The sequence below is a fragment of the Tenrec ecaudatus genome, chromosome 5, assembly GCF_050624435.1.
Source record: "Tenrec ecaudatus isolate mTenEca1 chromosome 5, mTenEca1.hap1, whole genome shotgun sequence".
NCBI lineage: Eukaryota > Metazoa > Chordata > Mammalia > Afrosoricida > Tenrecidae > Tenrec > Tenrec ecaudatus.
The window spans coordinates 162,853,472-162,997,650 of NC_134534.1; the positions used below are offsets into that span (position 1 = coordinate 162,853,472).

The window sequence follows — 144,179 nt, forward strand, 5'->3', positions numbered from 1 at the left end:
TAGCTGCTTCTCTCTCCTGCACCTTCCCCTGCCTGTCTGTTGATGTCATCTCCTTGGCCCAAATGTATCTGTGTTGGGGTCCTTCTGCCCCCATGCCCCCAAGTCCTCTCACTTAGTACGGATGGCAGGTCCAGGGACTGTGCAGTTCAGTGGATGCAGCCGCTGAGCTCCACAGTCTCTGTGAGGATCCCTGCCTTTGTCCTGTCTTGGTGTTTTTTTAAGCGCTAGGACTGAGCCAAAGGAACCGGACAGTAATCTAGGAGCCCAGACAGTGCTCGGGTCCAGAGGGCTTCCCCTGCGAGGCACAAGCGAGCCAGAAATATCCGAACTCTCTATCAAGAAATATCCAAACTCTTCTATCAAGCAAAGTGAACAGTCGGGAGAGATGGCCCTGTTTCACGGTGGTGTTGGAAACGTGGATTTCATGATCTGGAGTAAAGCTGACCTGGAGCACGGGAGAGCTCCGGGACACAGGAGGTTCAGGATAATCTGTCAGGTCAGAGCCCGGAATTCCAAGAAAATCCCAAGTGTCCAGATAGGAGAGAGGAGTAAAGAAACCAAGGGACTGGGGCGAGCTGAGTATCTTAAATGCCCGTTTGTTCTTCACGCTGTGGCAAAGGGACACATTCCCGTTTTGTGGGAGAGAAAGCTAAGTGTTCGCCAGTTAAAGTTAGCAGAGCCTAGAGGCAGGATTGGGAGCCACGTCCCCACGCTTCCTCAGTGAGGGCCGCGGGAAGACTCATGGCGAGTTTGTTGCCAGCACAGAGCAGCTTACCAGCATCCCTGGCAGTGCCTGGTTGACAGGTAACCTTCCCACCCAGCCTGCTGCTGCCCCCCAGGCTGCAAGATGCTTATTTTCAAACCGTATCTGCAGGCTGGGGCCGTCAGCCTCCTTTGTAGCAACTGTTCCATCTTCGCACCCAAGAGCCTGTTTCCTTGATATCCTCCGGCTCACCCTAGCGAGAGGCTGGTGGAACAGTCAATCCCATTCCCTCTTCCTCTCCCCACTTGTATTGCCTAAGACTGTACTGCCTTGAACGCCCACTTCTGGTTTGTGCTGTTGCCAAGATCCTCACCGAACTCTATGTTCAGCATTAATATGATCACGTGTGTGTGTGTGTCTTCCCAGGGAAGGCCCCTTGTCAGCCCGCTGGGCCATCAGACATCTAGCAAAGCCCCATAGACTGTGCTTATGGGAAGGCCTGCTACCCTACCAGGTCCCCTCCCCAGGATCTGCTGGCCCCATCTCATTAGGAACTCCCTGCTGGGGAGAAGGAAATGGGACCTTTCTTCCTGATTTCAATCTTGGAAGCTTAGGATGACCTCTGCGGGCAGTAACTTAAAGTAGGAGTGGTTTAAATGTACTAGGATGGAGGAAAGCTGCCCAAGCTGACACGGAAACTCTGCCCTGGGTGGACTCAAACTGCCTGGGAACCCAAGTCCTCTCCACTCTTCATCTGCCATCTCCCAGAAATGTTGCCTGGTCCTAACGATCGAAGGGAGCACCTACCACACCCAGGCTTTCAGCAATGGGGTGGAGGGAGCAGCGGAGCAGGGCAAAGGGCAGAGCCTGCTGTCTCCTGGGGAAGGTTCTGGAAACACGTTGGTGCTTGGCCACGTCAAGCGGCAAAGGAGCTGGGAATGTAGTATTTAATCGGCGTGGTTGAGTAGGTGGCTAAAGTCATTTTAAGAAGGAAGAAGGGGATGGTGGCGGCTGGAGGAGGCTTTTCCTGATTCAGCCACACGGTATTCAGCGCAGATGGGTAAGCTCTGGCATGGATGGGCTCAGCTGGCAACATGGCCGGCAGACCTTCCCGCTTTAACTGGTGGTGGCCTTTGGGAGACTGGCTCTTCTGCTGGCGTGCTCAGGAATGCAGAAGGACTGAGCATCAAGCCTTGGATTTCATCGTTTCATAATAACCAGTTGCCATTGGATCCACCGCAAGCCACAGGCTCCCACATGGGTCACAGTAGAACTGCGCTTCCCTCAGGTTCTAGTGGCTAATGTTTCAGAAGTCCATGATCAGGTCCTTCCTCTGCGACACCTCTGGGCAGATGCCAACCACCAGCCTTTTGTGTACCAGTCCAGCATATTAACTACTTGTACCAAGCGGGGTACAAGCTGGTTACATGAGAGCAGCCAGCTATTGAGAGGCACATGGCTGGGGAAGGGCGGAGTCGTGTGTGGTTGATTCTCTGCCCAGTTTTTGCTATGTCAGGACATGTACTCTTTACAGCCCAGTGCTAGCCATCCTACTGTCATCTTCACTTCACAGATGTGTTTGGAGTGCCTCCAACCCAGGAGCCCTGGTGGTGCAGTGGTTACACTTTGGGCTGCTAACTGCAAGGTTGGCAGTTCAAACCTACCAGCCTTCCATGGGAGAAAGATGAGGGTCTCTACTCCTCTGAAGAGTGACAGTCTCAGGACCCCCAGGGGCCGTTCTAGCCCGGGGTCTCATCTTCCCATACTTTCTGTTGTCATCCACAGAGTTTTCATTGGCTGTTGTTTGGAAGTCGATTCCCAAGCCTTCCCTCTTAGTGTGGACGCTAAGGAATCCAGCAGCGCCACGGAAACCTATCCCCAATAGTTGACCCCGCCAGTACTTAAACTACTAGGCAGGGTGTCCAGCATCGCAGGAGCATGCACGCCGCCACAGCACAGCTTAACGCACCACAGTGAAACTTCAGGATCTCTGTTCAATCCCAAGCATAACTCGTTTTAGTCTTTTTAAAATGTATATGTTTTTAAATAAGAATATAAGACAGGCATGTGGTTAAAAAAACAACAACCAAAAACGAGTGCAGAACAAGTCTAGGAAGAGAAATAGTCTGAGCAGAGCTATCTCTGAGAACTCTGCACACTGTTGCTTGTCACCAGCAGCCAGAGGATGAGCCCCCCCTTCTCATGTGTAGAGTATGAAGGCAATGCTCATCGCCACTGCTAAGGATGGTGCAGAAAGGAGCCGGCTCCCCTTGCCTCTGCCTCCTCTTCTCCTGTCTCACGCCAGCGTGTTTTGTGTCTTGGTTAGCCTGCAGGGCCCTGATGGACGAGGTGGAGTATGACGTCACCAGGGTTCGGCAGAAGAAGATCAAGGTGGGCTCCTTCCGCATCAATCCTGATGGGACGCAGGAGAGGAGAAAGGTAGCGGAAAAGAAATTATGTGCCAGTGTATAATTGCGGATATGGGCAATTACCAACCATTTATCAAAACAGCAGTTGGTCTTAATCTTCTAACCTTTCTCTTGTGCAGGGTCTCAGCTCTAAATTGCTTCTGAGTCCTCGGGGACCCAAAGTAATCTTTAAGCTTGAAATTGAAGTATCTCTCCCAGCACCTAAATTTTGTGTCTTGTCAAGTCAGAAGACATTTTAGCACTATTGTTCATCAGGATAAAAATAGTGCCTCAGTGGGTCTTGGACAAGGCCAGCAGGAGGCCCAGGGGGGCTGGGAGGGCGTATGACTCAAAGGCCAAATACCCCTCCTCCAGACACACCACCACCTTCTCACAAGCCAAGGGCTGCAAGATTCCTATAGGGGATGCAGGATAAGACACAGCAGCAGCTGTTTCCCTGGTAGGTCAGACACCCCACCGAGGGGACAGAAGACATGCTCCCTATCTCTGGAGACCATCCAGAGGGGCTGCATGCATGGAGATCGGTAGCTTCTTACACTGCACTGATGAAGTCTGAGAATCTAGGAGGGCAGGGGATCGACCGCAAACGCTGGCTTCTGCCTCCAGTCTTTCCGCAATCACCTTTCGTGCTCGGTAATAAATAGATGCTCAGAACATAGTGCAAAATAGTCAATGCACTTGCCTGCTTGCCCAAAGTTGGCGATTTGAGCCCATGCCTACTTCTGAAAAAATAATCAGCCATCGCAAAACTCTTCTGAGTGCAGTTCCTCTCAGACACACACGGGGCTGCCATGTGTTAGAGATGATTCCACAGCAACTAATTTTAGCTTAAGCAAAATGTAATTAGAAAAGCCGTTTCCCAGTGTTATCTAACTCAGAACCAGTAGACATTGGCTTTGAGTTCCTCACAGTTTCTTGTCCCCGCATAGTCTACTCTATTTTAGAGCAAATAAAATAGTCAACGGCTGTGTTTTTCCCACCTCTGTCGGAAATGAAGGCTCCAGGTGAAGAGGTTCAGGGTCTGGGTAGGAAAAGATCTGCCAGAGCAGCTTGCGGCGTGTTAGAGTGCACAAGGGAGAGATTCTTTTAGAGCGGTCATGTTGTTGTAAGGGTTGGTTCCTGCTCATCATAAGCCTGTGTTCAACAGAATAAAACTCCCCTGGACCACGCCCTGCAGTCCTGGCGGTGTTTGAGCCATTGTTGAAGTCACTGCGTCAATCCATTCTCATTGAAGGTCTTCTTTTTTGTTTTTCTTTCTGACATTCTCCCCATTACAATGTCCTTCTCCAGGGACTGGTCTCTAACTGGTAACATGTCCCAAGTAAGACCAGGTCTGGCTATCCTCATGTCTAAGGAGCACTCTGATTGTGCTTCTCCCAGGAAAAATGTGTTCATTCTTTTGATAGTCCATGGCTGTGTTAGACTGTGTTAACTAGAAAAACAAATACACACACGCATACACACACACACACACACACACACACGCACGAAAGACCTTTATATCAAAGAGTAATTGTATATTAAGAAAACGTCCCAGCCCAGTCCAGATCAAGTCCATAAGTCTGATATTAGTCCACAAATCTGATACTCGTCCATAAATCCCTTTCTAGATTCACGCAGCACATACAATGATGCAAAAATGCTGGAAGATCACAGGCCAGTGGGTGCAAAGTCTGGTGGCTTCAGTAGGGGTGGAAGCATCTCCAGGGCTCTCACAGGTCTCAGTGTGGTTCCACGTGACTTGGAAGGTGGAAGCAGAGAGAGGCCCACTTCCCGGGAGCCATTTATCTCCATCACCCTCCAATCAAGCTGCGACCCGACTGACAGGCTGAGGTCTACCCACATGATCCGTGGGAGTCATGTTGGCACACACAAAAAAATCACTGTGGCGTATTCAATTTTGACAACACTATATTTAAAATGCATCAATCCCTCTTTGGTCTTCCTTATTCCTGGTTTACTTTTCATATGCTATAAAGAAATTGAAAATACTATGATTTGGATCAGATACTCCTTAGTCCTCCACGTGACATCTTTGCGTTTAAATACTAAAAAAAAAGGTCTTCTGCAGCAGATTTTCCCCATCTGTTGTTTAATTTCTTGGCTGCTATTTCTGTAGGCAACATTCTTATAATATCCGAGGAGAAACTGGAATAGGAGCCCTGGTGCACAGTTGGCTATGAGTTGAGTTGCTAACACCCAAGGTCAGCAGTTCAAGCCCCAAGCTCTTTGGTGGAGAAAGATGAGGCTTTCTGCTTCTGTAGATATGTATAGCCTTGGAAACCCACAGGGGCAGTTCTTCCTGTCCACGGACTCGCTGTGAGTCAGAATTAACTCAATGACGGTAAGAGTTTATTTCTATTGATGGATTATTGAGTCAAGTAAAATGAGATCTTTGAACTTCATTCTTTTCTCCATTTATTGGCCAACATGTGAGGATTTTTACTTCTCTGAAGTATAACCTATATCAAAGCCTGTAGTTTTAAAATTTTAATCAAAGTTTCAAATCTTCTTCACTTTCAGCAAGCAAAATTATGCCATCTCTATGTTTTTGGTTGTTCACAATCTTCCTCCAATCTCGATGCCACCTCCCTCTCTTATTAGCTCAGCGTATAAATGGAATAAACATGGTGAAAGGATCCAACCCTGATGGACACCTTTCCCGACTTTAAGGTCGCATTCTGCTTGAAGTACTGCCTGTTTGCCGTTTCTGCATCAGCACTATTCTCATTCTTCACAATGCTATCCATAATTTGTTAGGATCCACACAATTGGATGCTTTTGCATGGTCAATACGACAGGTAAATATCTTTCTGATAGTCTCTACTTTCATCCAGGATCCAACTGACACCAGCAGTGCTATCTTTTATTCCGTATCCTCTTCTGAACCCACTTGAGTTTCTCGCAGTGTCCTGCTAACGGACTGCTGGAAGCCATTTAAAATGAACTTCAGCAAGATTCCACTTGCTTGTAATATTAATGCTAGTGCTCACTAAGTTCTGCATTCTGTTCCTTCGCTTTTCTTTACATTGGGTACAAATATGGATCTCTCCAGTTGGCTAAGCGTCACCATTGTCTCTTTCCGTAGATGTCTATTTGATTCCTGTGTATTTCATTTGGCAAGGTTCATGTGCATAGTTGCTGTTTCTGTCTTTTGGTAAAGGTAATGACAATGAATAAGTCATTGATTCTGAAAAATTCAATCATACAATTCCCTGGTGATGTTTCTATCACTAAGGCCATGTTTTCTAACTTCTAACCTCTTTGCCTGCAACCTTCTCAGGGCAACATTTACCCGTACTTGTCCATGCAGCTTAATGGCATGGCTGATCAAGTTTAGACAGAACAAGTTGGAAAACTCTGAAGTTTCTTTGTCTTTAACGTGAGTGAAAGGATAATACCCAGAGAAACCAGAAATGTGATCTGTTTACCTTGCCGACACTCTGAGGGATGTTCTGAGTTAAAAAGCTCATAGATTTCATCCACAAGTCAGTGCATCTCCCACCAAAGAGGAAGAGGAGCTCAAGGACCTTCGTTTGAGTCTTCGCCTCTCAAGGTTGTAAGCGCACACTTGTAAAGACCTACCTCCAAAAATAATTCAGTGGGATGATCATGCTAACTTGAGAATGGCCGGAGGAGTCCATTAGCAACTCCACTGCAGGTCTGATGCATGGATCTAGCCAGTCTGACTGAGGTCCTGTATGGTCTCTTGAGGCGTGGTCTATGTTCTCTCCTGGAGCAGCACGTGCAGAGGAGGGAGCAGAGTGCTCCTTGACCCCAGCCCCACAGGGTCTCCTACTGTTAGCCAGGGCTACCAAAATTCTCGTGTGTGTGTGTATGTGTGTGTGCATGGGTGTTTCAAAAGCAAATGGAAAGATCATGTTTTAATAGCTTAAAATATGGTTTATCTCCTTGAAAATATTATAAAGCACACACAAGAGAACAAATATTGTTTGAGTCCACTTAAATGATATTCTAGAATGCGCAAATGCGTAGTCAGTTGGGTAGCGGCAGGGGCTAAGGAGAGAGGGGAGAAGAGGGAGTAATTGCTTCCTGGGTAGAGTTTGGATTTGAGGGGATGGAGAACATTTTGGAAGTAGTTAGTAGGGATAGTTGCACAACGTGGTGAATTAATGCCATTGAAAGATAGCTTTCAAGTGGTAAAAATAGCAAATGTTTTGTTATGACCTTCTCAAAGGACTATGGGATGCTTTGCACATGGACCAGGAAGCACGTGTATAGCTAGAAAGGAATCAGTCTGTCCTGCCAACACAAGAGGGTCTCCAGGTAAAGGACTAAAGTAAAAGGAAGCAACTAGAGTCCTAGGAAAAGAGGCTCGGTGGCAGAGCCAGGAAGGGACCAACAGCCACCAAGGGCATGGCCATGAGGAAACTGGCTAGACTCTGTGGAGCCCCTACTGTGTGACAATTTTTCAATGAGATATGACCCTGGCAACGGCCTTACAAAATAACGATGATTTCCAATTTACTGATGTGAATTTTTAGAGTCGGTAAAAGGGGCCTAAGGTCCCACAGTTAATGAAGGTCCCACCCTGGGATTTAGACAGTGCCGATGTGGGCTTTCACGCTTAATACTCCTAGACTGCATCCTTTGAATGCGCACGTAGGTGCCCGGAGTGTCTCCAGTGCTAATCCCAAAATGAATTTAAATTCACCTGGAGAAAATAGGCCACCACTCTCCCCTGCCTTTCTGTGTCCTTGAGGACGTTCCACTTGGCAGGGATCAAGGTGCAGCAGCACGCCCGACTCTATCGCAGGCCCTTGAGCTGAGGAGCAAACGCGAAGGAGGCGCTTCTGCTGCTTTCACACCACAGGTCCCCGGGCTCTCTCAAAGAACCAGCCCCTGCGATCTACTGCCGTTCAAGGGAAATCTCTCCACCTTGGACCCACTTGGAAATGGCCAAGACCCCTCTGGCGGAGCCAGTGCGTCTCCCTAACCCGTTGAGTGCCTTACTCCGGAGGGACTGCGGGTGCTGTACAAACCCCTGTGGGTTTGTCTGACTTTGCGGGGTGGGCAACGTGGCGGTCCTCGGCCCAGGGGGTTGGTGTCATAGCAGGCAGGGGTGGTGGTGCTGGTGTTTCTTCATGAGCGACAGTGAGGTAATCAGGTGGTTACCTCTGAGAGCTAGCAGGAAAGGGCATGGGTGGGGCGGCGTTTGGGGAGACTGGCTGGGACTCAGGAAGAAGAGGCTATGAAGGGTGGGGAGCTGTAGCAGGTGCTCTCGGCTCTGTTTCCCTGGGCCCTCGATGTCCACTGGTTGCCAGCGGGCACCCCTGCCCTCTTGAAGCATTCTCCACTTCTCAGGGGGAGGGGAAAAAGCTTCCTTGGGGAGCAGTCCTGGGAGGGGTCATAAACCCCCTGAGTAGAAGTGTCTACAGGGTCTTGAAGCTTGCTCTGTGTTGCTTTCCATCGTGGCCCCGTGCCTCAGTGGCTCCGGACTGACTGCCCTCCCTCTTCTATGCCACTTCCTCTCCCTCGCCATGTTTTCTGATCCTCCCACCATGGTGAACCCAGAGAGAGTAGTCAAAGGCCCCTAAGGCAAGCTCTCTCTCCTCTGCGGGTCTGGCAATGATACTCACGCTCCCTTTGAATTGTGTGTGACTTTATGCCCTTCAACTGCAAAGGTTTCCTGGACAGGAGAACCTGGGAGCTGTTACCAGCAGCCACACACCAGAATGAGGTCAGCCCTGGGGGAGGGACTCAACCCAGGCCAGTCCCTCTGCGTTCTTGGCAGTCGGGGGGACTACAGGGTCACTGCTGGGGCCCGAGGACTTCTGAGGCTGCCTGTGGGGAGCCTCAAAGCCAAACCCAGACTCTTTTGCCTCCCCCAGGGCTAGCCCAGCCAGGGCTAGGAGGGAACCAGGAAAGGGTCCTGGGGCGCTGGGAATAATTAGAAAATAAATATCTTTCCTTGTCATGGATAGCATCCTCCAGGGCGACTTAGAGGTCAGCAGGTTGTCCATTTTATGTGACAGCCCATAAAAATAGGGATGGCAGAGGGAGCAGCCAGGGTGTGTGTGTGTGTGGACCCCCCAACTTGCCAGATGTGTTGTAAGCACCTTCCTTAGCTGCGGTACTTGGTGCTGTGTTCTCTCTCTCTCTCTCTCTCTCCCTCCCTCGCTCCCTCCCTCCCTCCCTCTCTTGTTAGAAGAAGAAATTAATCTGCATCCAGCCAGTCTTGCTTAATGCTGCTATGAGTTGCAGAGTGCTGGTCCTCTGCGTTCACAGACTCTCTCGTCAGCTAGCGAGGCTCTGCGGAGGCGAGCTCATTGAAGTCCCGGGTTCAGAGCCAGCGCCACATGGCACCCAGGTTGCTGGTGACAGGTGAGAGACCACTCCCGCTGGCTGCATTCCGAGAGAGCATGCTCCGCGTGACATTTCTCCTGTGTTGTACAAAGGCCTGTGTGTTTAGCAAGAGGCAGCCAGCGTTTCAGCACCGAGGTTGCTTCTTGTTTAAAAAAATTCTTTTTAAACAACGGGATTCATGGCAGACAGTAAACACAGCAATGAATCAGGCCAGTGGTTTTATGTTTACAAATATTTATTTCCCTGTCCTCCAAACGCTGAAAGCCAAGCCTCCAGGAAGGAGGGAGGAAGCCCAGAGCTGTTCTGAAGACCGATCTCGAGCCTGGAGCGGTGTTTGTTTTGCATATTGAAACTCTGCGTTCCCTGGCTCCCTGTGCTTGGGACCCAGGAGGTACTCAGTGCACATTTGCTAAACGCCTGAGTGGCAAATGAAAGTACCCAACGCAAACTGGGTGCCTGGGCCTTGCTGACGAGTTGAGAACTATGCCGAGTTCTTCTTCAAACCATAAACGCCCCAGGAAAAAAGAGGCACCAATCAGTAATAGCGATGATGGAGCAACATCTAGTTTCCACTCTCTACAGCCAGGCTTCAGGTATCTGCCGCGGATTGGCTCCAGGACCATCCTGTAGACGCCAAAAGCCATTGGTCCTCAAGTCCCTTATATAAGATTGCATTATATTTGCAAATAACTTACACATCCTCCCGTATGCTTGAAATCATCACCAATCCACCCAATGCCTAATGCCATCAAGCCGATTCCAATTCATAGTGACCTTATATTGTTTCCCGGGGTGTTCATCTTTACAAAGCCACTCAGAGCAGCTGGTTGGCTTGAACTTTGCAGTTGTGCAGTCAGCAGGCCAAGCTTACCCACAGTGCTCTGGGGCTTCTTTATTCTAGGTTACTTAGAATACCTAGTTCAAAGCAAATATGATGGAAACAGCTCCTTACTCTCCTTCTTAGCCTTTGAGGGATCACTTTGACTCCTAATTGCCATCATTATCAACAAACAAACACCCATCAGTCTCGCTGCCATGCAGTCGATGGCCACCCAGGCAATGCAAAAGGACAGGACAGAATTTCCCCCGGGAGCTCCTAAGACTGTTAAGTGCTTAAGAGAGCAGAAAGCTCCATCATTCTCCCAGGAGCGGCTGGTGGTTTTGAACTGCAGATCTTGCAGAGTACAGCCCAATGTGTAACCACTATGTCACCAGGGTCCCCTTCTCTATCAGTCTACCCCAAGTTTGGATCCATGGTTGGTTGGTTGAAACTGCGGGTGCAGAAGCTGGGGCTGGAATGCGGAGGGATGATGGCAGTACCTTTTGTTAAACATTGTTAACGACTCTGGAAGGGAAATAGGGCTGCTATCACCTGTTTCATGAGGAAATGCAGACCAGGCTCAAGTGCTTTTCATGGCTCACTTTACTATGACAACTTGGTAGTAAGTTAATTTACAGATAAAGACATGGAGACAGGCTCCAGTCATTTGTTGCCTCATACTGCTACGTGCTGCACAAGCCTGGGATGTCACAGTACCCCTGCTCTCCATTACGACAGTACCCTGGAGTTGTGCGGTACACAACCTGAATAATTGTGGGATTCTACAGTACCCCTGCTCTCCATTACAACAGTACCCTGGAATTGTGCAACACACACCCAAATAATTGTGGGATTCCACAGTACTCCTGCTCTCCATTACGACAGTACCCTGGAGTTGTGCGGTACACAACCTGAATAATTGTGGGATTCTACAGTACCCCTGCTCTCCATTACAACAGTACCCTGGAATTGTGCAACACACACCCAAATAATTGTGGGATTCCACAGTACTCCTGCTCTCCATTACGACAGTACCCTGGAGTTGGGCAGCACACACCCGAATAATTGTATGTGGGGACGATACTAACAAAAATGCTGTTGTAAACTGTCAGCAGGGAGCTAGAGGGCCACTCAGTCCAGTAGTACTTTTCAGACTGGACATAGTCATTCATGAAACTGGTGTAAGTGTATGGTAACCAGCCTTTTAAAGAAACTCTAAAATCTCAGTACATCTTAGACAAAACCATTGCTTTGTGAAACTTCTGTGTGTGATGAATTGCAATATAAAAATATGGGCCGTGTTCTAAAACCTTGAAAATCACCCGAGCAGATGGTGTCCCCAGCATGGAATGGTCGCCTAAAGACATTTTGCTTGGGAAGACTATTAATACCCAAGCAATGCCGCAGTAATTCCTATCTGACGCTTTATGCAACAACAAACCAAAACAAAACAAAAGCACCCCGGGAACTGTGCGGCTAGATAGTCGGCATAAGAGCTTAGGACTTGGTGGTTTGTACAGTTTACAGACTGGAAAAGTGAGGCCCTCCGAAGTTGATGGCCGAGCTGCTGTCCCCAAGCCCCAGAAGTGTTCCCAGCTCGCAGTTGCCTCATGTCTCTGAGCCTACACCTTCCCAATCATGTGCTCTGGCACAGTAGCTGGGGCTCATCTGCCCTCCCCAGAGTCAATCAATGCACCAGGGAGGCAGGTCGACTCATGCAAGGTGTGGGGTAAGACAGGGAAGGAATTCGTACACCAAAGGAGTTTACACTCTAATCACAGAGACCTAGATAGGAAGCAGTGTGAAGACCCAGGACCAATTTCATGGCATGGACTTTAAGAGCCAAGGAACTCAGAGGAGAAACAGTGAGTCACGAGGCAAGTGAGGTGCATTCGTAGCAATGTAACAATTACTATTGGTCCAGGACTTTTTGTACGCTGAAGATAGTGCTAAGAATGTTTGAACATCCTCAGCTGATTCTCACCACAACAGCATCAAATAAGCGTTGTGTCTCCCTTCCAATGTTATACATGGAAAAGTCAAAGCTGATGGGCTCTGTTGGCCTAAGGCCACCCAGTTGTTGGTGGAGAAGCTGAACTCCTGACTCTGGCTTGTACCCTTGAGTGTCCACGATATGAATTATTTGGATAGACATTACCCTGAAGGAAACAGGGGATGTGGGTGGGTAACGAGAAAGGAGAGGGCTGGGGAAGCAATACAAGCGAAGGCAGGGACTGTACTTTCTAATATATATATATATATATATATATATATATATATATATATATATATATATACACACACACACCACTCATCTCACATGTGTTGTAATGAGAGGCTTTTAGGTTCAACAGGGAAAAAAACCCCAAAGTATTCAACTGGCATAGGAAGTAGGAAGTTTTATTATCCCATATAATAAATGTCTGAACATAGAGCAGCTCTTGTCATTGTGGTTGAGTTGACTCTAATTCCAGGCAACCTTTTGTCCAACAGAACAAAATGCTGCCCATCCCTGTGCCATGAGCTTGATTGTTGGTGTGTTGGAGTCCATTGCAGTGGCTGTTCTGTTGACCCATCTCGTAAAGTTGTCTTCTGCTTTAACCAAACGGGATGTCTTGGACGACATAGGCAGTTTGGGGTCCGGGTAATCCAGTGGCACACTGATGTTACGAATGACTTGATTTTTGTCTTTTTGCTTGTGTGTTTGCGAGCTCTACCTCTCAGATGGAGTCTCCTCATGAACTCAAAGTGGCTGCACAGCTGTCGGTAAAACACACAAGCAGCAAACTTCAAAACCGAAAAGGGGAATGCTTGGCCTTTGGCGCCTTGTGAACAACTGGGAGTCTTGACCAGGACCGCCCGCTAGAACGCCAGAATGGCGTTCCCTTAGATCTTCTGGGCCAGGAATGCTTCCACTGGCCAAGACGGAACCAATCCCTTCTCAAAGGGAGTAAGCCCACTCTGAGAGGCTCAAGTCCAACCAGACTCACTTCCTGTGGCCGGGGAGGAGCCAACCTCTCCTGGCCACAGTTAGGGGGCGAACTTACCTAGGATAGTTCCATAGAATGCCACCAGATTTGCGACTGCAGTTTAGCATCCCTGCGTTGATGAGCAGGGACCGTTCTGAATATCCTAAGACTATCTATCCTTAGAGTCCTGCATGTGGCTGAAGGGACTGTGAGGAATAAGCTTGTTTTGTTATTATTATTTACTTTTAAAAAATAAGTCATGATGCCCCTCAGTGACTAAGGGCGATACAGGGGACAGCACCGGAGACACAGTGTGGGAATTGCACCTGACCTGATCCCACCACACCAAGGCAAAGCACTGGGGGAGTGCAGCGGAACAGCAAGGGAATGGAGTGGCAAGGTCCCCAGGGAATGCTGAAAATGGACTTTGGGGCCAGGGTGTGGTGCCCCAACAGACTGGACTGGAAAACGCTCCTAAGGGCCAGCAAACGATCCTTGAACGAACTACAAGCCTTTCTTTTGTGAAGTGTTTTGTTTTGTTCTTTGTCAGTGGTTTTTGTTGTTTTATTGTCTGGTTGTATACTGTTGCTTTGTTTTCCTCTGTCTTGTTTTCGTGCAGGTTAGTGTCTCCACAGGTCTGTCTGAATAGGACAGGCTGGATGAACTATCTGGAGGAAAAACAATAGGACAGACAGTTCCGGGGGGACAGACAGTTCCGGGTGGGGGAGGGGGAGGAGGGTAAGGAAGTGGTGTTAATAAACACAGGGACAAAGGAACAACATGGGACCCAAAATGGTACTGAGGGGGGAGTGGCAGGCCTGGTGGGGAACGATCAAGGGTAAGGTTGCGTAGAGAAGAGGTATAGCTGTAGCCCAGGTGGGGACGGAGCATGGTGGTGGGGCAGGAGGGAAGTCAAGGGAGATGGAGGAAAGAACTGGGAGTCAAGGGGCATTTATGGAGGTCTAGACAAAGACATGTACATGCAAACATATATATGAGGATGGGGAAATAGATCTAATTGTCTACATTTATAGGTTTAATATTAAGGTGGCGGAAGTACCTTGGGCCTCTACTCAAGCACTCCCTCAATGCATGAATACTTTCGTTTATTAAATTGGTACTCTATGATGCTCACTCTCCCGACACAACTGCTGAAGTCAAAGTGGGTGAACAAGTAAATGTGGTGAAGAAAGCTGATGGTGCCCGGCTATCAAAAGAGATAGTGACTGGGGTCTTAAAGGCTTGAAGATAAACAAGCGGCCATCTAGCTCAGAAGCAACAAAGCTCACATGGAAGAACACATCAGCCTGTGTGAGTGAGTGATCCCAAAGGGATCAGTTATCAGGCATCAAAGAACAAAAAATCATCATATCATTGGCTGCACACCTCCATGATAGGATCGCTGAAGACAAATGGGTGCATAAGCAAATGTGGCGAAGAAAGCGGATGGTGCCCGGCTATCAAAAGAGATAGTGTCTGGGGTCTTAAAGGCTTGAAGATAAACAAGCGGCCATCTAGCTCAGAAGCAAAAAAGCCCACATGGAAGAAGCACACCAGCCAGTGCGATCACGAGGTGCCAAAGGGACCAGGTATAAGGCATCATGCAAAAAAAAAAAAAAAAAGAATAAGTGTTTGTGTGTGTGTGTGTATATATATATATATATATATATATATATATATACCATATTGAATGAAGGGGGAAGTGCAGAGTGGAGACCCAAGGCCCAAGTGTCGGCCACTGGAGATCCCCTCATAGAGGGGTTTAGGAGAGGAGATGGGTCAGTCAGGTTGCGAGGTAGTACCGATGAAGAGCACAGCTTTCCCCCAGATCCTGGATGCTTCCTCTCCCCAACTACCATGATCCAAATTCTACCTTGCAGGGCTGGATAGGGCAGAGATTGTACACTGGTGCGTATGGGAGCTGGAGGCACAGGGAATCCAGGGTGGATGATACCTTTAGGACCAAGGGTGTGAGGGGCGATGCTGGGAGAGTGGAGGGTGAGTGGGTTGGAAAGGGGGAACTGATTACAGGGATCCACATGTGACCTCCTCCCTGGGAGAGGGACGGCAGAGAAGGGGGGGGGGAGGGAGACTCCGGATAGAGCAAGATATGACAAAATAACGATGTATAAATTACAAAGGGCACATGAGGGAGGGGGGAGTGGGGAGGGAGGGGAAAAAAAAGAGGACCTGATGCAAAGGCCTTAAGTGGAGAGCAAATGCTTTGAGAATGATTGGGGTGGAGAATGTATGGATGTGCTTTATACAATTGATGTATGTATATGTATGGACTGTGATAAGAGTTGTATGAGCCCCTAATAAAACATTAAAAAAAAATAAGTCAGAGAAAAGAATGGGATGAGGATGGAGTGCTGCGCTAGAAACGATAGCAGGAATTTGGGGATGATTCCTAAATTGTTCTAGGGGAGTTGTTGGTAAATATATTACTTTGACACCACTGTGAGTAAAATTATGTTCACAGAAGCCTGTAAATTGCTGTGTGAAAAAAATCAGGCCAGCATTTCCTAGGAGTGAGTGTGAAAAGGGAGTTGTTTACAGGATGTCCAGATGGCTCCTGTGTGTATCTGTATCTGTTCATTGGGAGAAAGTTGGTCTGATACACACCACACTATTAATAGTGGTCAGATGTGAGATCACAATCGAGTTTCTTTTCTTTTTGCTTATCTTAAATTTTTTTTGCTATAGCAAATACATTCTTACTTGAGTGATTGTAATACATAGGCACGATGTTTGTTTGTTTTTAAAGAAACCAAAAGAACTTCAGTTTATTAGGTATTGCTCCTAGTTGTTACCAAGAGTTTCCATTGATTCCAACACCATGTTTACAGAGAACTGCTCCATAGGGTTTCCAAGATGGCCAGGCTTGTCTTCTGAGGTACCTGTGAGTGGGTTCAAACCACTTACCTTTTGACTAGTATTCAAGAGCTTAACCATTTGTGCTCCCCAGGGACTCCTTGTTCCTAGTAAGATGGAGAACTGAAAATGAACAAGGGACGTAATATTTGAACCAAAGATGTGAAGTGGCTCTCTCTCAACTTGTCCAGCTTCCACCCTTGCTGGTCATGCTAAGCCTGCTATCTTGAACAGTGGTCTATGAGGGGCTTCAAAAAGCTCATGGGAAACTGGTACTGAAAGACAATGGGGTTTTCCATGAGCTTTTTAAAGCCTTTAGGATTGAGATTCAGAGGAAACTGGAGATGGAAAGGAAACGACTTTCACCTTGGTCTCTGAAACTACTCTCTCTTTTTTCCAAATTCTATTTGACAAAAGATGTTCTCTCTCTCTCTCTCTCTCTCTCTATATATATATATATATATATATATATATATACATATAATTTTTTACATATATATAAAATGTTTGGAATGAACTTGTGTGCTACTACGGACTCCAAGTCCGCTTCAGTCTTGTTTTTCCTCTCCCTTTAGCCCCAGAGACCCCTGTTTAGACTTGAGGAGGGTAATAGATCACCCCATCCCCTTACTAGACTCATTTTTCCGTCTCGTCAAAGAAGAAAATAAGACCGACTGGATGGATCGCTCTAGTCCACAAGAACATGACTGTGGAGTTCTGTTCATTTCGTGCCATGTGGCCAGCAACCTTGTTGTATATCATCTTCTAGATTATTGTGATAGTTAAGTTTTGTGTCAACTTAGCTATGCCAGAATTCTCAGGAGTTTGTCAGATGAGCCCTTTCCCATGATGTGACCTAACATATTGTAAACAAGTCTATGATTGATCTGCTAGGAGCAGTCAAGGAGTTGTGGGAAGACTAGGGTGCAGTGCAACCCTTTTCTCGGGTCACAGATGGGTATAGATAGATAGAGAGAGAGAGAGAGAGAGAGAGAGAGAGAGAGAGAGAGAGAGAGATATTTCTTATCGTGGTCCCTCTCAGAGTGGTCGGCAGTGGTAGTCAAGTACCATGTAGTTCTGGTCTTGGTCTAGTTCTTGGTCATTTTCCTACTCATTTTGCTCATGTTTGTGTCTTAATTGTGCCATTTATAGTCACTATAATTATGGATAGATATAATTTTCTGTTATTTCACTGTGTGTGATATTGATGTTTTCTGTGTTCCATACACTTTTTATGCACTGAGTTCATTTTGTTTGCAAATTTTCTTATAATTTCTTTCATTAATGTCGTTTAGTGTTTACTGTGTCTTTCTGATTAGCTTTTTAAATTTTAGTGAGAACGATTTCTTTTGTTTGCAGTGGTTCTATAACTTTTCCAAGTCTCCAACACTCCACTCTATCTTAATATTGTCTTGACTTCTTCCTTTGACGTTCCGAAGCATCATGTATTATCTGTTGGGTTTGTAAGTATCATTGTTTGTAAATTGCTGACGACACTGTTGCCTTTTTTTCAGAGCTGCAGATTTATTTTCTTTTCCATATTTTTTAAAACTAGGTTGATTTCTAGGTGATCTTGTTATGTGTCTATCTCCAGTTGGTGTCTATTTTTGTTGGTTCTCTGTCCAAAGGATTCCCTTTAGGATTTCTCACTTGGTTTGTATGGTTTGTTTTATAAATTCCCTTAATTTTTGTTCATCTGGGAGTGCAGACAAACTAATTTCACCATTGTATGTGAGTGACAATTTCACTTATGTATAATTCCTGGTTGGCAAATTATTTTCAGAATTTTACATATTCATCCTACTGTCTTGGCCAGCATGATCAAGAACTCGGGATTTCATCTTATTGATTTCCCTTTGGAGGCAAGTTCATTTTTTCTGAGTTGCTTTCAGGATTCTTTTTATTTTTGTCTTTATCTTTTGAAAATTTGTTTATTAAATGTCTTGCTGTTTTTCTTTTGAGGTCGAGTCTCTTTGGTGTTTGTGGAGCATTTTGAATGCAACATTTCTCATCTTTCATGTTACTATGGAACTTTTATTTCAACAAATCTTCAACAATTTTCTTGGTTTTTTTTTTTTTGGTAAGTTCCTGTTCTGGAATCTTGATCCCAGGTAAGTTATTCCTCTTGATGATGCCCTACATAATTCAATTAAAATGTTTGTAGTTTTCACTTTTCTTCTGATTGTTTAACAGATTAATACTAAGAAGTGTGATCGTTTTGCTAATTTAGTTTTCCATTGACTCAAGTCTGCTTTTTTCCTTTTTAATACATCAGCTATTTCAAACCACGTGGCTCTGTCTGCATGCTGTGCAAGTAAACAAAAACCAGACTCCTGCCATCGTCAAGTTGATTCTGACTCATGGGGACCCTATTGGACAGAGTAGAACTGCCCCTATGGGTCTCTGAGACGGGAACTCTAGGAGAAGAAAACTTCATCTTTCAGTGTCACCAGACTCCTTTACTGCACCTTATGCCTCCTTATTTGCTGTTTTAAGTCAATCTCATCTTTTCATCGGTAATTGATCAACTTCTTTACCCTTGTCTTTGAAGCTGTGGCTTCCAGGAGTGTTGATTTCACTAGTCTTTGTTGTTGGATCAACGATCTGCCTGGCCCACCATCTTGGATCCACTTCCAAGTGTAATTCTTTACGGATTGCATTTGCAGGTCCTTGCTATAACAATCCCGTGGCTTCAGTGGCTTCGCACCACGGAAACTCCTTTTTAGTGCATGTATTCCAGTGTGTGTGGTCAGGGAAGTGCCATCCACAAGGCCACTCAGGAACCCAGGCTTCTCGCATCTGCTGGCTCCACTTTCCAGCTCCTCAGAGCCCTCATCATTGAGGGAGTGGACGGGGAAGAGAAAGAAATGGTGGGTGAAGAACACACAGCAGTATCTGCCTCACCGGTCGCTGGGGAGGAGCCTGGTGACATGAGACAAAGAGAAATAACTCAGTGTGTCACTTAAAGCATATGGTGACCTGAGTGAGCTTTACCCAAACCTATGACTGTCACAATCAAGCTCAGCACAGCCCGTGAGCTTTTTAACCTCTCAGAGCTGGCAGAAATAGCCCAGGACACAGTCCTTATCTCGGGCAGCAGTTTGTTGCTCCTCCGAATCCTGGTCTTCCATAGGAACTTCCTTCCAGGTGACAGCAGGTGATAATTTAAGTCACTTTTTTGGCCATTGCATGCCATGAATTAGCAGTGTCCCATTTGAAATGGTAACTAGAGACTTACTGCTTATGCCACCAGGTAAGAATAGCCTTGCTCTGATTCTTATCCCCGAGAGTTTATTGACTACAACCAACATTTTACCAAATGTTGCTTATACCTGCTCAAGGCCCAATTGCAAAGTTAGAATCACTTCAGCTATTTCCAAAGAAAATAATTGAATCCTGAGAATTAGATGCTTCACTCCAGCACACCTGGGCCACGAGAGGGGCTGCTCTCTCCACGGAAGACAGCGAAGAGGAGAATCAGGAGGCCACAGCCTGCACGGTCCATCATGTGCTTTGATTCAGGGCTCAGCAAATGCTGCTACGACTTTGGCTCTGACGTCATGACATGCCTGCTGGATCTGCACTAGCTGAGAAAATCCTGGAAGCCTGAACCCTGATTTTCCACACTCGCAAGCATCCTCCTCTTCATAACCAATGTCCACAACGGGGCTTTGGGGGCTGCTCCAGAAAGTGCAAGGACTCAAGTTTTACCAAAAGAAAGCAGCAGAAACAGAGCCAAGATGGCCCCAGCCTCCCTCTGCCCTTCAAATGACACCAGTGCATCTAATTGGCCAGATTTAAACTCGACATAAAACCCTCGTGCAAATGTATCTTGAAAATGTTGGAGTTTGCTGCCCAACCTTTGCAGTACACAATGGAGGATAGGGAATGGTTGCCAAGTGCCGATCTCATTCATCACTTTCTAAAATGTAGTCTGTTTGTAAGAAAGGAATAAAAACTGGCTAGGCAACTCATTGTTGCTACTACTAATCATACTCTGTTTATCCTAGTCTTTTATTTTTAAAAGATGTTTCTTTTTTTAATACTTTTTAAAAAAACCTTGTTTCTTTAAAAAAATTTTCATGTGGATTCTGTGTGTTTCTCAAGTTAATCTCCATACATTGCATGCTTGTCGTTGCTGTTGTGATTGAATATGGGGACCTATAGGCTTTATGACTCCACCCCATCTTGGATAATTGCTCTCTTTACCTTCCCAAAGGGTTTGGCTTTGATAATCAGGAGCCAGGAGACCTTGCCGGGAACTTGTGTTATTGACCTAGAGGCAGAGACGGAGATAAATGGGGCCTGGGTACTGATGGTGGACAGCAAAGGAGGAATCAGGGGAAAGAAATCATGAATTGTGTCTCTGATTCGTCACAAGTATTGGGTCTTTCCCTAAAGCCTGCGCGTAATCGCAGGAACGTTTTCAATGTCAGATTTGGCTTCAGGGGAGTGAGCTTGCGCAGAGAGCTTTCCTACCTGTTTCCTGGTTTGTTTATAAGGGAGAAGAGTCTCCCCAATACCCTTCACATATGTGCTACACACAGAACCATGTTTTCTGCTTAAAAACAGCCAAGACACCCCCCACATTAGCCAGGGTGACCCACCGGAATGCAGGAAGCATGAAACAGTACCATTCACATTACACATGAGTAAAATTTTGTTGAAGATCACTGGAAAATGGTTGCAGCCGCATATTGGTAGGGATGTCACGCTGGAGTTAGAAGAGGATGTGGGGTGAGGAGTACATCGTTGATGCCAGGTGGATCTTGGCCGAAAGCAGAGAGTATCAGAACAGTGTTTGCCTACATGTTACCGACTCCGTGAAGGCATTTGACTGTGTGGCTCATAGCAAACTCTGGATAATCTTGTGAAAAGTGGGAATGCAAAGCCGTTCTTGGTGTTCACGGGGAGCCTGTACAGGGGTTCAAACAGAGCAAGGGGCGGTTGCATGGCTTAAAGTCAGGAAAGGTGTGTGTCGAGGTTGTATTTCTACACCACACTTATTCAGCCTGTATGCTGAGCAAATAATCTGAGACACGAAGCTGTATGAAGGAGAACACCCCACCGCAATTGGAGGAAGACTCATTAACAATATGCAGATGGCAAAACCTGGCTTGGTGCAAATGAGAGAACTGGAAGGACTTACCCGTGAAGCTCAAAGACTGCGTCCTTCAATGCAGATGGTATTGCAGCTCATCGAGGATCAGGGTTCCCAGCATCTGGACGGCCACACTCTTAGTAGCTTGCTGCCACTATCATCGAGCAAAGAGAGGGCGTGAGACAGACCAAGGAAGTTGGGTCTAGAGCAGCCTAGTGCATCCAGGAGACTGACTGAGAGCCTTGGGTGCTGGAGAAAAAGGAACCGAAAAGCATTTTCTCCTGCTCAGTTGTCTTGCAGCACACGGATGGGGACGACCTTTCCCAGCTCCTGCGAGGAGGACTCCATGCTCTTCCAAGCCCGGCCAGCAGGGGGTGCCTTCCCCCAGGGCTTTCCCGCTTCCAGGATCGCCACCCCCACAAGGGGTTAACGACCTGCCTGGACTGAGAGTCCAGCCCACCCCCTTCCCCCCAGACCACATAGGATTAAAAATTCATGCTGCCCCCAGAGCATGGGGGAGGAGGGGTAACACAAAATCTAAAGGAAGAGAGATTATTTTTAATCCTCTTGGTAGATGTGGCAACAATGACGGACAGCAAAGCTTGGAAAAGTTTGCTCCATTAGATTGAGGCGTGAATGACAGCCGTTGCCACAGGGAGCAGGTAATTTTAAACTCTTACGTTTTTCCTCATGAAATCAGAATACCGTCTTGAGCCCATAGATAGGACTTCTGAGGTCCAAGGTGCTCAGATTGTCATAGGGCTTAGCTCGGGGCAGCATTTTGTAGGGTGCAAACTTGGTATTAGTTTTGGCCTGTGGGACCTTAGACTTGCGGGCAAGGAGAGCCGGTGCTTGCTCCAGAACTTGGACGCAGGACCAAGAACACTCCTTCCCTGCACCAGCTTCTCACGCTTAGGGGAAAGCTCTCTCTTAGGACAGTGGATTCTGCCGACCACTTGGGCACGTTCTTCCTTACAAGTGAACAAACTTAACTCTGCTTTGAGGCTTTTTCTGAGAAGGGCACAGGCGTCCTGGTTGTCCCCTCCCTCCCTGGAGGAATGGGCATATTCCAAGTCAAATTTCAGAACCCTCTCAATTGTTTGCCCACTGAAAACCATCAGGTGCTGGGTGGCTGAGTCCACCCCCTACCCCCTACCACCTTCTGGGCTTAGATGGGTGGAGAGGGGCGAGGGAAGGGCCTCGCCTGGCACAGGGGTCTGCAGCTCAGTGTGTTTGGAGGATGGTTGCCGGGTCGTTTGGGAAAACTCCGCGTCTTACTGACCCTTCCTTGGGTGGACAGACCCAGCATGTGTGTGCTGTGGATGGTTTGTTCACCGGACTGTACTTGAAGGCTCTCTTGAGTGGTGTGTGTACGTATAAAAGAGATACTCGGTATAAAAGAGATACTTGACGTTACGGTGTCTTCTTTTCTAATGACAAACTGAGGCAGGAGATTTAATGTAGGTGTAGAGAGGTTTTTTATTTTTAGAGAGGTTTTTTTTAATGCTTCAAAGAATTGTAGTAACATAGAGTTCACTCTTTGTTCATTCATAAATCACATTTATCATGCTGTGCAATTGCCCCACAGTGACCCAGACCTTGAGCAATAACTCCCCATTCCTGCTAACTCCCAGCCTTTGTAAACTTTTGTCTTTCTGAAGTTCCTGCCTTAGATATTTGATATAAGTTGAATGATACAGTATTTGCTCTTTTGTGACTGAAATTGTTTTGCTTGGTCTATTGTTTTCAAGGCTTGTCCACAGAATTGCGTGTGTCAGAACGTCATTTCTCTTTTATGGTTGAACACGATTGTATCTATGTACCATGTTTTGTTTATTCATTCACCTGTTTATGGACACTTGAATTATTTTCACCTTTTGGCTCTTGTAAATAGTGCTGCAGTGAGCGTTGGGGTACATATTCGAGTCCCTGCTTTCAATTCTTTGGGAGTATGCACACAGGAGTGGAGTTGCTGGGTCATATAGTACTTATATACTTAAATTTTTGAGGAATAACCAAGCTATTTTCCACAGAGGCTGTCCCATTTTACATTTCTACCAGCAATGCCTGAAGGGTTCCTGAATTTTCCCCATATCCTCACCAACCCAGTTTTCCAATGTCCTTGCATAGCCATCCTATTGTTCTGAAGTAGTAGCTCAGTGGGGTTTGGATTTGCACTTCTGAGAGAATGCACTTTCATATCTGATTTGTAAAATGAATTCTATTTACAATGCTCCCCAGGAATTGTATACATCCTTAGAGCCAAGAGAAGAAACATCAACTATAACAGTAGCTCGAGGTCTTGTCCCATTTTTATAATATGGGGTCATGTTGAAGAACGAAAACAAAAACCCAAACATTTCAAAAAGGCTTTGGGAAATTTTAAAATGAAAATGATCTTAAGTTGGAGTTGATGGAGATAAGAATTTCTGGCAACACTTTGAGGAAGTCGTGGTAGATAAAATAAAGCAAAGGGTTGTAAGGTGTTCTGGTATAAAAATGGTGGAGAACCACTGTCGAAGGACAGTTTTAAAAGATATTGGCACAGAGTAAACAAAAAAGCCAGCCAGGACCACACATAGTTACAGCTCTCTTCTGTAAGCAAAACCAATGCCCTTGTCTTTATTATGAATCAGCTATTAAAAAAAATCGTGTTGGATTTTCAGAACTATTTGCATGTGCGATTTCTCTCTCTCTCAATTTTAGGATCATTTTTAGTTAGGCAGTATCTTGCACTCCATACACCTAGACACGGATCTAAATGCAATCACATGTATGATTTTGAACATAGGTGTGCACATCGTAGATTTGCCTAAGCTGTCAGTTTGGGAGCTTGATCTGATCCTTTCCCTCAAAGCACACATTTGAGGCAAGGGAACTTGCAGAGCGGAGGTGACTCATTCTCGGAGGTTCTTTCTAGAGACTTTCCAGGGAGACAGTTGGCCCTGTGCTCCAGGCTTAGGCCTTAGGGAGCCGATAAAGCTAAAGAACCCTTTTCCCCACTTCTTAGGCATTAGGCACATCAGCCTCTGTCCTTGGAACATCCTAGCAGCTTTCCTGAGGGTTCCATGCCCCCACTCCCTGCCCTCCTTGGCCTGACATTCCTCCTGGCATTTCCTACTCGCTCCCAGCCAGTTTGAGTGTGTGAAGGTGGAAATAGGGAACTCTCCCAAAGGGTCGGTTGAGCAGTTCTTCGAAAGCAGAAATACAGATCAGGAATTAGCCCATCTGTGGCTGGGGTCTCATTCAGCACACCTCTGCCTGGCAAGCAGATTGCCCACGCCCCACACTGCCGAGGGAGGTGCAGGATAGAAAGCTTCCATTTCAGCAGCTTGCTGACCATCAGTTAAAAGATCTCACAGCGGCCCCGTCTACATATGCTCAGCAGATCCATGTATTGGATCCAGGGGCCGCTTAGACTGACTGGGCAAACTTTTTTTTTTTCCAACTTCTAAATGCTATCTAGCCTCCCATATTTAAATGTCCTGACGGAGTCAATTATCTCTATGTTAAATCCACTGTTATAAGGAGAATGAATCCTTTCGTTTGGCTTAGAGTCATGCGCCAGCACTAAACATTGACCATATTTCGTGGCCTTTGGTTTGAAAAAAATAAGCATGTAGAATAGAAAATCCAGGGCTGTGGATTCAATTCTGGCTCCTATTGCCCCTTTAGAAGGCTCCTGAGGCTGCACATCTTTACGAGAGCTTATGACCTCTTCTTCCTCGGCCTGGTGGGCATAGAAGACAGCAAAGACTTAAATTGTCAAGTTGTCGCACATTTTGGCCTAGTATGAACTCAGTTTTTCCTTTCAAAAGAAAAAAAACCCCCAAAACACCCACTCTAGAACTAGAAGCCTCAGTAGAATGAAGAGCAGACACAGTGTGTGGTATTGAAGGAAGTCTTGTACTGCAGGGTGTGCGGACTGATGAGGCCAGAGAGGCCGGGCCAGGGGGCTGGCGGGGATTCGTTCTGTGCCGAGCTTATAAATTGGGAATGTCCCAACATTCTAATCAAAGGATTTGATAGAGAAAACCATATACGGAATGGAGACCATCAGTTTTGTGCGAGAGGCTTCTGCCCCATTAGAATCATTGAGCAGAGGTTTAAGCTTTTAAACCAGTTTCATGGAAGGGCTTCTCAGCCGGGGATGATTTCGCTCCCCAGGCAACAGTTGCAGTGTCTAAAGACATGTCAGACCATCAAGGTTTGGAAATGCTGCTGGCATCTTGTGGGTAGACCAGGGATGCTGCTAAACATCCCACAACACACAGGGCTGCCTCCGCAGCAAAGCATCTTCCCACCCAGATGTCAACCAGGCCGAGGTGGAGAAAGCGTCTTCGAGGGAAATCAGCAACTTCGTTCACGCAGACCTGGCATTCTCAACATTTTGAGGACGCGATGTCTGTAACTATACCAAGAATAGACTGCTGGAGTTGCATTCGAAATGCGTTCTGTTGGTTCTGGATCTCCGACTGCAGCCAGACCCTGTGCAGGGAGAGCAGCACCCCAGCAGGACATGAAGGAAGAGGATGTGTCTGGTTGGGTTGGGTGCGGCCAGAAGCCTGTCTAGAGAGCTGCGCAGAGCCACGCAGCAGGAGACTGTGAGAGTCGATCAGTGGCAGAAGATTGGGCCAAATCCAGCTTACCAACAGCCAACAATTATATACCAAAGACTTCACCTAACCAGCTACAGCGCCAGTTTCTTAGAAAGCCTGGCCATCCGGCCACCGTGGGTTTCTCTCCCATCCATCTGGCAACTTGAGGGGACCTGAGAAGTCGTCCCCTCTTTTAGACCCAGTGCCTGCCCTGCCCATGGTTTGCAGCCCTCCCTAGAGGCACCCGGGTGCCCGGGTCCAGCCATCTTGGCGGGCACACCGTTGTTGTTTTTTTTCACGGGTAGGAAATTCTCTCTAGAACCAGCGCTCTAACAAAAGAGAGTGGTTGGAAAAAAAGGCCGAGGAAGGCCTCTTTCAAGAGAAATGGGCGAGGGGCCGAGTCTGTACAATAAAGAACCTCAAGTCCGAAAGACTTTGACTCTAGGAAACGGGCTGTTCATCTACAGCGCTGGGCGTGGGGTAAGGGTAGGGAGGGGTGGGGGGGACCCTGTTCTCTTTTCCATGTGCCTCTCCACCTTCCTGCTGTACCTTCGCTTTCCTCCTTGAGAAGCCCTTACAGCCCAGCCTCCACTCTGGTGCCTGCAGATGCTCGGTGGTCTCTCCCTTGCCCCCCACCCCCCCCCCCCGCCTCATAATTTAATGCATAATTGCAAAGGAAAAGTGACTTGTGACTGAGAGAGCCAAGGTTGGCAGAGTTGTGTAAACTCAGTTGCCCAAGAACTTATCCGTTTGGGGCACAGGGAGGGACCTGGCACTTCAGCAATCCTACGCGGCCCAGTAATAAGACTTTTAAAGTGATTAAAGGAAGAGGTGGTTATGGACAAAACTCCAATGAGAGATTGAAAAATTTATATTAAATGGGTCTTCCTCCCCTGCCCATTGTTTAAGTCAAGTGAAAAAAATAATTAGGCTCTCTGGGTCCCTCTCCTGCCCTTTTTCTTGAACTTTCTGAAGACATTGGAAGGAAGGAGCACGCTGGCTGTATTGGAATTACCCGAGTTTGAGCAGTCTGGGAGTTCTGCTCTCCCTTCTATAAGAAAAAGTAGGTTTAAGGGGTCTCCTCTAGTGCTTCAGGGGGCTACCGGGTTCCACTAATAAGGTTGTCTCGTTAGCAAGACAGATCTCAAGTTGTAGTCAGAGTTCTTCATTGAGGTTGTGGCCGCTGTGCTGAGAGACTGCTCACCAAGGGCTTCTGGGTAATTCGAAGTCAGTGGTCTAATAATGGTCTGCAGGAATGCTTGATTAATGGTGAATAATTTCTAGGTAGTAGTAGACAGGTTGGCCTAATGGAATTCTCATATGTCTAACAAGTCTACTTTGGGCTTTTAGACTTTTCTTCATTAAAAATTTTAAATTCCAAAAGTAATCCATAGTCCTAACCTGTTATATAGAGGGAAACATAGTCATCCCCCACCCCCACCCCACGCACATAAGCAGCATTGAAGTGCATGCTTCCGAGCTTTCTCCTTGCTCCTCCAAACTCATATCCGCATAAGCACAGATTTCTTTTTATTTTGGGATGTTGTATTGTTGCCACGTTCAAATAACAATAAAACAATGCGCTGAGATAAACTCCTTTTTAAAATAATTAATTAGACCTTCATCCCATAGGTGGATTTTCATGTTGTTTCCAGGTTTGTGCCAATGCATGGCAATGCTGCAATGAGCGTCTCTGATGATACATCCATAGGGCTGGCTAATTTTGTTTCCGTAGGACCGATTGCTACGAACGTGTGGGTCAAATGTAAGGTGACCCGATTTTAACATTGGTAAAGCGGGACACCAGCAGGACACCATTGATAAAACGCATATCCTGGTGAAATAACCACACGGCAGCCGAAAACCAAATACCCTAGCTTGTCGTGCATTCTTTCCCAAAATCGAGACTTTTTTAAAATGCTGCGGGATGCGGGACAAATTGTTACCTTAGAGGGTGTGTGCATTTCAAGCTGAATCCACTTCGCCAGATTACTTTCCTCAAAGGTTGCACCAATTTCGATTCCACCTAGCTGTGCAGGAGACAGTCTCCTTTCTTATATGCTTGCCAGCGCTGGATGATAGCGCTGCTCCGATTTTTGTTAATCTAATTAATTTTTTAAATGTTATTTCCCTTTCATTGATGACTGGTGTGATGGAACATATTTTCTCAAGCTTATTCTTTCATTTAGAGTTCCTGTTTTGAGTTCCCTATCCTTTGACTATTTTTTTCCGGCTACTTTGCAAAGATCAATTATAGGGAGAGGAATCCTTTGTCTGGCATATGCACTGTCTGGGCTATTGTTTATAGCTGGTCTTCTTTCTTTGCCAGGTAAAGCTCTTTCTTTTCCATTGCAGTATTGGGTGCCTTCTCTAGTTTAAGAAGACTTCCCTCACCCTTTGTAATACAAATGATCTTCTGAATTGTCTTTCTTATTAAAAATGTCTAAGCATTTGATTTACATAGAATGCATTTTTGGAATATGGTGTGAGGTACAGATTCAGCTTTTAAAAATTCATTTAAGTGACAAGCAAGTCCCAGGTACTAGCCCCATTTATTTAAAAACACCACACTTTATCCTCCCATTGAATTGCAATGACACATCACCTTTCCTTAAAAGATGAATTTGTGCATTTAGAAGAATAAAATACGTAGGGGGGAAAAATCTAACCAATCAGGTGAAATAGTCAAACACTGAAAATTGTAAAATACTGCTGAAAGATACTAAAGAAAATCTAAATAAATGGAAAGACATGCTGTACTCATGAGTTGGAAGACTCTATTACCTGAAATAATCTATAACTTCAATGCAATGCCTACCAAAATTCTAACTCCTCCCCATCCCCCCAGAAATGGAAAAGCTAATGATCAAATTCCTAGGAAATTGAAAGAGGCCTCAAACAGGCAAAAAAAAAATCTTTTAAAAGGCCTAAAGTAGGGAGATTCAGACTTCCTGATTTTGAAATGTACCAAAGCTGCCAGTGATCAAAACAATTCGGCACTGGTTTAGGAACAGACATCAAGACCAATGAAGTAGAATTGAGAATCCAAAAATAAGCCTAGTTACATTTATGGTCAATTGATTTTTGATAAGGGTGCTAAGTCTATTCAACCAAACAACAACGCAAAACTCACTGCCGTCAAGTAGATGCTAACTCCTCGTGACCCTGTAGGACGGGGTAGAACTGCCCCTGTGAGTTTCTGAGACTGGAACAGGGGTAGGAAGCCCTGTCTTTCTCCCGAGGAGAGGCTGATGGTTTCGAACTGTGACGCTTGCAGTTAGCAGCCCAATGCTCAGCCACGGATGCCACAGCGTCTTTAACAAATCATTCTGAGACAAGTAAACCTAGGTGCAGGAGAATGGCTTTGGATCCCTCCCTCACACCATGTGTGAGAATTAACTCAAAATCGATGAGTATCCTAAGTATACGAATTAAACCACAAAATTCTTTTTTTTTTTTTAAACCATAAAATTCTTAGGGGAAAACATTGAAGCCAAATTCCAGGATCTTGAGTTTGCTCCTGCATTCTTAGGTAGGACACCGTAAGTACAAGCAACCAGGAGAAAAAGTAGATAGAATGTATCTCATAAAAATGTAAAATTTCCATGCATCAAAGAATGTTATCAACAAAGTGAAATAACAAGCTACAGGGCAGGAGAAGAATATCTGATACGTGGGTAGTATCTAGACCCAAAATGAATTTATAGGAAACAAAAATATCAGCTAGCCCCTCACATATCATAGATGCCAAAACACTTTTGTGTCATTTAGGGATAATTTGTTAAATCCTGCATTTTATTCAAGTTACATGTATACCATAATAATCCAGTGTCCTGAATTGTACTTTTTATCTTGTACCTCCACCCCTGCACCTTTTAGCAAACAAGCTTGCTCAGAATATATCCTTTACTTCTGTCAAATGAAAGAATTGATGTTTCCAGTCATAGCTGCGCCACTTCTTCTCTCGATTCTGTGAAGTGTTTGGTGACCCACGAGTCCACGAAGGCTCTGAAAAAGTGGCAGAAAAGATGAAGACAATAAGAATGACTTCCTGGTTTGCCTCCTGGGAATTTACTTTGAAAACGTTGTAAGTGTCTAGGGTCCATTGGTGGTTCCTTTGTAGAATTAATTGCCTTCCACCAGGGACATCCTGGTTCAAACCCTGGCCAATATGTCTCATGTCCAACCATCACTTGTCAGTCAGCGGAGACTTTTATGCAGCTGAGGTTTCAGGAAAGCTCCTAGACTGAAACTAGGAAGAGAGGCGTGGTCATCAAATTCAGAAAATCAGCCCGTGTAAACCACAATGACCTAATCTAAGCATGAGGACGCTCGCTGCAGGATGGGCCAGCAGTTGATTCCGTTGTGCAAGGAAGCCAAGTAACCACGGCTAGCAACGACATGAGCGTTTATGACGTTTTAGCTGACGAAATTCAGCCTAACTATAAATCTCTTGGGGATCCGGCTTGGATTTTCACAGACAAAACCCACAATGTTTGGCTTTATTTTGTGGTTTAGGTGGAAGGGAGGCCTCGGTTGGCCGCTGGTGAGCACCGCTGCCTTTCTTGCTTTGCTGTCATGGGCATGCTGGTCTAACTGGCACAAGATGGAAGGAACTTGAAGGCAGATTAAAGGCAGAGCCCCAATAGTTTTGATTAATCAAATATCCCAGTTAGGTTGATAAGTTATTATTATTATTTCATGTCTTACACTGTCCACTGTCTCCCTTCACCCACTTTTCAGTTGTCCAGCCCCCAGGAATGGGGCTATATGTAGATCATTATGATGGGTTTCCCCTTCCTCCCCCACCTTCTCCTTCCCCTCCTGGTATCACTACTCTCATTATTGGTCCTGAGGGATTTATCTGTCCTGGATTCCCTGTGTTTCCAGCTTTTATCTGTACCATTGTACATTCTCTGGTCTATCTGGATTGGTGAGGTAGAATTGGGATCATGATAGTGGGGAGGAGGAAGCATTAAAGAACTAGAGGAAAGTTGTATGTTTCATCAGTGCTATACTGCACCCTGACTGGCTTATCTCCTTTCCGTGACCCTTCTGTAAGGGGATGTCCAGTTGCCTACAGATGGGCTTTGGGTCTGCACTCCACACTTCCCCTGATTCACAATGATATGATTTTTTGTTCTTTGATGATTGATACCTGATCCTATCGACAACTTGTGATCGCACAGGCTGGTGTCCTTCTTCCATGTGGGCTTTGTTGTTTCTCAGCTAGATGGCCACTTGCTTATCTTCAAACCTTTAAGATCCCAGCCCCTATAGCTTTTGATAGCCGGGCACCATCAGATAAAGCTCTTTCTTAGACACATATGAGTTTCTCTGAATTTGTCTCTCTAGTCGACCCAGACTAACACATTTGGGTAAATAGAAGATGCTATCCTATATGTACTGCCTTTAGGGAAATGAAAGAATACAAGTGGTTTAATACTCCTGGACAGATGAAAATAATCATCATCAAAGGACAGTAGGTGATGAGAGAGAATGAAAGATCATGGTGTTGCAGAATTAGGGTTAACTAAGCAAATGTTGCTGGTGCATACATTTTGCACCTGGAGGGGGGATGCCTCTCCTTACTTGCACAGGTGACTGTGGGTACACCTTCTTCACAGCTCTGCCTCCAGGTTGAGTTGGGGGAATTGGGCCGTTGAACTGCATCCATCAGTTCCTCACTTTTTAAAAATCAGGCAATGGAACTAGATTGTTGTGTTTGGGTGCTGCAGACAACTGCCACTTGGATGCCAATGGAAGACTGACTTTTGAGCCCACCCAGAGGCCTCATAAAAGAAAGTCCTAGCAATGGACTTCCAAAGAAGTAGCCAGTGAAAACCCAATGGATGCATTTCTCCTCTCACACCCATCCTTGTGAGATCACCAGGAGTTAGAAACGGCTCCACTGCAGCAGATAAGAGCTGGGGTCACATGGTCTGCAGGGCCTTCCCTGCTCTGTGACTCCTCTAGAAAGGAGGAGCTCTTTCCCCGTGTTGACTTCCTACAGGTGCTTCTTGGGTTGTAGGGGGTATTAGGAGTTCTGGGGGACTAGCGCAGGCTCTGTGTGGCTCCATCCCATCTGTAGTCCCCCCTCTCCATTTCCAGGTGCTTCTGGGTGATGGCAGGTTGTAGACTACCTCGCAGGGGCCCTGGTGTCTCCCATCCTCCCCTTTGGCCTGGCCCTGAGGCTGGTGCATGCTCTCTTCCAGAGGTCACCAAGAAATATGCCTCCAGAGCCACACCATAATGTGGGCCTTCATGACACCCATGAAATACCACTCTCTGCCCTCACCCCCACCCCACCACCACGCCTGACCTCCATCTGGGCATGTGGCTGAATGTCATTTATCAGTTGTCTCTGATCCCTGAGGTAGTTTCTGGCACATGAGCCTGCTCTCCTGATTGGTTCAGACCATTTGGCAGGAACAATTTCCCAAGCCCGGTATCAGATGCTGCACAAAAGTCCAAATACATAATGCATCTCCTCTCGGCTTTGGTAATTCTGTCACACTCAAAACAAGCTGTCAAAACTGTCTGGCATGACTTATCCTTAATAAATCCCTAGTCCTGTTAATTGCTCCTTATTCCACTGAATAAGAATTGTTTGAATCCACAAATCGGGGAGAGAATGCTGGATAATGTGGATGCATTTAAAGGATTGCCACTGTTTCTCCCCCAGGACAAAAGGAACTGTGAGGCTGACAATAAGCAAGAGGCAAGCCGCCCCTTAGAGGGCGGTGGGATTGCAGGCACTACGATGCTACTTTGGGCTCTTTCCAAGGGTTCTGCCCAAGGAATCTCAGGAAGGAAAGGGACTCATTGGCTGCCTATGAGAAGGGCCACCGAGAGAAGACGCTGAGTTCCAGGACACTCACTCCTGCACTGGACAAGGGTGGGCGTACACTTGTGCCAGGTGTGGCTGGTAGGCCACAAGAAAGATCCAGGGCCATGTAGAGAGGTGCAGTCACATGGGGAGAGCCCCCATCTCTAATGAAGCACACCCACCAAGCCTGCCAGAGCGTGCATCCCTCTGGCACCGATACTAGAGTGACAACTAGTGACCGTCCAGCCACCTGGATGCAGGACAACCCTATGTGCTCTGTGAGCAATGGAGCCGACAGTCCTCAGAAGTTGATTTCTGTTTTTGTTTTGGGTAAGCCTCTTTGGAGGCATCTCAGGGTGAACCCAAACTTCCAGTCTTTTCATTAGCAGCCAAGCTGCTTAACGACTCCCAGACCACCTCAGAGCCAAAAAGGCCTCGTTTATACTTGGCATGGGAATGAAAACTGGCCCTGCGACCGCAGGCAAGAACTTAGCCGCCTGCAGAGGAACTGGGGCTGGAAATAACCGGGTGTGAGTTCCTCCTCTGAATGGGGGTGGCAGGTGCGAAGCCTTGCAGGTGAAAGGAGGGCAGGGGGAGACCCTAGCCTAGGGTGGGGACATTGCATATTGCTATCAGGCTGGGGCTGGAGGTCACAGAGGCAGAGCTGGAAGAGGTCTGAGTTGTGGGGAGCTCCCCGCTGGGGGCATCACGGCCGGCCAGTGGTTGTCTTGTGTCTCTGTGGGGGTGGTAGGGTAGAGCCTCAGGCAAATTGTAGGTCTCTCACTAAATTGCTATGTGATTTTCATAACCTTCAGTACACTTGCCTACAGACTATGATACAGATACCCACCTCATAAGAGGCCCTGGTGCCATGGTCGGCTGCATGTTGCTCTGTGAACCAGAAAGTCAGTGGTTCAAGCCCATCCGCTGCTCCATGGGAGAAAGTTGCATCTTCTTAATTTCAGCACCCCCAGGAGCAATTCTACATGGCCCTCTGGGGGTTCCATGCGTCAGAATTGACTCCACGGTAGTGGGGGACCCACCTCACAAAGGCCATGTGAAGTGTGTACTAAATGCACCAAAGAGGTGGAGAACCCAAATCCTGAGCTAAGCAGCTTTTCTGTCCACTGGGGGAACTGCATTTCTCTTAGTGTGTGTACGTGTGAGTGCGTGTGACAGAGAGAAACACTTTTAGAGGAGAGTCTAAAAAGGTCTCTAAGCTTCGGAACTGAGAGGGGCAATCAGCGTTGGCAGGAGGAGAAGGGATTCTTTCAAGGATGAGTCAGATCTCTCTCTGCAAAGACCCCGAGGAGGCCCCATGTTCTGCTGTCAGGGAGAAGGGCCAGGCCAAGCAGACCCATGGCGTTAGGAGTCGCATCATGCTACTATGGCTTGGGCAGGGCAGGGCCCACTGGCATTTCCCCCAGAAAAACCAATAGGCTCACCTAGAACATAGGGCTTGGGGACATACTAGAACTGAGCCTTATAAACATCTTCAGTGAGGGGCCAGGTAGTAACTACCTGAGGCTTTTTGGGTCGTGTGTTGTCTCTCTGTTCCAAGGACTCAGCTCTGGTAGTAAGAGCAGCCGACAGTCATACAGACACAGATGGGTGCAGTTGTGCTTCAAAGAGACACGGAAATTTGAATTTGGTGTAACTTTCATGCGCCATGAGATAGTAATCTTCTTTTGCCTCCCCTCCCCACAATCATTTAAAAATATAAAAACCAACCTATGCTCACTGACTGAACAGAAAGACTCACTGGGCCTTTGGTTGTTGTGTGCCTACCTATGCGCTGGAGCGAGAAGGCTTTCCCTAGACCAGTGGTTCTCAACCTTCCTAATGCCATGACCCTTTAATACAGTTCCTCATGTTGTGGTGACCCCACAACCATAGAATTATTTTGATTGCTACTTCATCACTGTCATTTTGCTACTGTTATGAATTAGGCAACCCCTATGAAAGGGTCGTTCAACCCCCAAAGGGGTCGCGACCCACAGGTTAAGAACCGACGCCCTAGACTGTGGTGTGAGTTCGAGTTTGGGTGGAGATGGAGACCGCCCGAATCGTGGTCACTCTTTGTGGTGCACTGAATTGTTTTAGCATGGTTCTTCTCACTCTCTGTCATCCCACACAATGATTGGGTATGACTACACAAATAAGGTCATCTTCTGCTGGGTTCTTCAAAGCACAATCAGCGAAGCTTACGCACGTACACATATAGTTTTTCTTAGGTGCCATCAAGTGGGCCCCGACGTATAGTGACCCTGTGCACAACAGTGGAAACGCTGCTCTGCCTTGTGCCGTCTTTACGATTGTTGTGATCTTTGAGCCAGCTGTTGTAGTCCCTCTGTCAATCCATCCTGGTGAAGTTCTTCCTCTGCTTTGCTGATCTACTTTACCAAACATGAGATTGGTCCCACCTGTTAGCATGCGCATAAAGCCACGTCTCACCACAGGTGCTTCAAAGGCATTCTGTCTGTGCTTCCTCCAAGACAGATGTTGGTTCTCTTGGCAGTCCACGGTCCTTGCAGTACTCAGTGTCAGTGCCATCAGTCAAATGCGGCATGTCTTCTGAAGTCTTCCTTAGTCCTGGCCCAACTGTCCCGTGCATGTACGACGATTGAAAACACCATGGCCTCGGTAAGGTGCTCCTTAGTCTTAAAGTGACATCCTTGTTCTCTTACACTTTTTCTCTGACACTTGATCAGACAGTGTTCTGCAGCTATTGTTAAGGTTTCCAGTGGCTAATCCTTCAGAAGTGTACAGCCTACTCTTTCTTCATAGTCTGTTCTTTGTCTTGAGGCTCTACTGAAACCCATTAACCTTGAGTTACCCTGTTGATATTTGAAATACTGGTGGCATAGCTTCAAGAATCACAGCAAGACACAAGCTATGACAAGAAATAAACAACAAACAGACAATCCAGTGGTATGTGTATATGAACACACACACACACACACATTGTAAAGTCAAGCAAGTTCCAAGTTAGTGGGTCAGATATCAGACTCCAGATTGGTGAACATGGAATAATATGTGATCAAGATAGTTGGAGGTTCATTTTTTAAAAACAAAGATAGTTGGAGGTTGATTAAATGCAACAGTTCTTAGACTATTTGAATACTAACAAGTGTTTTGTAAAATCTTTATCTTTTGACTTACTACGTTACTGGTTATATTATTGGTAACTAAGCAGAAACCTTTTACTTTTTTCCCTTCTGATCCTTTAATTACTACTTCATTCTCAAAAAGCTATTGCTGAGGGAAGCAGAGCCTGTGGCTGGAGGGTAGACAGGTGGTAGCTAGAGTGAAAGGAAAGGCGCTGATTCCACAAGAGGGCAAAGAGGAATTAGAGACGAGAGGGTAGATGGACCAGCTATGGGGAGGGTTGCTAAGTAGTTTGAGTTGTTGATTATAAAAATTGATGATTTGAAATGCAAACCCCTACATAATTCACAATAAAAGTGTTAAAAAGTTATTGATCTATGTTCTCAAGTACCAAAATATTGTAACTAAGGCACCAGACAATTTGAGAAAGTCAATGATTATAAAAACAGCGGCAGCAATGAAAACAAAAGGGTGTGCTTTGGGCGCATGCTTGTGGTTCAAGTTCATTGTAAGTAAGTGGGAATGACAGCGCTGGAGTGCATTGGAAGGTTTGCAAAGGAAACTAGCTTACAGTTCTAGCCTCGTAGGTACGGTGAGGGATGTTAAGTTGGGCTTCCCAAAAACCTTGTTGCTGTGGTAACTGTACAATTTTAATAAAAATAATAAAGCTCTGCCTAAAAACTTTAGACAGCCATTTTGGTGTCACCTTCCTGAGAGTTTCACCTGCCCCTACAGATGTCACTGGTTCATCCCTACTCAGTAGACTTTAACTGGTCGTCTGCTTCCATAAAGATCCCAGCCACGAAAATCCAGTGGAGTAGCGCTATGCTGGAACACCTGCTCACCACGAGCCAGATCAGCGTCACAATACAGATTTGGGTTCTTTATGATGTAACGTTGGTGTTAATCAATTGTTTTTGCAAGTTACCTTTTTGAGACTGAAGAGACCCTATAAAAGTAGAATCCAAGAAGTCATTCGAAAAGAGAAGAAAATACAATGATCCTTTCCGTCTATTCCATGAATCCTGGGGGTGGGGTCTGTTCAAGCACCTCAAACACAAAACTAATCACCTACCCCCTTTTCACATGAAACTATAATGTGTTTGGTCAATACACCATGATTGACTGGGTTTGTGTTCAACCTGATTAAAATCAGTATTTATAAGAAAAAAAAACACCCAACTAAGTAAACAAAAACTAAGTTAGGAGGTAAGAGTCAAAGTCATTATCTAATTGTCTAGACTTGGGTCTGAGAACGATCTGGGTGTGGTGAATCCCAGAAAACACTGTCTTCCCATCCGTGCCCGTCTAGCTTTCCCACGCTTTCCCAGGCATGGTGGGACGGGGCAGGAGTGTGTGCGAACAAGAAGTTCAAAGCCCAGAGTAGTGCCTCTTGTGCTGAGAAATGGAATCTAGTCCTAGCATCATTCATATGTGAATATAACTCACTGTCTGGGGTGGATCTGGAGGATAGAGGGAGGACATTGGAAATGTATGAGAGAAAAGTAAAGGCATCATGAATGATTTTTTTTAATGTAATAAAAGCTCTTAACACAGATGCCATGAAAGTATGCTGAGGTAGTTATTTATTATCTTAGTTTTCTGTTTCCTTTAAGTATCAGTGGAAGATCTGTGGTCTTGAGCTCTGTTATCTAATTAGTAAGCAGGGTCTCACCAAACACAACCTTTACCAAGAAGCATTTCGCTCTCCCAGTGGTTCTGTGTTCGTGCCATTTGGGCTGGAGAATGGAGATATCTTTCTAGCTTATTCCAGCACCGTGTGTCTAAGGATAAGCCTTTGAATCCGTGTCATTCGGTACAAATATTGTAGTGTCTGCTGGCGTGACGTGCTAAATAGAACGTCGACTTGGGTAGCTGTTCACACATCACCATCACTGGGATTCTAAACGAGCACTGCTCACACCGTACTCTGCATACCAATCACCAGGGATCTCGTTCAATGCAGATTCTGATTCAGTCCATCTGGGTGGGGTGATAGTCTGTATCGCTAACTCTCCATCTGTTGACCCAGCTCCGCTCTACGATAAAGTAAAGCTACCTAGAGGGCTTCCAGAACTGTCCAGCTCTCTGCAGGTGGGTTGCCGCATCTTTCTCCTGGAGAACGCAGGTGAGTCCAAACCCACGGACTTCTTGGTTAGTAACCAAGTACTTAACCCCTGCACCACCAGGGCCCCCTTAAGTGGCTCATAGGGGAACCCCGTGCTGCTGGACCTCAGGCCACATTGGAGCCCCGAAGATGTAGATGCTCAACCTAGCAGCCCTCACATCAGAGCATATAGGAAGGGGACCCCAGCCAGAGCTTCACTGGGAGACTTTTCAAAGCGCATTGAAAGGCAGCTTCCTGTTTGCCTTGCCTCTCAGATGTAGAGAAGACGTTGTCCCCTCCATTAATGCAGACTCCAAGCATGAGCTTATGCCCCTTAACTTTATTTCACCTTAAAGGTGCTTATGGTGCAAAAGAATAGACATTCAGCACAGAGAATGTAATCCTGGGAGAAGTCTGGGCAGGGCGCTGCTTAGCGATTTCATCTTACAGACTTTGTACATGTTGTCAGGAGAGACCCGTCCCTGTTTGGTGACGAGGAGGGGCAGCGAAAGAGAGGAAGGCCCTCCACCAGATGAGTGACACAGCAACTGCAACAGGGGCTCAAGCAGAGGCCCTGGTGAGGAGGGCACTGGACCGGGCACTGTTGGGTTCCGTTGTTCAGAGGGTCGCTGTGATTTGGAACCGACTCACTGGCACCCGACAAAACAACGTGTGTGTATGTGATTTAGAAGAGTCTTCACTTTTTATTTGCTCATATCCCGTTGCACTGCCACTACAATTGGTGTTGCTATTGCCTCCGCTGTGCGGAAGAGGCCGTGGAAAGGCTGCAATGTCAGCCACTCTCCGTGTCTCTAGACAGGAAGTGAAGCCACAATGGAAATGCGGGTTTTCACCGAGACCGTGAGCCTGGGGCTTCGTTACTGAGCCATGTTGCTGCGAACGTGCAGATAATTAGATCATCATTGCACAAATCAATGCCCTGGTTCAGATCAACGTCTTTGGAGTGTTGAGGGGTTTGAGAACTGTCTTACCAGCCACAAGGTGTTAGACTCTCACCCCTTTTGACACCCAGGCCTTTGTTTCTATTGTTCCGTGCTGGCCAGTGGATTCTGGCTGACACGTGACAGAGTTGAACTGTCCCAGAGGCTTTGCTAGACAGTCATCTTCACAGGGTCAGATCCACAGGCCTTTCCTCCCTGGAGCTGCCTGGTGGCTTCAAAACACCATTTTGAGGGTTAGCCACCTTACCTGTTGTGTTACCAGGGCTCCTTTTGGGGCCTCTAGCAGCCTACAGTGCTCTCCCCTTTGTAAGCATTCTGTCTGACGGATTGGGTGCTAGCCAGCAAAACTTGCGGGTGGAGGCTTTGGCACTCTGAGGGCTTGCCTGGTGCTTAGCTTGAGGAAGTGGCAGGCAGCAGAAGCTGCTGAAGCTGGTCCAGAAGTCAGATGCCTCACAAGTCAGATCTCACAGTAATGGCAAGAGTGACCATCCTCCTGTGTGTGGGGGAGGCCTCGGGTACCCTGCTTCCACTTAGAGTTTCAACCCATCTCCCCGATGGGCCACAGATTTGATAATCCACTGACATTGTACCCCCAAGGACTTCCATGGGGACTGTTGGGGTTCTACGGTAGCAAAGTCAAGAGAGACTCGGGGTGCTAGTGAGGAATGCGGGTCACGGTCACGCCATCCATACGGTGACCAGGAATTGCCTACAGATGCACATTGAGTTTGAGCACTCTGATCCCAGGGGACCGGCCTAACCATCAAGTCAGACAGGTTCTTCAAGCATTCCACAGCGCCGGGGCGAGCTGCAAACAGGAGTCACGAGTACATTATGCTGTATTCTAACTTCTCATTTGGAAATGAGTGGGTTTTCCTATGGGGTCTCCCATTTTCTCTCCAGATCTTAGCATCTCTATTGCTACGTCCTCGTGTGCTGGCTTGGAGGAAGGATGGCAAAGTCATGCTAGGATCGCTGAAGGAAAAATCTCAAGGGGTTTGGGTGCTTGCAGCACAACCAGTGAGGCTTATCCATTTCTGCGTAGAGAAAAGTTTTATCTCAAGAAAATAGCTCCCACTGTTGTAGAAGACGTTTTGGATCACTGATGGAATTTCTTCACTTGGCTCGAGGTCTGTTGAGACGTACCGTTTGCCCTTGAGGCCGTGTGAGTAGGTGGCATGCTCCCCACCGCTAGTGCGTTCCGTCTAGGTTATTTAGTGCACGGTCACACACCTGTTCCTGATGCTCTGTCATGGCTTTCCTCCTCCAGCCAGTTGTAAGACCCTCCCTCTCATTTGTTCTTTTGGTCAGTTGCTTATTTTCTTGGTCAGCCTAGCAAAATGCTTGTCAATTGTATTGATCTTTTCAAAGAACAACTTCTGACTTTATTGATTCCCTCAGTTGTGTTTTGTGTGTTCAATGTATTTCTTTCAGCACCGATCCTTGTCATTTCCATTTTTTCTGGTAGGTTTAGGCTTAGTTTACTCTTTCCTTGCTAGTTCCTGTATTTGTTGAGTTAGCTGGGTAACTGGAGATGTCTACTTTTAACATAGGCAGCCATTGCTCTAAGTTTCCTCTGAGTGCTGCCTTTGCTTCCTCCCGTGTGCTGTCATTGCCATTTGACTCTAAGAAATCCGTGATTTCTCTTTTTATTTCTCCTGTGACATGTTAGCACTTTAACCGTATATTGTTTAACTTCCAGATGTTTGTGTCTTGTCCAAGGTTGTTTTTCCCCCTCCAAGTTTATTGATTTCTAGCTTCACTCCATTGTGGCCCCCAAAAAAACTATTTGTATGTTTTCAAATCTTTTAAAAATGTATCAAGACTTGCTTTATGACCTGAGTTGCAGCTTTTCTGGAGAGTGATCCATTTGCATAGGAGAATGTATATTGTGCAGTTTGGGGGGTTAACATGTTCTATATATGAGGGGGTACCCCCCCAAAAAAAACCCAGAAAGCTCTACTGGGCAGAGCTTTCTTAGTAGGCATTTTTCCTGGTCGGTGAGCATCTAGCAACTTGCTCTGAGTTAGTGCACCAGGTGGCGTTGCCTGGGAAGGTTCTTTTTGGTCACAGTGAATTTTTTCGTAAAAGCAGTTTTGCTGGAATCTCATGTTTTGTGATGGTGGGCTTAAAGAGAAGTGTGTAAGGGTGTGAAATTTTGTTTCCTGCTCTGGAAAAATGCCACAGCAACTGTTGTGATGTTGAGCACAGCTAACAAGGACAGCACTATGAGAAAGACTCAAGTGTACTAGTGGTTTCTTGTTTCCAAAAAGGTGAAATGTTGACTGATGTCAAACCTCGTTTTGGATGTCTGTCAACTTCCCAAACTGACAAAATGGTGATTCATAGTGCATTTAGAGTTCGTTCCACCAGACCAAACTGTTAACCAAACTTTCCATTTAGAGGTTCTGAAAAGATTGCATGACAGTGTGTGACAAAAAAAGGCCTGATGTGTGGCAGACAAGGGACTGCTTTTGCCACCTGCTCACACGGCCATCGCAGTGGGCCAGTTTTTGGCAAAAAGCAGCACGCCTCTCTTGCCCCACGTACCTTACTCACCTGACATTGATCCATGTGACCTCCTTTTGTTCCGTGAATGCAGAGGGACATGAAAGGACAGCAATTTGATGTCGTAGAAGAGGTGAAGAAAAAAATAAAGGAGGTGCTGCCAGCCATCCAAACAGATGAGTTAGAAAAATGTTTCCAAGAATGGAACCACAGACTTGACAAATGTATTGTAACGGAGAGTACTTTGAAGGTGATAGGTTGTTTTGTAAAAAATTTTAAATACATAGTTTTGAAAAAAATGCTTTTGTGTGTGTGGGGGGGGTACTTCCTCATATATCTGTTAAGTCTAGTTGATTTACAGTGTCATTCAAGTCCTCTGCTTCTTTGTTGACCTTATTTCTAGATATTTTATCCAATATTAAAGTGATACACAGCTACTCTCATGGTGTTATATATTTCTGTCAATGTCTGCTTTATATATTTACGTGCCCCAGTGTTGGCTTCACATATATTTATGATGATTATGTTATATTATGTTATGCTGTGTTTCCTAAAGAAGCAAACCCAGTGATTTTATGTGTGTGTGTGTGTCTCCCACACAGCCCTAGAGGCAGACAAACCCAGTCGGGCTGAAGTACATGGGTCAGATGCTAAACTGGATGCTCTTGCAGATTCATACAGCTTTCAGGGCCGATGAACCAGGAAACCTGGTGGAGGTCAAGTTGAATGAATCCAGGGCCAGCAGGTTATATGGCAGGCCACTGACAGCTCCCAGTCAGCAGACCACATGGACGCTCCCATAATCTGCAGGTCTCATGGTGGGCTGCCGACCCAAGTCCCAAGAAGCCAGAGGCAGGAACTCAGCCAGTAGGAAGGAGAGAGCAATTCTCAACAATGTCTATTTATGAATACGGCATAGACCCCATCCCCAAGGAGACATCATCAGGCTGTGGTCTGAGTAAGGAATTGCATCCCACCCTAACCTTTCCCTAACTGCTTGGTGTCTCTCAGCAATCCCACCATGGAACTGTTTACACTATGTTGGGTCACGTCATGGGGCAGGCTCCAACTGCCAAAGTACTGGGAATCCTGGCTCAGCCACGTTGACACAATATTAAATCTTCTTGATTATTGGACAGTTTTATCACTATATAATGTTCATTTTTCCCTTCTAACGTATTTTCTTTCTTTCACTTTAAAATTTTTTAATTTTTTTTTCTTTCTAATAATTTTATTGGGTGTTCTTATAACTCTTATAACAATCCATCCACTGCATCAACCACATTTGTACATTTGTTGCCATCATCGTTTTCAAAATATTTTCTTTCTACTTGAGCCTTTGGTATCAGCTCATTTTTTGCTCTCTCCCCCACCCTCCCTCCTTCATGAACCCTTGATAATGTATAAATTATTATTATTTTCATATCTTACACCAGCCACTGTCTTCCTTCACCCACTGTTCTGTTGTTCATCCCTTTACATCGATCGGTTCCCCCTTTCTCTCCCCACCTTCCCCCTACCCTCCTGGTATTGCCACTCTCATTAAGATTTTTTTCTTAAAGTCTTCTTTTCCTGATACTAAAGTTACTAGTCCAGATCTCTTTTGATTACTATTTGTATGTTCCCCTCCCCCATCTTTTCACTTTCAGTCTATTTCATGTACACTCACTGTGATCACTGATGATACATGGTGTCTGCGATTTTGTTATTTGTTTTTAATGTGTATAAAATCTTCTTTATCTTATGGTACTCTTTGCCTCTTTGTTTTGTTGGTTTATTGTAGTGAGCCTTTTTATTTCCCTTCACCTTTCCTTTTGTGTGTTTTTAATATATTTTCTTGATGGTTACCATGAATACTATATTTAAGGGCTTGTATCTTTTACTTCCTAGTGTACATTAATGCCAGCTTAACTTCATTAATATAAAAGAAATTACATAGTTGCTCTTCCTTGTTGCTGTTGTTATCATTAATTACATATTTGTATTTCATATACCCTGTAACATAATTTAACCATGCATTTTATATATTTGGCATTTAAAAATGTGAAAGTCAATACATTTAGAGTTATCAAGCATAAATACCTTATTACTAGCCCATCTACTTGTCCATGCACTTCTCTTTATTAGGGACCTTTCTTTTTAATATATAGCTTTGGATTCCTTACTAATGTCCTTTTCCTTCTATCTAGAGAACTACTACTAGTATAGTTTGAAGCACCAATCTGGTCGATATGAACTCCTTTAATTCTGTTTGTCTGGAAATGTTTAAATTTCACCCTCATTCTGAGAGGATAGTTTAATTGGGTATAGTAATTTTTTTCCCTTGTAGTACTTAAAGTATATCATTCCATTGCCTTCTGGCCTCCAATGTTTCTGAGAATAAATCAGCATTTATCCTGGGTGTGTGACTGTTTGCTTCTCTAACATTGCTTTCAGCATTCTCTCATTATCTTTACCTTTGAGAGCCTACTATGATGTGTCTTGGTGTAGAGATGGGGGTTCTTTGCACTTCTTGTATTTGTAACTTTGTGTTCTTCATTAGATTGAGGAAAAGTTGTGTTATTTTTTTCCCTTAAATATCTTTTCTTCTGTCCCTTTTTACCCTCACACCTACTTCTGGAATCCCTCAGATGCATATATTAGGTCTCTGGTTGTTCCATAATTCTGCTACACTGTGCTCAGCCTTCTTGAGTGTGTTAGTCTGGGTACTTTAGAGAAACAAATCCACAGAAACGCATGTATAAGAGAAAGTTGTATATAAAGGTTAAGTGCGCATCAAGAAAACATCCCAACCCAGTGATGTCCAAGCCCACAAGTCCAGCATTAGCCTATATGTCCAACACTAATCCACAAAGTCCTCCTCCATATCACAAAACAGATGCAATGATGCCGACTGCAGGAGATAAGTCGAGTCAGTGAATGTGCAAGTATCTCAGCTCTGGCAGGGGTCTCCACACGGCTGCTACAGCACCCAGGGCTGCATCGTGGTAGGTTCATGTGGCTTCTCCTCGGGGATGTCTTGCAGAAAGTGAACCTTGCCAGCTGAAGCAGAGAACTGACTAAGGCAGCTTCACCCTGGTCTGACCTGCAGAAAGCAAGATACCCAAGAACTAGAAAGGAAAGGCTCACAGAACCATTTATCCCTCTGCCCTTCAATTAACCCCACATGTGTTTATTGGCCAGGTTTGCACAATAAACTAACTACCTCATTGAGCCTCCATTCTTGTGGCCCTTGAGCATCCATAATTTTAACCATTTTAACCTTTAATTCATTGATTCTTTCTTCTGCCTAATTAAATTGGTTGCAGAGTTTAATTTATCCAAGTTTGGCAGATAATACAGCAGGCTGCAGATAGTTCCTAGGACCAGCAGGTAATATGGGGTGCCATTGATCAAGCCCCTAAAACTGGATGCTAGGGGGACCAATGTAGGATGTATATTAGCAAAAAGACCACAGGGTCGGCTTAAATAGGAGTACAGCACACATCCAATGAAACCACCTTCTAATTGCACGAGGATTGTGACCTGATTCATGCAGGTATCACTCCAATCCAATATTCCCACAACTCTCTGACTGCTCACAGCATGGAGTTGATTACATTGTGTTAGATCACCCCATTGGGGAGGCCTCAACTGCCACACGACTGAGGCTCTGGCCCAGCCAAGGTGACATAAAACCTATCGCAACCATCATCTTCCTAGTATTCCTAATTTCCTTTTATAACCAAGTGAAGAGGTTACTTTCTTCATTGTGTAAAATGTTAAGGAATGAAAGGTTTTTCTTTTAAACCAGTGGAAACCAGGATATCGGGAATATTTCTCTCCCCCTCTCCATTGTAGAAAAAAATCTCTCTTTCCATCAGCCAAGATCGCTTTTCTCTCTAGTATTATTAGTCGTGATCTAAGCGTGGCTAGAAGAAATCCCGAATCCCTCCTTCCCTATGGATTCTTCAAGCCTTTTGGTCATCAATTCCAACCCCCTTCCTGCCCCTGCAGGGTCAAGGAAGTGTCATCGTGATGTGATATTTGGCTCGTGTCTGTTGTCCATAATGTACGAAGAGAAAATACTTTTTTCATGAGTCATAGGCTCCCCTGGGAAGTTGGCACTCAGAAGTCCAGTGTTCATTACACTGGGAAGGTAAGAGGTATCATTTTAAGTGAGTGAAGCAATAAGTTAGCCAAGACCACACACATGATATCAAAACATCCAGGGTGGCTTCACAACTTGCTCCAGTGACCTGGGAGGTGGTGAGCGCTACTTCTTCAAGTCACATAGTACCAGTTACCATTGAGTCAACTACGGCTCCCAGCAATCTAGTATGTGTCAGAGTAGAACTGGCCTCCAGAAGGTTTTCAGTGGCTAATTTTTTGGGAATAGATTGCCATGTCTTTCTTCTGAGGAGCTTCTGTCTGGACTCTAGCTTCCACCCTTTCTGTTAGCAGTCAAGCATTGAATCATTAGCAAGGACTCCTCAAGTCACCCAAACCTGCTCTTAATGATGTGACAGGATCCTTGGAGCACAGGGTGGTGGGAGACTGGAGAGAAATGGGGTAAGGCAATTGCACTTCACCTGAGCTCAGGTGTAGCGCAGACTACCAGGAGGTGGAATCCAGGGCTCCCACAGCTGGAATTATTCCCCAGGAATAAACAAACAACACATGAAGTGGACTGGATGTCAGGCAACCTTTCAACCCCTTTGTGTCCCACTTGTCTCTAGCCTTATCCAGAAATCATACAAAGGTTGTGGTTTTCTCCCCAGCTATGAGGTCAGCTGGCCCCTTCTGCACAATCCGTGTGTGTGTGTGTGTGCATTCACATTTGTGGAAAGGAAGTATCAAAGATTTCTGAACATACTATCCAATGTAATTGCTCCTTTTCTCTTACTCCTCTAATATTTTATCAGGAAACCTTACCATTTACCCCAAGTTTACAGATGGTAAAGATTTACAAATTCCAAAAATACAACCTTTCCTTTTTTTTTAAAAGAAAGTATTTTTGCAGAGGTGGTTATAAACAGATAATAACTAGTTACTCTTACGTTTTGAGTAACAAAATAGTGAAAGACACAGATTTGCATTGGGCTGCAAACTTTAAAAATAAGAAAACATTATATTTATGTAATTCTTAGCTCAATAGAAAGATGAATTGTCATATTATCACTAGCTAATATTGACTGAGCCTCTACTGGGCACATGACCTTTTCTAAGAATTTTAATTCAGAATCATAAGAGTTCTTATCTTATTATTTATTATTTTTTAAAGTGTTAATTAGAAAAGTTTATTTGGGATAAAGTTGGCATTCAATGAACATGGCCAAATTCACATCATGCTCTATGAATGTTGTAATATTTCTGCCTCTCCCCTTTGGGTATTCTCACATTTAAAAATGCATCTGTTTTTTTCCCGGTTTTATTTTGTTTATTGCTATTGTTCTTGTTTTGACGCAGATAAACCTGTGAGGTATACAGGCCAGTGGATCAGTACAGAAACACAGTGTAAAAAGAAACCTCAAAGTCCTTATTCACTGGTAGTGAATTCTTAATGGAGGTTAGAAAAAAATGTAGTCAGTGGATAGTTTCATTTATTGTCATTTTCCCCTAGAATGTTAAGGGAAGATATTAAGACATACAGAATTCTTTGTAAAGTGAGAATCCAAGTGGCAGTGGCAGTTTCATGTTTAATAATGAAAGGAAAATGATGTTTTTTCTAACCTCAACTTCAAGGGGAGTTGGGTGACCCTCAATTTGAGATCATTTATGGTGGTGATCCATTATGTTATTTTCTCTAAGTTTGATTTGTCATTGTTAAGCTGAAAATGGGCTCTGGAATAAAATAATGTGATTGATATTTTAATTGTGCTAAATAAATACCAAAGACATTTCCCCCCAAGATCATTGTTCTTATTTTATTTTTCCTTTAAATATATATATATCCAGAGCAGGCACTTTGTTATGGGAATAATGTATTAATGAGTAATAAGAACTGGAAACACTTGCAAAACATTTTCTTTTAAATAAATAAGAATGATTTTTTATCTCAAATTCTAGAGAACACTTAGTGCTTACATTTATAAATTTACTGTTGTGTATATTAGATTGCCTTTGAAATCCTTATACTTTTGTCTCCAAGTTTTTATTGATAGCACAAATTCACCTGTTTTTAACATGGAGCTTATGGTAATTGGAAGCAATATTAACTGCAATATGTGGCCTGGGTTTTAGTATCAAAATGAAGGCTATCTAAATTCTCTTAACCAGTCCAGAGATAATATTTTCCCTACTATATAGAACACTGGAACCTTATCATCCTTTAGAATTTCTCATCAAAATGAGTTCCTTTAGATTTTTAATTATATATCTAATGAAACTAAACCGTTATTTGCATATTATATGAAGTGTCATACAACAAACTCATAGCAGTCCATTAGCATAAAAGCTAATTATAGCTCTCATCAACTTATAAGAGTTTTGGAATTCATGTTTCTCTTATTGTGGCCCAGAGCAAAGGAGGTTTGTTCACTTCTAAATATTGACTTTTAACTAATATCAGAAGTTATTTCAATATTTTTATGGATAAAAAGTTAAATGATTAAACTAGATGTAATATTTGCTATAATGCAATTAAAAATTCTACATTAACTAAACCTCTAGAAAGAAAATCTTTGCAACAATGTCAAATTAATTTTAAGTCACAAAACAAGGTAAGTATTGGCTGCATAGTTGAAAAACACTCCAGAAAAACTATAAAAATGAGTTAAAATTGATTTGAGATTGTCAGCACTGTTATGGGAGAAATGAATGCACTACAATGGCAGTTTCTACATCCAAGTGTACACTGTAACATAATTGTATTCCTGACTGATTGTGATAGCTATCAAGCAGGAAATTTATGACAAGATTAACAGAGACACAGTAATGAACAAACATGGAACGCATCCTGTAATTGACTTTTATTAAAGTGTTGTCGTAGTCTGTAATAAATTCCCCAGCCCTAGAGAAACCAAAGGCAAAACTTTCAACTACTTTGAAAACTGGGGAATGAAGATCTTCTCGTGCCCCCTCCTCCCATCACACAGTCCCCCCAACCCCCGCTCCACCCTTCCATTGCTCATATAGCAAACACATTGTCAACGACGGTCCAAAGCTGGGGTGGGGAGAGACTGCACATATTCGGAATAGTTTTAGTTGTAGGTGGTGTGGTTGGGTGTTAGGTGTGTTGGTCCACTCTTGATAGAACTAAACAAAGCATGAGGTCATGCTCATCTTCACCACTCAGTTGCTAGGATGGAGCCCACTCTTACAGCGGCTGCATCAATCCATCTCACTGGGGGCTCTTTCTTTCTTCAATGACCCTGTACTTCACCAGGTACAATGCCTCTCCCCATGGATTGGTCTCTCCTGATACCTTGTTCAGACTCACAGCTCTCAAGTCTAAGGAGCATTCTGACGGCATTTCTCCCACAACAGATTTATTATTTTTCTGGCATATTCAATATTATTCACCAATGTCATAATGCAAAGGCATCCATTTTTCCTCCTATGTTCTTTTCCCACTGTTCAGCTTTCACATGTATAGGAGGTGATTGAAAATGCACATCTTACTCCTCCAAAGTGATTCCACTGACCAATACACATTTTGGTGTCTCAGATGTTAGACTTGTTTCTTGGTGTATTTGACCTGCTGATTCCAAAAATGGTAGTCTCCTCCTATCAGCTCTAGATTTAGAGATATAGAGCATACATCATATCCACACTTCTCTCTGCTTGCCCATTCAAACAACAACAACAAAACAAGATTTTTAATGTAGTATACACTAGCCTGAGATAAAGGAAGATCGTACTGGCTTTATTTAAAACAGCTTGTGCTGTATTAAATATTTAGGTCAAGCTATACTTCACACGGTGTCCTTTGATCCAAAGATATATCTGAACAATACAAATTACAGGATCTTGGGATTTTCCCAAAGTATCACTTCACCGTTAGGAACTGGCTAGCAAGTAGTTCCCATTTGCTGTCTGAAAAGGGGGACAGAAACACGAGTTACTGTGCTGTAAATAAGGAGCTCTGATGGTGTCCTGGGTGAGGCTTTTGACTGCTAACCACAGGGTCAGCTATTTGAGCCTAAACAGACCTAAAAACCAAGACACCAAGAAAATTTTTTGTTGTTGTTGGACTGTGTTATATTTGCTTTTTAACACTTTAAAAAGGTCTTGTGAAGATCTGTCCAGTGTAAAACATCATTTGGTTTCTTGAATCCTACTTCCACGGGCATTGATTGTAGATCCAAGTAAAATAAAACCCTTATAGGTAAATTTGACATTTGGGAAAAGTTAGGGCTTAACACTGACTGGAGGATTCCATGATAGCAAGGAAATTATAGTGTATCGTTTTCAGTGATAACTTATCCCAAGTGATTTCGTGGGTAAAAGCAATGGTAGATAAGAAAATGGTGAGCCCAGTGAACGGGATTTCTCCTGATACAGCGATGGCGGCCTTTTTCATTCATATTTTAATGAGGCTGGTATCTCTGAGACAGTTCTCCCAGGGCTGATGTGCTGCTCCCAGAAGATTACAATAGGAGTTGCTTTATTGACAAGTGCTATTCAAAATCGGCACAGGACAGACAGACTTAGTTTTATTCTACTTGTGCCAATACTTATTGTACTTGTGCTATCAAAATACTTTGAGGAGCGAAAAGCTCAATTATTCTATGAACAGTGTTTAAATTTACCGAAGACATTTCCGCTAAGTGAAATCATCATAAACTCTAATCATGTAAGTTTTTAAAATTGTATAGAGAATTGTGGTCCATGATCATCTTTTTTTTTTTTTTTAAAGAAAGAAAAGCTTGTAGTTAGTTCAAGGATCATTTGTTGGCCTTTAGGAGTGTTTTCCCATGATCATCTTTTAAGAGATATTTTCCTGTGCAAAATTTGATGCTTTGATTGGATTTTTAAGATCAAAATATTACTTTAGATTATGTAAAATATATTCTAATCTCATCCCTCCTCTTCTGAGTGGACATGGTAATATAACTTCTTCTGAAATATCTGTCAGCAAATATTGTTTATATTCAAAAAATGTTTGCCCCAAATGGGTCAGCTAATCATATTTTAAAAGCCAGATAACATTTATAAACTTAAAAATTATCACAGCTTAACCTGTTAATCCCATGCTGTTATATAATGTTGAAATAGGTATAGTACTATATCTGGACATGCAAAATTACACTTGTATAATAAGAACAATGACCTATCATTAGGTGGAAAGTTCCAATGTGGGGGTCTGTTTATAAAAAGCACAACTCAGCAAATAAATACGGACAGTCGCTCTCAAAAGTAACTTGTGACTGCTTTTCACACATTAATATTACGATTCAGTTAGAAACTCCCATGTTCAGTAGTTTTTGCACATAGGCTAATTTACAAACATCACTTAGAGGACGGCTTCTACCCCACACAAAACCTTTGGTGTAGTAGGAAGGTGCTTAGTTTCAGTGTCCGCGAGGGTCTCAGCGTCTGAAAGCACTCCTCTGCTCAGACCGCTGCCCCTTCCTCCAATAGCTTCCCTACCCCCACCCCACCAAGTATGCAAATATGTTTACTTTTTCTGATTAGAGGAAGAGAGATGGGGGAAGGGAGAGAGAAGAGAATGAATTTCTTAATTACAGTTAGATATTTTAAGTGAGTCTGTTCATTGCAAAGTACACAGCCGTCTTGCTGCCCTCCAGAAAGTACTATGCGGATGTTTTGCAGGCATGGCATCAGGAAATAGGAACGTACACCCAGCACAGGCGGGCGGGGTGGTGGGGGGGTGGTGGGATACGACCATTCTGTTGGTCTTCTTTGGTTAATTGTAAATTAAGAATTAACCTTTGCAATTTGCAAGTTTTCCAGGGATGCCTACGTAGTCCATTTTGTGTTTCTATGAATTTAATAAAGCGTGGTTTCAATTTTTTTAGCCTATGCATTGATTAAATAATTTTTAAAAATCTTCCAGTGCGTGAAATGCATAATTAAGGCACCCAAAGAGTGAAATGGATAGGTTGAACTTGTGCTTTAAACTACTTTTTAATGTAGCTATTTTTGGAACATGAAAATCACGTGTTTTTTTTAAACATGATATTTCAGCAAATCAACACATTTTGCAGCCCGGCCACACGTTCTCGTTCCATAAGCCATTTAACTGCAAAATGGGCCTCCAAAACTTTTCAAAGCAGAGTCAAATCAACTTTGGGGGGAAGGGGCGGGATGTTATTAAACCGGCGCACGACGGGGCACCGTTGATGGTTAATTAGTGGTGGTCTCTTTTACGTTTTCCCCGTGTTTCTTGAAAAACAATGTTTTAAAAAGTTGATTCTTTTTGAACCTGGAGGCGGGGTGGGGGAGGGGGTGATGGAGATTGTGGCGGTTCATCCTGGAACCTGGATTTAAAGGAAGGCGTGTAAGGGGTTGGCGGGTGGGGGAGAGGCGCACACAACAAAACGGAGCTTTAATTTTAATTCTCCTGCTCCGACTTATCTGATTTGCGGCCAGATGGCGGCGAAGCAAGGCAACCCTTTGTGTCCAGGAGGCCCACAGGCGTTCACGCTTCTGTGATGTCCTGGTCGGGACCGGAAGGGTTCGCACTGCGCCTGAAAGGGGACAATAGCGACGGGAGAGATCAACATCGCTGAAATCGAGTTCATTTGCGATTCGCCCCCTTTCACTACGGTTGTCATGAAAACTTCCTGCTTTGATCAGCAGAGGGTGGAGAGGAAAGCGAACCTTCTGCAGGCCGCGGGCTGCCGCGCCGCGCGGTGCACTTGGCCGGGTTCACGCCCCTTCCGGAAGGCGCGCGGCTCCTGCACCTTGACCTGTCTGCACTGCGCGGGGGCTTTTTGTCTCGGTGACCAAGGGCGAGGGGTGCTCTCTGACCCTTGGCGCTCGGGGGACGGGAGCCTCACGGGGGGCGGACGTGGGGTCCGAAGGGCCCCGGTGCCTGGGCGCGCGGACTTTGGCGCGGACAAAGGCGGGGCCCCGGCTGCTCCCAGATGGAGCCGGAGCTGGGATGGAGCTGGAGCTGGGATGCAGCTTTCTCCTTGGTCCTCCGACCGGACCCTGTGGCCACGGCCCCCTGGGGCGCTCCGGGCGCTCGGCTCTGGGAGAAGCGGCCCGGAGCAAACTTTCCCTCCTGAAGTTCTCCGGGATGCAGCCTCCCTTCCCAAGCTCCGCAGCGGCCGGCCGCCCGCCCACGCTCCTCGGGGCTGGGCGGTTTCTTGTGCAGGTTGAACGAGGGGATCGCTTGTGACCCTGTGGATCTGTAGCCGCAGAAGCTCGCATTTGAATGTGAAGCTGGCTTTCTTTCAACTTTCAAATGTGCCTTCTCCTCCTATCCTGGAAGCCAGCCTCTTCATGAGAGACATTTCATAATGGAATAAATAGCTATCTTAGGAAAGGAATGTTTGTATGTATGAGGGCTTGTTGTCTGTGGGTCCATCTGTGTCCATTTAAATATCTTTAAACAATACTAAGGCTCGTTTCCTATCCCCCCCCCCCCTCCCCTTTCTTCTCCTTAATAGATTCCCTTAGCTCAGTCCGAGGCTTTCTTAACAGACCTTCTGGACAAAATATGTGAGCGAATGAATGACTACAAACTCGAAGAAGACCCTGTAACGAAGGCGCGAACTTTTAAGAGATTTGCTCCCAGGAAAGGAGACAAAATATATAAGGAATTTAAAAAGTTCTATTTTTATTCCGATGCTTACAGACCTTTGAAGTTCGCGGTAAGCTCTCTTCCTGACAGAGGGATGCTCTGATCCATAAGATCCTTTGGCTATTTGCTGTTTGTTGGTTGGTCGGTTGGTTGCTTTGGGAGGTTGTTGGGTTTCCAGAAACTGAACATACAATGTTTAGACACTGACTGTGTTGTCCTGTCCCTTTCTAATCACGCCTCTAGCAACTTGCCGTTTGAAGTCCCTCAGGGGCTGCCGCATTCGGCACCTTGCTTTCCGCAAACCGCTTTCCTCTGGGAGGAAGTTTCCCGGAATAGTTTCAGGCAGGTCTGTCGCCAAGGCAGGTACTTCACGAATATCTGCTGTGGTCCGTAGGTTAAAGCCCCAAATTATTTATAGCCAAATGTGGACAGGGAGGGTGCCCGGTACAAAGGCTTCCCGGAATAGAAATAAAATTTTCCCTGAGTCAATCCACGTCTTCTAGCACGAAGTTAGTTACACAAAGGCTCCAAACGTCTTTTCCTTACAATGTTTGCTTTCCGTGCGTGCTGCTCTCTGTCTTGCTGGCATGTGCCTGCCTGGCAGAACAGTTCGTAGCATATTTCGCTCTACTTAGCGCCGTGGACTCCAAAAGAGGTGGGAAGACTTTTAAAAATGCATCAAGCTCATGAGTTGGCTAAAATGCCAGGCGTGCTGAAACTCTGAAGGCTGACTAGTGAGGATTTTCTTTTCACCGAAGAAGCAGAGGTAACAATTCTGAGTGAGAAGCACCGTGCCACAGGAATGACCGTGAGTGTGCACTTGAACGCGACCCGGTTCCACTAAACACGTAAGCGTGGAACTCTGCTTTTTAATGGCGTTCGAACATTTGAGAGTCCTGCTTCATGGACTCAGAAAATGGTGTGCAAGTCTCTACTGAACGCTGGCAGCCTGTCACCCTTCCTGAAAGGCAGGATTTGTGGGTTCTTTGACATTAGCATATAAGATTTTCCCAAAGCAGGGGCAGATTCCAGCTCCTGCTGCGCCCAGCCGCCAGCAGGAAAGTCTGAAAAGATCTCTTAACTGATAAGAAGAGGAACTGCCCTACCTCATCGCTGAGCCCACGACCCAGAGTGAAATTTAAGTGCATCTGCTTCTATTGCTAAGAGGCTTCATTGTTCTTGCACTTCAGATCCTGTGGTAAAGCCCCAAGATGGTTCTTATGTGAAAGCTGAGGAGAAAGGGTGTGCCCATCTCAAGGACCAGTGTCCGTGAAGATGCGGTGCTTTCTTAAAAAGTAAGACTTTGGCGGTCCATATGTTATTGATCCATCCCCTCAGAATTCCAGTTTAAGGAGGAGACACACCAAGAGGCCTCTTCCTTCCTCATCCTCAGCCCATGGTCTTTCAACATACCGGCTTAACCATATAGCGAAGTTCTGGGGAAGAATGCAATTAACATTCTGGGAAGAGGATTCAGCCCGCACAACTATGGGTTCAACCGAAAGGGCTAAGAAAAAATGGGCGACTTTGATAACAGAATTTTATATTTTTCGCTAACAGATATTTATATTCAGTCCTTCCCAATACGGCACCCTTTGCGCTCGTGTATATCCACCTATGTTATTTATTCTACTTCGACAGTGTGAAACGATCCTAGAAGAGTATGAAGATGAAATATTCTCACTTATCGCCCAGGAGGCAGACGATCTGGCTGACAAGCTGTGTAGTGAAAAATCAGGTACTGTGTCTGATGTAACATGTGCGCCCTCCCTCGCCCTCCCCCTCGCGCTCTCACTCAGCAGTTCAGCCTCTTTTTCTTTTCTTTCTTTCTTTTTTACCCCTTCTCCAAATGGAGGCTCGCTGCCTTGCTGGAACAAATGCCCTGAGGAGTGTTCTCCTCTGAATTAAAAACAACAGTAAGTGAGAGACAACAAATAAACCAAACCACTGGGCTTGTGGCTCCTCTGTTTTCCCTTTCTTTCTTCTCCATTCTAAGGAATTCAAACGACTTGAAATCTAAGTGCCCAAAGAGCACCTTTTCTTTCTGCCTCAGTTGAACCCAAAGCAGGTTTTTAGTTTGGCTTTGTTTTTCTGCTTTTGGAAATTGGAGTTCCCCATCCTTCACTCCGTTGGTGACTACTTGATATACCTGCAGAAGGTGAAACCTTTATTTCATATGAAATCTCCAGAGGATTTTTTTGTTGCTGGCAGTTGTGGGGTTTTGTTTTTGAATAAGGATTTGAGGTTGAGGGACTTGTTTTTCTTTTTCTGGAAGAAAAAAAATATTTTTTTACTCCTAAATTTTTACTTCTTAACTTGTTGTTACTCATTTTGGAGAAGGTAGAAAGTAATACTTGACTCCGGTTCTTCAACACACACCCTCAGAAGCTAGAGGGAAATGGACCAAAATGTTTTTAACTAGAGACAAAGTTGAGAACTTGACTTACTGGAGACAAAGTTACAACACTGCCACTGGCCCTCCAATCTGGAAGACTCAGCATTGACCTCTAGTCAAATATCACTGTGATATATGCTTAATACATTTACAAGAAGGCAGGCCAAGTGGGGTGTTTTCATAAATCATTGGGGGTTTGGGGGGCAGGCATAAATCAGTACATAGGAAAACAATGCTTTTTTTTAAAGTAGAGCATTTTAAAGCAAGATGGGGGTCTAACAGGAAGCTCCTAGGATTTGTTACTAATAAGATACAATACAATCAGTACACTGCGATATACTTTGTCACTTAAAATTTAGTACCAAACTTCTTAAAATAATAGTTACTGACCATTCTTAAAGTAAATGCTTAGATTATCACAAGTTACTCAAAATGGTATTAAAAATGTCCACTGACAAGCATTTAAAGTCTGACCAGGCAAATGGATTGTTTTCAGGTTTAAATCTACTTTGTAATGAGGGTTTGCCGAAAATGCTGAAGGGGCATTTGAAGATTCCCCCTCCCCCCATTGATTTTGGATATGTAACCTAGTCATTTTTGGAACTAACATAAATAAGTAGATAAGTACAACTTCAAAAAGATTTTCAAATAATCCAGAGATAAATGGTATGCATTAAAATGAAGTAAAAAATGATGAGCAATATTTTGGATATTAGTTTTCTTTCTTTCTGGTAAAGGATTTGCATTTGTCTTATGGCATCCCTGAATCATTTGCTTTATGAAGATTTATCCAAATCATGAAGCTTTTCCAAGTCTGCCAACAACAATTCAGCATAGCCATTTTTACCAGCTTCGAAGATTTGGGGCACAGATTCTGCTCCTGAGTTTTATTGATTTCAGTAATATTCACTAACACTTCTTCATTTCCTTCATACAGTTATAATTGGAAATAACAATTAAGCATTAGCCTTGACAAAATGCAAGCTGAGAGAATAAAGATGTACAACCTGACTAGAATAAAATAAAACATGATTTGATAGTTATTTGGTAGCATTTGATTTTTAAAACGTATTGTTTACCAGTATAAACCAAACGAGTATTGAGAGTGAAAAAAAAAGTAATCACTCAAAACTCCTGATGCTACACATCAGGAAACTGTGTGATTTTTTTTCAGTCTATATTCCTCCCTACAACATTTTATTAGGAATATCTTAAAATACACAAATGAAGAAATGAGAATAACTGAAGACTAAAGAGAAATTAGACACTCCTCCTTGCCCAAAGCACAAACCTTTCAATTGAAGTGAGTTAGCACCGCAGGAGCAAGGTAGGGAGGTTTTTCAAACTGAAATATTAATGGCAGAAAAGGCTAAAATAAAGCCTGAATAAGAAAAGTTCTAATTAATGACTCCAGCAACACAAAAGTAGTATGTTTCAACGTATACTATAGTTTCAGGCAACTAAGTAAAACACACTGAGTAAAACGGGACTTGCATATTACAGAAAGATTCAAGATGCTTTCAGATCCCATGGAAATACACGTCCAGTGTGTTTCCTACAATAGTGTAGCGGTCATTCCAATTCTGTAAAAGCAATACGTGATCTTGTTCTTTTATATGCAACAGCTTTGCTAAGACACGAACTCCATAATTTAAATGATATTTCAAAGATTTGTTTGTGTGTACTGGAGGTTATAAAACTATACATCACCCCCAAACTATCGACTGAGTGTTTACTGTGTGCACAGGGTAGCTATAGTGACAGTGGGTGTGTTTTTAAGTTGTACAGTATGCACGAACCCAAACTGAGAGTTGTTAAAATGTCTACAGGTCACATTTAGGAAGATAAAGAATTATTTTTTAAATAGATACTGTTCTAGCTAGAGCTTTGATGGCAGAGTTAGGCACTATTTTTCATATATACAAGTTGTGTATCTATAAAAATGTCATACTCTGTTTTTAATAATTCCATGTGAGGAGATGAGGAGCCATTCATCGGCTCCTTAAACTATGTAAGTTACTTAAGTTCACCTCCCACAAAAATACATGGAGAGTAAAAGAGAAAACATGCATCACATTGAAGATGACTATGTTTTGATTAACATCAGTGAGAATATAAAAAAATATGTGCCAACTCTTGGATGGGTAGGACACTCTCAAGCAGATGAATCTGTGGATGCCATTATCCTTTTATTCACTGGATAGAATAAAAGTTATCAAATAAACCAATTTATTCCTCACATCTCCCTCTCCCCACTCCAAGGGAGAAAAAAGTCTTACCAAATTTCCCTGGCAGAATATTTTGTGGAAAATAATATAAGCTTCTTCAAATTGCTATTTTGATGCCCGGATTTCACAACAGTCTCTCAAATCTTAAAAATCTTGGGGGGAAAATGTTTTGAGAATGATGAGGGCAATGAATGTACAAATGTGCTTTACACAATTGATGTATGTACGGATTGTTATAAGAGTTGTATGAGCCCCTAATAAAATGATTAAAAATAGAACAATAATATGATACAAGTTAAGGCAGGGAATGTATTACTACAGATGATGAAAGAATGGCCACTCTTACATTCCTACCTGGAGGTGTTTGTTACAGAGTATGTGAGGGTGTAAATACAAATATATGAGTATCTTCTGTATAGATCACTGAGATTTAACATAAAGTCTTATTTAAAACCATCATGACTGATGAGCTTGTCACAGAGTGATTTTGAACGCAATACATGGAATAAGGCATCATCTACCAAGAAATGCTTAGTCCACATGTAAAGTAAAAAGCATTTTTACCTTTCTGTGTAGACTTTCCAATACAATTCGATGCTGATTTCTGATCCACGAGTCATTACTTTCAAAGGCTAGCATATTTTCTATTTCAAATAAATTACGTAGCTTAAAGTTCATAGCCTTTCTCTTCTTTTTCATTTTCTCCCTCCTTGTTTTTAAACAAATCTTTTCCCTAATTCCTGTCAATCAGATCTTTGTGACCCTCTGCTGGGAGGGTGCCATGGAGTCCCTTGCAACTCATGGCAGCCCCCCACGAGGAGAGAGAGACTGCCCCTTTCATGCCTGGCAGTTGGAAAAGTAGCATATATGTAAGGACAATCATTCCTACCTGCTCCTGAAATTAAATGCCCAGTGTACCCTTTAGCAAGCTACAAAACAGCTCAGAGTGGATCTATTCCTAATGCTTACTTGTCTGTGGGTGACGTGATCCATTGCCTTGGGTTTGTTTCAAAATAGTCCAGCCAAAGAAAAGGAGGTGCTAAAACAAGAACAGCCCCAGGTTGGTCATTTTTGAAGTGGGATATGAGGTACATTGGCATAGATTCTACCTTTCTGTTTCTTTTCTGTGGATAGTTGAAGTTTACTATTATAAAATGTTTTTAAAATGCTCTTTCACACGAACACTTTATGGATATGTGAATGATTTATTGGTCTAGCGTTTAATGTAATCGTGATGTTCTCTAACTTTGTGTCTTCCAGGTCTGTGTGAACTTTCTTCCGCTAACCACCCTGAACTGTAGGTGTGACTGTGATGTGAGTTATAGAGAGAAGTTAAATCACCTCCCACCAGGTTAATCACTGGCTGCATGCTGCGTGTCCATGATAAGAAATGATATGTTTCTTGTTTAATTTCATGTTTGTCTAATCTATGTTTATTTAATTGAAAATTTGTTGTTTGACAAACTCTTATTCTTTCTGTAGGTCAAGTTAGGGAGCCCATTAAACTTTTAAATTACCTTTGCAGGTTTTGATATAAATAGACTTGGTAATAAAGTATTTAATTCAGTAGAAGGAAAGAAAGGCAAAGGTACTGAATAATGAAATAAGGGTTTAATGATACATGCTGAATATTCTATAGCAAATGTATATATACATACACATGTGTAAAGTGGTCTACTTGATAAGCACTTGATTTGATTTTTTAAATACTTGATTGGTCATAAAATTAAGGAAATACATTGCAACAAACCCTGAATTTTATATTATTATGGGTAAAAGAAACTACTTTTTGTCAGGATTTAGACTTAAATTCCTAGAAATCAAAAATTTAAAAGCTCTGACTCCCTAAGATGAAGTTGAACGTGGGGGTAAAAAAGGAAAGAAAAGAACAGCCATGCTGGACAGTCAATAAGGATTCAATTGGCCTCTATAGAAAATACATCCTGGAGTCCAATAATTTAGAAAAGTGATTTTTAAAAATTGTTTTACACTACATCATGTTTTCTTAAAACATAGCACCAGTGACGATCTTTTGTTTGACTGAAAAGTCTTCTGATTTTTTTTTCTAAAAGACTTTTCAGGTCACGTTGAGTGTGTAGATTTGATTTCCAGTCTTCTAGATGAGGGTGTCGTAGGGATGTGGGGAACCACCTTTGGCCACCCTAATGCTGGAGTATAATGACAATCTCACTCGGGGGTATTTTATTGTTTCGGTTGAGTTGGAGTTGAACACATTAATTATTTAACAGGAACAGACTCTACTCATTTAAAAAAGAAAACTCACTGTTGTCACTGAGAATTTGGCCGCAGGATAATGCCCATTTTGCCTCCAACGAGCTAAGAATAAAACCTTTTGCTATATATTAATTACATAATTGCTTAGAAAACATATTATCCAAACCATTCTTAAATTTGTACAAATTGGCCAAAATTAAAGGAAAGAGAGTCCCATTTCCTCCTCGTCACTCTTCCCTCTGATTGAGTCAGATTTATAAGTTGACGCCACTTATTTATTTGAGAAACGGTCTTTGTGCTTTCTTGGGGCCCCCTACAGCTAGTTAAGTGGTCTGGGCTCTACAGGGTGTGTATGACCCAATCAGCCAATAGAAAATGAAAACATAATTAGCACTATTTTCTGGTAGAATAAAAAAATTGTTATTTCCTACATATTTTTAGAAAATTGTCTATTGAAGATTACAATAGCATTTAAAATAATACGTCACCAACATCTTCCTAACTTAACCTTTCTTGGTAAAGACATTCACTACACAGGACTATTCTTTCTTAAAATAGACTACAAGAAGAAGGTAGAAACCTTGGCGTAATAAGTAGCCTTCTCTTGACAATGACACATTTGTGGGTGGCTGCCGGGTCACTCTAATGAGATCATTTTCTCCCTCTAATCGTCATAAAAAATTTTCAAATAAAGACAGGACTAATGCTGATCACAGAAACTACGAAAATCTCAACTCATGCCTATGACCTAGAGAATATGGCTAATTATGCCTTCTTCCCATGAATGTATGGGCGTTTTTCTTTGATGGGAGTGATTTTGCTTTGAAAGGAGAGGACCACAGATCAGGATTCTGATAATGATTATGTTAGCATTTTCTGTTTATTCTTGGATGTTCCAGTAAAGATGGTTTTGGATCTCGTGACTTGTGTATTTTTTTCTCTTCAGAAAAAATGTTCCAGGTTAAACTTGCTAATCATGTAAATTTTTATAGCTACTAAAGTACTGATTGAAATTGTTATCAGTGACTATATGAAAAAAAGCACTGTGGTTTTTTTTTTTTACTACAGTGATTCCTAAGTTTCCTTCAGGGTCTCTGGGGCTGCTCTGCTTTTGCACATGAACAATAATGGGGCAAGTGGCCATTCTCAGTAGCCTCCCTCTTAACTGTGTTTCTGCCTGTTTAATGATATTTATTGACCAAAAGAAAGCCCCAAATGGAAATTTACCTTAAAACAAATGAAAAAAAACCACTTAGCGTGTCAAAGAAAAGTTGAGGAAAGTAAACATGACTTAACTCTATGCCCCCCCACCAAAAAAATTCCTGGACAAATGTCGGAGAAGTGGTGACCAGAATATAATGCTTATTAAAATAATGCAGAGATACCATGTTTGGCATCGGATGAGTTCCAATTACACTTTTATGAGATGGTTTAGTTGGGTCTCCATGGAAGACCGTGTGAACCAGTTCTCATAAAGAAAAGGCCAGATTGACTTAGATGGGCAGTTTATTTGTGTTAGGAGAATTACTATTCGCTAACAATAAGCCAAGACCAACGAATCCATTTCACTGAGGAGTGGTGGGTGGAATTGAGTCAAAGTCCCAAACGGGAAAGATCAATACTTTATTTACTAAAACAAGGCCTACCAAAAAACGTCAATAGCTGGTCTTACTTTTTACACCAATTTCTCTGCCTGGATTGATATTTATCCGGATTGCGACCTTGAAAGAAAAAGTGTTAACGCTATGGGTTAATTTACTATTCAGATCATAATGGAGGATGAGAAAAGGACAATCTTCAATATTACCCTAAGCTTAACACAAATCCGAGAGCCCATCTTAAAATGCATTGAGGCCAACTCTGAAGTATATGGTACAGTTTCCTCAGAAAACATAGTTAACAGTGCTTCCATGGTCACAACAAAAGTACACCCATTAGATACAGGGCATTTTTACTGAGCTTCCCTTAATATTGAATTACCCTTCAGATTCCTCGGGTTATTTGCTTTTAGAATGAAAAACAAAATACAGTTGACTCTTGAACAACATGGGTTAGAACTGCACTGCTCCACTTACATTGCAGATTTTAAAAGAAAAACAAACAAGCAAAAAACCCCACCAAGTGCTGCTAATTAACTTCTGTACGAGCATTTCACCTCTCCAGCATCACAGTAAAAGGTGACCTCCCTGGAGCCGTTTTCACTGTTCAAGGCCGTCCTGTCAACCTTGACTCACACTCAGGGGCCCAGGCTACTCACGGTGCTGGACGGGCCCCCAGGCAACAGGAGAGCAGCGACATTACAAGAAAACGAGGACTTGTTCGATAGGTACTGTGCATTCAGTCTTGCGGCTACACCAGCAGGTGGGGGAAACCTTGCGCTTCTTTGAAAAATACCTCTTTATCTCTGAAAATGTGGATTTTGTGTGGGCCTAATAGGTAATATGTATAACTTACAAGCTAGGTGTTGACTTCTCTTAGTAAGGCTTCTGGTCAATAGGATGGAGTAGTTGTGTTTGGGGGCAGTCACAAGTTATCTGGGGTTCCTATACCGTAAGGGTCATAAGACTTCCTGTTGATAGTATGGTATTATTAGTAGTTATGTTTGGGGTGGTCAGCACCCGAAACCCCCAACGTTCAAGGGTAAAAGGTAGATACAAACATGGTTCGTGCTTATTAGGCGCTGCCGAGTCTGTGCCACCTCCTCGTGGCCCTACGTTACAACAGACGGGAACCCTGCCGGTCATGCATCCTCCATCCTCACAGTCGTTTCTATTTTTGAGTCCATTGGTGCAGCCACGGCGTGAATCCATCTCACTTAGGGTCTCCTTCTTCCCCTCTGATCCTTGATTTGACCAAACATGGCCTGGACCCTCCGGAGAACATGGTCAAAATCGGTGAGTGGGATGAAGTCTCGTCACCCTTGCTTTTAGGAAGCCTTTTGGCTGTGTTTCTGTTTTGTTTTTAAATATCAGATGCAAACATAAAAAGAAAATGCAATATACAATGTCTAACATCCCACTGACTTGAAACCACACAGTGAGTGAGATTGCTGTCCTGATAGCTGACTTGTGTCTTTCCTCTAGAAGGGCCTTGACCATGAAGGAAAGGCCCACTCTTGATGATCAATCCTTCAGGATCTGCCCAGAGAGAGAGATGGAGATTCTGCTTACTGAAGGGGTAGCTCCACTGCCTGAGGGGCAATGACCAGAAAAGTGGAGGACGATTTGGGAAAGCAAGGTTGGAAAAATCAGATACAGTTCTTTCCTCTCTGGATTCTCTGAGACAGCCAGGGAGGATTGGCTGGGTGGATAATGGACGGATAGATAGACGGATGGATAAGTTGGTAGATCGATGCATATATACGCTCAAGCGTATGTACATACATATAAATAAAACCAGGACACAGAGAAGTCAGCTATAGCTTTGATTGCTCACAGGTAGAGATTTCAGAAAAGGATGTATGTCTGGCAGTAAGTTCATTCCTTAAAGAAAAAAAAATTTTTTTCTTTGTCCCATTCCTACAAAAATTCTCTCAAGAGGTTTAAGAAACAAAACAAATAAAACACACCTCTAAATTACAGTGCACTTAGAAAATGTTGTGTCCCACAAGAGCAAGCTATTCGAAAACATATTTAATCTGTTAAAAAGTTACTGGACAGCAACAATAGTATGTGGTCACATTGGAAATATATTAGACCCTTATTTTAAAGTGGCTCATTTTTCTCAAACACAGGCTTCCTGAAACAACGGACCAAATTAAACCCCTGAGAACCAGACACCGTACAAAGTAAAAGCCAATAGAATAAAGTTCAGTGTTAAGTAGATAGAATCTTATCTGCCAAACCCACACGGTAGGGGGAAGTTCCTGAATTGCAAACTTGGCTGACCTGTAAGTCTACTTACAGGTATACGTAACATCTCCTTAGAGCTGATAAAGATCCAAGTGAGTGCCCTCTCCTTTAGGGAGTCCTAATAAACCATTATCTAAGGAGAGCAAGTTATGTAAGGACACCTTGGGTGCCCAAGGCCAGCTAGTTACGTGCAGCTGAGACTTGAAAAGATTCCGAAAGCGATAAGTTAAAATACGAACGCCAATTTCCAACTCTAGGAATAGCTAGGTGGGCACCCAAAGAGTCAGGGTGCGTTCCTGACACTTTATAAGAGGGGTTTGCCTCACAGTAGCTTTCTGATCACTGGGGCCTTTTCCTACAGCATATTCTCTGCTGTCAGCCTGTGGAGGAGGATGATAATCCTAAGGTGACTCCATTGTGAACAGAGAGAGAAGATTTCAATCAGGTGGTTTTCATTGTCTGGTAGGAATAAATCTTTATGGCTTTGTTGTTCTTCATCAAAGGGCACTGATTAAGCACCTTCATGCTCTGTGATTTGTAGAAGAAAGCAGAGAACCAAAAAATAGACTATTTGGTCCCCATTAAAATGAACCCTATTTAAAGCAACATGGTATTAAAAGAGAGGGAAGTCTAATACAAATGCAGGTTCAATAAATGTTATTAAATTATTAGACCTTTAGGTGAAAAAATATACCCTTGAATTGGCTTCATATGCAATCAAATCCGTGATTAAATATTAATGCCCTAAGATTAAAGGGTCACTTGAGTGTGTGTGTACTTAAAAGCAATACCTCCATGTGTTGCTGGTTCACCATACTTTGTATGCTTTGTGAATGCTAAAATGTCAGCCTTTTTTCTTCTGGTGATGTGTCCTCCCTCCCCTTCTTACCCTTGGTAACAATTGAGGAATGTTTCTTTTTATGTAAATACCTTTTTGAAAAAGGTTGTGATAATTGTTGTCTCCTATCATATCTGTCCCTTTTATGACCGAATTCATGCTCTCTGCATAATGTCCTCCATGTTCCCTCATGTAATGAGGGGGCTTCGCAGATTCAGGATTTTTCTCGAACATCATGTCACGTTCCATTTTGTTACGCACCCTAGCTGGTGTGTCCATTCTTGTGTTGACGGGCATTGAGGTTCGCAGAACATTTTTTGCTCTTGAGACTCATGCTGTGAGGAGAATGGGGTGCCTGTATTCATTCATGTCACTGCTCCTATTTCTCTAGGATCGATGAGAAGGCTTAAAAAAAGTTGTGAAAAATGGAATGAAAAGCTTATGGAATTTTTCCATGAACTTTTTGAAACTCCCTAGAAGGCCTAGGAGTGGGGCTGTTGGATCACATGGCCTTTGCGTTTCCAATGCGGTTTTTAAAAACACTGTCCTGCTTGCCCATGGTGGCTGGATCATTTTACGGTCCCACCAGCAGTGGATGAGGGTCCCATAAAGCCTCCACCAATTTTGAGGATGAGGGTCCCATTGAAAACCCTATTGATTCCAAATGTCTGGTTGACCGGGTTTAGGTTCAAATCACATGAGCCTGTGGGTGGGTGTGAGTTCCTCTCCCCAAACTACAAAATACTCAACAGTCTTTGTGACCACCCACTGTCACGGTCCTTCTGCATAGAGGCCCACAGGTCAGTAGCAGAGGAAAAGATATCATCCTGAGAGCTCCTGAGCGGTATCCGTGTTGAAGCCTACCGCTGAGAACAAAGGCCACAGAAGGTGCTGGTTTTCCAGACGAATCCACATGTGACCGAAGAAGAAAAGAATGGGTTTTGTTGTGTATATGCATGTACACGTATGAAATACTTCTCCTTCTACCTGGCAACTCAGCTTCAAGTCCTGCAGAATCTTAGTCTCTCTATTCTTGTGCCTCACCTCTCGTGACTTACTCTCAAATGATAGCAGTTGCCTCTTGGCACTGAAATCATGTGAAGTCCCCATGTCTCCTTACTCAGGGCAGGAGGCCGTGGAATGAGATCCTTCACTCACCTCACCATACACTCAGGAAGAGCAGTCACATGACCTCACCTAGTGGCTCTGCTGCTGTGGGCAAAGTCCTGGGGCAGCTGGCACAGTCACTGAGGGATAGGCATGTCAGGTGAGCGCCCCACCCTTGCTTTGTTTGCCTTTGGTATTTGGGATCACTGCCCTGTCTGAGCCCCTGCATTTGAACACAGCGGTCCGTCCACGTCTCTTGGTTCATATGGATTCCGAAGAAACAAGCAAGTCGCCAGCCAGTGAGCATAGACGGCGCATTTTCCAGGGATGGAGAGGGTGGCGTGAGGTGCTGTTCCAAGGTGGTTCCAACTTATAGTGACCCATATACATCTGACCAAAACTCTTCCTTTGTTTTTCAATCGATTAGGACCACAGAAAACTCTTTTCTTAGGGAGCCTGGGTGAATCTGAACTTGATCCTCAGATCTGAGCTATCGATGTGTGCACCTAGACAAAGGTGCTCCCCTCGAAGTTATCTTGATAGAACCAGAATTGTGAGGGGGAGAGGCTGGTGGGAAGCTCAAGGTGATGTGTCCATCCCACAGCCTTGCCATCATTTTGCAGATGACAAGGGAATATCGGGAATCTTAGAGGGCTGTGTTTGGTAGCAGTTGATGGGTTTACAATTGTATCCCCGCTCCCCTTTAAAGATTCTTCCGTCTTGTCATCCTTCCCCCACAGAACTGAAGGTCCCACGGAACCCTCACAAAGCCCAGCTGCTTGAGAGAGCTTGATGTGCCCATGTCTGTTAAAACACACAGATTTGCCGCCGGTGTGCATGTAGTCTTCTGGTTATACGTTTCCTTTATGCAATGGACACATCTTCCTTAAATACCTAGCGCATATACTCGAATATAAGCCGACCCGAGTATAAGCCGAGGCACCTAATTATTACCTGGGAAACCAGAAAAACTGATTGACTCGAGTATAAGCCTAGGGTGGGAAATGCAGGATGTGAATGAACACAGAGACCAGAGGGGAGAGATGGAGCGCAGCCACAGACACATCCTTACCAGTTCAGCTGCTGGCGTAAGTGAATCACCACGGGCGCTTCTGCGAATTGGAGCCGTCCATGTCATAGGCCGGCTCTGATTGGTTAGATGTGAGTAAACAAACATTCAAAGCCCTGCAGTGTCAGCGGGGCTTTGAATGAACAGCGGAGGAACGGCAATCACCCACAAGATGTTACACCTTGCTGGGGTACCCATCCACACTCTGTGGGGCAACCCTTGGAACAGGATGGTGGCTAAACAGATCTAGCTGGGCGACAGGAAATGCTGCTGGGGCTTCAGGAAACCCAATTGCTCATGATGCTTGTAGACGGGGTGGATTGAGTTTCCAACTAAACACAACTCTGGTTGTAACCTTATTTAATCCGGTTTTGCACATTTCCAGTCCAGAATGTCATTTGGTTTTTATTAACTCATGTCGATACTTACAGTGCCTCTGGGTGATCTGGATGTAAGAAAGGGAATGTATATCCATCTCCCTAGAGCGAATGAAGAGATTTGGTGCCCTCTCACACAGACATAGTGAGTAGGGGTGTGTGCATAAAATGAAAGAGTTGTGACCGGCTTGCGCTCTGGTCATCTGCTTCTTCTCTGAAAGGAGAGGACCGGGAAAGAATGGCCAGCATTGAGCGAATAAGCCCCGGTCAGCTGGTTGTGCTGTATCAAGATTCCCCTTCATGGAGCTAGTCTGTGGGCTTTTCAGCTGGCCCGGGCATTTCTGAGTCTTTCTCACCCTCCCCTTCTGAAAACCCCCGTTCTGATTCAAGTGATTCTTAGGGACCCTCTCCAGACCAAGCCGGTTCGAGAAATCTCAAGGACTTCCTCAGTGGCTCTTTCTTCCTGCTTGCCCTCTCTTTGCCTGGAGAGGCCGGGCCCATGGGGGAGGCCGGGCCCATGGGGGGGGTCACACTGTGGGAAACCTCAGTCCTCTGAAACCCTGCAGACCAGAGAAAAAACCCAGGACCCAGGGTTTGTGGACAACCCTTTGCTCCAGCAATCTGACCCTGCCCGGGAAATTGCAAAGGAAAAGGGCAAGGCAGCCTATTTTGCTTGGATTTTGTTTTTAAGCGGGTTTTTCCCTTAAACTTAGAGAGAAACATCTATTTAGAAAAGCCAGATTTAAAAAACAAAATAAAAATTTCCACAAATCCTAAAACTGAGAGCTATTTACATATATTTAGGAGAAATTAGACTCTACTTTTGCTAGTTTTTATAAACCTACTCATTTACTTAATTGTGCATTTGGGTTTTTTTGTTTGTTTTGTTTTTTTCTTTTTTTTAAAATTGTGCATTTGTTTTTAAGTCATGTGATATTTTTCTTCAACTTAAATTTTTGGTGGCAAAAGCATTTATTTCAGATATTATATCAATTTTAAACTAGTGTCCTATATTAGATCATTTAAATTATTCCCAATTATTAATCATAAACATACTGGAATGCATTTCTGTATCTGCATCTTTAGCATGTTTAAGAACATTTTCTTTAGTTGAAGTCCAAGAGGTAGCAGTGTTGTATTAAATGATATGTGACAGCCGCATTGGGAATATATTGTGAAACTGCAGGTTTATTAATGGTTTAAGCTTCCTCCAAATTCGTCTGGGGTCTACAAAACCCCAAAAATCAAACTCATTGCCATGACGTCAATTGTGACTCAGCGACCCAATAAAACAGAACAGAGTTACCCCTGTGGTTTTCTGAGATTGTAACTACCTGTGGGGATCAAAAGACTCTTTTTTCTCCTGTGGAACAGCGAGAGGTTTTGAACCTCTGACCTTATGGTCAGCAGCCCAACACATAACCCACTACACCACCAGGGCTCCTCATAGCTGGAGGCTAGGTAGGTCTTGTAACCAGTCAGATCACCATTACCAACATCATCAGAGTCTAGAATAGGACGTGGCATTTGTTGTCCAGTGAGACATCTGTCCATTACAGGGTGACGGAGCCCTGGTGCTGCTGAGGTTGCGGGCTTGTCTGCCCGTCAAAAAGTTCCCACCCACCAGCTGCTCTGTTGGAGAAAGAGGTGGCAGTCTGCTTCTGTAAAGACTGATCGCGTGAGAAACCCTCTGGGGTAGCGCGACCCTGTCCTGGAGGGCCACTGTGAGCTGGAATTTGACTCAGTGGCAGGGGGTTTGTCTTGATTGTGAGGACTCCAGAAAAGTCCTTTCTCGCTTGGAAAATGTTCTTGTCCCCAGTCTGAGGAAAATGCCTATTGGATGTCGCAGTTGCAGAGGTCTCTGGGGCAGAGTGCCCCTCCCTGCTAAGCCCAGGAGCTCCTGCCAGTGTGCGTCTTGGATGTGTGAGGAGGAGGAGGAGCAGGAGCAGGAGTCATGGGGAATAAACATGTCCTGCCAACAGGCATCATGTTGCTTAATTCGCATACTACTCTGCACAGAAACACAATTATGTGTCCGTCTTCTAGATGAGCAAAACAAGGTTGGACGAACAATTAGTGACCAATGGGTCAGGGACCCGAGTCTCTGGACTCCACACCAGCAGAGCCACTCCCTTCAAAGGCTAAGGGAAGTTGAGGAAAAGACCCCAGGCCTGGGAAGAAGGAGGTTCAGATTCTTGTCTTTGTTACCAGGGACCAGGAGCTAAACCCTGAAGTTCTCTGAAACCACAACTAGCTGCCTTTTGAGTTGCCTCTGACTCCTGGCGAGCCCACCCCACCCCGCTGGTGTCAGAGGATTGTGTTCCCTCAGGTTTTCGAAGGCTGTTTGTTTGTTTGTTTTGTTTTTTAGAAGTCATTTTCCATGATGTTCTTTTGCGGAGCCTCTGGGTGAACTTGAACCTCCTACCTTTGAGGTGGCAGCTGACTGTGTTTACACCACCCAGGGGCTCCTGGGGCTCTGTCAGTGGAATTATGGACTGAGACAGTCCCCACAGCATGTCTTGCTCTCATCCAGGAGTGGCGTGTCACAAGCACCGGGCTGACAGTCTCCACATCCTTCCCACTACAGACTTTGAGGTGTTTCCTGCATGCTCCTTGGTGAAGTTCACACAGCGCAGGCCTTTCAGGGCAGCCCAGGCACTCTTCAGTCAAAGCAGACCTGACACAACTTGCCCACAGGGTGACATCTATCTCAAAGGCTATGACCTGGAAAGGCATGTCCACAGCAGCCTCGGTGTGTCTAGCGGTGAGCATCAGGAAGGCCTGTGGGGAGACCCCAGGGCAGCACAAAAGCTGGCTTCCTGTTACCCCTGGAATGGGGGGTGGTCATCAGAGACACGTAATAGGGGACTGGCAGGGCGACCAGGGCTGCCAGGGAAGCAGAGACACAGTGGCTGTTGAGTGGCTGCTGATGCCTGGTGGCCGTGCACAGGCATCAGAGCAGTGTCGTGTGCCACAGGGCTGTCACGGCTGCAAAGCTTCCTGAGGAGCCCACCAGACCATTCTTCAGAGACACCTCTGGTGAATGCAAACCTTCAATGTCCTGGTTAGTAGCCCAGCCCTGGACTATTTCTCCTACCCGCGGACATCAGCAGAGCCAGCGGGGAACTTACGTAGGGCAGGCCAAAAACCACCAGCGAAGGGCCCCTAATTTGAAAGCAACTGAGTGAGTGGTGCCACACGTCCAGCTCTTCTAATTCCTCATGGGGACTTCCTTGACCATTCCCCATTGCGACGACATGCTCCTCGAACTCACCTTCCCCCGCCTTGTCTTCAAGATCCCTCGCCTTCCGTACACCTTCACTTAACCTCGGCGGCGCAATCCTCTCAAAAAAAAATGTCATCGAATCCTGTTGGCAGCCCTGCTTATGAAGCCTCTGGGTCTTTTCAGAGGATAATCAAATGCATTTGAAGAGAACGTACAGAATTACAAGGAAAACAAAGATATTAAAATGGTTACAGCTGTATTTTAACTGACATGTGTTCCTTTACCACTACATGACATAACAAGATCGAGCACAGATCTAGTAGAGGGTTTTGAGGTCAGGATGAGGATGTTACCGTACGTGCCACAGAAGGCAAGGGCTGTGGGGAGACCCCAGGGCAGCACAATGGGATGAACATGCCCGTGGCTTCTGTTGGCGGCATCACGGGTCCTGCGGAATCCTCCCGTGGTTTGAAGCCGTGTTGTGATGAGAAGCAGCGATGCATTTCAGTTCAACAGAGGTTCAGGAAAACAAGGGTGAACGTTTTCCCACGTTCACAGAACCTAGACGCAGAGCCTCTGCTCCAGAGTCCATCCAAATGACAAATTGAAGCACCGAGGTGTTCCGTGGTTGGTCCCAAACAACACGAGGTAGGGCGCTGAAATGATCCTTTGTGTAACGCATGAACCAGTCCGTGCTGGCTCAGACTGTCAGCTTTCAGTCCTAAAAATGAATATGCTCCCTCCTCACTGATCAACCTGACTGACCAGGTGGTTATTAAAAAGAAAATCAGCATTACATAAAAAGGGAAGATGACCACGTCATTCCATAGCTGCCATCTTACATAGTTGCCAAACCATGGAAAGGTATGGCGCAGTCAGGTTGACACGCAGCTTTAACCATCACAGCAGTGTTACTGTTATCTCACACCACCACCCACGTGTGTTACTGCTGCGTGTACATTGTGAATGTGGAAATGAGTCAGAGGACAGATATTTTGCTATTATAATAAATGCAGAATGCCAAACAAGGAGAAAGTTGATCTGTGAGACCTAGACGTGGGAATCCAAAGATTTCAACACAGTTCACAATGACAATACTTCTTACTTGGGTGCGTAGTGACTGGGCTCAGAAAAGCTTGTGAAAATCCAAATATGGTCCAGAGAAAAGTCTCAGAGCTAAAAGTATGAACACCCAGTTTGTAGAAGGCTGTGGAGGACCGTGGGACCCCCAAACCCATCTGCAGAGTCTCTAGTCAGACTGAGCTGCTGGCACATCCTCTCGAGCCAAAGGCAAGAGTCCCGAACAGCCTTCCTATGAGGCAGAGACCTCTGTAATCTTGATTATGCTGCGCTGGACTCCCTATATGGCCAGTTGACCTCCCTACAGACACGAACTGAATTTGCCCCGGGTGTGAGTAGCTCTTAGATGTTCCAGGAAGGAAATTTCTTCTGTGGCTTCTTGAATGTTGATGGGGGTCGTTTCCTTCTTACACATTATTTGTATGTTTGTTTTCATACTAGTATGATCTTATCCTCACCACCTAAGTGTGATTTGTCTCTCATTGCCTTCTGTTGGGTTTCCCAGCTGTGCAGCACAGGTTACAGCTGGGATAACGATAATAGCTGATCCAAGGTGCTATAGGGAATGCGGGGGTGGGGGGGAGGTAGGGAGGGAAGGGGGCTTTGGGGAGTGATCAGTGAGGGTAGGAGGGGGGGAGCACTAGAACTGATAGCGATTGCGCGGCTCCATTTTAAGGCCATGTGACCATGGGGGAGGGGAGGCGCTCTAAGATAGATGTGGTGGTAATTGTATGACTCCCCTTGATGTGATTGAGCGAGCGTATGGTTCACTTGTGCGCTATGTGAATTATGTGCCAATAAAACTGCTGAAAAAAAGAAAAGCTTGCACCCACTATGTAAGGTGCAACTGTCGGTCTATCCCATTCCAGAGGAACGAAGAGAAATGAAAATCCAAAGCCATGGAAATAGTCCCATGAATGAATGGACCACACAAACATTAGTCTCCACAACCTGAGACCAGAAGAACTAGGTGGTGCCCGGGTGTTGCTACCAGCTGCTCTGAGAAGGTTCACATTAGAAGGTTCTGGATAAAGTGGGAGGAAAATGTGGAACCGAACACACAATCATAAAAGGGAACCTGGCTTACTAGTCCACTAGATAGACTGGTGGGACCACCCAAGTCTATGGCCCTTAATCCCCCTTCAGGCCCAGGACAGGACTCACCCTTGTGTTAGAGAAGCACGTAATTCAAGACCAAAAGGCAGCATTTACCTAAGTTCAGAGGGTTAGGAAAGAGAGAGGAATGGAAACAAGAAGCACAGGACGTAGGATAAGAAAGATAACTCTGTTTGGATGGGGATCGCCATGCCCAAACCAAACCAAACTCACTGCCATCGAGTCAATGCTGACTCAAAGTGACCCTACAGGACAGGGCAGAACTGCCCCTGTAAGTTTCATTAGCTGCATGGAATAAAATTTGTATAAATTAGTGAATGTGAAACTGTAAACCTTCCCTTCATTCACACTAATAAGTTAAAAGATGAAAACAACAAAGATTTCATCCTGAAAGTCTTCTGAGAAGACAAATGGACTACGTCCCTGTTCAAATGAAGAAGGCGTTTGCTAAAAGAATAAGTACTTTAAATACATTTTTAGGAATAAGGGGAAGTTGATCCTGTGAAAGTTAAATTCAAGTGGGAATTAAGTAGAAGATTCATTTTATCAAAGACAGTCTTCATAATCCATTTTCTAGTGCTCATTTTGAGGCACCTATAAAATCAGTTGCAAGACAACCTGAAGAAATCCTTCAAATTGGCATTTAGGCTCAGAGGAAGTAAGCGTTTACAAATCGTCCTGTAATTGTTGCGGCGTACTGAGGAGCTGGCTTTGACTCATGTGGAAGGAGACCTGGTGTGTAACAGAATGAAGTATTATCCGGTCCTGGGCCATCCTCGCCACCATCACAAGCTTCACTTCCTATCACTTGGTGGCAACATGAGCTGTGACCACTGGGTCCTTGGACGCTGTGTTGCCGCCAAGTTTCCTTCAGAAAAATAATGCTTTTGGGGAGCATGCCCTTAAACACACACAAATGTCATTAGTCTCTAAAAACATATTCTCCAAAGAATGGACCCGATGCATGCTTTTATTCACTTTACCAAGAAGATAAATGAAAAGGAAAGTTTACACTTCCATTCATTTCCATAAATCAAAAGTATGCAACCTATAAAGATATCATTCTACAATAAGATCATCTTCCTGTCGGTGATTTATTTGAAAAGCTTGATTGTCATCAGTGGTCGGTGTTATTGGACAGTAAAGCCTAAAGCCACCTTTCCTGTCCTAGCTGCTGTGGCATTACTGGGGACCCTGGGGACACAGTGCTTAAGAGCTCCGCAGCTGACAGAAGAAGAAAGAAAGAAATCGTTGATTCAAACCTGCCAGCTGCTCTGCGGCAGAAAGGTCTGGCAACCTGGTTCTGTCAAGATCTCAGCTCCACAAACCCTGTGGCCTGTTGTCCGCTGCCCCATCTGGCTGCTATGAGTCAGAATGAGCTTGGGGGCTAAGGATCTGCTTTTCGGTTTTGCTTATTCCACGAGCAGTGGACTTAAACTCATTCTCGTGGGCTTTTTCCCTTTCAGGGCTGCCGAGTTCACTGATTTTCGTGTTATTGTCCCTCCCCCCACCTGTGTCCTGAAGGGCCTGTGTCCTATCGGCTCCCCTGCCAGTCGCAGCTCCTCAGATCCTGGAAAGCCCAGGCTCACCTGGCTTCTGGGACAAAGATGACAGCCACGGCACCTGCACTACCCTCTTCTTTGCTAAGCCCCGAATTCCCCTTTCCACACCTGCCCACCTGTAGCCTCTCACAGCTCCAGTGCTGCTCCTGCTGGCTTTCTGCCCCACTTTTCTGCATCCCCAGTATTAACCCTTTCAACAACCTTCGTTCTCCTTCCACTCTTCTTTATCTCTGTCCGTAAGTACACCTGGGAGTTAGAGCAGCCCCTGGCATGGTTCCAGGGAAGGCGCTCCCCACCACGGGGAAGGCAAGAGGGGTGGTGTTTGGGCTTCCAACTGGTCGGGATTTCGGGCCCTGTGGTAAACCTCTCAGGGTCCCCTACACCCCCCACCCACCCCATGCCCTGTGATGTGATGGGACTCGATTGGAAAAGTGCGAAGGTCTTTGGATTTTTCATAAGTTTAGGAAATTATAAATCCCACCCTCAAAAACTGCATGTGCGGGTGTTCTTCCTCTGACAGGTGGGCATTTTCGTTTCTTTCTCCTTCACCTTCCAGCTTTTATCGAATTTCTCTACCTCTGTTCCTGCCTGCTCTGCGGCTTCTTTCAATTGTCCTCTGTCCATCATCCCCACCCCCACCCACCCACGCCTTTCAGTCCCTTTCTGTTCCCCTTCCGGTTCCCTTAGCGGCATCTTCAGGGGTCCCTTTAGAAGAGGGTTCCTGAGGTTTCCCCTTCGCCCTGATTCTCCATGCTCTTCCCTTGGCGCCCCGTGCTCATCAATATGCTGCACTCTCTGCCCACCCTCTTCCGCCTGCCCGCTCCTCTGGGCGCTTCCTCTAGGCTCCATGGATTTCTTTGTGGCGCTGCCTGCACTTTCTCCTCTTGCCCTTTGTTTTTCTGTGCGGCTCTCTGAACTCTGCACAGTTTTAAAAGTCTAGTTTTCCACATCACCCCCGTCTCTCCTGTGGCACTAAGTCATTCCTACAACCGTGTTTCCTGGAACCGGCCCTGGATTCCTGAAGCCAACCATGGCAACAGGCCCAGCAAAGGGGGGGGAGGGGTGCTAGGACACCCACCCCCATCTGTGGGTCATTCATTCTATGGCACGGAAGTTCTTCGTTTGTGTGTGTGTGTGTGTGTGTGTGTGTGTGTTTGGCTTCACCCCCTTGGTGCAGAAAAAGTCTGAGCAGAACCGCAGGGCAGCAAAGGGAGCCTTGGGGGTCTCTGCAGAAATAGCTCCCTGCTGGGGGATGACATTTGTTGCCCCAAACTGGCAGATCCTGAAACTGATACCTTTGCCCCTTCATCAAAAAGAAACCAGACCGCCGCCCAAGGGCCAGAGCTGCCCTTTCTTGGAAGAGCCCGAATCCTGAAGTCTTTCTTCACCTGTCTCTGCCGTGACCACAGAGCTGCTCAGAAACAAGGGTGGTGGGCAAGTCATTGTGCCTTCCAAGGGGCAGGAAACTCTCCATCCTTGGCTCCTAATTACAAAGTTAAAAAGATTCCCCCGGGAGCCCCTTGCTCGCGGATCATTTCCTGAGACGTTCCTTTTGCTCTCCGTTGGCAGCAGCGCTTCCCACTTTTAAAGACACACAGGACACACAAAACACGCAGCCATGCATGCAGCCAAGAGGGGCCATTCAGTCACTCTCGGCTCCTGCCTTCCCAGGGTCTCCACATGGCTCTGGGAACAGCCGCGCACCATTCACCCTTCCCTTCTGGTGGCTCCTGAACCATGAAGCCCCGGTTAGTGGGGCTCCGGAGAATCCCACCAATGCAGGGGGTGAGACCAGGAGCCTGGGGGACCCCCCACTGAGGAGAGTCCTTGCTTTCATTGGATTCCCTTCCTCCCCAGGTCCGCGCATAATTGTGTCAGGATTGTGACGGTGGAGACCTCTACCCACCAACTCTTAGAAAGAAAGCGTTCTCTGTAGATGGCAGCATGGTCACCTAGGGTCCATTCCCAGCACCCGTGGTGTTTGCCAGGCAAAGGGGAAGGGGTGTCCTGCTGGTGTCTCCTTTTCACAGGCCTCCCAACACCTCTCTGCCTGAGAAGGACACAATCTGTCTCCCAAACACACAAAACGCACTTTTGCCATCTCTGTGACACGCTCAGGTTGTTGTGTGGAAGCCTAATGGAGACGCAATGCTGGAAGCACGCCCTCATCAATGCCCAGAAATGTGGAAGAACTGACTGGAAGAGACTCCCATTTGTGCCCTCCCCAAATAACAGTGAGCCAACAGAATTCAGAAAGTGTCAAACAATACAATATCACACGCAGATATGATTCTCCCTAAAGATAATTAGAAATCAGCGACAGCCACCCACTACCATGGAACTACAAGAGATTCCAGCCAGATTCAGAAGACGTGAATCAAGGATGTCATGATTGAGGGCCGATGGATTTTGACTGAAAGCTTAAAGCTACCGAAAAAAAAATGTGACCGCGTGTTTTGGTGATGAGAGGAGGCTATTCAGCTGTGTGAATGATAACACGCGATAAATAACATTGGAAAGCATGGGAATTCCAGAACAATGAATATCCACCCAGAGGCAGTTGTTTGAACACAGCAAGGGAATACCAAATGGTGTGACATCAAGAAGGGTGGGTCTGGGTTCTATCCTCTCACCATACTTACTCAACCCGTCTGCTAAGTAAGCCCCATGACTGGAAAGCAGAGGGGCAGTGCAAGAGAAAGGACTCTTGGTGAGATGGATTGACACAGTGGCTGCAGCCATGGGTACCCGCACAGGAGCGATTCTGAGGATGGCACAGGGTCACTGTGGGTTGGAACTGACCCGAGGGCATCTAACAACCACAACCTGCTAAGCCAACAATCTAAGAAGTTGCACCACTGGAGGAAGAAAGTATGTGGCCTCAGGCTAGGAGAAGACGTCTTAGCAACCAAAAATATGCAGATGCTAGGACCTTACATGTTGAAAGCTAAGAAGACACAAAGCACTTAACTGCTGAAGATCCTAAACTCAGTATGGAATCTACCCCGGTGTGAAGAAAGCAAAACTCCCTACAACCGGAGCAAGAGGCTGTATCATGATAAATGGAGAAAATATGGAGATTCTCAAAGACTTCATTTAATTTGGATCCAAAATCAGTGCCCATGCAAGCAGCAGTCAAGAAATCCCGTGACTGGCTGGCACTGGGCGAATCTGAAAAACAAACAAAACAAACAAAAGAAACCCTCTTTAAAGTGTTAAAAAGCAAAGATATCATTTTGAGGACTGAGGTGCCCCTGACTCAAGTGATTGTATTTTTGCATCCCTTCATAGTCATATAAAAGCTGGGAAATGAATAGGGAAGATCCATTGAATAACTTCTTCATTTGAATTATAGTGTTGCTGAAGAATATCGAACATGCCGACAAGGGTCAGTAGAACAAAACAAAAACAAAAATTGTTTCAGAAGTACAACCTGAATGCTTCTTAGAAGAGAAGATGGTGGGGAGGGTGGAAAAAAAAAAGAAGAGAAGATGGTGAGATTGGTGTCACATAATTTGAACATATTATAGGGTCCCTATGGCCCGGCATATGGGAGTGAGTTAGAGTGGTTTTTTTTTTAATCTATGGGAGCGAGTTTGAGTGTTTTTTTCTCTTCAAATCATGAGGTGCCAATCCCTGAGAGAAACTGGATTATCTGACACAACCTAGCTTGCTGAAAAACGAGAACTTGAAACACTTGCTAATGAAGATCAAGGATTGCAGCCCTCAGTATGAATTATGACTCAATGTCAAGAACACCAAAATTCCCACAACATCATGATAAATGGAGAAAAAGTTGAAGTTTTCAAGAATTTATTCTTGCTTGAATCCACAGTCGATGCTCATGGAAGCAGTAGTCAAGAAATCAAGCAATGCATTGCATTGGGTAAATCTGCTCTTCATGACCTCTGTAAAGTGTTAACAAGCAAGGAGTTACTTTGAGGCCTGAACCAAGCCATGGTCTTTTCAGTTGCCTCATATGCATGTGACAGTTGGACATTGAATAAGGAACACTGAATAAGAATTGGTATGTTGAATTGGGGAAGAATATTGAAAGTACATGGATGGTTAAAAGGACAAACCAATGTGTCCTGGAAAAAGTACAATCAGAGTGCTCCTTAGAGGCAATGAGGTGTGTTAGTCTGGGTACACTAGGGAAACAAATCCACAGAAACGCATATGTATAAGACAGAGTTTTATATAAACAGTACATGTACATTAAGTAAGCATTCCAACCCAGTGCTGCCCAAGCCCATAGGTTCAACATTAGCCCATATGTCCAACACCAATCTACAAAATTCTCCTCAATCTCACAAAACACACACAATGATGCCGACTGCTGGAGGAAAGCTGAATTAGTGAACATGTAAGCATCTCAGCACTGGCAGGGGTCTCCACACAGCTGCTTCAGCACCCAGGGCTGCATCGGGGTAGGTCCATGTGGCTTCTCAGGGATGTCTTGCAGGAAGTGAGCCTTGCCAGCTGAAGCAAAGAACTGGTTAAGGTAGCTGCAACCTCGTCTGATCATCAGAAAGCAAGAGACCCAGGAACTAGAAAGACAAGGCTCACCAAGCCATTTAGCTCTCTGCCCTTCAACTGATTCCACATGTGTTTATCGGCCAGGTTGTCACAATAAACCTTAACTATCTCAGATGGGAAGACTTTATCTTGCATGCTTTGGGCATGTTGTCAGGAGTGACCATATCCTGGAGAAAGACATCATGCTTGGTCAAGTGCAGGGTCAGTGACAAAGAGGAAGAGCCTCAACAGGATGGGTTGACATAGTAACTGCAGTAATGGGCCCGCACACAGCATGGATTGTGAGGGCAGGGCCGGCCTGGGCAGTGTTTCCTTCTATTACACATGAGGCCTCTGTGAGTGCAACTGATTCAACTCCACAGCCCCTAACAACAACATTCTACAACGCTCATGATCATGCTTCAGGGCTCACATCTGAATGCCCTATGCCAATCCTCAACCCTACACTCCAGGTGGTACACAATAGCACCCTTTTCTCATTCATCTTTCCATCTGTGATCAGTCAAGGCTCTCCTTTCCCTCTTTCTGACTTTATGTACCTGTACTTCACCTTTATGTACCTGACACCATGGACAGCCAAAGGATGTGGATTTTCCACATGAATATCTAGTCTCTCACTTCTATGCCTTTGCCAATCCCACTGACAGCCCCTCCCTTCCCCATATCCACATACACAAGTCTTCATCTCTTCACTCGATATTGATTGAACACTGGCTTTGTTGCAGACTCTGGTCTCCATGTCAACACGCATCACCGAATGACTCGCCTGTTCGCTGGGAGTATGCCCCGTGTGTGGCAGGCAGCACGGGGGTAGGAAGCACAGAGGAGAGGCATCCAGCCTTGAGACCCCTCTGTGGAGTCTTTCCAGGGGAAGTTGAAACCTGGGGCTGACTCGAGGATGCCAAAGGGTGCATGAGTTCCAGGTCTCGAAGCAACGGATGCACCTAATTCTCTTTCCCACCTTGCCCTGGTCTTCCCTGGCCCACCCAGCATGGAACTCACCTATCAGGAGAGGAATCCTTCAGCCTCCAAATCCCAGCTCGGCTCTCCATTCCTCGGTTTGTTTACCTAAAAGGTAGGGCAGGTCAGGAGGGGAGAAGTTCACGCGTATAGGGCGATACTCAGCACTTCCTAAACAGCAGGGTTAGATGTCCCGTGGCCATCGATGGAAATGAGACACTGACGATGGGTAGACAACAGGCAGATGCGGAGACTGCCATGAGGGAGCCAGGATGCGTGGCTGACTGTTGCAGAGAGTGGTCGGTCAGTCTTGATGAACCGTGTTTACTGTGAAAGGATTTATTCAACAAAGCAGGAAAGGGAGGGGCAGGCAGATCCCTGAGGAGGTTGGCCACCCCGGATCTGTGAAACTACGAGAGTCAGAGGCAGGGTGCTTGCTATCAAGGGGGCTGGAGCTAGAAAGCGGTCAGCATGGTCTGTGGAGGGGGAAGGTAACAGACGGAAGACAATGTTTGTACGAGAGAGTTCTCTCAGTGGGAAGAAGAGAGGGGTGGGAGGTGTTGCTGCTGTCAGTTTCCCCACTGGTGAAGAGGGGAGCAGCCTTTTGTACTCAAGTCACCATCACCGGGCTGCTGGAGGGATGAAATGAGGTGAGAATCTCAAAGTCCTTTGAAAAAGGAAAGGTCAGTGCGATGGAGGGCATCTCTGGGCCATTCTGAGCACCGGGCAGGGTGAGCATGTCAAAGGGGGCCGAGCTTGAAAATCAGCCGGACCCAAGGGGGCAAGAGAGCTGGCTTCCTGCTGGAGCCAGACAGAAGGACAAGGTGCTCAAGTTGGAAGCGACTATGAGATGGAAGGAAAGGGCCTTTCTCATTTACCTGGAGGGGCCGTCTTGGGCCCTTCTCGTACAGGTAGGGAGGGCCAAAGAGCTCAGCTGGTGCTGAGGGTCCAGGCCTGGCATCGTGTCCCAACACCTGCCCACCTGTGAGCCTCTTCCTGGGCCAGTGCCTGCTTTAGGCAAGAAATTGCGTTGCTGGAAAACACAGACCTTTTGATTTGGCAGCCTATGTGCCCTACCCAAAACAAATCACTACCCCAAAGGGCCCTCCACCCCACTCCCACTTGCACCTTCAGGATCAGGCAGGAGCCTCCACTCTTGATCCCAGAGCTCCAATTCAGTGAGCAGTGGCCGAATCAGAGAGTGCAATGGCAGCATTGAACACTTCCTGCAGATGGACAAGATCTGACTTGTCAACGTCCCTCTAGCTCTACAATCAGGAAGCTGAGGCCTGGGACTATTCACTGAAGGGGTTCAGGTCACCCTCCCAGTAAGTGGTGGAGTTAGGATTTAACCCGCAGGGAAGGTCAAGGAGGCTAAGCGCAAGAGCTAAGGAAGAGTGAGAGTGTTCTTTTGCACCAAGCCCAGTGACAGCAAGGGATTCCCAGGCAAGAGGTTCATTGGTGAGAGGAGGAAGCACCCAGGGATTTCACTCCCCCTGGACAACTGAACATGTTGGGAATGATCGGAGGAACACAGGGATGCCTGGATCAACCACTGGAAGTGAGTTTGTAAAGCAAGAGAATGTGACTGTACCGTTTCGAGCCCACTACATCGTGCCAGGTCCTGCCTCCGACTTTTCATGAAAATAATCCAATGTAATTCTCATCATAATCCTATAAAGTAGACCTCATTATCTATTGTTGTTAACTGTCCTGGAATTGGCTATGACTTACAGCCACCTTATGTACAACAGAACACACCATTTCCTGGCCCGGCTCTGTCTTGAGGATGTTTGGGATGTCTGAGTCCATTGTTGCAGCCATTGTGTCAACCCGGCTCACGGAAGGTTTCCTTCCCTAGTTGATCAGCATGATGTCCTTTCTAGCCCTTGGTCTTTTTGAAGATGTGTTCCGGGTAAGTAAACTGAAGTCTTGCCAACCTCTCTCTTTAAAGATCACGCTAGTTGTATTTCTTCTAAGGCGGATTTACTGGCGCGATATAATTGAGGCAACTGAGGCTTGCAGTACAGGATCTCTCTCTGTCAGAGGGGAGAGGGATTGTAATAAAGGTTAATGATCAGGTACAGGCCCACCAAGTGACTCCCTGTGCCTTGCTCCGAGCTCAGGATCCATTTCTTTGCTCAATGAATGAGTAAGGACTTGAGGTGGAAATGGTCCAATAGAACTTTCTGTGTGGGTGGGAACATTCTGTATTTGCACTAGGATGTCTACACTGCCCGTCATGACAGCAGTGTTATAATGGCAAGTGCTTCCCATTCTCTAGCCACAGGCCCTGGTGTATGGAGTTACTGCAGCTGATAGTCTCACCAATTGGTTCTGTTGTTGGGAGGTGCCATCGAGTTGGTTCCACCCCATAATGACCCTAAGTATCACAGAACAATACACTGCCTGGTCCTGCAGCATCCCCACCATGGTTCCTATGCTGGAGCCCATTGCTGCAACCGCTGCGTCTATCCACCTTGTTGAGGGCCTTCCTCTTTCTCACTGGCACTCGACTGAACCAAGCATGGTGTCCTTCTCCAGAGACTGGTCTCTCCTGACAACACGTCCAAAGTATGTGGTTCTAGAAACAGACTCAGTCATGTACCCTGGGTTTATGTAGCAGAGTCTATTTAACTGCTCTTCCAAATCAATTCTCTGTCTTTCATAGCAACGCCACTGAGGTCCCAGCACCTGGCAGCCTGGCTAGATGGCATGTCCCTGCTTCCTTTCATGGAGTGTGAGCATGTGACCGAGTTTTCTCATGGAATGTAAGCAGACAGAGTACTCACATCTGGCTCTGGCCTATACTCCTCCAGGCTCTCCTCAGACTTCAGCAGACCAGAATCTCAATGTGAAGGCAACTCACGGCTGTGGCCAGGCAGATGGCAACCGCACCCTAGGGGATCCAGGGTTGTCCAATATGGGAGCCCCCTGTGGCAGCTAATTTAAATTAATTAAAATGACATTTTCAGCTTCTCCGTGGCTCTAGTCACATTCCAAATGCCCACTAGCCACATGGGGCTCCTGGTGATCATAACGGGCAGCGTAGCCATGTCAGGGCAAATACAGACTCTTTCCACCAGCACAGAAAGTTCCATTGGACAACACTGGGAGGAAACTGGGTTTCTACATGATCGCTAGGGACAGAGTTGCCCCACAGGCTAGATTCAGTTGACTTCAAAATTGTTTTAGGCAATAAAAATGCATTTCAATGATCTTGAAGTCACTGGGTTTTTGGTCTCTTTGCAGTCTCTAGGCTTCCTTCTGTGTTTATATATGTAGTTGTGTTTGTATATGCATATTTACATGTATCTGTGTGTATACATGCATTTGTGTGTGTCTAAATATATTGGTGTGTATACATATAGATGTATATGTGTAAGTTATACCATAAAGATGTGTGCATGCTATTATGATCGCTAAAGTTGGTTTTTGTCTGTATATAGCCTCTCAGTAAATACTCAAAATATAACTATATATAACTACCATCAGGTTATAAAACCTGGACATTCATAGGGGATCCTTTATTTGAAGAGATTTGGAACCATTGAAGTAGGCCAAGAAAAACCATGGGGATCTGTGGAAGAGGCCAGGGGGGAGCTGTGGGCTGGTGCTCCCCAAGTGTGAGCTCTTGCTCTCTGGGGATAAAGGAGACCTGGGGGCCACAGCTGGGCTCTGATCACTGACCCTTAGTCTGCGGTATTAGGTCCTGGGCCCTGGCTCTTGGAGTAGAAGTTTGAATCATTTAAAACAGACAAAAGTGTCCAGGTATCTGGGCCTGCGGGGTGCAGTTAATTCAACAGCCTCGTGAAGTACTACAATTATCATCCCCATTTTACAGGTGGAAAAACCAAGGCACAGGCAAAGTTAAGTCACTTTCCCAGCATCACACAGCTAGACCATGACAAACTCAAGATTGAAGCCTCGGCAGGCCCACCGCAGGGTAAGAGCCTCGGCTTTCTCTTACCTTCCTTGCCCTATGGGGTCTCTGGTGGCGGCCGGTGGAAGAACAGAGGGGAGATGTCTTAATGGAGATGCGTTTTGCTTCTTTGAGGCAGTTAATCATAACAAGAGAGAAGGCCTGCCTCATCGTTAAACTATTACAAATCCCCTTTCACTCCAGTTCGTCCCACTTCTTCATCCATCGACCTTTGTTCAGGCTGTCAAATAAGAGACAATTGTACTCTTAGTTCATTCTGACGTGTGAACACATCCCCTGGGAACTCACAGCAATAGCCAAGAAATTAATTTTGTATAGGTCAACAAACACCTTTTGCTAAGTGATGATAATTTGCTGTCCTTCCTGTGCTTCGATGATGGCAACATCAGGAACAAAGCCCGACCATCAGCGGGACCTCCTTGCGCTGATATGTGTGTATTCCCTCCCCTGCCCTTCAGCCGAGAACCTGGCATATGACCTATAATGCCAGACGATTCATCCCTTGTAGGATGTATTCTTAAGGAACATCCTTCTCCAAAGCCCCACGTTTAGGATTCCACCCAACTTGACTGAGCATAACCACTCAAAGGTGGTCAATTATGACTGTCTCTCTCAGAGGGGATAATGGGAACTTTCTGATGGGCTGGGCAGTCCCTAGTGGGTGGGGGCCTCTAGTGAAGTGGGGCTCTGGTTTCTCCTGAGGCTGCTGACCTGCAGCAGAGCATTGAGAGTGTTGGAGGGACTTTCAGGAGTAACCGTGCCTTTAGGAATGGGTGGAAACCCACTGTGGGTAGTGTGTATGTAAGTGACCTAGGGAAGGGATTTTTAGAAAGGGTGGGCCAGGAAGCGCAGCCAGCAGGGAAAACATCAGAGTCTAGCAGAAGGGGATTTGGGAAAAACCCCATGTGCTGCTGGAAAGAGAAATCTGGCCTTGGGGGCATTAAAGTTAAAGAAAAAGTCCAGTCGTGATTATGGAAGGTAGAGTACTGATGAGATACATTTCATGGTGTACATGAATGTATTTGAAGCACATATTAGTATGTACATATGCAGAAATATCATCTGCCAAATATATATAATATATAATCTCCCACTCCTTCTGAACTTGCATGTCTACCTGTGTATCCGCTCATCAATTCTTTGTTGATTCAAGACTGTGTAGGTCACGGCACTCGTCACTGTTGCCTTGGGTGCCTCCCAGTGTCTGTCTTCCCTCGGGCTGACCTCCCCTTATGGCATATCGCCTTCCCCCTCACACCCTGGTTAAAGTCGGTCTACTTTCTAGCTAGTGAGCTTCCTTCCCTTTCTCTGATGTTACCTCTGGTAAACATCAAGGAATGTTACTTTCTGCTTCTAGGTGTGATATTTTCTTGACTTCTAATAATCATGGTCTCATGCACTATTTGTCATTTGGTGATTGATTGCTTTCACTCAGTATCGTGTCTTCCAGGTACATCCATGTTATCAGGTGTTCCTCGGATCCATCGCACCCAGGGGGCAGAATGGTGATAGCTTAGCCATAACCAAACACCTTGAAGGAATACGTCTCCGGGCTTGGGTGTTGAGCATCATAGTCTTGGGGACCATCTAAGTCCGTTGGGATGAAATAGTCCACAAAGACAAGGTTCTATATTCAACTATGGTAAGTACCATGAAGACAAATGCTGGGGCTTTGAAAGCTTTCAAATAGCCATCTACGATCCAACTATTGCTCTCTCCCCATCCAGAGCAAAGAAGAGATAAAGAAATCAAATACTGCAGGTCATCATTAATCCAAAGGACTACCCCAAGATAAAAAGAATTAGATGGTGCCTGGCTCCCCTAACCAACCATGTGGCTCTAGGTCACAAGAGAAGGTCCTGGAGAGAGTGGAAGGAAAATGCCAAACAAAATTCAAAATCATAGCAAACACCAGACTGTCTGGTCACTCAGTCCGACGGAACCCCCAAGACAACTGTCCTTAGACACCTTTCAAATCTGGAACTGAACCCATCCCGACATAGCACCTTTTAGCCACACAATAGGCAAGCCTACACGGGGAATAATAGTGCCTGTGAGGGATCCTCAGCACCGTCAGCCACATGACACCAAAGAGCCGAATTTGCCCCCATTCCCCACCACAGCTCCGAAGGCTGTTTGCACGGGGTTGCTTTCCTCTTTGGTGGGATCCTACGAGGAAATTTCTTTCCTGCTGGGTGTTAGCCGCGAAGCTCATCTCACTGCAATTTTCGCCCACGTATAACTTGTACCCGTGCAGGCAGAAAGCATTAGGATACAGCTCACACCATGAACTGCGAAGGGAAGAAGTGAAAAGAAGCCAGCCCAGTTTTGTGTCATAAGCACGATTGCGATTGCGTAGCGCTGGACCAACCCTTACCAAAGGGGAATCTTACTGCTGAACTTTTGGGTTTGTGAATAAATGTCCTTGTCGTTAGATGCTGGTGAATTGGTTCTGGCCGGTGGTGACCCCATGGAAAGCAGAAAAAGAAACAAAAGCCACCACAACAAAAGTGCTGCCCAGTCCCAGGCCAGCCTCACAGTGGTACGTGCCCGTGTCCCCTTGTCTGAGCCAGGATCTTCAGTGGTTTGGCGGTGAGGCCTCTCCCATATGTGACCCAATGTGATGTAAACAACTCCATACAACCCGTTACTGGGGTCGCAAGTCACAGCCTGATGACAATTCATTGGGGGTGCGGCCTACTTCCGATCTATAAAAAGATGCTGTGGAGAATTTGCTCTCCTGGCTTGTGGGAATCCTGCATCTGTAGCATTCACCTCCAGTTCTTTGGACTGAAGCCAGTGGCCTGCCATCTTGCCTCCGATCTGGGGAGCTATCAGCAGCCTGTCATACCATCTGATCTGCCAATCGGTTTCTGTCTCCACCAGTCATGGTCTCCCTGCTTTGCTTTCCTGCTTCATCTTTCAGCCTCCTAGTTCATCTTCTGGCTTTCCGGCTTCTAAGCTGCCCAGCCCCCAGCAGCCACACAATCAGGGAGGGAAAGCTTTCAGTTTAATGCATGACACAAGGTCTTGAAACAAACTGTACTTAATTGCTCCACACCTCTGTGGGACATTTTCCTTGAGAAAAGCTTCTCTCTTGATATACATATATAAATGCCACTTGTTTTATTTCGCTAGGGAACCCAGCCTAACACCGTATGTGTGAGAGCATGGTGGCTGTCACTGTGTCAACCCATCTCATAAAAGGTTTCGCTGTTTTTCAATGATTTTCTACTTTACCAAGCACGAGAACCTTTCTCCATTGACCGGGTCTCTCTTGATAACAGAAGTACAGTCAAGATGATTGACTTGTGCCCCTTCAATACATGTGCCAACTGGGCTTACGTATGATTCCCAGTGGTTTGGCAGTCATGTGATGATGCCATCATCGTCCGCGGTGTGATCTGATATGATGAGGTAGTTCCTTTTAAGGAGATTAGGGTGAAGTGCCACACCTTTCATGGGGTCACAACCCTGCTCCAGTGTTAGGGGACTTTCCCTGGGGTGTGGCCTGTATTACCTTTAATCTGACAAGAGGGAAAAAGAGAGAAATGTGGGCACAGAAAAAGGAACACAGTTCCCGACAAGAAAGAAGAACCAGGAGTCACGTGTATCATTTGGACTTGGGTTCCCTGCACCGAGGACTCCCTAGACCCAGGGGAAGCCTGATGCCAAGACACATGGAAATCTTCCAGGAATTCCAGGCTTGTAGCTGCTGGAACTCCTAAACTATGAGCCTTAACTAGTGCCTTAATTTGTACTTTTAGCATCTTACTGTTGCTGTGAGGTGCCATCTGACTCGTATGTACAACAGAAGGAAACCCTGCCCAGCCGGTGCCATCCTCAGCCTGTTCTATGCTTGCGCACATTGGTGCAGCCAGTGTCAGTCCACCTGTCAAAGCCTTCCTCATTGTCACTGCCCTGCTACTTTCCTAAGCCTGATGTCCTTCTCCAGAGACTGGTCTCTCCTGACCACATGTCCAGAGTTTGTGAGATGAAGTCTCACTATCCTTGCCTCTAAGGAGCATTCTGGCTGTACTTCTTCCAAGACAGATTTATTACTTTCAATATCCATGATACTTTCAATATTTTTCATCATCGGCACCGTGATTCAGTCTTCCTTATTTAATGTCCAGCTCTCTAACTTTAAATCATCCACTTTAATTATGAATTGATACTGCCATTTCTAGACACAATGGTGATATCCACACAATATGCCAATGCCCCTTACCAGTACGTGAACTTGCAATGACACTGACGAAATATCGGTGACACTTTAGTAGACAAAGGTTAATGTAACAAAGGGAAATAACTGACGTTGATAGAAAGTCTTTAGGTTTTCTTTTTTTTTTTTTTTAACAATTTATTGGGGCTGATACAATTCTTTTCACAGTTCATACATATACATACATCAATTGTATAAAGCACATCTGTACAGTCTTTGCCCTAATCATTTTTTTTCTCTTTTCTTCTTTTACATTTTATTAGGGACTCATACAACTCTTATCACCATCCATACATATACATACATCAATTGTATAAAGCACATCCATACATTCCCTGCCCCAATCATTCTCAAGGCATTTGCTCTCCACTTAAGCCCCTTGCATCAGGTCCTCTTTTTTTTTACCCCCCCCTCCCTCCCCTTTCCCCCCTCCCTCATATGCCCTTGGTAATTTATACCTCGTTATTTTGTCATATCTTGCCCTATTCGGGGTCTCCCTTCCCCCCTTCTCTGCTGTCCAGGTTTTCTTATGAATGATATTCTTAAAAGTTCTCAACTGGCAGAGCATGAAACATTTTTCTAGGAAAATGGGGACAATTCCACGTGTTCTGCCCTCTCTAAGGTCATGTGTCAGTTTCACGGGCAGGTGCTGGTCAGCTGCCATCCGATCCTCACTATCCTCGCCCCCCTCTTTCCTAGCCGCCCCCAGCATGAAATCTCCCTACAGGATGTTCCATGCTGGACTCTCCTCTGATTTCACTTCAGTCTGTTTGCTTTTGAGTTCTTCTCACTTGTACTTCCATCCACCCCTCTAAGAACACCGATGACATCTTTCCTAGAGACCGTTGCTGTCGACGTAGCACGCTTTCTAATACAGCCTCCAGCGTCGTTCGCCTTTCATCAACCTTTGGGGGCTTCTGAACAGCATCCGGTCCTTGCCCCGTACGCACCCCTTGTTGCAAGCCTCTGCAGACTCCTCTCCGTTTCTTTGTCTTTGACAACATCTCGCTTTACTCGGCACTTCATTGCCACTCCCGCTTCTTACCAAGCTGTTTTCTTTTCTCGATCTTTCTTGCTTCAGCTTTTTTCTCCCTTTCCAGCTCTTTCGTTTTGATCAGAATGGTGGGCTTACTCGTAGGAGTCGTTTTGTTCAGCATTTAGCCTTGGCATCTGCCCAGCCTGCATTTGTCCCAGCACTACATTCAACATCATTTCCATTCTCCTTGTCACGGGGCTCGGCATTCTCCTCATTGTCCGCGTCCAGTGCTGCATCCTGGGAACAGCCATCCTCTTCCAATCCACAGCTTTCTCCTGTCCACCGCGTCTGTATCTGCGTCTTCCAGCTGCCACGCCGCGGCCCTGGAAACCATTTTCATCTTCTTCTTTAGAGTTTCCCGCCTTTTCCCTGTACTCACAGGTGAGTCCTGAATGGTTGGAGCCGTTCTCGACCACCGGAGGCTAATGTCCAACTCTCACAGGCACGTGAAGTGATGGAAATACCACGGCTTGGTTAAGATCTTCCTTACTTTTCAACACTTCAAAGAAGTCTGCTGCAGGTCACAACTCGGATCCCGGGAAAGGGGACGTTTCTGGGGTGCAGCCTGCATTACCTTCTGTCTTTTACGAGTTAAAAGGAGAGGCATGTGAACGCAGAAGGAAGGACCACCGCACCGACAAGGAGGAGGAGGATCAGAAAGTACTCTTTGGACTTGGGGCCCCTGCACCCAGAACCTCCTAGACCCAGGGATGGATTTGAGCAAATCCAACCCAATGCTAGATTTACTCAAATTATTAGAGAATAAGTTGATTTATTACAGCCATTCATTTGTATTTATGTTATAACAATACTAGATAATTAATGCAACAGATTAATTATCCTCTGGAAGTCCCAGGAACAGTCAATATTCTTCACTACTACCGCAATTCAAATGCATCCGTTATTCACTTCTCCTTTCTTACAGTTCATCTTTTTCATGCACATCACGGGAGTCAGCGTACCCTGGCTTGGGTCAGGTGCCCCTTAGTCGTCTCCGTGACCTCTCTGCTTATTAGTAAGTGATTATTTACAGATATTTTGCAGTAGATCTGCCCAATGCAATATGTCTTTTGATTTCTTAACAGCTACTTTCATGGGCATTGATTGTGGACTCAAATAAAATAAAATTGTTGGCAAATTCATTTGTTTATATCTTTTTATCATGATGTTGCTGATTGGAATATGGAGTTGTGCTTTCTTTATGTTCGTGTGTAATCTATACTGAAGGCTAAATGCTTTGATCATTATTACTACGTGCTGCATTTCCTCTTTATTTTTAGTAAGCCAATCCACTGTGAGTCAATAGAGTCCCTTTATTGTTTAAGTCACTTTGAGTTGCTTTTTGCCATTGCTTGCAACTGAGAACTTCCCAACTGACAGAGCTGTGCATTCATTTTACATTAAGCAGTGCCCTAGGGGCTGAGTAAAGGAACTTTATACAAGTGGGACTGCTGATCAGCTGTTTGCAGATATTGATATGATTGATCAATTACAAATTCATATCACAGAATCACTGAATTCATAATCTATCACTTAATTCATAACCTACCACCCATGACTCAGTTTGTCGTACTATAGTAATTTATGTGCTGCTGTTCTGCTCAAAGCCATGCTGCCAGTATTCCAAAGACCAGCAGGGTCATCCAGGGTTTTCATATTTCAGTAGAGCTTTCAGATGAACACAGACTAGGAAGAGAAACCTAATCTACTTCCAAAAGTCACTGTAGAAAAAACCATATTACAACAGAATATTGTCAAGCCCTGGTGGTGTAGTAATTATGTGTAGGGCTGTTAGCCTCAAGATCAGCAGTTCGAAACCAACAGCTGTTCCATTGGAGAAAGTCAGGGCTTTCTACTCCCATAAAGCGTTACCGTCTCAGAAACTCACAGGGGGAAGTTCTGCTCTGTCCTATAGGGTTGCTATAAGTCAGAATCAACTTGATGGCAGTGAGTTTGCTTTGGTTCTGTGTATAGGCTATAAGATATGCTCTCTAGGTTGGAAAAACCAAACCAAACTCACTACCCTTGAGTCGATGCCGATTAATAGTGAGCCTGTAGGACAGAGTAGAACTTCCCCTGTGGTTTCCAAGACTGTAATCCTTTATGGGGGTAGAAAACCCCATCTTCCTCCCATTGTATGACTGGTGGTTTTGAATTGCTGACCTTGCAGACCACAGCCCAATGCATAACCACTACACCACCAGGGCTCTGCTTCTCTAGGTTCAAAGGCATTCAATAATGGACCCACGTGAGCACACCAGTGCTCATGAAGAGGTGTAGAACCCGGTGATGCTTCATTCTGCTGTACATAAGGCTGCCATGAGTAGAGGCAGACTCAACGACACTAACAACAATGACATCTTATAACAGTGCCTTGTCATTGCATTATCTCAACATGCAGTAAGGTCAACTTGCTTCCATGCTGTTGTTCTCAATATTGTGGATGTTAAAAAGGCCTTCATCTGGGTAAAGGTTGGGAGCCAGTCCAGTGGGACCACATTAAAGGGGTGAGGGGATCTGGCTTGTTTCCAGATTTGATTTCCTCTCACCACCCTCAACTTTGGAGGCCCTCTGGGTAGAAGACAGCTGCTTGGCCAACTGACTAGAGGAGATTCATATTGATGCCCAGTCCAAAGTAAGATGATCCAACAGAATGTAGAGAATGCTGAACAATATCATTAACAGCAGTTGTAAGTTACGTTTGCTAAAGATCATTCAAAACCAGTTGCCACAATACATCACCAAGGAGCTGCTGGAAACTCAGGGTTCAGAAAAGGACATCATATGAGGGATCTTTGCTGACGTCAGATGGATCTTGGCTGAAAGCAGAGACTAGCAGGAAAATGTTTGCTTGTGTTTTATGAACTGTGTGAAGGTGTTTGACTCTGTGGATCATAACAAACTATGGATAACGTTGAGAAGAAGGAGAACTTCAGAACATTTCTTCATTGTGCTTACGTCAAGCCTGTACAAGAGGCAGTTGAATGGACAGGGCGAGCAAACACTGCGTGGTTTAAAATCAGGAAAGGTTTGTGTTAGGGTTTTATCTTTTCACCAGACTTATTGAATTTGTTTGCTGAGCAAATAATTTGAGAAGACGAACTATGTGAAGAAGAATTTGAATCCAGATCAGAGACTTATCAACAACCTGAGTTATGCAGATGACACAAGCATGCTTGCCGAAAGTGAGGAGGATTTGAAGCACTTGCTGACGAAAACCAAAGCCTGCCATCTGCAGTAGAGATTATAACTCACTGTAAAGAAAGCTAAAATCCTCACAACAGGACTAACAGGGGGAAAAAAAAGATTGAAGCTGTCAACGACTTCATTTTGGTTGGGTCTCCAAACATGACTCATGGAAACAGCATTCAAGCAATCAAATGACTGTGTAGCATTGGGGAAATCTGCTGCACAAGATCTACTGAAGAGCAAGGATCTTTGTTTGAATAAGATGCATCTGATCCAAGCCGTGGTATTTTCAATTGTCCCATATGCCTGTGGAAGTTGGACACTGACTAAGGAAGATCACCGGAGAATTGATGTATTTGGATGGCGTGATGGCAAAGGGTGGTGTCCACTGCCAAAAGAACATACAAATCTGCCTTGCAAGAAGTACAGGCGGAATAGGCCTCAGAAACAAGGATGGTGACACTCCATCTGCCATACTTTGAACAGATTATGAGGAGAGTACAGTCCCTGGAAAAGGACACCAGGCTTGGTCATGCAGAGGATCAGTTGAAAAAATGGAAGGCCTTCAAGGAGATGGATTGACACATAGTTAAAGCAATGGACTCATGGGAGCAGTGGTACCAGGAGGGTAGGGGGAAGGTGGGGAGAGATGAGGAGGAAGGGGGGAACCCATTGCAGTGATCAACACATAACCACCACCACCACCACCACCCCTGGGGGGACGAACAACAGAAACTGTGGGGGGAGGGAGACAGCAGTCCATGTAAGATAAGAAAATAATAATAATTTATTATTTATCAAGGGGTCATGGGGAGGGGTGGAGGGAAAAAAGAGCTGATACCAAGGGCTCAAATAGAAAGTAAATGTTTAGAAAAGAATGATGGCCACACAGGTACAAATATGCTTGACACGATTGATGTATGGATTGTGTTCTAAGAGCTGTAAGAGCCCTCCAACACAATGATCTTTTATATAAAATGAAATCAATAAATAAAACAATGGGCTCAAATATAACAATGTTTATGAGGAAGGTTCTGGACAGGGCTATGTTTCCTTCCATTGTGCATGAGGCTACAATGAGTCAGAACCCACTCAACAGCACCTAACAACAGGGGGCCCAGCTAGTGGGTGGGTGACTCCTCATTCTATCATAGGGCTCTCGGTCTTCTTCTCTGGCTCCCGGGCAGGCGGTTAACCTAGCAAAGGTGTGTGAGGTGGTTCCCAAGACACCGTGCCCACCTGAGAGTCATATACCCCTCTTATCAGGCCTGGCTTCTCCAGTCTCAGCCCTAGAAGCCATAATGACCATCTAGTTACTGTCCTGGTCCTAAACTCAAGATCTCCTACCATCTTACTGACAGCAGGCAATTCCCCTCAGGGGTTCTGACAAGCTGCTCTAGTGTAACCATTCCTAAAATACCAGTAGAGATCAGTTTTGTCTTCTTTGTTTATTACATAGTGGCTTGAGTTCTGATCCACAAAACAATATTTCATATCAAACACAGCAACAGATAGAACACACCCTAAAACCCGACTCCTAACAGCCTCCACGCCTCCCATACATAGGTATATGCATACACACACATGCATACACACATGCACGCGCACAGGCATACACACACACTGCTTCTAGAGCTGATTTTCAGGGACCAAAGATCCCAGTCTGACAGGATATTGGCTCTTTCACCCACTGACAAGGGGATTCTGGAGCCTCCACCACTTCTTCCCAGAAGCCTAGGGAGCTGCACTCTAAGGGCCTCTTTCAACCTTCTCTGGGAATCATCAGGTACCTTCTGTCTTGGTCTTGGGACCCCGAGTTTCTCCACTTCCCTGTGCCTCTGGTAAGGAGACGGATGGGGCTTTCTACTCATGTAAACAGTGACAGTCTGAGAAAGTCACAGGGCAGTTCTACCCTGGCCTATAGGGTCGCTGTGAATTGGCATCAACTGCTGGCAGTGAGTTTGCTTTGGAGTTTGGTGCCTCTGGTCTTCCTGGGGAGGTGAGGCTGCCCTCTGCTCTGGTCCATCAATTGCATGGCCTGCCTGGGACCCAGGCCTAGTCCACACTACTCCCATCAACCCCTTTCATGTAAGTGGGTTTTCTTAGCACAGACAGGACACATGCCCTCTCTCCCCAGCAGACACCTTCCTCATGCTTGGCAGCCCCTTCCCTGTCTGCCCTCTCCCTCAGGGGGCTTGGGTGTGCCATCTGCCCCAGAGTTCACCCTGTGACTGGCCTGTCTTGCTTCCTTTAGAACTTCAGTGATCCGACTATCTTCTCTTTGGAGGCTTTTTGTAAGGCAGACCTGGAAACCCCGAGTGAATGCCCTGGGAGCCTGGCTCAGAGAGCAGTGACTCTACTCCCTACTGGACCATCCCTCCTCCTTGTCTTGCAGTGGCCCCATTGCTACATGTCCAGACAGCCTCTCCCCCCTCGCTCAATGGCAGTTAGCAGGTTTGCTTTGAAATGCTTAGAGGTCACATCTTTTTTTTTTTTCACATTGAAAAGATTTTTTATTTATTTTTATTTTAACAATTTATTGGGGCTCATACAATTCTTTTCACAGTTCATACATATACATACATCAATTGTATAAAGCACATCTGTACAGTCTTTGCCCTAATCATTTTTTTCTCTTTTCTTCTTTTACATTTTATTAGGGACTCATACAACTCTTACCATAATCCATACATATACATACATCAATTGTATAAAGCACATCCATACATTCCCTGCCCCAATCATTCTCAAGGCATTTGCTCTCCACTTAAGCCCCTTGCATCAGGTCCTCTTTTTTTTCCCCCCTCCCTCCTCATTCCCCCCTCCCTCATATGCCCTTGGTAATTTATACATTGTTATTTTGTCATATCTTGCCCTATCCGGAGTCACCCTTCCCCCCTTCTCTGCTGTCTCTCTCCCAGGGAAGAGGTCACATGTGGATCCTTGTAATCAGTTCCCCCTTTCCAACCCACTCACCCTCCACTCTCCCAGCATCGTCCCTCACACCCTTGGTCCTGAAGGTATCATCCACCCTGGATTCCCTGTACCTCCAACCCTCATATGCACCAGTGTACAGCCTCTGTCCTATCCAGCCCTGCAAGGTAGAATTCAGATCATGGTAGTTGGGGGGAGGAAGCATCCAGGATCTGGGGGAAAGCTGTGTTCTTCATCGATACTACCTCACACCCTAATTGACCCATCTCTAGAGGTCACATCTTAAGCAGAAGTTTCAGGAAGCAGATTTCCATTCTCTGATATGGGAGGGTCCCTGTCTCTTTCCCCTCCACCCTTCCCAACCCTCTCTCAGAACACTGGAATAATACTGGCATGTTCCAAAGCCACTGGCCATTCACCGAGCACAGAAGGCAGGCATATTGTGGTGTCTGTGGCACAGGCTCACAGTGGGGGCCTCCACTGTCGCCTGTCCTTGGGGTTTCCACGGGGCTGTCCACACAGCAGCTTCTCAGATCGAGCCATACTGGTTCATTGGCCTCTCTCTCTCTCTCTCATCAAAACTGTGGTCTGCATGAGCTCCAAAGCAGGACTACCAGAGACCAGACGACAGCTTCTTCCTCACATGGACTCTAGTTGGGGCTCAGCAGAGCCGGGTTTGCCATTCTGCTCTCTTCCTCTCTGCCCAGTAAGCATGCCATTCACACAGGTGCTGGCATTTCCAAGGACACGCACGGACGGGTCAAACGGAGTGCTGTTGAGCAGCTCCTGCGCCATGTCAGACATTACCAGCTGGGCCACTGCAGCTCTTGTGCTCAATTCTTCCTGCAAAAGAGCGTGCGCCTCCCCATTCCCAGCTCCGATCCGGGGTCACAGAAGGGGCTCCATTGCCGCTAGTATTATTGATGCTGTTATGGTCATTTTTACATCAGTGAGGACACCATTCTCCATCAAATGAGGAAACTTGAAAGGCAAGAGGAATTGGTACCGCTTCTCTCACTGCCAGCCCGATCCTGGTGGAATGGAGGGTGCAGGCTGTGTTTTCAGAATTTGCACACAGCTCTGAATCCATTTCTCCCCCCAGTTTTTCCTTCATACCCTGCTCTCTTGTGGGGAGCCCCTGCAGGCAGTCCTCTGGAGTGAAGGTGCCTAGTTCAGGCTCTGAAGACGAACACTGCCGTGTGGGACAAAAGAAGGCACCACGGTGGCCTAAACTGAAGAGAGGTGAGAGGTGGGGTTTAACTGAAAGACTGGGTTGAAGGTGGGAAGAGGCAGAAAGGGAAGAGGGATCCACCATTTCTGGGCGGGACATCAAAGACATGATGGAAATAGAGACTTAGACCGGCACATGTGTAGAGGGAAGTCCTTTCAAGGTGGTGGGACCCTTCCTTGTTATCTTGTGATGCCACCACAATCAGCCTTGCCCAATGAAAGTGACTGATGCCACCCAAGGGTCCTCAAAGTGCCACCAAGTCTGAGAGCAGGTGCATGACCCTGTGACAGCTGTCCAGGCCTCATGCACAAGGTCCACTCTTTGCTCTACACATAGGCTATATTTTAAACTTTTCTGGGAGACTGTATTCTTGGACTGAAAGGAGACTTGAATCAAGAATCAGAAAACCCAAGTGTGCTACCCAAGCTGGAAGCTTGGTGGAGCTTCACAGGTAGAGCTCACACGGCAGCGCTTCCGAGGATGCAGGCCTGGGGCAGAGGTTCGAGAATGGACAAGCCCGCCCAGCTCTCCTATCCACACTCACACTCACGCAAGAAGGAGAGAGCCTGCACTGCAGTGTGACACACAGAGTGTGCGCCAGCCGGTGCGACTCTTCAGAATCTCCCACGTGACAGATCATGGGGGAATCCAGGGAGAGGCTGAACCCTGGGGGAACTCACTGGGCATATTTCAGGCAAGAGCTCCTGAGTGGTTGGAATAGGCATTTCATATAAACGAGATGTTATAATAGGTGTCCTTTTGTGCCTGACTTATTTCACTTAGGGTATATATGAATTCATTCATGTTGTAACAAGTTCCAGCAATTCACTTCTCTTTATGACTGAGAATGGTTCGCGTGTATATATTGCCCTTTGTCCATTCTTTCACCAGCTGTTCTGCAGGGGAAAGATGAGGTTTCTCCTCCCACAGTTCTACTCTCAGAACCTCAGGGGTAGCTCGCTCTACCCTATGCTTGGAGAGTCACTACAACTCGGAATTGACTCAATGACAGTGAGGGTTTTTTTTGTTGTTTATTTGTTTGTTTTGGTTTTTCAATGACTAATGACTTGTGTACCTTTTCACATGCTTTTTGGCCATGTATATATATCTTCTCTGGAGAAGTAGCTATTCAAGTCCTTTGCCTAGTTTCTGATAGAGTTGTTGAATTGTAGGAGTTTTTGGTTGTTGAATTGTAGGAGTTCTTTATATATTCTGACTAGTTAATCCTTATCAAATACATGATTACCAAATATCCTTCTTTGATTCACAGAACCAAATATTTTAATCAATTATATCTGTACTTCCTTGACTCTAACAGAATCTAGAACAACATGGTGTTCAATATAGTACATAATTAGGTATGTGGTCATGTTCAGTTTAAGTACCTATGTATATGTTTCAGTTGACATTCTAGAGGTCCTGTCAAACAATTAGTCAATGGCTAACTCCAAGGTCAGCAGTTCAAACTCACTAGCCACTCCTCAGGAGAAAGATGAGGTTTTCTGTTCCCAAAAAGATTCACAGCCTTGAAAACCCTACCCAGGGGTGTTATGAGTGGGAACCAGAGGGTTGGGTTGGTTTTGTGAAACTCTAGCTTCCGATTTGAGAACCTCAATGCAAGGCATTATTGTTCAAGTGTATATGAAGTAGATATGTGCACACATGCAGTTAATCACACAATGGTCACAGTATCAATAGCAATAGATGGTTGCATATCAATAAGTACTTTTGAGCATCTGCAAAATGCTAGGCACTATAGGGAGCACTTCGAACACAGAGCACCTCATGGGCTTCTAAACCACATTAGCTGCTCTCAACCAGACAAACAATAACCCATCGGCATGGAGTCCCTTGCCACTCATTGCATACTCCTGTAGAATAGAGCAGAATTGACCTGCAGGTCTTCAAGGCCAATGCTGTTTTACAGAAGTCGACTGCCACGTCATTCCCTGATGGACTGGCTGGTGAGTTCAAACTATAGGTCTTTCTATTAGCAGCCAAGCACTTAACCCACTGCATCAGCAGTGATCCTTGACTTGCTACAAACCAGCCAAACTATACCCACTGCCATCCAGTCCTTCTTTGGCTCGTGGGCACGCGATAGGGCAGAGCACAACTGCTCCCGGAGGCTTCTGAGGCTGTCAACCTGGACCAGAAAGCTTTGACTTGCACCCATGGAGAGGCTGGCAGGTTTGTACTGCTGACCTGCGGGGCAGCCCAACATTGAAGCAATTTTGCCACCTGGGCTCCCTCCAGCTGCTACAAGGGATGGTGCATATCAGCAACGAGGAAGAATTTCAACAACAACTAACAGTCGCTGTTGATTTCCACTCGTGGTTACCACAGGTGTACCCAGGTAGAACTCTGCTCCACAGGGTTTTCCAGTGGCTGCGTTTGTTGCAGGTAGGTTGCCAGACTTTTTTTCCTCGGGGTAGGCTTCAGTCTGCAACCCTTCGGTTGGCAAATGAACTGTATTCCCCTCCGAGGTTTGCAGCGATGTGTCCCTTGCGATCAAGCGGCATCCTGTAGGAGAGGGCCCAGTGACCCCAGAGGGTTTCCAAGGCTGCGGTCTTTACAGAAGCAGATTACCCCGTCTGTCTCCCACGAAGCACCTGGTGAGCTTGAACAACCAAACTTTGGCTTACCAGCCACCGTGGCTCTTATGAGAAGTCTAAACACGTCTTATTGAGCATTCATCTTATCTAATTTGGCTCCAGGTACAGATTAACAAAGTGAAGGGTCACACACATCATCAGGGTTTAATGCTCATTTCTGGCAAATTCCAGAGCTAAAGCTCTCCTTCATCACCTGCTTGAAGATCTCACAGTCTTGGGGCAGGTGGCTCAGGAGCCAAGACTTAAATTACACAAAACTGGAACACAGTTTACCATTAGATGTCCTTGACTAAGAGGACATGAGAACATTTCTGACTAATCCTAAAAACACAAAATAACCTCACTGTCCTCCAGTGGGTTCTGAGTCAGAGTGATCCTACACAACAGGGTAGAACTGTCCCCGTGGGTTTCTAAGACTAAATCCTTACATGAGTAGAAAGCCTCGTCTTTCCCCCTTGACCGGATGGTGGGTTCAAACCCCTGTCCTTGTGGTTAGCAGGGCAGGGCATAGCCTATGACATCACAAGGGATCCTCTACTAATGCTCCCCAAAACAAAAAACACCAACACTCACTGCCATCGAGTTGATTTAGACTCATAGTGGCCCAGTGGGACAGGTAGAACTGTCCCTGTGGGTTTCTGAGACTAACTCATTATCAGACTGAAAGCCTGGTCTTCCTCCTGCGGTAGGACTGGCAGTTTTGAACTTTGGATTTTGTAGTTAGCAGGCCAACGCATAACCACTACTTATTCTGGAAGCCCAATGCTGCAAGCTTGAATGTGCCAACTCATCCAATCCTCCCAACAAATTGACAAGAAGGGTGCAGTTACTGTCTCCATGTTTCAGGGAGGAAGCCAAGGTGCCGAAGAGCAGGAATGCTGGCTGCATCGCCTTACAAAATGCCTTTACATTCACTGTCCTACAGGAGGCACCTGTCACACAGGGCGGACACAGTGTAGTCTGGCCAGGTCTAGACCCAAGTCCAGACTAGTTTGCTGAAAGCAGAGGGAGCTAAGAGACAGTATGACAGGGTAGATATGGAGGTCATGCGGACTGGTAGTACACCTAGGTGCTGGGAGCCCTTCTCTCCACTGAGCCTGAGTCTTCTCATCCATAAATTGGTGATAATATTAGCATCCCCCTCACAGGGCTTATTGTGAGAATGCTTTACGATCATCCATGTAACATTCTGAGCACAAATACTGGCACACAGTAGGAACTCCATAAAGGTTAGCTGGTGGCTCAGTGGTTTAGGCACTGTGCGGCTGTTCACAAAAGGCAACGGTTCAAACCCACCAGCCCCTCAATGTTTGTGAATGATCAGGAACCTTATGGTAGGGTTACTAGGCAGTCCAGTCTATTGGATGGAGGCGGGTTTATTTATTTTTCTCTTGTTGTTATTCATGATGGAAAGATAAGATTGGGCCAGTGTTCGGGAAATCCTGCAGCTGGAGCAGGAAGCATGAAGGTCCTGCTAGTAAGTCTGTGTAAGAATGACCACGAGCTCAAGGGTCAAAGGCGTCAAAGGCATGAACGGAAGCGGTGAATGAAATAGCAGGGCCTTAAGACATTTCTCTTTGGGGGCCTATGGTGGCTGCCTTCTGCTTCACTTCCCTAGAATTTTGAGACCTACCGTTTAGCAATTGTGCATTCACGGTCATTGCCGTGCACGCCAATTACGTCGTGACTTTAAGGAATCCGAGAGAACTGCAGTGAAACTGGACATTCCTGACCCCAAAATCCAAAGGTGGGCCTTTCTCCCAAATTCCCAAGGCGGTCTTTCTCCCGGCCGGCAGGCAAGCCCCCTGAGGCCGGCGCAGGCACTGCACGCGGTTGCTGAGAAGGAGGCCCCGGTGCCCCCACCCGCCAGGCCTGCCAATCACTCCTGGGAGGGCGCATTAGCCTCTGCACCGCGCTCGCTGCTGAAGGACCCTGGGTCCATGTAGCATGGCAGGCGGGTCTTTGGAATGCAGGGAGGTAATGCACACTCTGGTTGGAGCCAGGTTTTATGCCCGAGGCCCAGGAATTCTAACACACACTGGAGCAGAAAGACAGAGATTGCCTTTTAGATGGCTGCCGTCAGCAATATTTAACAGGCAGGTTCTGCAGGGCAGTTTAACCTTCTGTAACCTTACAGTTAAGCTTGCCGGCATTCATTCTCTCTCTCTCTCTCTCTCTCTTGCACACACGTATGCACATATATCAGGCATTGAAACTTCCAGAGGCGAGAACTCGAGAGAATCTCGCTAATCAGGGCAACGCCGAATGTACAGTTGGAGCTCAACAAATAATTAATCATAATAAAAATTGACATTGTAAAAATTAAAGTGAGCGGGCTGATAGGAAGGAATTCGTTTGGTTGTCAGACCTGGGGGCCTAACTAAAGGGAAACAGATTGCTTTGGAGCATCTTTTAATTAATTTCAGAGTTTCCTAGTTTCGTTTCCACCCAAGGAGCCAAGTTCCTTTCTCAGCCACCAGGACACTCTGCAGAAAGAGCAGGAGTGAGGCAGGGGAGGGATGCTGGATGCAAAGGGCAGTCCAGTCCCAGGAGCCTCTGGAATTTCCCACTCCCCAGTGGAGGAAGCCCAAGGTGGGGGTGACCCGAGCCCATATAGGGGTTCCTTTAGTACATTTACGTGTATTACCTGTGAATAAACCAGGAGGTCTGCCTCATTCATAGCTAAAATAAAAATGGATCTCTACAGTCTTGACAAAGTTCAGCCACTGAGCTGAAGCATTAACTTGTATTCTAACAAGATTAAAATATATTTGTCCTGGGGATTAGCATACTTAAGTCCCCTTTTGCCTTTTTAGCTGTGGCAGGGCACTTTGATCTGCCTTGCGTGGCAAGAACGCGGCTTGGGCCCAGCCATCCGAGTGCCAAGTGTGAAATCGGCCTGATGTCATCCCCATTCTTCATCTTTTACATCTTTCACCAGTTTAATTATATTTCCGCCACAAAGCTCTGGCGCCTCATTGCATATTCAAGTTTGACTAGGAAGCATTTAAAAAAAAAGTGCGAATGAAATAACCCGGTGGGGGGAAGGGACAGGGTGCTGCAAATCTCATTGAGCAAAGGCAACAAACCTCAACGCCTGATTCTTCTCTAATAGATTTCCCTACCTGGGTAGAGACGTGTGGCTAACCCGTCTCCACTTCTGCACTGTACCCAGTTCCCGTCCACTGGCCCGGGCACAAAGGCCCTTGTCAAGCCCTGGCTTTGGGGACAGGGCCTGTTTGGACTGGGACTCCAGTGGCTTTGTGTGCCATCCATTCGCTGACGTGCTGTTTTTGTTTTCTGAAGGCGAAGCAAGCCACAGGGCAAGCTCCTGTCTCCACCAAAAAGAAGCCTCTCCTTCCGCGTTCCCTAGTGAGTCACTGGTGGAAGTGCCAACTTGCAGCCAACCTACAATTGGCTAAAATATCTTCTAGGACCCCTTCCATGCCCGAAGGGACCTGTCTGGCTCATCTTTAATCACCTTAAAAGTGTCAAGCAATTTGACTATCCATCCTGGTCCCAATATTCTTGCCTTTCAGGCTCCCAGAACTGCTCAGAAAAAAAACCAGTAAGAGTTGGGCACCTCCTAATCGTCGCTGGCCTCTGAAACTCCACCAGATGCCTCTTTTTTCTGGCGTTGGGGGTGGTGGTGGGGGAGGGGAAAGGGCCGGGAAAATCCTAACTCTCAATGGTTACAAACTCAAGGCACCGGTCAGTCAGGCTGCAGCAGGCACCACCTCTGAGGGGCCCCGTGTCTGCGGAGAGGAAATGAGCCACCTGCAGAGGTGGCTGGGGCTTTGACCTTCACCCCAGGTTCCTGGCTGCAGATTCCATTCACACTACGTTGGAGTGTCTTCCAGATCCAGGCCATTCTCCCCCAGGCTCACCGAGTCAGGGACCGTTGGGCGTTACTTCCACATACAAGTTGGACAGAATAGAAATGCAGATCAGCTTCTTAGCATGTGAGAGCGGGTCAGTGCTGGGAAATGCTCTCCTCAGACAGCTCCTTTTGTCTGTGATTTTCCAGTGTTTTCCACTTTCTCGGTCGGGGTACAGACAGGTACTAGGACAATAGATGGGCTCAGTTGATGCTCACTCTGGGCCATGGGGGGGCTGGGGGGGAGGAAGACAGACCTGATTGGTTTCTTCAAGGTCCAAAAATATGGCAAGTTTAACATTTGGAACTGTCGCTCTCGTTAAAATTGGAGGTTACACAACACATTGCTTCTTAAATTGAATGATATAATTATAAAATTATCACCACATAATTAACTCAGGATTATGTTTCATTTTCTTTAGCATGTAATCAAAGCCCGTTATGCTCTGGCTATAAGGAACAGCAATTAATTTAAAAGCATTACTTAGGCCCTTCACGATTTAGACAAAATAGCTTATCATACCATTAGGACATTCATTCACTCTTGGAGGAAAATTGGTCAGGTGGGGCACCATCTTCACGTGCAATCAAGCTGAGATGCACGAGTGCTTGTGGGCACACTGTGTCTGCCAGGCCTTGTTTCATTTGGGAGGCAGGGCCTCCTATGCTTTCTGTCAAATGTGTCCCCATACAAACGCAGCAGTGGCCATTTGGAATAGAAGACCCAAGGGTGTGTACATTTATGGGGCTGCTATTGAAACCAAACACAACCAGGGTTGGGTTGCCTATTCTAGGATCGAGGAAGTCTGATTTTTTAAAAATCTGAAATGATGTGCACATCTATTTGAACCTACATTAAACAAGCACACAGGAGAGTAGTGTTTCTTGGAAATGCTCACTAGAATCCGGGAATCTTTCATTCCTACTAGCAGTGTGTGTGTGTGTGTGTGTGTGTGTGTATGCAGATATATACACATATATATGCAGCCAGCTTCATTTTCTGGTATTGTCCCATTTTTGTATAACCATGTGAATTGCTATCTCTCAGGGGGTGGGGATGCTGCAGGACTGGGCAGTCTTACCTTAGTTGTATATCCGGTTACTCTGAGTCAGGACTAACTGAAAGGTGCTTAACAACAAGCACATTCACAGATTTTCCTTGGTTACTAGACATAGAGACGCTGTGTTGACAATGACAAAAAGCAACTAGGCTGTGGAGGTCACAGTCTTCATGTTAGTCTAAATGAATCATCCCAAATCTCAAGAAAAGCCATAGCCAATATGTTGATTTCAACTCACAGTGACCCTCTGGGACAGAGAAGGACTGCTAGTCTTCAGGGGCAGACTGCCTCATCTTTCTCCCACAGAGCAGTTGATGAGAGATGCCATCCACCGTCTACCTCAAAGCAGACCAACTACGGAACCCACGATGGTGCCAGGCCACCTTCAAACCAACCCACAGCTCTCACTTTCGGAGAGCCTCTATCTGTGCCAGGTGCTTTACATTCATCCCTTCACAATCAAACTTTTAGGGGTTGCGGTTCCTATTTAGAAACCAATAAAAACTCTGGGGACATTACATAACACTCTCACTCAGCTGGGATTTGAACACAGGGCTGTGATATCAAAACTCTTTCCCACCCACCACCACTGTCTGTTTTTGTTCCCCCACCCCACCCGCAGTACTAAGTGATGTCATACAAGAGAGTAGATGACAAAAGTGAAACCCAAACCAATTGGGGGCCTGGGGGGAGGTAGTAAACCCTGAACATGAATTCGCTCAGTCTAAAGCTTCCTAGAAGACCCTAGTCTTTTCCAAAATGAATGGATGTTTGGGAGCAAGTATATCCACCATTCCTTCTTCAGGGGTGATGGGGCTTTGCCCAATCTGTATCCATATGCTTGGGGCATGGGAAGAAAGGACCTGATTGGTCTCTTCAAGGTTCAAATTTATGGCAAGTTTAACATTTGGAATCGTCGCTCTCATGAAAAATTGGAGGTTTCCCAACACATTGCTTCTTAAATTGAACGATATAATTATAAAATTATCGCTGCATAATTAACTCAGGATTATGTTTCATTTTATTTAGCCTCCGCTAAAATAATGGAAATCGTGTACTGGGGGACCGTTCTTGGGGGGGAAAAGTACCAGGCTGAGCCAGGGTCAACCTTTGCCAACGGCGGAGAGCAGGGTGTGTGTCTCTTATTCCTGCTCTGGCCTGAATGGCGACAAATGCCAGCTTGCAGAATTCTGATTTTTGGGGGGTGTGGGGGGGGATTCTTCGGACCAGGAAAACCCGCAGTGTAAAGTTTGGGCCTGGAAGGGAAAGTAGGATGCAGGCCCCACCTCCGCCCCCTGGCCGCTAAAGGCCGCGAGGACAGGGGCCAGAGGAGTCCAGGCGAAGTTGGCGGCGAGCGGCCGGCCTGCGGAGGGAGGGGCAGCAGCCGCCGAGATCCCGCGGCCCTTCCTGGCCCAGAGCCTGGCAGCTGGAGCCTGTGATTACCCATCCAAAAAGGAGAGAAAGGAGCGAGAAGAAAAGCGAGTGAGCGGAGGGGGTCGGGGTTGGGGGAAGAGGAGGGCCACCCCCGGCGGCCGAGCCCCTCCGTCCCCTGGCAGACAAAGGACGTGGCGGGAGCCGGCGAGCCCCGAAGGCGAGGGCTGAAAGGAGCCGGTGCCCGCAGCTCCGGTCCTCCCGCCGACCGACCGACCCACGGGGCCGCCCCGTTGGCTTCTCCCGAGCCTCACCCTTCCCGGGCTCCGCTCGGCTGGACAGGGGTCTTTCCCTCCTGGGTCTCCCACTCCCTACCCCCTCTCCGGCCGAGGCGGCGCCCAGGCCCACCGGGCCCTCCATCCCCACCCCGCCGGCTCTCGGGGAGACTGGGACCCAGGGGACTAGGGGGGGGGGCTCTCCTGCCCGCGACCCCTTCCATACTTGGGGTGCCCAGGCGGCCTGGGAGGCAGATCTCCGCCACGCTTGGTTTCTGCTCAGGGTGACGCTGGAGGGAGCGGGCCAGCCTGCGGAGCTGGATCAGGTCAGGCTGGTGAGGAAGCGCCCCCTTGCCCCCCCTGCCCCCAAACCAATCGGCGGAGAGACCAGAGGGCTGGGAGAGCCTCTGCCGCGCTGGCAGGCTGCGCTCGGGCTGGGCAAGGTCCGGGACAAGCGGTGGGGAGGGGGTGGGTGGAACACGAGGCAGCCACCTTGGGCTCCCCACACCTTCTGCCCAGGACCCTGGAGTCCTAGGGGGAACCCCTGCCCCAGATCCTGGGGTTCCTCAAATCTCTCTGCGGGAACTGCGCTTCGCTTCGCGGAAAGCTAGGAAGCCACCCCAGTGGCTGAGCACAGGTTATTAATAGCAACAACAACAATAATAATAACGCCATCATCGTCAGCTGACTAGTGAAAGTCAGGAGCGAGGGCGCTCCACGCTTGATGAGCTCCTATAATTAGGAGCCCCTTTAATGAATATTGTTACGTTTCAGGAGATTTCACACACACACACACAAGACATTTTTTAATGGGATGGCAGCATATACATCATAAAGTATTTGAGATTACTAATAAACACAGAAAGTAGTCTGTCTACACAGAGTTCAGCCTCCGGACCGCGGGCCCACCCAGCCGGAAGCTCGCCCACACTTGGGGTCCAAGGTGTGTCCTCTCCCCAGGACCCAAGAGCAACTCAGAGGCGGCCTTTTGACCCTTTTCATTTCGAAGCCTAGAAATAGATGATTTCGCTCTTCGCCCCAGATGGGACAGAGAGACTCTGCAGAACACATGTATGGCGCCATTGTGTGTGTGTGTAGTGTGTGGTGTGTGTGTGGTGTGTGGTGTGTGTGTGTGACACAGCAGGGCGACCAGCCTCTCCAGCCTCCCTGCTGCTGATTTCTACCTCGCCGGGCGATCTGGGCCTTGGAATTAGCTCCTCATGGCCCTGCGTGAGTGGCTATTAACCTCGCAGCGCGCAGCGGTTACGCCTCGCCGGGCAGGCTGTAGTTTTCGGCGGAGCCGGGACCCTCCCAGGGGCTGCCTGGACAGGGCAGAAAATGTGCAGGTGGATTATTAAACAGCAGGCGACGGAATGACTTTTGAGCGGAGCCAGGTGAGCAACCTGCACCCCCTGCGCGCCCTCCCGGGCGGCGCTGGGATTTGCATATAGAGCGCCTGGGTGTTTGTTTTGCTCACCGTGGGCCTGACACACCTGTACCTTGCCGGTCTGCGCCCCAGTCCATTTGCTCTATTCACCCAGGAGAAACCTAACGCTGGAGCCTCCCTGGTGTTCAGACCACGAAGCCTCCGTGGGGCTCCCCTCCCTTTGGGGACTCAAACGCGTGGTGTGCCCACGCGGGGCCTTGGCCGTCCTGCTTTTATCGCCAGGCCCTTGGGCCAGCGTGTGGGTTGTGCCTGACTTATCTAACCTCCTCTCTTGGCAGAGGTGGGAGCAGCCTGAGCACCCGGGACTGCGGAGCAGGCTAGGCCAGCATGGTCCTGCCTGCTTTGGGCACTTCCTGGTCCGGGAGTTCCACGCTTGAGCCAGAGGAGGTGGAAAGGCCTGGGGACTTCACTCTACCCGAGCTAGGACACAATCAGGGCTCGGAGTGGGGAGGAGCTCAGCAGGGAGGTTTGTGTGAGGGGGGGGGGTTGTCCACCCCTTGCCTGCAGAAGGGTCTTTAGGAGCCTCCCTCTTTGATTTAGGAAGGCAGGTAAGCGCCAGGCTCACTGTGGTGGGGTGGGGGCGCTTCGGAGGAGGTCTATGATGCAGAGTCTGCTAAGTCGCACAAGAGAAAGTGAGAGATAGAACCGGCCAGGTGGACTTCCCAAAGGAAGCCAGATTCTGTCCCACCTTCGCAGTGGCTCACGGGGGTTACAAGCAAAGTTTGTAGCTGCTACACAGAAAGATGCCATCAACAAGAATATCGGTGTTTCAAGGGATTTGAGGCTCATCTAGTCCCCACCAGAGTTAAAAAAGAAAACAGGCTCACCGAGGTAGTGTAAGCCTAGTGGCTGCTTGGTCACCTCTGGAATCAGGGAACTCATTACCCACAAAGCTATGCTTTGTCCCTGCATTAGATACCAGTGGTATTCGAGAGAGAAATTGTGGAAAAACAAAAACGCTTCTATAGCCTTACTGTATAACCTGTTTATTAACAAGAAGGGCCAGGTGTTTAAGTCTTCTTTTAATGAGGCAAATAGGTTAGAAAGGTGGATCAGTTGTTTGTTGTGGTTTTGAATCTAGTAGTGGTTTTAAATCGAGCTACCCTCCAAACTGTGCAAAGGTGGGAGGGGTGAGGCAGAGAAGATGCTGGAATGTGTCATGTGACACTGCCACACACACATAGTCAAGGTTCCTGACTTGGAGCCTTGGGGACTCTGGTGTCCCTACAGAGGGATCCCACTGCTCAAGCTCCATATGTCTGTACAAAAATTATCATGGATCCTATAGGCCACCTCCATTGGTGCCTGCCCTAGGGGAGGCCCTGAGCTTCCTCCTGCAGAGCTGGCTACTAGTGGGCATCCCCCCAACTCTCCTGAAAGACTGCCTTTAGCAACAGATGCTCCTCACTGAACTCTTACTAGGAGAAGTAAATTTCATTTGTAAAGCCCCACAAAGTTTGGAAATATTGACCTGTGGTGAGCAGGGCGCACATGGGGTCCCCTCCTATGTAGTAGCAAGCTCAGGGTGGGGGTGGATTACCGGCTCACAGATCCTGAACAATACTTCCCTTCAGATGACTCCTGGAGGCCCAGGCACCTCCAGGGGGTCCAGGGCACCTAGCCCTAAAGGGCAAGCCTGACCCCTTCCCCTGCAGCCTACTGCTACCGGGGCTGTTTTACAACATCCTTCGCTTTTCTCTCATAACAACCACAACAGCATGTAAGCAAAAGGGGAAAAATGACTTTCAAAAGGAGAGCCCCTTTGTCTAAGTTGGGGTGGGATTTACTGACCACAGGGGAGAAGCAAGGGCCACCTTCCATCACAGGAACTGAGCCAGCGAGAAGGGGAGGGAGAGGTGGGAGTGGAGAAATACAGACCTGTTGGACCCTCCTAAGAGGGTTTAAAAAACGTACTTCCTGGAACAGCACCCCATTTGGAACACTTCCACCTGGGAGGGAGCAGGGCACCTAAATTACTTTGGTTGTTCTAAGGGGACATAGGGGCTAGCCAAAGTGTCTGCAGATGCCCATGCTCAGGCTTGAGCAAAGGGGGGGGGGGAGTCTTGTTCCCTAGTGGTGGGGCGGGGGTGGGAGAGGAGGCATGCCTTTGAGAAACTAGTGATTTCACCTTGGGCATCAAGGATTTTGTAATAAAGTGTTTTATTATTATTATTTAATGTAATTTTCAAGAATTGAAGCACACAAAAAATGCAGAGGGAATGTTCACAATTTTTGATAACCACAGTTGTAAATAGAAACATTCATTTCTCATAAGATTATAAATATTTGATACTGCCACTGCAAAATGCACATGTTTTGCAAACTGAAAATAAAAGCTGGTTCCTACTAAAAGAAAAACAAAACAAAAAACCCCGCATGTCATCTCAACATGCTTCCTAAGCAGCAGATGGTTATTCACAGAATTTTAAGTTACAACTTTTATTTTTAGAGTTTGCTTTGGACAAAAAAGAATTTCATTATTATGTACAGAGTGGAGCAATTAGGGCAGTGAAATAAAGAAGTTTAAGGCAAAGAGATAAGTTCACCCTCTGAATGTCCTTGGGGAGACAGCCAAACTTAGGGCCAGCCTTGCAGTACAACACCCCTTAGCAGGCTCCCCCACAGCTCACATTTGGACGCCATTCTTTTCCGGTATGTGAAACAGAGACAGTCAGTGTAGAATTATATATATAATGTGTGTGTGTGTGTGTGTATACACTCAGTAGGGGGATATATTGAATATATTTAATTTACACTGTACCAGACCTTCAAAAAATAAAATGTATATCAACAGCAAAACAAGGAAAGACAAAAAGTGATAGGGAATGGTTGGTTATTTACATGTTTGCTTCCTTCCTGGAGATCCTTGAAGAATCTTTTCAAGTCAAGGTCACCGCTTTTCCCAGGCCTTTGGGCTCATTCACGCATGCTCATGTGTGTGCACGCACTCATATGCATACGCATAAGTGTGTAAGTACACACACATATATTTATCTTGGAAGAATATGGTCGCCATAGCAGAGACATCAACTTAAAAAGAAAAGGAAGGAAACACGAGCTAAGTCTCTGAGAGCCCTCTGCTGCCCCAGAGGTGGTAGGCCTTGGTCTCCTTTCTGAGGCTCCTGCTGCCGTGGGGGTGGCTGCTGGGCTTCAGGAAATCTCCCCTTCCGGGGCCTGGGTTAGCAAGCAGCCATCTGCCCCTCAAACCACGGCAGAGCTCAGCCTGGGCTGGAGAGGTGGTTCCCAGGGATCAGGAAGGTTGGCGCTGGGGCTTCTGTGGGTTGTGCTGGCAGGGAGGGAACGTGCTGGGAGGCCAGGCACTCCTGGAGGCTGGTGCTGAAGACGTGAGGCCCGCCTCCTCCCGAGGCGGTGGGGCTGGCGGGGACCCAGCAGAGCCGGCAAGGCCTCTTCCCTGGCCGCCAGCAGCTAGGGGCGTAGGGATGAGAGAACCCACTTCAGTCCAGGCTTCTTAGGGCAAGCCCTACAGCCCTGGTTCCTGAGACCAGCCCCGGAACTCCTCCAAAGGACCCCACAATCCCCCTCCCCTCAGGTCCTCCTGGCCCCTGTAGTGGTAGCAGCGAAGGCCAGCCAGGCATCAGGCATCAGGCGTGCTAAGAGGCTCTCCGCTGCTGGCTGGTGGTGGTGGCGGCAGCAGCCTGGGCGCCTCTTGCCTGTTCTCATTCCAAAGCCAACACAAACAGAACTGGCAGAACTCAGAGACCAAATAGGAGCTATTTATTCGGTTCACAGTCTGTGAAATGCAGCAATAAAAATCTTTGGACTTCAGCAAGTTGTTTTAATTTTTTCCTTCTTTTGAGTAATAAAAAAAATTATCCAATGTCCCAAAATGGAGCTTAGGGGATTAAAAGAGATGAAACCCTAAACAGCCCCCCTTGCAAAAAAAAACAAACCATAAAATTTGCACAGTCTCATAAACAAACACAAAAAAACTCAAAAATATTTTATAGTCAGTTATTTTGGATTTTACACCACCTGTAAATTATATATACATAGAATATTGCAGAATCATAGCTAATACACGATATTTTCACTATTAATGCTGGTATAATCTTTATACACTGGCCCTTTATGTTTTTTAAATTATTGCATTGTTTAACGTGGACTGTAAACGGGATCCCAGCGCCCGCCCGCCGCCCGTGCCCTACTCGCTGTCCGACTTGCCCTCCTTGGCCGTGGTGGAGTGGTTATACAAGCCCTGGGCCATGAGGTGCACAGCCAGTGTGTTCTTGTTGCCCGTGGCCTTCTTGATCTTGGCACGCTTGTTCTGAAACCAAATCTTGATCTGTGATTCGTTGAGGCTGAGTTCCTGCGCCAGGCTCTGCCGCCGCTGCTCCGTCAGGTACCTGTTGGTCTGGAACTCCGCCTTGAGCCTCTGCAGCTGCTCCGCGGTGAAGGCGGTGCGCGGCCGCTTGTCCTCTTTGTTCGGGTTCTTCTTCTTTGGTTTGCGAGACCTGGGGCCTGTACAGTAGGCACGATAGACAGAGAGACACTGGGTCATCCACGGAAGCCACCGCTTACCTCCTTACTTAGAGGTAGCTCCAAAAATAGCCACCTTCTGTGTGTGGGCGGGGCCCAGAGACCCAGCGAGAGCAAGGGGAAGGGATTCAACATGGCCACTCAGCTGAACTACCAGCTGGCCTCCACAGGCCCACTCCTAAGGAGTGAGAATATAGGCCAGAAGTCCAGGTGTCAGGTATGAGTAGGCTCATGGGGTTCAGGGGCTGGGGGGGAGAAGGAGGGAGGGGCCCTGGTCTGTCACAGAGTGGTCTCCAGAGCAGAGTAAAACTCCCAGAGAACAGCAGAACAAACAAAAGTCAAACCAACTCCTGGCACAGCTTCTCCCAGTTCTTTCTGAGGCTCTTTCCAGAAAAAGGGAGAGAGAGAGTAAATTGGGGGGAGAGGTGAGGGAGTAAGACAGGGAAGGTGTTGGGGGTAGCCTAAGACCTAGGGGAAGACCTCTAAGGGTTGCAATGGGGACCCCTACAGGGGCTGTGGGCACCCGGCAGGTGGGCCCTGAGCACAGGAGAGGTTGTGTCCCAACCTGTCCCAGCCCCCCACCTGGTCCCCCACTCCTGCATCCCACCTTTTATATCCAGTCTACCCAAGTTCACTGTCTTCTTTAATGAGAGACACCTACACCCACATTGGTTCCTGGGTCATGAAGGAGTATGGAACCACTAGGCAGTCTTTTCCCACTTTAGAAGCTTCCCCAGCAGCCTGAGGGAGAGGTGAGCTGGCCCTTGCTCTTGGAGAATGCTGGCCCACTTTCCAGACTGTTCAGAGGCCAGGTAGGAGCATCTGACAGCTGGGAAGACAAGCCCCACTTCTTGCCCCACCTCCATCTCTTCAGTAGCTTGCCTCCCAACAAGCCTGCCACTGGCTGGTTTCTGGTAGGCTGTTCCAGGGAAGGACAGACTAGCAGGAAAGGTCCGGGATCATGGGAGCAGAGAGAGGCAGCCAAAAGTTAACTTCTTCCTTTTCTTTCTTTTTGGTATGGAGAAGCTAACCCCTAGATCTGCCCCAAAAGGTAAACATCAGGTTATAGGGAAGGGAAAAGGCACAGACAGGGATATTGAAGGAAGATGTCTTGAGCTTACGTCCGGGGTTTATCAATGGAAAAACCTGAGACTAATCTTTTGGGGAGACCTGACCCAATTTTCTCCCACCGGGCACCTTCAGCTGTGAGTAGGATAATAAGCTGCAGTGAACTGAGCAAAGCGGGCTCTCGGATGAACTGCGGCTGTGTTTCTTGCTGCAGGGTGCCCCTCCTACCTAGGCGCTAGGTGGAGGGAGTCCCTAAGAGTTGGCGAGGTGGGAGGAGACCAAAGAACTCCCTGCAAGAGCAGTATCCCAGCACTTTCCATGGGAAGCCTTACTTGGAAAAGGGGGCTGGGGGGTGGGAGTTAAGAAGGAAGCTGCCCAAAGCATCTGGGCAGCAGACACCCCCACATCTCTTCCCAGAAGCAGCACCAGGTCCAGCTTGCTGGATAGCACCTGCCTCCTTACTAGCAGAAGTCTACAAGTCTATGGGACTAGGGCCCTGCCCAGTCCAGCTCTCTCCTGGGGTGGGCAGGGTGCTGGTGAGGACGTAGGACGCTATGGGGGGCAGCCAGCCTGGGATGTGACACCAAACCAGCAAAGTACAGGCAGAGCCCAGCACCAGCGCAGGCGCTGGTTCTCTGTCGCCTGTGCTCTGAGCACCCCCTGTACCTCTGTACCCCCTGCTCCACCGATGGCGGGGCTTTACTCAGCACAGGCCTCACACATACTTCCGCCCACAAGTGAGAGGCATTGGTTTGCAACGTGGAAATTCTCCCCCAAAACAGATTTCGGATACTCTTTCTTTTTTTTATCTTGTTTCAAATCGCAAAGCTTGAGTCTCGGATACCAAATCATCGCAGGAAAACTCCCTTTTCTTTTGAAAACGCTGCGAAACACAAACATTATTTTAAGGACTAGTTTTTGTCTTGCTTTTTTAAGACAGAAATACCCGCGGCTCCGGCTGGCCGGGGCTTCTCGGCTCCCGCAGGCAGGCTCGGCTGGGCCTGCGGTGGCGGCCCAGACTGCCTGCCCGGCACAAAGCGCGGTTTCTCGCCCGCCTGGGCATTGTGAGACTATATGTTAATTAAATATTAACAAAGGGAGGGAGGCGAGAACAATGGAGCAATTTTCAGATCTAACTGGAAATGTAGTATTTCATTAGAAATACACGGGTTCGTATTTTTGCGGGGAGGCGGCCCGAGGAGTAGTAGGTCGTGTTGTAAACTGGGCAACCGATACCGCCAAAACAGAGATGGGTTTGGGGGGTTCAAGGGGCGATCTCATCGGAGCTACAGACTCAGCAGACCCGGGAAAATCTTTTCCACAAATAGAGACCCGTTCCTAATGGCGGTTCCGGGACCCAAGTCCGAATTTAATGTGCCTGATGATTTCTATGTGACACAGATTTTGCTTTTTAAAACCCGGTCGCGTGAAAAACAGACCCGGCCCCCCTGCACACATCTCGGGCTCTGGCGGGAACACACAGGGCAGCCGAGAAGAAACCTCTGTACCAGAAAGTCCTGGCTGTTTGGAAGCTTTCTGGTACGCCGCCCGATCGCCTCCGAGCCGGGTGCAGGATGGATCCGGAGCCTGGTGGCACTGGCTTCAGGCAAATAAAAAGAGCAATGGAAAAACAGACACTTCTCTTTCTTAGCACTTCCCTCCCAGCGGGGGTCCTCTGCCCATCCTCAGCCCAGGCCTAAGGGATGGGGGAAACACAGAGCGCACTTTCCCGCGTCCCCCAGCCCCCAGACCGCATCTATTATAACTAGATTTCAGAAAGGTCTAGATTTGGGGGTGCGCGGCATGGGACTGATCTGGTCTGAGTTGGGGAAGGGGTGGAGAGTTCTTTTTTCCTGGTCTGTCTTCCAGTGCTCCGGTTCCTAGCAAATAAATCCTTTACAGCCAGGGAAGGGTTGGGGTTTGGAGATGGAGAAAAGGCCACCATGTGTGAGGAAGAAAGTGAGGGGGTGGGGGTGGGGGGCACTAGACACACACAGGGAGTGAGGGAGGGAGGAGAGAGAGAGAGAGAGAGAGAGAGAGAGAGAGAGAGAGAGAGAGAGAGAGAGAGAGAGAGAGAGAGAGCCTCTCTGTTGTTCTAAGTAAGTCTGTCTTTACTCTCTGTGACTCGTTCTCCAGAATCGCTGTGTGGGCGACGTGTGGCACACAGCCTTTGTGTGTGTCTTTTTGTGGGGTGGATCTCCTCCTTCAAGTCTGCCGCCGCCCGGGCGGCAGGAGCGTTCCCAGCGCCGCCCTGGGCCGGGCGGGCCTTCCCTGGGTCGGCTGGCGGGCCGGCAGGGAGCGCGGTGGCCGCAGGACTTACCTGAAGAAGGCCGGTCGGAGTAGCGCGTGCAGTAGACCCAGGCTGGCCAGAGCATGGGCTGCGTGCTCAGGTTGGCACTGGCCTGCGAGCTGTCCGAGTCCGAGCTCACCGACAGGTCACCTCCGCTCAAGGCGCGGGGCTTCAGCGTGGCGTCCAGGGGACCCCCGGGATCGGCGCCTTTCTTGGCCCCGCTGTGCAACGCGAGAGCCTTGGAGCCTCCTTCGCCGTCTCCGGCAGAGTCGCCCTCGCAGCCCGGCAGCGGCCCGCCGGCTCCGGGCGCAGTCGCAGGGTGGTGCCGGGGCTCCCGACCCCCGGCCCGCAGGAGCTGCTCGGCGCCGCCCGCGACCCCGCCTCCCTCGGCGCCGCCGGCGCCGCCGCCTCCTGCGGCTCCTTCCTCGGCGCCCCGGCCTCCCCGGGCGCCCGGGCAAGCCCCCGGGTCCTTCCTCCGGCCGAACTCGGGCCGCAAGATGTTGTCGATGAAGAAGTTGGTGATGCGGTGCGGGAGCTGGTGGTTGCCCGGTGCCTGCAGGACCACTGGCAAGATCAGAGCCCGCCGGCGGCCGGTGTCCGAGTCGCTGGGGCTGCCGCCGCCGCTGCCGCCGCCGCCGCCGGAGCTGCCTCCCGTGCCGGATTCCGGCGGCCGCTGCCCCTCCGCCGCCGCTTCGCAGGGGTTTGGGTCATTCTCCTCCATACTGTTCACCCCAAATCCCAAATTGTTCCCGTTGGGGGACCCCTTCCCCAAATCAGCCCTCGGCCCGCCCGCGGCACCCTAGGAGTCCCCCGCCGCCGGCCCGCTCTCGTGCCCCGCGGACTCCTCGGAGGCTGGGCGAAGCGGCCGCGGCCAGGGCGGTTGTCTCCAAAGTGGCCGGTGCGCCTCGGAGCGGAGCCACGCTTGAATCCAAGAGTTGCGGGCGACGAATTGCAATATTGGCGCGGCGCGCCCCGCAGCGGAGGCTGCAGCGTCCGGGGCTCCTTCCTTAGCGCGGCGGAAGCCCGACGGTAACAATAGTAGCCGCGGGGCAGGCGGCGGCGGCGCCCGCACGGACCGCCCCCGCGCCCTGTCCACTGCGGCTCCGCTCTAGCCCGGCGCCGCCTCCCGCTCCGGCGCTGCCGAGGCTGCCGCGCGGGGCTGGGCTTGTGCACATCCAGGCGGCTCGGTGCCCGCCGCCGCGCTCTGCTCGCCCGGCCCGCGCCTGCCCCTGCAGCCCGCCGGGCCCGGCCGCAGCCGCAGCCGCAGCCGCAGCGGCGCGCTTACCCCGCAGCCTGGAGGTGCGGGGCGGGGTCCGTCAGCGCGGGAGCCGCCGCCGCCGCCGGCACGCACATGGAGGGGCGCGGGCTGCGGGCTGCACTGGGCGATCGCGCGCCCTCAAGCACGGCCGCCTCCCCGCTGGCCGCTGGGCGCACCCAGCCGGCATGGGGACGCCGCCCCGCCGCCTCGGCCGCACGGCGCCCCGGCGGAGCCCCGGGGTCCCGGGCACATGGGTGAGGAGTCGGAGGGCGGGCGCAGGCTGGCCGCCGCCCTTGGCCCCCCGCGAGTCCGCACCGGCCGCTGCCTCGTCGCGCACGCGGGCTGGGGGAATTTGGAGGCCACTTAGCGGAGCCTGAAACACTTTCACTCTGGATTTTTGTTCTTATTTTTAATAGAGACCCCTGGAGTGACGTCGCGGGCCGGTCTCCTGGACACGTGCCTCGGGCCAATGGGCACGGCGCGGCGCGCCCACGTGATCCACCGGCCGCCGCTCACTGACAGGAGCCGGCCTGGGCCCCTCCCTCGCGGCCCCACGCCTCCCCCCTCTTAAAGCGGCCGCATCCTCGCGGAGCCCCCGCGCGGGGTGCTGAGGCTGGCAAGCGGAGGGAGCTCCCCACCGCAGGGAGACCCCACCACGTCCCCGCCACTCGCTTTCGCTCCCTCACGCAAAGGCTGGTCTGTGCCCTGAGAAAGCACAGCCCCAGCTCTGCCAAGCCACTCTGCGCCTATAGATGCTGTAAGAGTGATATTTGTAACATTTCCATATTGTTTACCGTAGGGAAAATCCCATAATTCCTTGCACAAACTGCATAAATAATATTAAATGAGCTGCCGAGGTACAAAGGGACTTTTGGAGCCGGTCTTACTTGCCGTTGGAGAGGGCAATTGTCACTTACATTTGACTTTGGTAACCCAGACAGCTTCTTCTCTTAAAGGCAGAGCTGGCGAGCAGACATTCCTCCTGTAGACACTTATTGTAAGTTGTGTGCGTGCGTGTGTGAGCGCGAGGGCGCGCGTGTGCCGAGAGAGGAGTGCATATAGTAGCATCCTACCCAATGTTGCCGATCTTCATGAAACATTTATATGGATCCGGAAGGGTGTCAGAATATCGTTAGAGGCTCCGTTTGGGGAAAGCAGACATACAGAAGCTTAGTGGCTTGTAACCTAATCTTTATGGAAACAAGAGGAGGGTTAACCGGTCAGTCAAATGCACCCGCCGGCAGTTGCTGCCACCTTCCGCCATTTGACCCTGCCCCCGCCTCTCTACCCAGATTCTGGGGCTGTTGGGACGTCCATTTCATTTTCTTTGTTTTAAGATTCTTTAAATTGCTTTTGCAAAGGAGTAGGCCGCGTTTGAAGGAGTCGTGAGTCAAACAGAAGAGTGTGGAAACTGATAGCGAATAATCCCAAAGTGCTTCCGCCTTCCTCTCTGTACCCCGTTCTCAACTTCTTTTTCGGTGGCCACCAGAACATCCAACAAGAAATTCGGTGTCCTCTTCCACCTCTCCTTGTTTCTGCTCGCACCTGCTGTGCTGTTTTTTCGACACCACCAAGCTATCCCACTGTCGTAAATTCCTGTTCCCACCTAGGTGCTAGCTCATTATTTCAAACGTTATTTGAACATAAATTTGTGAACTCCAAGAACAACTCAGAAGGTGAGGGCGTGCCCAAACAGTGAAAACAGACCCTGTGGGAAGCGGAAAGAGAACCCCAGACGACCTCGAGGCTGGCCTGGGACGGACCTGGCCATCTTGGGGTGCAGTGGCTTGGCTGAAAGAGATGGGGAGCAGCAGGGGGTGGCATCAGATCGCAGTTGAGGGCCTAAGGAACAAAGCTCGGAGATGTCAGGCTAGGAAAGAATGAAGGTGGGGCCCAGTGAGAAACTTCACCCGCCCAGCCTGGCAGGCCAGGTAGGCCACTTCTGAGGTGTGAAGGTTACACCCTAGACAGGCTAGGCTCTTTTCTGGTTCACACCTCTCTTCTCTACTGCAGGGCGGGCCCCACCTTCTTCCAGCCTCTGGGCTTCCAGGGACTTGGGGGGAGGACTAGAAGCAGCATTTCCAAGACTTTGCTCAAAGGGAAATTAATATGTGGAGGAGGAGGAGGGGGAAGGGGTCTGGAGAAAGATACTGGCCAGGTAATGCTGAGGTTAAAGGTGGCTGGACTGTGGGTTGCTGGGAAAATAGGAGAGCCAGGCAACCCAGTGGGATAGCAGAGTATTCTGAAACCCAAGGGGTATGGGGGGTGGGGGGGTGGAGGCTTGCCCTTTCTCTGTGCCCCTCAGGCACTTCTTTGGCTGACTCACATCTCTCTCCCTTCTCCACCCTTCCCCCCCCCCCCAAATAGAGGAGTTCTCATCAAATTATCTGGTAGGGGCAATACCCTGAGCCTTAAAAACAAATAAAAACTCCCCCCCCCCCCCGAGACTCCCACTGTCCCTAATGGGGTTGTGTTGTGGGGCTGGGTGTATGGTTTGCAGAACGACTTTTATGATTTGGGGTGAATGTCTTGCAATGCCTGGAAATGACTAGTTTTAATTATGTAGGCAAGGAACCTTGGTGGTGTCATGGTCAAGCTAACTCAAACACAGTTAACTCACAAGCTGATGGTTCAAACCTCCCAGAGTTTCACTGGAGAAAAGACCTGGCTATCTGCTTTCTTAAAGAACATCCCAAGAGGCAGGTTTATCCTATCCGGTAGGGTCCCCTAAGAATACACTTTAACTGTTTAACACAACAACAGCCAGTATTTAAGGCTTCTGAATGCCTGGTAGGTAGAGGGAGGACTCAGGCCATTTGGCTTCCAGGAAAGCCCTTACAGGGTTTATTATTTCTCTTATTATTTCTGTCCCCTGAAACCAATTTGTTCAACTTCCGAGAAGTAGGTTTGGATTTTTTTGGAGTGGGGAGCTACACCTATGATTGCCCTAGCAGGGAGCTGCTTCTGTGGCCTTTCTCCCAGCCTCCTGAACCCAAACCCAGAGCTGCAGCACAGAACTCTGAAAAGTAGCTTGTACCGCCTAGACATACCTACACCATTTGTCTGCACCAAGGTCCCCCAGGCTCAGCTGGCTAGGAGGAAGAAAGGGCATTCTACAGATGCCAGGGACCCACCCGGGCTACTGACTCGGAGGGGGGTGGGAGAAGGGAAAAGAAGGGAAAGAGGAGGAAGACACCCAAAGCGGGGCCCAAAGAGAAAAGTAACCCTAGAAAGAGCTCCCCTCAGAGTGGGCGCTTCTTCAAAGGGTTGAGAGAGCTGAGCCGAACCTGCAGAAAGTTCCTTGCCCCACGGGTCCCACCGGGCTATTCAGGATTCAGACTCGGAGACCCCTATAGGATTTCCCAGGTTGTAAATCTTTACAGGAGCAGACAGTCCCATTATTCTCTTCCGGGGCCCCAGGGGCTAGAGGTTAGAGGGCTACTGAATCTTAGAAATACAGAAATCACCTCGTTGGACACCCCTAAAATGTGTGCGAACCCACAGAGGGGGCTGGAGGCCCAGGATGTCCCTCCTCACCCCACCTGGGACACCTGGGCTGCATTTTCAAGTCTTTGGGGTGTGGGGTGTGTCCACGGTCAGGGGGGTGCTGAGATGCCCACAGGACGCCCGGCCCTGCGCTCCAGCAGGCCTGGCAGCCGCCCTTGGCCGCCCGCCCGGCTCGCTCAAGGCTGTTTTCAATCGGTGGCCGAGAGAAAGCCGGCCCTGGGCCTGGGGTTCGCCCCAAACGTGAAGCGAGGCCCTGCGCTGTGAAATCCGGTCCCCTCTACTCTTCCTGGGACCAAGCGCCTGTCGCCTGAAGAACCCTCTTCCAGAGTACTGTCCTCCATACTTCGGGGGCGGGGGTGGTGGGGTGGTGGTAGCGCCGAAGCCCGAAGGGGGGGGGGGAGCAGAAGCGCCCGGGTGGGATGAACTCGCAGCCTCTGGCTTCGTAGTGCAAACCCCATGCCGGCTGGGCTTTCGCTCGGGCTCCGAGCAAGCACGCGGGCGCTCCGGCCTAAGCCAGGTGCCTGCTGGCTGATGCACCCCCTCCCCTCCCCCCTCCTACGTTTATTTTTCTTAAAACGAAGCGGGAGGGGGGCCTCCCAGCCCCCCCTGCCGTCCTCCTGGCTTCCCTCGTGCCTCTGCCTCTCGGTGGCAGTGAAGGCTCTCAGAAATAACGAAAGCCGCCCGCGCAGCTCTCGCTGACCGGACGGCGAGCCGCTGGATGGAAAGAGGCGCCCAGCAATCCTGGGGGGTGGGGGGGACAGGCAACACCGATCGCCAGCACCCGCCCCAGGCCGTAGAGGGTCCCATCCTGCCCAGCGGTGCCTGGCCTGCAGACAAAGGCCGAAAGGACGGCACGGCGGAGGCGAGGGTCGAGACCCGCTGGAGAGCGCAGACACTGAGGTGCGCCTCCGCTGCTCACCTCCAAGTCCAGGAGGGGCTGAGGCTGAGTTGGGGAACCGCGTCCAAACAACTCCACCGAGGAAGTGGTTACAGCAACCGCAGCGAGCCTGGAGGGAGGTCTTAAAGGGTCCTAGGGATTGGGGCGCAGAGGCCTGCACTGCTAAGATCTCCAGTCTTAGCACCCCGCAAAGAGAATGGCCTGGAAGTTGGCAGTCCTGTCCTGGCTCCGCTGGAGGAAGGGAGGAGAGGCAGCCTGTGTACAGCAAAAGCTCTATCGTGTTTGGGAGTGGGGTGAATGAGGCACAGGCAGGGCCGCCTTCCAGTCTGGGCCCAAGTGCAACCTTGGTGGTCAGGGGTCTGGGGAGGAGACTTTATGTTTAAGTCTTCAGAACTGGACACTAAAGATGAAGAAACTGTTCCCCACTTGGTTTCTCCTACAACAGTCACCGCTAAAAAATAACCCCAGGATTCTCTCTACTTGAGCTAATAACCCCCACACCCGCAGTAACTGCTCTCCTTTGGCCAGCTCTGGGCGCTCTCTCGGCTTCCGATGACCTGACTCTTTGGGACTCACCTGGCACCTTTAGGGTCCTCTTCCTGGTCTCTGACCCTGGTGACTGTTCTCAATCTTAGTAGAATTAAAACCAAGACGGAAGGTGGGCACACTTTTAACTGGAGGCCAGCAGCCAGGGGTGGATTACTCAAAAATCAAGGTAAGCATGGGCTTACTTCTTGGTACTTACTTCTTTTGTAGGAAACAATTTCACATAGATTTCCACCACGCCAAAGATGTGCAACTAGGCACTCTGCCCCTGTCTGGGATGGTAAATTTTAGAATAGACTTTGGATCTATTTGGTGCTGTGGGGTTGAGATTAAGACAATTAAGTTAGACGCTAGTCATACCTAGAAGTGGAATCTTTAATGTGGCAGAAAACTGTGAAATTGTTCACTAAAGATAAGTAGGTAAGAACAAGTAAGTCTGCTCTTACCTGGCATATTGGGCAATCAATCACTGACAACCATCATGTCTTCACCAAAGTGACTCACACTTTGGCGTCTGGTGTGTTAGGGCTAGAGAAGCCCTTGTGGAAGTCATGTTTAGGAGTCATTTAGATTGTTCCATTACGTAATGGCTCTCCTGCAATGGAAACATCTCTGCAGGATTATAGTAAACCAGTAGAAAGCGGTACATTCCAGGCATTCTAGAGGCAAATAAATAAAATTGGTTTGTTAAAGGAATTTGTAGAATACCACCCATAGCTTCAGCTGGCTAAGAAGACCATAACAGGAAGGAAAACTAAAAAAGGAAAGGATAATGAGCTAAAAATTCACTATTCACACCAATTTTACAATCGTTTACAAATTGTGGAAGAAATACTAGCATCCACCCACTGTCTTCCTTTTGACTTTGGAAAGAAAACAAGATCTTCAGAAGGATTTCTTAAACACCTGCTTCACCGTAATAGAACTTTCTCCCCCACCCCCAAGTGGCCTCAGTAATCATAGAAGCAGGTTTAACATAAACTCATGCATGCCAACTTTTCAGTAATTTTAGAAACAGGATTTGAGTGGCTAGAAGAATTCCAGAAGTTTCAGAAACTACATGTTTAGCCTAAACCATCTGGAGTCAGCCCCACCAAATTATGTAAAGCTAGCTACACAAGTAGTTTATCAGTCTAGGTTTCAGACAAAAAAGAAAATATATAAATGAACACCTCCCCCACCCCTGAAAATCAACAACCAATTAGTGCTTAACTGGGGCAAGCTGACATCAAGAGATAGACTGGTTAATTTGGAGAAAACTTTTAAGAACATTTAATATTAAAGTCATGGAATTGATTTCCATCTTTCCTTTATAAAATAGGCATATCTAGTTTGAGGTAAAAGGGCAGAACTAAATTGTGGTTTAAATTGAAGCATTCTCTAAAACTAACTATTTGTCAATTACAGAGGTCAATAAAGTTAGTCATTCCAGGTGAGTGTCTTTCATTTATGTACATGCTTATAGGCATGGCATTGTTGATGTCTTTGTTTGTTTGCTTTTCAGCAAGGTACCCACATACCTGAGCCATTCCTAGTTGGTTGTCTAATTATGTCTATTTGAAACAGTGGTTTACAAATTTTAAAAAATGATTTTTAATGAACTCACACACTCGGCTGTGGCATTGTGGCCACACCGGCGTGTAAAGTGACACAAAGACCCAACTACCTCTCTGTGGACTCTGTCCTTCAGTTTCCACTAGGGATGGCAAAATCCCCTCACATCCTCTCACTGGGCTGGCCTCTCTCCATTCTTTTTTCCATTTAAGGCAAAGTCCAGCAAAGCAATGTTTTAAAGTTAAGGCACACTGTAGAAATGGACTCTTTCTCTCCCCGCCCAAACGGCTCCCCTTCCCCAGTCCCTCTGACAAATATCCCTCTCTCTTGCGACAGCCTGTAGGCGTTATATTTTATTTTATGGAGTTTCAGAAGTTTGGGTGTGTGTCCGATCAGTTAATCCCCTAAGACATAACAGCCTCAGTGGGGACTAAAGGGTAGCAACCCTATACCACTTCCAACATTAACCCAGAGCAGGAGAAGAGAAATGGGATACGCACAAGGATTTCCCACAGATGTAGCTAATTCCCTTAAATGCCTCGGGATTTACACCTCTCTGTGTAGCGGGAGTGAGAAACGCGGACTGTTCTAATTAACTGCCTGCTTTTGGAGTTCTCAGTTTGCACTAGCGAGGACTGTCTTAGACCGCCGCTCGCTCGCTGATGTTCGGGACCGCGCCTGGTCAGGTAGGCCAGGGGCTCTGAGTTCGCTACCAGCCCGGACGCGGGAAGGGCGGGGGTGGGGTGGGGGTAGCACCGAGGTGTGGCAGGCTCGCTCCGAGGGAAAAGCGTGGTTTCCCCAAGCAACACACCACACGGTGTGTAACCCTTAGCTGCGTCTGTCTTATTTCGTTCAGCTGCTACTGGCTCAGCGGGACACGTCCGCAAGTCACCCTGAAAAACCTCAGGCTGGAGATACAGTGTGAGATCAAGTCGCGTGCAGTTTGATTTCTCTCCGGGGGAAGCGGTGGCCAGAATGGATTTCGGATCCACAATAAGATCTTCCAAGAGGTGTGCGTCTGCCAGGGGCCGAGGCTGAGCCAAAATGCAAACATGTCTTCCTTCCGGCCGGGGTAAGAACCCGCCCCGCCCCAAACACACACCCTTACTTCCCACCCCTGTGAACAACTTTTGGGAAACAAAATCAAAAGAAAGCGGCGATGCCCATCTGCACGCCGAGGCACTAAACCGCGGGCGCGCGGAGAGCTCCCTCCTCGGGAAAGGAGGCGCCTCGCAACGCAGGTCCAGGATCCCTGGGGAGGTGGGCTGGATTTCGGGGCGCGCCTCCCTAGGCTCTCAAGGGGAGAGGCGCATTTGGGGAAGGGCACCTTCAGTCGTCCAGCGCGCTCCGCTGAGTCTGAGTGGGGAGAGAGGTGTGTGTGTGTGGGGGTGGGGGCGACAACATCTCCGCATTACCCAGCAAGGACCCAGCGCCCCTGGCCTGGCGCTGCGTAAAACGTGACAGCCCGGGTTTGGTCGCTGCAGGAGATCCCAACCGCAGGGTGGTTGAGGAGGTGGGCGCCCTACACTGGCTGCTTCTCGCCGCACCCGCGTGGGGAGAGCCAGAGGGGGCTGCGGGCGCTTGCTCACTCGAACGTCACCCCTTTCTTCCCCCGGAATGAGCAGCCTCCGCTTGGGACGCGGCTGGTCCCGCAGCCCGCCCCAGCGGGAGTCGCGCTCCCACCCACCCCTCCCGGTGGCGTGGGGCTGCTGGAGGGAATCCCTGCGTGGAACTCGCAGGCGGCGACGCCCGGAGCGCCCCAGCAAGTTTCCCTTCGGGTCCGGAATGCCTGCTGGCCTGCCGCGGCGGCGGACTCGAGGAGGGTTGGCTTCCTAGTGGCTTTCCCTAGGGACTCGCGCTGGCCCGGAGCAGGGGTGATTGGCTCGCATCTGGGATAGGGAGGGAGGGGTGTCCGGTGCAGGCCCGGCGGGCGGGCCAGGTGGGGTCTCCCCTGGTACCCAGTGGCTCCGGGCGCTGGAACCCAAGGGTGCTGCCCGGGGACCCGTCGGGAGGCTAAAGTTCCCCTACGAACCCTGGACGCTCCGGGAGAGGAGCCCGGCGGAGGTGGCCCCTTCTTTTTCCCACGCCACCCGCCCCCAAACTCGGGACAGCCCCCGGCGCGTCGCCGGGACCCTGGGCGCGGATTTGTGAATGAAGCGTGGAGCTCTCCGCCGGCGGCGCCCGGATCCCGAGGGCGGCGAGCGGGGCGCCGACGTGGTCCAATGAGCCGCGGCCGCAGCTGCTGGGCTACAAAGCCGTGGGCTCGGCCGAGCCTCGGCGCCCCCGCTGGACGGGGGGCGGGGGAGGGTCCAGGCCGGGACATCAAAGCGGGGTTGTCCGGACACTGAAAAGGGCAGCGTCTGGGGGTGGGGGTGGGGAGGAAGGGGGCAAGTGTCGGGGTTTCAAAATCGCCTCCCCCCGCCCCACCCCCACAGCCCCAAAGGCAATCCGAACGGAAATGGCAGTGACTCTGAGCTTCCGGCGGCTCCCTTGCCTCCCCGGGGGGGGCCCTTCGCGCCCCGGGGACGCTAGGGGTGACTAGCCGGAGACCTAATCCAACCACTTCCCGGCGCCTTCCTGGTCCCCGCGGCCTTCCAGCTGGGGCTGGATTTGCTTCCCCCGGTGTTTTACACTAACTCCTCACCCAGCCAGCTGCAGGCTCTTCAGGGGAGTCTTTCCTGCTGAAGGTGTTCCGTGTGGCCAGAGGGGGACTGCGGGGGTGGTGGTGGGGTCAGCTCAGCAGGGGGTACGTGGTGCTCTCTTCCCCCTGCCCCCCACTTTCCCAAACCTCTGCCCAGAGACACCAGGCGCCAGTAGCTCACAGATCGGGGCTGCAGCACCCCAGTCTTGCCTGCCCCCCACCCTCTCTCTCCACCCCATATTTCTATTGCATTTCAGAAACACAACTCTGCAAGAAAGCGCTCATTTGCTCTCTGCCTCTAAAGCCATTTCCCGCTGCGGCTCCGCGATTTTAGAGTGTGCGCCCCCCTCCCCGCTCCCCCAAGACCTCGGAGGAAGGAGGGTGGGGAGGTGGTGGCTGGAGCACTGTGGGGGTAGGGAAGTTGGTTAAAGGAAAGGAGCGAGAGGTCAGAGGTTAGGAAGGATTATGGCTCAGTGATCCCTCTCATCCTCGGGGCCCAACGAGGGAACCGCTGAAGCAGGCTCTCACATCTTTAAAAATCACCGCCGTTTTGGGGAGGGTGTGGGCGCAAAGAAGACACGGGGCAAAGTCTAAATGGTGAAGCTTCCCAAAGGCGGAAGGCGGGGCGGGTGTTGTGCCTGTAGAATTAGGGCGTGGTGGTGAGTGGGGGACAAGGAGATAGAAACGTTTCATTTCTAGTGTTTCTGCCTCCTGTGGCGACGACTGCCCGGTCGGTCTACCAGGTGCGAAGGACGGCAGGTTGCCTTCTTTCTCTGGCATTTAGAGTCAAGGCAAGGTTCACCTGGCCTGGGAGGCAACAGACACGTCTGCAGGTTACCTGCAAGCAGTGCTCTTTAAGGGCCCTGGCGGCGCAGTGAGCTAGGCCTCGGAGCTGCTAACCCAAGAACAGCAGTTAGAAACCACCAGGCGCTTGACAAAAGCGAGTCTCCGAGCAGAAACCCAACCCCCCCCCGGGGGGGGGGCAGTTCCACTCGGTTTGCGTTTGAGTATGGACCTGCCCATCGCAGCCCCAGCTGCCTTCCTCTCACCTGGGTTAGGAAGAAGGCTCTGTCATGGGTTCTGCTGCTTTTCTGAGAATACATTCCCTCAGGGGGCTTAGCATCCACGCCCTCCCCTCCACTTCCCCAGTCGCAACAGGGATTCTAGGACTTCCCGAGAGAAGCAGCCAAAAGTAATTTGAACACGTGAAAACTGGATGTTCTATTCTCCCTTTTGCCTCGCCCCGCCCCTGCCTCCACTGTGACGCCTCTTGTCCCACTCAACTCCCCAAAGGTGTTCGGAAGAGCAGCTGGGTAAAGCGGGGCCTCAGGAGGGACTCAAAGGCTTCCCAGGAGCGGCTAATGACTATCAGATTTTAGTCCCTCCGTTGACATCACTTGTGAACCATCCATGCATGTATCTAACTGCCTCCAAACTTCTCTACAAGGAAGCCTAATGGACTACTCAAATTCATCACCACTAATCCATAACATCCTTTTCTGCTCCTCTATTTGGTACCAACCAAACACCTAGCAAGCACCTGACTCCTTTTCTTTCACGTGTTACACGTCCAGCTCATCAGCCAGGGCTGGAGCTCTGCTCGCTTGGGTCACCTGCCATCTGCTTTAGCTGTTGTGCTGGAGAAAAATGGGGCTTTTTGCTCTCCTTGGAAACCCCTAGGGGCAATTTTACTCTGTACTATAGGGTCCCTATTAGGCAGAATCAACCTGACGGCAGGAAGCTGGTTTGAGTTTTCTTTTGGTGGCATTAGTCCACATTTTAAGCTCTGGACTCACTGCCATTCAGTCCCTTCCCTGCTCTTTCCTCAGCCCCATCTTCAAGTTCCTTTATCAGTCAAGGATTGTCCAAAATTCATCATATGGTCCCTGCCCTCAGGGGGCTTCCGGCTAAGTGGGAGGGAGGTGTATAAAGCAAGGCTTGTATTTCAAATGTGGAGTGTCCCACTTAGTTGTGATGGTGGGAAGGAGTGCGGTGTGTGTGTGTGTGTGTGTGTGTGTGTGTGTGTGTGTTGGGTGTAGGAGGTGGCCCAGGAGTTGAAGGAGGTGATACCTGACATAGGCTAAAACTATTCAACAACCTATGAATTTCTGTGAAAAACAAAAACAAAAAACAACCCTGGAATTCCAGAACACTTCATTGTGCTCATGCGAAATTTGTGCATGGATCAAGAGGCAGTTGCGTGAACAGAACAAGGGAACACTGCATGGTTTAAATCAGAAAAAAGTGTGCACCAAGGTTGTATTCCCTCATCATAGTTATTCAGTCTGGATGCTGAGCAAATCATCAGAGAAGCTGGATTATATGCAGAAGAATGTGGTATCAGAACTGGACGAAGGCTCTTTAACCACCTGCAATATGCAGATAACACAACTTTGCCTACAGAAAGTGAGGATGACTTACAACACTTGCCCGGCAGGGGTTGCAGCCTTCAGTATGCATGACAGCTCCAGTATAAAGAAGACCAAAATGCGCTCAATCGAACCAGCAGGTAACATGATAAATGGAGAAGAGATTGAAGTCCTCAAGGATTTTGTCTGGCTTGGATCCACAATCAATGCTCATGGAAGCACCAGTCAGGAGATCAAAAGACCCATTGCATTAGCTAACTCAGAAGCACAAGACCTCTTCAGAGTGCCGAAAAGCAAGGATGTAACTTTGCAGACTCAGGTATTTTCACTTTCCTCATATGCACAGGAAAGTTAGACAGTGAATAAGGAAGACCCAAGAAGGACTAGAACTGATGCATTTAAATTTTGCTGTTGGCACAACATTTTGAAAATATCACGGACTGCCAAAAGAACAAACAGATCTGTCATGGAAGAAAGGCCGCCAGAATGCTCCTTAGATATGATGATGGGGCAACTTCATCTCGTGTACTTTGGCCATGTTATCAAGAGACCAGTCTGCAAAAGGGCATCATGCCTAGTGAAGTGGAAGGGCAGCCAAAGAGGAGGAAGGGCCTCAGTGGGATGGATTAACACAGGGGCTGCAACACTGGGCTCCATGGTGCAGGACCGAGCCCTGGTTTCCATCCCTTGTACTCCGATCTCCCTGAGCTGGGTTGGCCCAATGCCACCCAACAACAGCCACCAGAATTCCTGGAAGTCCAACTTAGGGTTCTCCTCCCCAAGCCTCTGGCTTTGAAATGCTGCGGAGGGGAGGAGGCCCTTCTGTTTGCTGCTTCCCATTGTGAAAGGGGAAAGGAAACCATTTTGAAATGGAGTTCTTGCTCTGGGACACTCAGAGAGCACCAAGGAGAATAAATAGAAACCAATCTACCAAAGCCCATCCATCGTGTCCAAGCTGCCGGAAAACCAAGAAAGAATTGATGTGAAAACACCAACCAACCCAACTTTTTTTGTAAACTAACAAAGATAGAATTACATCAGACATCTCTTTGCTTCATTTTATTTATCTTTTTATACTTGAAATTTAAAAGCGTTAGGTAGCAATCACTGGCACGGCTTCTTCTGTTGGGTAGCCAGCTGTCTTGGGTCATCCACTTAACGATCACATTGCAGCTTAATCAAGCCAATGTCCTTCCCTTGCTGATGGACACATTGCAGCACCTGTTAAGGCTGTATTTCCTGGGTCATATGGGTGGGTTTCAGCACAGGCGCCACAAGCGGGAAGGGAAGCCTGGTTGAATTTTTGCAAGGGACTCCAGTAGAGCTGCTGGTGACCCATCTTGCTTTCAGGGACACTCCAAGGCAAAAAAGGAGACATCGCTTTAGAAACTGTGCCAGCCAAGAAAGAATGGAGAGTTCAAATGGAGTTGAAGTGTTGGCTCTGCCCCCACAAGTGCAGAATTCTGTTCTCAGGAAAATTACGGATCCTTCCAAAGGAAAGGGGAGATAAAGACATTCGTAGACTAAGAAAATGTGAGGGAACTTGTTGCTACCCGACCTACCTACAAGAAATATTTCAAACAGTTTTGCAAGGAAATGGAAATATTTAGGTCTGAAACTTGGAACTACATAAAGAAAGGAACAGCGCTTAAGAAGAAACGAATGAAAGCAAACAAAATAATTTATCTTTTGTATTCTTAATTGACCTAGCAGACTACAAAAATTTGCTGAAAATAATAATAGCAACACTAAATTGGATGGTTATCACTTCTGAATAAGCCACATACAATGGCGGTAAATTGGCAGTGGGTGGGGAGGAAGATTTAAGAGGACAGCTGTTTTGTGGCCTGACTCCCAATGAAGTGATAATAACATCTCAAAGTGGAATTAGATTAGATGTAAATGAAAATGCAAACTTTAGGACAGCTCTTGAGTTTTTAAAACAAAGCATAATTGATAGGATAGGAGAGGAGAGAAAATACAATAAAAAATGCCCAGTAGCGCAGGAGAAGGCCAGAAGAGAGAAAGAAGAAGGAAAAAAAAGGTGGGAAGACAAAAAGAAGTAACAAAAAGCAAGGGTAAAAACAACTGCAAATAAGGTAGTTATTAACTCAGCTATCTCAATCATGACTTTAAATTTGTTCTAAATATACCTATTAAAAGACAGAGACTAATGAATTGGGGGTGGTATGGCAGGGGTGGAGGCCAAACTTCGTTGTATAAAATAAAGCCACTTTAAATATAAAGACACATAGATTAAAAGTGAGGAATGGAGAAAGATATACCATGCTGACACTAAGTTAAAGCTGATGTAGCTGTATTTATTGCAGACAGCAGACTTCAGAGCATGGAAAATTATCTGCGATAAAAAGGGACATTGTATAATAAGGGGTCAATTATCCAACACTACCTAACAATCCATAATGTGTATGTTCCCAATAATAGAATATCAAATATATGAAACAAAACTAATACAATTTCAAGAAAAATCCACAACTATGGCTGGAAAATGTGATATCTATCTGCCTGTAAGTAACATAGAGTAGACCCAAAAAAAAATCAGTATGGATATAGTTGAACAGGGAATCACCATCAATCAACTGTACCTCGTTGACATTTATAGAATGCTTCGTCCAATGACAACACAATACACTTTCCACAAAGCTCACGTAGAACATTTACCAAGATAGACCATATGCTGGACCATAGAACATGCAAATTGAAAAGAATAAATGTCAGACAAAATATATTCTCAGATATCATTGAAATTAAATTAGAAATCAATACCAAAAGAGAACTAGAAAATGCTCAGCTAAACAACACATTTCTACATCACAGATGAGTCAAAGTGATCAATAAGCAATTGATCGCTAAGTGAAAAGGAAAACAAATACGTGGGTTTCTGATGAAAGTGCTTAGAGTGAAATGTATAGTATTGAGTGGCTATGTCAGAAAAGAAGAAAGATCTAAAAATTATCTAAGTCAGAATTGACTAGTTGGCAGTGAATTTGGTTTATTCTATATTGAGAATGAATTTCCTTGGTGGTGCAATGGTTTATAAGTTGGGCTACTAACCACAAGGTCAACAGTTCTAAACCATTAACCATTTTATAGGAGAGAGATGAGGCATTCCTTTTCTATAAAGAGTTATAGTCTTGGGTCACAAAGAGTCAGAATAATGACTTCATGGGAGTGGGTTTTTTATTTTTAAAATATTTATCATACATTAGCCACAGACTTCAGTCCTTTACAGGTACTATCAATAACTCATTTCCATCTTACCACATTCCTATGAGATGTATATCCCCCCACCCCCAACCACCACCCAATTTACAGCAAAAGTAGCTGAGAAGTAATGAGTAGTTTGTCAAGGTCACACAGAGTCAGTGGTAGAGAAATATATTTGAATGCAGATGATCAGCTTGAACCTAAATTGAAGCTACAACTCTGTCCCTGAGGTGCTGCCATCTGGCTTGGCTTTGAAAGGGCCACCCCCTGATTTGTTTACCTCTTATGGTAATTTCTCCCCAACTTTTTATTGTAAATTGAATGGAAGTTTAAAGAGCGGCTTATTCTTCCAGTCAATAATTGATACACATTGGGTTCATGTTATCGATTGCAATCCCCACAAAGTAACATCTACCCACTCCCTCCGTTATGTTCCCTCTTTCCATTTCTCTTTTTTTCCTTCTCTTCTGAGTTTTATCCATGGGTAACTGCTTCCCTGTTGATTGATCGTTTCTCAGGTGTGTGTCTCTCTCCAAGGTTATCGTTCCCCAGAGAGACCTGTCTATCATTAGGCTGAAAGTGGAGCTGTTGGGGGTGAGTTCAGTTCTAGACTTAAATGGTGACTAATAGCCTTAGTCTTGGGGGTTACAGTAGTTTCTTTCTGACCAGTAAGCCTGTTTTTGTTTAAATGGTGTTGAGTTTTGTTCTATATTTTTCTCCCCTTTCATCCAGAACTTTCTAATAGGCTCCCTTTCAGTAAAGTTGGTAGTAATAACCAGGCACCATTTCTTTTTTATTTTTTAAAAAATATTTTATTAAGGACTCATACAACTCTTATCATAATCCATACATACATCAATTGTGTAAAGCCCTCATCATTCTCAAAACATTTGCTCTCCACTTAAGCCTCTGGTATCAGGTCCTCATTTTTCTCCCTCCCTCCTTGCTCCCCCATCCCTCATGAACCTTTGAGAATTTATAAATTATTATTTTGTCATATCTTGACCTGTCTGATGTCTCCCTTCACCCACTTTTTGGTTGTCCGTCCCCCAGGGAGGAGGTCACATGTAGATCCTTGTAATTGGTTCCCCCTTTCCAACCCACCCTTCCTCTACCCTCCCAGTATCGCCACTCATACCACTGGTCCTGAAGGATCATCCATCCTGGATTCCTTGTGTTTCCAGTTCCTATCTGTACAAGTGTACATTTTCTGATCTAGCAGATTTGCAAGGTAGAATTGGGATCATGATAGTGGGGGGTGGGGGGTAGGAAGAATTTAGGAACTAGAGGAAAGTTATCTTTTTCATCGTTGGTACGTTGCATCCTGACTGGCTCATCTCCTCCTGAGACCCTTCCATAAGGGGATGTCCTGTGGCCTACAAATGGGCTTTGGGTCTCCACTCCACATCCCCTCTCTCATTCACTAAGATAAGACTTTTTGTTCATGAAATAAAAACTTGTCCCAATACAGTTGGTGGAGAAGACACACCCAGCCCCACACATGGAAGGCTTCTTTCTGTTCCTTTCAGAAAATGTCACTTAGCTTGGGAGAAAACAAAGCAACAAAGTGTCAGGTTCATTGACTTTCTGGGACGAACCAGGTTTGTTTCCAGTTTTAGGGGCCATGCTTGTTGAAGGATGATGCAGACCAGGATAGGGTTGGCTGTTCTTTTTGCGAACGTAAAGCGTTTAGTTTTTCGTAGATATTTATTGGCAATAAAAGGCTCTGGATTATTTTTAAAGTAAAAAATGTTATTTATAGAAACTGATGAACCCTGTGGTTGGTGATCCATTGAGTCCTTGGTCTGGTCCCACATCACATTCCCCTGCTGGCCAGGGGGAGGCTACAGAGACAGATAGCCCTGCTGCCCAGGCCCACACACGTGGCCTGTAGGAGTCTGGGTGCCCGGGGGGAGCCTGCCTGGTGGATACGTGAAGGAGCCACTGCCAAAGAAGGGCATAGAACTCCTCTTCAGCTAGGACAGATCCCTGAGCACGGGCAGGGATCCTTTGTGTTTTGCTTTCCATGAACAAGCGGCTAATTCCTCCCAACTGCTTTTGTGGGTGCAGATTGGGCCTGAATGGTTCCGGATAGCACTGTGTTCTCTCCTATCTCCTGGCATACTGGATAGATGAGGGAGTACTGTCGCCCCCACCTCCACAATGGAATTTTTTTTTCAAAGCTATGCATTAAAATTTTTTTTACAAAACCTTATCACCTTCAAAATACTCTCTATTACACTTAATACATTTGTCAAATCTACAATTCCATTCTTAGAAACATTTCTCAAACATCTGTTTAGATGGCTGACAGCACCTCCCTCCCATTTCCCCCCACCTCTTCTATGTTGTCAAAGAGCTGTCCTTTCGTGTTCCTCTGCATTCTTGAGGAAACAAACAGAAGTCTCACAGAGTGAGGTCAATTGAGTAAGGTGTGTGGGGGCAAGAGAGGCATGCTGATTTTTGCCCCAAACTGGCGCACCAAGATGGCTGCATGAGCAGGTGCATGGTCATGGTTATAAAATTAGTCCCTGGTCTGCCACCAATCAGGCCTTGTCTGGTCGCACCCCGTTGCACAATCTTTTCAGAACCTCTAAATAGAAAGCTTGATTAGCAGTCCAACCTGGTGGAATGAACTCCAAACGCACTGTCCCCATCACATCACACAAAACAAAACAAAAACAAAGGAGCATGGTCTTGATCTTCGATTTCACTTGACCAGCCTTTTGGGGGGAGGTGAAGATGGTATCTTCCACTGGCTTGATTGATGTTTGCTTTGCGGCTTGTAAGAAAAGTGCCATGTCTTATCACCGATAATGACCTTGGAAAACCTTGGGGGAAAGTCTGGATCACTTTGGAGCTGCTGTTTCAAAGCACGGCTAGTTCCATGTGATGCTCTTTTCCCTGGTCAGTCAGAACCCAAGGCATAAATTTCACAGCGACCCTTCTCATTCCCAAATCTTCCGTTAAAATTCGCTGAATCGAGCTCCAAGATAGTTCAGATAACTTCCTATTCCTTCGAATCTCCGTCGTTCGTCTTTGAACACAAGTGCAGGAATTTTGTCGACATTCATTCACTTGAGATTTTCCCATAGCGCTGTCTACGTAAGCTGTGTTCAACATCACAACAGTTTCTGTGGCATTTTTCCCAAAGCAGGAAACAAAATTTCACAACCACATGCTGTTCTCTTAAATTAGCCATCACAAAAAATAAGATTTCGATGAAACTGCTTTTACAAAAAAAATCACTGTGACCAGAGATGTGGGACTGAAAGTATAGGGATTTTGGCCTGGCCATCTTGCAATCCACTGAGATGGGGACGACTGTAGGCAAACACATTCAGACTGGGGACAGAAAGAAAGCACTCGATGTTGGATGGCTTGCACTTGAGATAGATGCCTATTATGTTCCTAAGTAGAAATGTCAAATAAACAACTACATATGTTAAGCCAAACATTCAGGAAAGCGGTCAGGACTGGAGATATAAACGGAGGAGTCAGTATTTCATATCTTGGTCTGGAAAGAATCGCCAAAGAAGCGAACAGGCAAAGGAGCATCCAGTGTTTAGAGATTGGTTGAGATGATTGGTGCTTAGAGATTGGTTGAGATGGATTGACAAAGGGATTGTGAAGCAGCATCGAGTGAGATGCAGGGGAAAGCAGGGGTTGTGAGATCTCGGGTGTTAATAAGAGAAGGTGGGCTCTCCAGCAAGAGTGATCCTTGCGCCCCCCCCCCCCCGCCCCGGGGCTAAGTGGTCGAGTCAAATGAGGGCAAAGTTGTGAGCATTGTATTTCGCATGAGCAGGTCCTGGCATACTTTGGGAGAGGAGGGCTGCGATGCCCTGAGCATGGCAGCTTAATTGGAAGGACTGGAAGGGGAAGCGAAGACATGGGCCGTAAGTAGGTGCTCTAAGTGCTGATGTGAGGAGGCTCGCAACCTGGGACAGATGCTGAAGGTGAATCAAGGAGGACTTTCAGAATGTGGTGATCCCAGAATTATGCTCACAGGCCACACGTTTGAGGGGAAAGTCAGAACATAAAACAGTCTCTTCAACTGTGGCCCAAGAATGGAGCAGGCATCTGCGTTCATGACTTTAACGGGAGGATAGTTCTGTGGTTTTCTTACTCAGCTACTTCCCGTTCACACATTTGCGTGCGTGCAGAGAGTATTTGCTTTAAAGAGAATTATTGCCGTGTCAGAAGAGAACGGCAGGGATTAGGGAGAAGCATAGGGATTAGGATGCTTGAAAAGATGGACAGAGAGATGGGAGGCTGGGAAGGTCATGAAGGGAATGGGTCAGTGGAATGGCCCTCTGAGAGGGCTCTAACTTTGAGTCTAGAAAGCATGGCTAGAGAGAACGTGCCCATGTTGCGTTCCCATCTTCACCATCGTCATGGTTCTGAGCATACAATGTGCATACTTTGCACTGCGTGGCGGTCACGTGTTATGAATTGTAGTGCTTTTTTTTCCTGTTGGAAATGTTTCCTGCTCTTATAGAAACATAATAATTTCATTACAGAAAATAAAGGATTTGCATATTTTCCTATGGTCATTGCAATGAATCATGGACATTGTCTCCAATTAATATATGTATCCAATTAATACATCTTTGAGTTGTGTTGTTAAGAATATTTGATTTTTTAAATTTCCCTTTTCTCCTTTTATGGACACAAACCTGTTCAACTGTAGCAAGTACTAAAACTCTTAAAAAATATTTCTCCCATCACTGCTTACATGTGAACATCAAACATTTTAATTATGCTCAATCAGATGTCATTTCATAAACTAAAGCTAGCATTTATTTGAGAAATATTAATTTATCTTTTAGAACAAAGTTTCTTTGGTTATGGATCAGTGACGAAATTTAGACAGAAGAGATAGAAATACCGATGACAGTGTGGCAGTCTTTGCTACCTGGTGGTAGTACTCTTAAATTGACAAGAAAAAGAAAACCGGTTGAATCATTTTTGCAATATGAAATTACTTCTAAGAATGATGGTGATGTGGGAAGATCCTCTTTGCTTAATTTGTAACGAACTTTTGGCTGTGGAGAGTATGAGGGCAGCCAAGCTACAATGACATCTTAATACCCAACATGCACTGCACAGCTGTGAACCAGAGGAATATTGTTGGAATGACTTGTTTGTTTGAAATGAACTTGTTTGTCACTAAAGATTGCAAGTCCATTTTGGTTTTTACTTTTTTCTCCTTTTATGTTTTCAGCTACTCAGACCACTATTTAGGTTTGAGAGATAAGGAATCTGGAGGGATTTAAAATAACAAATTATAAAGAAACACACTGTGTATATTTACACAGCTCATCTCAAGAGATTAAATTTAAAGCAATAACCTGTTAAACCCTCCACGTATGTGGTTCCCTGTCTTCGCTCCCACCTCCGTCCTTCCTTCTTCCTTCCTCAGTCTCCTCTCCCTCTCCACTCCCTTCTCCTGTTCCTCTCCCTGAACTCCCTTTAGTCATCAGTGTCTGATCTTTTGCTGTCTGAACCACATTTCTTTTTCTTTGATTTTCCTTATAATCATGGAGTTATTTAATATTTATCTTTGTAAGATTGACAAAGTTTGCAAAGATGTTCTCTAGTGTTTTCCATGTCTCGTGGTGTGTTTTTTATCAGCACTTCATCCACATGTCATACAATTCAGTAATTCAATCATATCAAAAATAGTTGTACAATTATGACCACAGTCAATTCTAGAACATTTTATTTTTCTTTGTACTCCTGGTTATCCATGGAATTTTTGTCTAATTGTGACATAAATATGCACAACAAAACATTCTCCAATTCCACAACTTGTACCTGAATAATTCAGAGCCATTGATTATACTCTTCATGTTGTACAACCATTATTGATATTATTTTTAAAATTATTCCACCACCATTAACATAAACTCAATGTGCCGCTCCCTCCCACAATAACTCTTCCTCCTTCAACCATAGTAACCATGGGTCAAGTTTGATCTTGTGGTGTTTAATTGTTTTTTATTGATGCATAATATTCCATTGTATTGATATTCCAGAGTTTGTCTATCTCTTCCTCAATATGGAAATTGCTTCAATAAACATAAGTATGCATATATCTGTTGGTATTGTAGTAGTGATGTCTTTAGGGTATAAACACAGTAGAGAGATAATTGGATCATAAGGTACTTGTATTTACATTTGTTTAAGGAGGTGCCATACCGGTTTCCATAGAGGTTGTAAAATTCTACAGCCTCTCCATCCTTTCCTTGAACAATTTTTAAATTTTTCAAATAATAGACACAATGTTTAGAGAAATGCATTATTCTCAATAAAAAGCCACACTCTGACGGAAGTGTCATCAGGCTCCCACTTGAATGACAGGTTGAACTCTGACCCTACCTCCACACAGGTACATCAAGTTGACATAAAACCTAACTGCCACAATATATTTATGAAGGGAGAACACATGAGGAATTATTGTTTTGTCACACTAAAGGGAAAGAAATATATCTTAGAGTTGATTAATTTTTTACAAATGATAATGTACAGTCAAAAATTTTCAATGGAGTTTGTACCAATGGTGCTGGAGAAATGGCAAGTGAGTATATTGGAATTGTAGCAAAAGTACATGATACTTATATTCAGTGCATGATCTATCTGGAAAAAAACTTTTATTAAAAAAAATCACCAGAGTTATATATTGTAATTCTTGATATTATCAAGATCACTAACTTCATGAAAAGATATGTGTTTAGCAGTCATTTGTTTTAAACTTTTGCACAGACATGGGGTCTGACTGCAAAAGCTTATACTACTACATTCAGAGGTAAGGTAGTTCTTAAGAGGGTGAAGTTTAAACAGCTTATTGAAATTTAAAGATGAAATTTTGTGCAGAAATCTGATATTGCTAATTAAAAAATATCATTTTATTGGGGGCTCATACAATTCTTATCACAATCCATACATCCATCCATAGTATCAAGCACATATGTACATTTGTTGCCATCATCATTCTCAAAACATTTGCCTTCTACTTGAGCCCTTAATATCGGCTGCTCATTTCCCCCCTCCCTCCCAACTCCCCCCTTCCTCATGAACCCTTCATCATTCATAAATTATTATTTTGTCATATGTTACACTGCCTGAAGTCTCCCCCCGCCCTCTTCTCTGCTGTCCATCCCCCAGGGAGGAGGCTATATATAGATTCTTGTAATCAGTTCCCCTTTCCTACCCCACATTCCCTCCACCCTCCAGGCATCGCCACTCTCACCACTGGTCCTGAAGGAGTCATCTGTTCTGGATTCCTTGTGTTTCCAGTTGCTATCTGTACCAATGTACATCCTCTGGTCTAGCCAGATTTGTCAGGTAATATTGGGATCATGATAGTGGGGTGGGGGTGGAGGAGGAAGTATTTAAGAACTAGAGGAAAGTTATATGTTTCATCATTACTACTCTGCACCCTGACTGGCTCATCTCCTCCCCACAGCCCTACAGTAAGGAGGTGTCCGGTTGGCTCCCAATGGGCTTTGAGTCTCCACTCTGCACTCACCCATTACCAATGGGCTTTGAGTCTCCACTCCGCACTCACCCACATTTTCAGTGATATGATTTTTTGTTCCTTGATGCTTAATACCTGATCCCTTTGACAGCTCGTGGTCACACAGGCTGGTGTGTTTCTTCCATGTGGGCTTTGTTGCTTCTGAACTAGATGGCCACTTGTTTATCTTCAAGACTTTAAGACCCCAGATGATTTTGCTAATTTTTTTCATAATGACATGGCCTTCAAACCTGTTATTTGTCTAATATATATATATATATATATTAAAACCTATGATTTGAAAATGTAGCTTCATGGAAATATTGTAATGTGTTTGTGTTAGCAGATAAAATTAATGTTCCATTGGAAATGTTAACACGGGGAAGAATAGGCTATAAATGGTTTCTAGTATTGTTTGCTGCTACAGAAGATTTTGCAATTGAAAATAACCTTTCCAAAGATATAATCGTAAGAGTTATAATTGATCATCCTAATTGCCTGGAGACGCAGCTTCCAAAATACTTCCCTTGAAATTTTGTTTCTAAGAAAACTAAGTTGGGTTCATAAACCATTCTCAGCTGAAATAAAAATGTCACTCATCTGCCATTAAAAGCTCAAGAAAAATTTTCTGAGTTATCAAGTGACACAGGTTTAATACTTGAGTTTTCTAAAAAGAAAAAAAATCGCCAAATGACTTGTGGCTTGGGATTAAGACAGAATTTCTAACAATTTCTGAAAAGGCCCTAGATATGCTTCTGCCTTTTTGTGCAGTGTTTTTATGCGAAGCAGCATTCTCAGCATTGACAATGATAAAATCAAAATATCCATTTAGAAACATGTTGAAGATACTCTGTGTCTGGCAGTGTCAAATATTCTGCCAAACTATGATTCTTTATGTAAAGATAAACTAGCACATAGCTCATTAATATCAAATTTTCTTTAGTCTTCAACAAATGGTTAAATCATATGTATACAAAAGAATTGTTTTAAAATAAATTTATGATTTGTTAGCAGCAATTGTTTGATTTGCATACTTAATTTGTGTACTGGCTCACCAGAGATTGCACAAAAAGTTATTGGGCAAAAATGGGTCATGAGTGGAAAAAGTTTAAGCAGCCCTGCTCTTGAGAACCCAGCCTCACAGAGAGTCAACGAACTGATAGGTCAGGATGAGACAATTATAGTTTTTTCTTCTTCTTTCTGTAGGCCTCTTAGCATTTTCATACTGCCCTCTGGCTTGTGACTGGCAGGGCTACAAAGATCCAAGGCGATCCTTGTTCAGGTCAAGTTCAACATAGACATCAAATTCAGTCCAGTGGGAGGAGCTGGGACTGGGAAGTAGTACTCCCTGGTAAAGGAGAATCCAGACTGTGGCAGGGGGACAGGTATCAGTAAGAGGTGTGCTAGAGGAACCCAGGTAGATAGGTGAATGATGTAATTCAAGATGAGCAAATAAAATGGTGGAAATCAGTATTCTGATGACTGAACTGGGCTAAGGAGTGGTTGGTAGCAGAGGGCATTGGGGAAGATGTAGATAATCCATTTAGTTCATGAGAGTCAAAGATTCATCTGTACATTCTGAGAGATAACTTCAGAGTTTATGGAGGGAGTGAAGGGATTTCCATGCTTCTAATAATTCTAGGTTAGCATAGATGATTGGGTCTGTTCTTGTGCAGGTAAACCACAAAAATAAATATTTCAAACTGCTGCTTGTCTAATTGCTTCAGGAGGAAACCTCACTAAAGAGTCTTTCAAAATGCTCTTTGGTACAATATTTAAAGATTTTTCTTTCCTTCTGAGAGACAGAAGGTAAGGTAATGGTATCTCAATTTAATCGGACAGCAAAGTAGCTATCTACATTTCTTGTCAATGAGTGATCGATCATATAAAATGGGATGAAGAGCCACACTGCTAATCATACAGTTTCTGTTTATTTTAGGTTTGACAGCCCTAAGTGTTTCCAGTGAAAAGAAGAATCAGAAATGAATACAGTCAGCAATGTGTGTGTGCGCGCGCGCACGCGCACACACACACACACACACACCCTTCTGTGCCTCACAATATCCTAACCAAGTTAAGTAAAATCTATGTAGTCATTGAAAATAGGACACTCTGTGTTATATTCACTATTAATTAGAAGCATTCAATATTAATAACCTGGAATTATCCCACAGTGCTAATGATGATCATTTCTACTGCAAGACATTGCTTTGCTTACTATGACTCATTTAGCTGGTCTCCGTAACTCCTATCAGATGACTGAGCAAGGCTATAGAAATATGAGGTGCTTGGGACTCAGCAAGGAGATTGAATAGCTTGCTAATAATGTGGGTAAAGTGCATGACATCCTCCTGCAAATAAAGTCTAGGAAACACTATTGAGTGTTAAAATGAACCCGCACAGAGGTGACCTCATGACCACCAAGAAGGAATAGGCTCCAGAGTGTGTCCTTAGGACCTTGGATCCTGTGCTGAGAGCATCTTAGACTGAGGAGACACCGTGGGAGCTATAGTGGGGGAAACTAGAGAAAGATGGCAGTTGCGATGGCAGCCCAAGACGGCACTGGCTTGCTGGCTGAAGAGCTTTATAAGTCTTGCCCCATGTGCCTAGGGGTGCATGGGCCAAGAGGATGAGGCTCAGAAAGAAAGCTGCCTTCAGGTACAGATGAGAAGAGGCTATCCTGATGGAAGAACCATGCCCTGAGCATTCCTAAACCTTGATTATAGCATGTTACTTTCCTCTAGGAGTATGATCTATGAGTTCTGTGTGGCCATTACAGTGGATTATTGGAGTCAACATAAAAGTAGTGAGAGCCATATCGGAAGGAGGGCTTAAGTCAGAATTAATAAAAATGTTGGAGGATAAAGCCATACATAACCCCAGCCTTACAGAAATGTTGATTTCCTATAAGGCTGTTGATTTTTACTTACCTCACACCCTTTAGGAAGTCAGACATCCCTTTAAAATTGTCTCATGACACAAAATGGGTGCATAAGGAAATGTGGTGAAGAAAGCTGATGGTGCCTGCCTGGCTATCAAAAGACCAAACATCTGGGGCCTTAAAGGCTTGAAGATAAAAAAACAGTCATCTAGCTGAGAAGCAACAAAGCCCACATGGAGGAACCACACTGGCCTGTGTGATCATAGTTGTCGATGGGATCAGGTATCAGGCATCAAAGACCCAGAACAAAAACTCATCAATGTGAATGACGGGGAGTGCGGAGTGGAGACCCAAAGCCCATCTGTAGACAATTGGACATCCCCTTACAGAAGGGTCACAAGGAAGAGAAGAGCCAGTCAAGGTGCAGTATAGCACCGATGAAACATACAACTTTCCTTTAGTTCTTTAATGCTTCCTCTCCCCCACTATCATGACCCCAATTCTACCTTACAGATATGGTTAGACCAGAGCATGTACACTGATAAAGATAAGAGCTTGAAACACGGGGAATCCAGGACAGACAACCCCTTCAGTAGAGTAGAGATACCAGGAGGGGAAGGGAAGTGGAGTAGAGATACCAGGAGGGGAAGATACCAGGAGAATAGAGAAACCAGGAGGGGAAAGGGAAGTGGAGGATAAAGGGGAACCGATCACAATGATCTACATATAACCCCCTCCCAGGGGGATGGACAACAGAAAAGTGGTTGAAGGGAGGCAGCGTAAGACATGAAAAAAAATTATAAATGATGAAGGGTTCATGAGGGAGAGAGGGTGGGGGAGAGGGACAATCAGTTGAAGGCTCAAGCAGAAAGCAAATGTTTTGAGAATGATGATGGCAACCTATGTACAAATGTGCTTGACACCATGGATGGATGGATGGGTTGTGATAAGAGCTGTATGAGCCCCCAATAAAATGATTTTTTAATGTCTCATGACATTTAAAAGGATATTTTCATAGATATGTTTAGTTGGTTTTCGTGCACTTTTTAATCTTCAGCAATCTTATAGAGAGATGTGATCATGACAGTGTGATCCTTCCTTTGAGAGTTCTAAAGCTGAAAAGCCAAAGTAACAGCAGATGTGCTAATAAAGTGACATGACTCATTAAAAAATTACAAATACAATAGAACTCAAAGCCCAATAAATACCATCTTTCCAAAAGTCATTTAGAAATGCAGATTTCGATGATGAAAATGTCATGCCTCTCCTGAGAGATACAGAAGATGATTTCAACAAATGAAAAGATACACATTATTTTTGCATAAGAAGAGATCATTAAATACATAATTTAAGTTCTTCAATTAAGCATAAGTCTAAAATACTTGCTCCCCAAATACTAACATATATTCTCAAACTACACGGATTGCTCCTAAATTTATTATGGAAAGATAAGCATGCAAGAATTACAAATGAAGCGTTAGGAGGGAAGAATGGCTCTGTAAGATCCTGAAACCCTCTCATGAACTTGGAATGTAGGCCAAGGGAATAAATAGTCCCAAACTGACACAAATCCATGCAAAATTTCAGTTTACATTATGGATTAAATGTGTCCTTCTCCTTCCCCTCAAAGGTATTGGAATGCTAACCCCTACACATACCCCTGTTTGGAAATAGGGTTTTCTTTATTCTGGTCAGTAGAGCCTGGTAGAGAAGGTTAGATTATAAATCGAATCACTTCTCAGCTTTGGAAAGAGTAGGTTCGACAGAAGTACACACACCGTGGGATGTGGGGTGAGGACATATGGCCATGTGAGCCTCGCCAAGGACCCAAGGAATTCTCTGCTCAGGGCTGCACGAGAGAAAGGAAGTCACCGGACTTAATCCTCATGGGCACTTTTAGGCTCTGTGTCTGACAAAACATTTCTGTTCTCTAAACCACCCGTTTCTGGTCCTTCTAGCAGCGCTGTAAAACCAAGACAGCTGATGGTAAAGGTGGCATTTTGAACACGGGTGGGAAGATGGATGACGCCATAAACAGTGTTAGGACAACTTTGCTAGTTATCTGTGAAAAAACAACCCCCCTAAATACTTAACTGTCGAAAGAAAGCAAACCAAACTATCAACTATGCAATGACCCCCCCCCCCCCAAACTCCCCTCCATCAAGTCTATTCTAACTCATGACGGACCTGTAGGGCAGAGCACAACTGCTACTCTGGGTTTCTGAGACTCTTCGGGGCGGTGGGGTGGAAGAATGCCTCATCTTTCTCCTGTGGAGCAGCTGGTAGTTCTGAACTACCGACCTTCTGGTTAGCACCCAATACATAACCCACTATGCCACCGGAAACACATAACATCATGAAAATAACTAGTTCAGTGCAGGAAAACGTTTCTACAGCAAGGCATGGGATCTGAAAACCATAAGAGAAAAAAAAACCAAGTTGGCACAAAACCATTTAAAATTTTCATATGGCAAAACTAAAGTAAAAAGATTAATAACAAACCAGGAGAAATATTTGCAACACCAAGGAGTTATGCTGGGACTTGAAGTGCTCTTTGACATCGTCCTTCAGTGCCTACTCTGCCTTCTGTGGAACATTCTCCCCTGTGGTTAAGTTTCTCCTTTTGACTAAACTATTGAAACTTAAGTCATTTGAAGTTTAATTTGCTGAATAACGTGAGGGGTCTACTTTGGCAACACTATTTGTGTAAAAACAAAACAATGGATAACAAGTAACCATAAATCAGGTAGTTCTGTCAACTTATCATTTGAAATACCTGTACTACGGTTTTGGGGGGGGGGGGCTGTTTTTGCACACCTCATCTTTAGTAATGTGTGCTACATCCAATGTTGCAGCGTGTGGTTCTCTGATCATATTATGCTCAGATCTTTTACTCAGATGCTTGAAGATCAGATTTCTAAAGATATTGATAATAAAAAGAAATAACAAAACTGAAAAGGAAAGTAGTTTAACTTATATCAGACCTAAGTTATGATTGTCATTGCAGTAGGACCCCATCATAAGTTGGGGACCACGTATAGATAAGAAAAAATCTACCTTTATGTGTGTCTGTAGAGGTAGTCCCCTACAAACAGCGCTTTCTGTC

At 46.5% G+C, this 144,179-nt stretch overlaps 2 protein-coding genes and 1 pseudogene across 2 annotated transcripts; 1 reads left to right on the top strand and 2 right to left on the bottom strand.

The window, feature by feature from the left end:
* The first annotated feature begins 3,043 nt into the window (after positions 1 to 3,043).
* Positions 3,044 to 58,954, top strand: CNPY1 (canopy FGF signaling regulator 1). The gene is made up of 4 exons (XM_075550772.1): positions 3,044 to 3,142; positions 52,897 to 53,100; positions 54,672 to 54,768; positions 58,914 to 58,954. Exons 1-4 carry the CDS (start codon positions 3,044 to 3,046, stop codon positions 58,952 to 58,954), a joined length of 441 nt encoding a protein of 146 aa, XP_075406887.1.
* Positions 58,955 to 87,078: 28,124 nt separating this feature from the next.
* On the bottom strand, positions 87,079 to 95,735 carry LOC142449305 (RRP15-like protein pseudogene; annotated as a pseudogene).
* A 15,244-nt stretch (positions 95,736 to 110,979) lies between these two features.
* Positions 110,980 to 115,393, bottom strand: EN2 (engrailed homeobox 2). The gene is made up of 2 exons (XM_075550774.1): positions 114,703 to 115,393; positions 110,980 to 111,296 (listed from the first exon to the last, which is right to left on the bottom strand). Exons 1-2 carry the CDS (start codon positions 115,391 to 115,393, stop codon positions 110,980 to 110,982), a joined length of 1,008 nt encoding a protein of 335 aa, XP_075406889.1.
* Positions 115,394 to 144,179: the final 28,786 nt, after the last annotated feature.

Coding starts and splice junctions, on each gene's coding strand:
- EN2 (XM_075550774.1), bottom strand. CDS start 115,393: ATGGAGGAGAATGACCCAAACCCCTGCGAAGCGGCGGCGGAGGGGCAG. Junction 111,297..114,702: donor CTCCGACCGGCCTTCTTCAG/GTAAGTCCTGCG, acceptor CCTACTGTACAG/GCCCCAGGTCTCGCAAACCA.
- CNPY1 (XM_075550772.1), top strand. CDS start 3,044: ATGGACGAGGTGGAGTATGACGTCACCAGGGTTCGGCAGAAGAAGATC. Junction 53,101..54,671: donor ACAGACCTTTGAAGTTCGCG/GTAAGCTCTCTT, acceptor CTACTTCGACAG/TGTGAAACGATCCTAGAAGA. Junction 54,769..58,913: donor GCTGTGTAGTGAAAAATCAG/GTACTGTGTCTG, acceptor TGTGTCTTCCAG/GTCTGTGTGAACTTTCTTCC.